The following is a 143,109-nucleotide window of genomic DNA, read 5'->3' as shown; positions in this document are numbered from 1 at the left end:
AGCCCTAGGTTAGAGGCTAACACAGGAGGATGGTGAGCGTGTGTTTGCGTGGGTGTTCACATGCTTTTTATGGGGTCTGGCCATCCCCAAAGAAGTCCCTAATTGGTAGCCTCTGGAAGCGTCCCCTCTGATCACTCAGTCTGGCTCTAGCCTCCCCCACAACTCTCCCCCGGGATGGCAGCTCGTGTAAGAAACAGAGGAAGATCAGCCTGCTGGTGGGGCTCCATTCAGAGCAATGGGATACTTGCTACTTCCTCAGATCAAATCCTATTGCCACGTGAAATGGGCATGGCAAAATCCCTAGCATAGGCAAGGTTTCCACATCCCAGCTGACTGTCTACTTCTTTCAGGGCAGACTTACAATGGTGAGTTCACCTGCTTGTTGGTGAAGGCCAGGCTTGGCACTGGATGAAAATTACCAATTGGCAAAATCCTGAAAGTTCTCTAGGATTACAATTGGGAGAGCAGCCCACTGTGTTTCTGTATAATCAGGTTCACCGGGCAGTTCCGGGGGCTTTCCGAGAGCTTGCCCCCAGAAGTCTGATGAACCTGTTCATGGCTATTATAATTGACTCCAGACTGTTTTCAAAGAAAAGCTACTCAAGTGGAACCAACATCTGAAAGGTCTCCCTTCAGATGTTGGTTCCACTTGAGTAGCTTTTACCTCTGTGTCTATTAACAGACTGAACGAAGACCTTTTTCTTCAGTTAAAAGGACCAGGATGGAGAGGGAGACCATGACCACTCTAGATTTGGTCTGTTTGGCAAATCAGCTTGCTCATGCCCTAGATGAGTATCTGAAACCAAAAAAAAACCACTAAAATTCTTGATTTTTGATTCTGGCAAATGAAGATCCTCATACAAAACCAAAACTTCCTCATTTCTGCTGTTACTGCAATGAGCCAGGACATTGGAAAAGAGATTTTCACAAACGGAGGACCCTGAGGCATCTTCAGCCTTCCAGCCCACCCTTCCAATGCCCCGCTGATTCCCAAGGACAGGGCTCTGAGGAACTAACTACAGAGGGGCTCATCCTCACCCTCCTTAACCTGCTTAACCACTCCAGGCCGAGCGTGGATCTCTCTCGGTCCTGACTGAGACCAGTGCCCAGCCCGCCTGCTACAAAGCCATCCCTAGTGTCCACGCCAGTTCCAACAGGGGGTTCCCAATCCGCCTCAGCAGGTTCCTGCCTCTGAACCTAGTCCCTTTTTTTTTTGGGCCCTTGGAGAGATGTTCACCCTTTTCTCCCTAGCTCTCTCTGCCCCTATTCATTTATTAGGCTGAGACTTCTTGGAAAAGTGTCATGCTCGAATTTCTTTCTTCTACAAGAGGGAAATAATTATAGAATTTAACAGTAACCATCAAAATAGCTAATCAGGAAAATTAAGTGGCCTTTCAACATCTTTTATTTGCTCTATAGCTGAATCTGAGAGTGCCAATCATGTGTCCCTGTTGGGTCAGCTGCCATCATCTTTGTGGGCAAATCTTCATGGATATGGGCAGAATCCATAGTGTGCCATCTATCAAGATTTAAATAGATCCCTCAAAACTGCTTTCCAGAATCAGTCAAAACCCCGTAAGTAAAGAAGCCATTTGAAGTATGGAGTCCGTCAGAGAATGTTGTAAGACCCAGGGCCTCATTGTTCTTCGCACACACCCCTGCAACACTCCCATTTTACCTGTAAAGAAACCCAAGGGCCTGTGGTAAAAGGTTTGTTCAGGGCCTCCCAGCAATAATCAATACTGCCACCCCTTGGCGCCCTGTTGTTCCTAACCCTCACACACTGCTAACATTGCTCCCAACTGGAAGTGAACTCTTTAACTGATGTGTACAGTGCATTCTTTAGCAGCCCAGTTGATGAAGCCAATCAATACATTTTTGCCTTCTCTTGGAAAAGGAAATAATTCACCTAGACAGTAATGCTTCGGGATTTTACTGAGAACCCTTCTTATTTCTCACGGATCAGAAGGGTGATCTGGATGATGCAAAGTTCCTTAGGGGTTCTACTTTCTTACAACGTGGGAAACTTGCTTTTTTGCTATTCCTCCCAAGTCTCCTCACAAGAAGACAGGATCCATTTGCTAAAGCTTTCAGCCTTTAAGGGACATAAAGTCAACACAGAAAAATTGCAATTTGTCCAAACCCAAAGTTCAATATTCAAGGTAACTGATATCAGAACAAGGTCTACACCAGATTCGGAGAGGGTTTATGGTGTCCTAAGTTTCCCCAACTCAAAATCAAGTATCAACTGTGAGATTTTGGGGACTAATTGGTTACTGACAAAATTGGCTTCCAAATCTCTCCCTTATGGCCAAACCTGTGTGTGTTTTACTAAAGAACCACAAGCCTGACCCAATTTTGTGGGAAGAACATTCCCTTTTAAAGCCTTAAAGGAGACTCTAATGAACCCACCTGTCTTTGGGTACCCCAATGATTAGGGTTTTTTTTTAGGTTTTTGTGGTTTTTTTTCATATACAAAAAGGAAGGGAATGTCCTTGGGGTACTCACCCCAAAACCTGGGGGCCACCATTGACCCTTAGGGAGTTGTGGCCAGCCACTGGGCCTTGTGGCACAGGGCATCCCCCTTGCCTTAGAGCCATTACTGCCATTGCCCCTTTGGTTAAGGCCACAGAGGAAATTGTTTTGGGTCCCCTTTAACCATCGTTGTGCCCCAGGCAGCAAGGGCCTCCTGAGGTCTCACCACACTGAGTATTTTTCAGCCAGCGCCCCCACATCTACGCAATCCCTCTGTACCCGCTCCTCACGTGACTCTCTCGCAGTGTAAGGGCACTGAGCCTGCCATGCTTCCTTCCTGCACTGACAGCGCCCCCTGGGACGGCTTACCACGGACGGTCACCTCCCGCCCCTGCCTGATGATCTGCCGGGAACCCGGAGGAGCACTTCTCATGGTTCGCTGATGGTTCTCATTTAAAGGGTGACAATGGCAAATAGTGTGCTGAATATGCAATATCAACACCATTTGATATAACTGAAGTGGCACCTTTGCCGTTGGGCCCACACCCTAGCCAAGGGCAAAACTGCTACCATTTATACTGACGGTAGATGTGGTTTTGTAGTAGCTCATGATTTCAGAATGTTGTGGAAGCACCGTGGCTATTTTTGCCTCCCACAGAAATAAAATTTAAAATGGCCAGTGTGTTCAGAATTACTGGATGCTATACTTTTACCTGCTGCTTTGACCCTCTGGATAATAAGGGAGCTCACCTTCCTGACACTTCCGCAAGGAAGGCCACCCTTAAAGGAGTCAACGGCAGCCAAACCTTTGTCATGGTCCAAGGGATCATTCCTAAATGATAACCTAGAAAAACTGTCTAGAGAAGTCCAACAATTGGTCTAAGAAAAGGAAAAGCAAGATTGGAAATCCAACAATTGTTGGTTTGATAAAAAAGAGAAAGCTCTGGTTCAGGCCAAATAACAACTCAGTCCTACCAAGGACTCTACAAATGTCACTGCTGACTACTGCACCTGCATTAAACCATTGGTCCGTAGACAGAATGATAGCATTTGTGAAACAGTGTTGGTGGGGAAATACTAACAAGGCTGCTGAAAGCACCCACCTCACTTGTCCCGCTTGTCCTGCTTGTCCAAAGCACCACCCAGGGAAGCACGTTCACACTCTTCCAGACACTTTAAACAGCCTAAGGGACCATTTGAGTGTTAGCAAATGGATTTCATACAGTTTCCCCAATTTGTGGATATAAATATGCATTAGTCACGGTCTGGACATGTTCTCACTGGACTGAAGTCTTCCCCAGTAGACAGGCTACTGTCTCTTCCATGGCTAAAGTCCTTTTGGAAAAGATTATCCCAACCTCGACAACACCTCTCAAACTCAAAAGTGACTGGGGAACCCATTTTGCCAGTCAGGTGTTTTGACAAGCCTCTGTGGTTTGGCGGGTTTTACGCTTTCATTGGGTTTTACGCTTTCATTGGGTTTTACACTTTCATTGCGCTTACCATCCTTAATCCTCAGGTTTAGTCAAATGCATTAACAGCATCATTAAGGCTGATCTGGAAAATTTTGTAGAAACCCAATGTATACCTTGGCCAAAAGCATTGCCACAGACCCTTCTAAATCCCACATCCACCCCATCTGGAACTCATAAACTCTCCCCTTTGAGACAGTCACAGGGCACCCATGGCACCTCGCTCTGCCCCCTGATCGGCAGCTGATAATAGATGTACTTCGATATGCAAAGGCCTCATTGTTTCTATAAAAATTAACCATATTCTGGTAGAGCAATCTTTTCACAGTGCACTCCATGAAGATGAAGACCTTACACAAAACACCTCGCAACCTGGAGATTTCATCTATTGGAAAGTGCACCTCCAGAAAGCCTCTCCTCAGCCTCACCAGAAAAGCTCCTATTAGGTTCTGATAACCAGCCCTCACCACCAAACTGCAGGGGATAGACTCCTGGACCCCCATAACACATGCAAAGAAAGCAGCTAACCCTGACTGGACCTGCACACCATCTGGAGACCCAAAGGTAAAGGTTTCCCCAAGTTGAAGCAGATGGCACCTAGTGAGACACCTTTCCCAAGATGTTCAGACCAGGCCAGTTAGAAGGTTTAAAATCCACAGAAGTCTCTTTTGCACCAACACTATTAACTGACTAGATTTTTATTCAAATTCATAGTCTCTGAATTTGCAAATGGCAGGCTGTGTTCTTGATAAAGCATTTTGTTCCAGCCTCTTTTTAGGTAACAATACTGTTTATTTGCTTCATGTTTTATTCCTGCATTGTGTCTTCCCAGAGCACTTAATTCTTTCAGATCTGCATGTACCTTTGCTAAGATACATGCTTTAAATGGGAAACACCTGAGAGAGCTCCCGGCCACTCCTCTTGTTACTCAAATGTGACCATAATAGGTTTCTGACCTGGGCACTTTCTCTTCAAAGAGGCACATGACACCCAGAAAAGGTCCTTCACAGTGGCATCAAGGGACAAAAGGTCACTGAGTGTGGAAAAACATGACTCTTGATCTGTGATGATTTTAGAGAAAGATCTTGATCAAAAGGGGGAAATGTGAAAATTAATGAAGAGAAACTTCATTTTAAAAGGAGCTAAGAGGCTAGAAAGGAGAACTCGCATGCCCATGTCACTGAACACACACTACTGACCCCGCCAGGAAAAAACTACTTTGCATCTGCAACAGGGGGTGATACCACTTGACTACTTCAGCAAGAAGAAATAATTCCTCCTGGCCCAGTAACAGCTCAGCCATTGGGAGACTGAGCACCATGACTCAGCCAATGAGCAGCCTCTATACTTCAAACTTTCAGTTTCTTCCAATGAAATCTTGGTTTACATCAGTCCCTCCAAAATCCATAAAAGAGCATTCCTTTCCTCTGTTTCTCTAGGTTTGTGTGTGGTTTGGCATTAGGTGACAGGTCCCAAATTGCAGTTCTTTCTTCTTCCTGAATAAACCCATTTTGCCAGAGAACTATCTGGCTGTCGATTTGTCTAAGGTCAACATATTTTGTTTAATTTTAAATTTAAAATATTTAATTAAGTAGCACAGGAGATGAGAAAGCATTCAGGTTCTCCTTGCGGGGAAGAGGTGACTCGCCTTCTCGTTGGGAGATTTATAAACTGGGTTAGTCTCGCTAAACCTCCCTCCCAGATGCCATGAGGGTGAAGCTGGAAGGTGGGCTCTAAGTCACATCATTTTACCCAGGCTGGACGGTCCACTCGCTAAGGATATTGCCAGGCCTTTGCATTTCTTGACCAGCTGGCCCAGGCCTTTCACGAGGTCTCTCTGCCCACCTTGAAGCTTCAGAGAAGAGAGATGGCCCCTGTCCGTGCAGCATGGCTTCCTCACACAGGAGAGCCCAGGGCAAGCAAAGCCGGCAAAGCTCTTTAGACCAAAGGCAAGACGGTTTCTGCAACTGGTGACACTGGCAGTACCATTTTCCAGGAAGCCGATCTAACTTAGTGATGGCCAAAGCCTGAGGAGTGCTGGCTGCCCAGAGGCGAGCGCTCCGCTCTGAGGGTGTGGCCAAGGCTAATGCGGGAGGTGCAGGTCTGGCAGCTGGAGGCCATTAAAATGTGGCACAGGCTCCCTCCTTTGTTCTCAGGATCAGTTGGAAGTGCGACTAGCTCCTCAGGCGGGGAGTTAAATTCCAGGAACAAGGGACTCAGGACTATTCAGAGGAATCCTGACTCTCAAAAACAGGATGTCATTTTTAAAACGTTACTTATTGAAGTAACAGACTTCTTAAAAAGCATCCACAATTCCATCCTTCCCCTCAAGCAAATTCACTGTTTTCATTTTTCCGTGTTCTCCTCCATAACTAATGCAATTTTTATTGCTCTTTAAGTCACGCCTAGATTTCTCTTGTCTCTTCCCCACTTCTAAAGGCAGGTCTACTCAACTTACTATCATTTTTGGGTTTCTGGGATTAGTGGGAGAAAGGCAAGATTCCTTCATTCCCTGTGTCTCTTGGCTCACCTCCTCCGCCCCCAAACACACACACACACACACACACACACACACACTCTCTCTCTCTCTCTCTCTCTCTCTCTCTCTCTCATACACATTGCCTCCCTCCCTCCAGGTGCTCTCCTTTCTGTTGATGTGTTTCACTAATTCACTCTAGGTTATTGCCCACCTTCAATGGGAAAGGCACTAGCGAGGAACAGAAAGGCACTTTTTTAGCCTCAAGCGCACTTGCATCTTGATTCTGCCAGTAGGGTCACTCGCCGCAGAAGGGTGTGTGAAGGCAGCAGACCTCCTGGAGCCCAGCTCCTGCTGTGCTGTCCTGGGGTCTGATCGCCTGTCTGCTTTCCCCACTCCTGGGTTCTCTCTCCTCCTCCCCACTAAAAATAGCTCTCAGAAATGTCACCTACATTAAGGGACTCAGGAAAGAGCTTCCTAAAGGATTTCTAGTGCATGTAATACCATCATAATGCATTCTAATTTTTATACCATTCAAAGTCTTAAAATTGTGACTTTGACATCCCTAGCAGGGACGGGGGAAGATTCAGGGACTGGAGTTCTTTCCTACGCCTCTAAGCCAATACCATTCAGGTTCTTGTCCAAAGCAGGACCGTGACACAGGACTTGGGGGCTTTTCCCAGAACCTTCTGTTTCCCATCTCCTGTGTCACCGACTATGCCTTGAAAACTTCCTTCAGCCCAGGTGGCCCTCATGATACTCTGGCTGCTTGTTTCAACCTTGCTGCCTATCTGGGCCTACCTCTACTTCCCAGATCCTCACTCGCTTACGTTTTCTGTTCAGGTACTCCTATTTATGATTAGGCTAGCTGGCATGACTTAGCAGAAAATACGCAAACCTTTCTCCTCAGAAATGGGCAGGCAGGGGAAGTTAGGATGCAGGCTTCAGATCAGAACTCAATCTCCATCTGCTAAGTCTGGTCTAATATTCAGGTGTCCTCGGTCTCTGTCCTGAAAGGCACTTTTTTAAATCCTAGGGTTTTCTCCTTTTTAGGGAAGATGACTATGGTCTAGATAAGTTCAGGGACTTGAAAGCCAATATTAGGAAGATGAAATAATAGTGTATCTTGAAGTCAGAGAGGCCTGTGATTGGAACCTGACAGTGCCACATACTAAACTTTATAAACTTACAAAATATGCTGTTCTTTCAGCCTCAAGTTATCCATCTGGAAAAGGGGTTTGATCTAACTACCTCCTAAGTTCGGTATGACATTAAGTCAGGTAATACACATAAAAGTCTTAGCGCACTGCCAAGGTTGCACACAGTGCTTTACACTTTTATTTTAAAAATTACTCTTTAACAATTACAACGAATTTACTGTTTTGTTTGTACACTGATTTGTATTAATATAAATTAGTATACACTTGATGTCAAATAACAAAAACCCCAACCCAAAAGGCTTAAGAATTAAGGAAAACACTTTTTATATAACAGTCAGTCTCCAAGGAGGCGGGGAGGTCCAAGGTTGATAAGTTCAGTGGATCAACAACGTCACCAAGGACCCAGGTAATTTTCATCTTTGAACCCCACCATTCTTGTCATACTGGCTTTGTCTGCAGGCCCGCTCTCTCATATCTATCACTTGGCTTACACACAACCATCATCACGACCAAGGACAACAGCATCCAAGAAAGAAGACACCATGTGTGCATGTGGGCTAAATTTTTTTTTAAGATAAAAGAGACTTTTCCATTTCTGGCCATGAAACTGTAACTTATATTGGAATTGCCTTCCTGCCAATAAAGAACTACAGAACTGAACAAAATATGTGGGGGATGGGGGGGAAACCTGTTTTCCACTACGTACACAGGCAGTGCAGAGAAGGGGGAAAGATAAGCCCTACGGTTGCCCGAGCTTTCCTCCTGGAGACATGTCTGGATCACAGAGCTGGAGGGGACCAAAGCAGAGCAGGGCAGGGCTCTGAGTTCAGGAGACAGATGTCAGAGTCTGGGGATGCAGAATTTCTGGACGGGGCTGGGGGCAGAGGGGAGTACTGGAGAGACAAAAGCTACACAGAGAAAGACCACCAGCAATCTGTTTAAGGAGAACTCTTGAGTCTTTGGTTGAATATTAAGCTGCATAAACTGAGAGTAAAACTGCACAAGGCTGGGCAATAAAACAGCGCTTGATGCCACACAGCTCCCAGTGTTCACGCAAGAATGGCGGCTGTCTGTATGGGAGCCAGCTGGAGTGGGGCGTCGCTCGGATACCTGGGCATTATTCAGCAGAGGCTCCAGGGGGGCCGTGCCTTAGCAGAAAGGCTAAAGTAACCCAAGAGTAAAGGTTACTGCCTTCACAGATGATTTTAAAAAATCATTGAAAGAATCAAGCTGTTTTTATTTTTAATGTCAGTATGTCTCATGCAATATTTAGACATGCTTGTACTAAAAAATTGCTCATTGTTTGAAGTTCAAGATTAACTGGGTGTTCTGTGCTTTCATTTGCTGGATACGGTAGCCCTAGATAAGTGTGCTATAGTTATGGAAGATGTCAATATGGAGGGGAGCTGGAGAAAGGGGATCCAGAACTCTGGGCCACCTTTGCAACTCTTCTGGAAGTCTGAAGTTACTTCAAAATAGGCTTAAACTGTAGTTTAAGAATGTTTTTAAGGACACAAGAAAATGTTATTTGGGGAAAAAGCAGAAAACAGCTGTGTATTCATTATGACATCATTTATGTATTTTTAAGAAATGAAATGTATCCTGGAAGGTTAAAAAACACTAAAAGGAAACAAATCAATGTTAACAGTGGTTACTGGTAGGTGGTTACATTCTATGTTTTTTTTTATTTTTTATGGTTGTTCATATTTCCAAGTTTTGTAAAATAAAAACACATTACTTTAAATAATAAATAATTTTAAAATAGTTTTAAAAAAATCAAGCTGACCTTCAGGTAAATTAGCAGCTTGACTATACAAAGCCTATCACTCTTTAAAGGGAGGCAACAAAAATAAACAAACAAACAAACACACACACAAATAAATAAAATGGAGGAAGACAAAAAAAATCCAGATCTCGGCAATGTGACACCCCAGTGCAGAGTGTCCAATAGTTACTGAACACACAAAGAGAGCAGAGAGACATGACTCAACCAGATGAAAGATCAGGGAACAGAGACAGACTTAACAATGTCACTCACGGTGAACTTTTCAAAAAAGGAATTTAAACAGCTATTATAAATATGCTCAAGAATTCAAAGTAAAACATGCAGATAATGAAGACATAAATGAAAACTATAAAAATAATGAAATGGAACTTCTAGAACTGAAAATACAGCATCTGAAATGAAAAATCCACTGGTTGGGCTTTCCAGCATAATCAACAATGCAGAAGAAAAAAACCTGAAGACAGCAATAAAAGCTATCCAAAGTGAAGCACAAACAGAAAAAAAAATTCAAACAATGGGCAGAGCCACAGTGACCTATGGGAACATACCAGGCGACGAACACAGATGATTGGAATTCAGAAAGACAAAAAGGGCAGTGGGGCGAAAAATATATTGGAAGAAATTAGTGGCCAAAATTTTTTGAAATTCAGTGAAAACTAAAACCTAGAGATCTTAAAATTTTAATAAACCCCAGACAAAATAAATCACAGCAAAACACATAATAAAATTGCTGAAACCAGTGATAAAGATAAAAATCTGAAAAGTAGTTAGAAAAAGTAGGTACATTATATACAAGAGAACAAAGAAAAGAGTAATAACTGACTTTTTGTCAGAAACACTGCAAGCCAGAAGACAATGAAATGACATCTTTAAAGTCCTGGCCAGAGGGCGGGGGGGGATTACACCCTAGAATTCTATATCCAAGAGAAATAGTATCCTTCATAAATAAAGACAAAATAAATATATCTTTAGGCAAACAAAAGCAGAAGTACACTACAAGAAACATTAAGTACATTTTTTAAGTGGAAGGAAAATAGTACCAGATGGAAATTGGGAACCACACATAAAAATGAAAAGCTCTGGAAATGTAAACATGTGGATTAATATGAGAAATTTTTTCTTATTCTAAAGTTTCTTTAAAAGATAATTGACTGTTTAAAGAAAAAATAACAATAATGTAGTCTGAGATTTATGGCATATATAGAAGAAAATTAATGAAAACAATAGCACAGAGAAGGAGAAGGGGAAATAGAAATAAAGTGTTGTTTAGCTCTGATATTTACATGAAGTAACCATGACAAGTTAGAGACACAGATTGTAAACACAAAAACCACTTTTAAAAATAATAGCAAACAGATATAGCTAAAAGTCAATAGAAGAGATAAAATATAGAATGCTAAAAATAAAACTCAATACAAATAAATGTGGAAAAGGAAAAGAACAGATGACACAAACAAAACAAATAGCAGGACCATAGCACCTCAGTTATAAGGCAAAGATTCTCAGGATAAGAAAGCAAATTCCAACTATATACTATCCACTAACACTGCCCTTTAAATATAAAGTCACAGATAGGTAAAGGTTAAAAATGAAAAAAGATGTACCATGCAAACATGAATTTGGAAAAAATACCTGCAAAACATATATCTGATAAAGGATTTCTATTAAAAATATATAATGAACTCTTATAATTCATTGACAAGAAGAAAAACAACTCAAAAATGAGCAAAATAGAGTTGACCCTTGAACAAACAGGTTTGAACTGCACACATCCACTTACATGCAGATTTTTTTCCAATGAATACAGTAAATGTATTAATTTCCTTATGAGTTTCTTCCTAACACTTTCTTTAGCTTTATTGTAAGAATGCAGTATACAATACATATAACATACAAAATATTGTTAAGCCATTGTTTATGTAATCAGTAAGGCTTCCAGCCAACAATAGACTATCAGTAATTAAGTTTTTAGGAGTCACAAGTTGTATGTGGACTTTTAACTGCATGTGAGTCGGTGCCCTAACCCTGTGCTATTCAACAGTCAATTGTATTTGAATTGATACTTCACCAAAGAAGATACTCAGATAGTAAGTAAGCACATAAACATGTACTCCACATAAATAGTTACTAGGAAAATGAAAATTAAAATCACAGTGAGATTCTACAACAGACCCACTGAAATAGTTTAAATTAAAAGTATCTAACAACCCAAATGTTGACAGGAGTGTAGAGGAACTGAAACTCTCATATGCCAAATAATACATTCCAAGATATTACTTTGGGATACAGGTTAGCGGTGCCCTATAAGTTTAAACACAAACCCAACACATGATCCAATAATAAACTCCCAGGTAAGAGAAGTGAAAACATATCCACACAAACACTTTCTTGAAAACGTGCATAGTGCATGTTTCATAACAGACAAAAACTGGAATGAACCCAAATGCACATCAACGGGGGAATGGGTAAATAAATTGTGTTTTACCTATATAATGGAACACTGATCAACAATAAAGAGGAATGAACTGCTGATACATACAACAACATAGATGAATCTCAAAGCACTGTGCTGTGTGAAAGAAGCCAGACTTATGAAACTGTATCTGTACGAATCAATTTATATGAAATTTTAGAAAAGACCAAAACTATATATATCACTATATTTATATATCACATATTTATATATATACATATATATAGACAATATATCACTGTATGTATATAATGATCAGTGGCTGCCAGGGACTGGGTATGGAGGGAGAGGCCTGACTACAAAGGAGCATAGAGACCTTTGGGGGAAGATAGAAATTCTTTATCATGATTGCGGTGGTCGTTGTATGGCTGTCAAGATTTGTGAAAACTTATCAAATTGTATATTTAAATTGGCAAATTTTATTATATGTAAATGATACCTCAGGAAAGCTTAAAAACAATAATAAAAAGAAACAAAAACCAGGAAAAAAGTAATCATAAGAAAGCTGGAGTGGCTCTATTAATATAAGAAAAAGAAGACCTTTCCAAGAATCTCTCCTGGAAGACTTCCCCTCACATCTCACTGGCCAGAACTGCCCAAGTGTCCACGCTTAAACCAGTCACCGACAGGGGAATAAATCCTGTGAATATTCGAGTTTAGAGTTACAGAGCAGTCAGGTGTGAGGGGCTACTGCGAGGGTAGCTGTGGCAGCTGGAAAAGGGAGGACCCACGTTTCAGTGACTTTAACCACCTCAAAGCTCACTTCTCCCAGCACAACAGGCCCGTGCAGGGGTTCCTGGCTGGAGGCAGCTGGCCTCCTTGTTGAGGTTCAGGGACTACTGTTTCCTACTCGTCTTGTAGCTCTGTCATCTCAGGCCTCTGCTTCCAGACAGGGGAAGAGGAGTTCGAAGAAGCCACATAACTGCTTTTTGACCTGCTCTCCTCAGAATCATACATGTCATTTCTGCTTGCACTCACTGGCGAGACCTAGCCGTGTAGCCACACCTGGAGGGAATTCCACACTGCGGAGTGGGGCACGCTTTGGTAGGCAGCTGGGTGCCTGCCATGGTGGAGGCAGGGACGCTCACAGCTGAGTGACAAGCCAACGGCGTCCACCGCAGAAATGTGTTGTTTACCTTTTCTCAATTATTCCCAAAACAACGCTTTGCCATAGATATTATAATTGTCCCAATTTTACAAGTGTGGAATAATTCTAAATTGCCTGAGGAAAAATGCCAACACTTCTTTCCTCATCATTTGACTTTCGGAGCTTCTGGCTCAGGTGAGTGTCAGAAGGGAAACTTCTGAGAATGGGCTGCACACAGGAGGAGCAGGTGTCTGCCTTCTGTTCTCCAAGTTCTCCTTCGTTGCAGTATCATGGACCATGGAAACCCTCCACCAGCCCTCTTTTCTAGAGCAATGTTGACGCATGTCTGGGCAAATAAGAGAAGTTTAGTATGAGTATGTCTGTTCAAATAAACCCTAAGTCTCTCATTTTGCAGGAATCTGTAGTTCCCATGACTCACATGACACCCTTCCCCCAAAATAAGTTGTTTCACTGGGTTTTTACATTTTATGTTACCATGCAGTGCGGAGTGGCAAAATTTTTTATTTTTCTTGGTTTTCATCATAATCTTGGACCGTCCCTGGCATTCTGTTATCACACGCGTGCCCATGACCGCAGTAGTGGGGTGGTCTGGAGGGAGGAAGGGCACAGAGCAAAAGGGGAGGGCCCGATGAGGGTTTTTCCAGTTTATTAAGATAGTAGTACCGCCCTGGCTGGTGTGGCTCAGTGGATTGAGCACCAGACTGTGGGACTGCAAACCAAAGGATCGCTCGTTCGATTCCCAATCAGGGCTTGAGTCAGGGCCTGGGTTGCAGGCCAGGTCCTCAGTTGGGGATGTGCGAGGGGCAACTGATTAATGCATCTCTCACACATCAATATTTCTCTTCCTCTCTTTCTCCCTCCTTTCCCATCTCTCTGAAAAGAAATAAATAAAATCTAGAAAAAAAGATCATAGTGCCATCCACACCTCGTTTTTTAACTAAAAACAAGACCCCCACTTTCCCTCTAGCTGTCACTGTCAGGTGAACAGGTTGGAGAAAAGAATGCTAAGTAAGTTCATTCTGATTTGAAGATCTCGGTTTATTGCCTGAAAATGTGTTTACAGGGGTGAAATTCTCCTAGAAGAGAGTCTCATTCAAGCCATTCACCTCTTTAATCAGAGCTCAGGAACTTTCCAAGTTAATTTTTTAAAGCAATTTTCTGCTGGAAATTCACCACAGAGGTGGTCATACCCTCCATTTGAAGTGCGAATAATTCATATTATAACTCCAGTCAGCTCCCTTGTCTGCACTTTACATACTTTGTGAAATCATTTTAATATTCTACAATCACTTTAATATACTGAGTAATCTTGGACAAGTTACTTAGGTTTTCTGGTCCTCCGGCTGCCTCATCTGTAAAACGAAGGGGTTGGACTAGGTAAGTGTTTTTAAATTATTTTTGTCCAAATAAAATGTGACATGGCATTCCATTAGATAGGAGAGCTAAAACTACACTAGTTGGACCTGGAGCATTTATTGAACAGACCTGCTTGTCAAGTGCTGTGCTGGATGCTGGGGTACAGAGCCGAGTGGACCAGAGCCTCTGCTGTCATTCTGGTGGGGGATACAGTCACAGCCGGAGGCACAGCAGGGCGTTTGGGGGACGCCAGCCTGAGGCGAGAGGGGGGCCTCTCAGAGGCGTGATGAGCAGCTGCAGCAGATGCCCCCGCTTCATGTGTCTCCATGAAGCCGTGGAGGACAGTCCCATGCTGGCTGCCCGGGGCCCCCCCGCACACGCCCACCTGCCTGCATCAGGACTCTCTCGAGAGACCGGGACAGGCGCACACCAGAGGTTTGAAGGAGTTAACACCCCTGCTGGCCGACTTCAGCTGAGTGGGAAAAACAGAGAGGAAGTACCTGGGCCTCCCCCTCTGTCCCGTGGGGGCCAGTACTCTGGCACCTTCTACACAGGTGGCCCAGATGGTACCCACTCAGTAACACACGTTTTATCAACTTTCTCTTGTTTCCTGACTTGCGCCCTGTGCCCCCTCAGCACTGCTTTCTGAGATTACTTCCCAGGTCATGACTCACGCCCGAGTCAGCGTGTTGGGTTTGCTTTCAGGGAAACCAAACCCAAAGGAGTGGCCACTGGAAGAAATGCGAAAGGCACTGCGGAGGGAGGGCACTGCAGCCGTCAACTCCCAAAAATGACTAACAGGAGAGCCCGGGCACCGCGAAGCAGTTCAGTGCGGGCTGGGCCATCACACTTGAGCTGTTGACTGCACAGCTTCCCCGGGTGAATTATCATCCACGTGCCCAGGATGCTCTTGGGCCGCTGCGCCCCTCCAGCCACGGCGCTGTCAGGGAAAGCGAGCTGACTCTAGTGTTTGCTCACCAGGGCGGACAGATGAATAGTGCACTGGGGCTCAGGGAGGAGAGGCCACTGTCTGCTGCTCCGGGAAACAATGTCCTTTCTCAGAAGCTCCTGTGACTGACAGGTCACAGTGCCCCCTCTCATCACACCGGGCCTTGAGTTCAAGGGCAGCTGACACCGCCTAATCATATTCTAGCCTTTCCCTGGAAGCAGACTTCACTGTGATTATTTCCTCATTGTATTTAATCTGCAAGTGAGAAGTTAGAATTATAAATGTCTCTTGAAGGGCAGAAGGTATGGGATAGAATTTTACAGTAGGGAGGACAGGAAACTGGTTCCTACATTGTGCAGCTGCATGAACATAATAAAGAAAATGAAAATGAAAAGAGTAAAATGAGCGAAAGGGAAATTAATAGTGGCAAGGTAGGGAGGTGCTGGAAGTGGTTATTCAAAATTCCTGCTTTAAGGCCTATTTGTCTGCTGGACGGAGCACCACAGATTTGACCATAAGCTCTCTAATCACTATCATGAGAAGAAGAACACTGGCAGCTACAATATTCACAGAGTCCATGGGTAAAAAAAAAAAAAAGAAATGAGTCGCTAAGGAAAAGTGCAACTATTTGCAGTAGTGAGACTGGAGTAAAATTTCCCCATGGGGCCTGAGTGGGGAGGCTGCTGCCTGATGTGATGAGGCTGTAAACCTGCCTGTCCTGGAAACACGGTGACAAAGTACATGGAGCCGTTTCTTCAGACGTCCCTCACTATAGACTGATGCGTCATGACAAAATGCAATTTCGTCAAAGCAGCTTTATGGGGTGCTGACATGAGATAGCCAGATATCAAGCTTACTGATGGTCTACCTAATCCATAATTCAGGGGTAGCTCTTAGGCTGCCTGGAAGGATGTACAGGCTGCGTTTACTTCAGGCTGTGTTTACTGCAAACAGGGTTTCCTTTAGCTGAGCTTGTGAGAACATTGAGGAGCAGCAAGTTTGATGTCATCGCCTGGATGGTGTCTGTTCTAGGCGGCTGGGCCGGCACAAAACCGCCTGCTCTATCCGTCAACCGGCCCACGGGGGGCAGGCCCAGCATCCTCCTGTGGCTGTGCCGGGTCCACACCTGGACAGACCGCAGTGGCTCGGAAGTGGACCGCCAGTGTGTTCACGGCAGGGGCCCAAGGTTCTTTCAGAAAGTAACTTTGTGTTCTTCCTAACTCAGAGGCCAATGAATGGGTGACCAAGCCCCCACAAGTTGTATGTCATAAAGCATGACTCTAGTATGTGGACACAACAATTTTAGTCAAAAAAAAAAAAAAAAGAAACATGTATTAAAGCAGGGGATAGAAACCTGCTTTCTCCATGAGGGAAGAAAAGCCATTCAGCAAAGCACAGGGCTCCCCCATATCCGCAGGGAAGACGGTCTGAGACCCCCGTGGATGCCGGAAACCGCGTCTAGTACCAAACGCTGTACATACTATTTTTTTCCCACAGACACATAACAATCATACAGTTTAATTTATAAATAAGGCACAGCAAGAAATGAAATACAATAACTAGTGAAAGGGAACAACAGTAACAAGGTACGGTGATAAAAGTTATGTGAACGTGGTCTTTCTCCGAAAGTACCTTATTGTACTGTACTCACCCTTGTGGTGATGCTGTGAGATGATACGAGGTGGAGGCGATACGATGAAGTGACGTGGGAACTGTGAGGGAGCGTCGCGCTGCTCTACAGGTTACTCGAACACAACCCCCTGGACGCCGCTGGCCTGCCCGCCAAGATGGCTACGAAGCCGCACGTGGGCGAGGAGCCTCCGCAGCGCGAGGCCGCGTCACGTCTCGCAGGCTGGAGTGGACATCGCGAGATGCTCACAGCGGCGCACACTTCCAAGTGTATGACTTATTTATTTCTGGAATTTCCCACTGATATTTTGAGACTGTGGTCCAAGGTGGGTAACAGACCTTGAAATGGAAAGCCCTGGATAAGGGGGGCTGCTGTACCCATGAGGTGGGTGGCTGGCAAAATGCCACTCCCCAAGCACCTCCCAAGGTCAGCAAGTGCCACAGTGTATTCCTGTGCTATGTGACTCGCTAAGGGGGGCTATGCGCTACAAAGTGCATAAAAAAGGAGAGAAGTCTACCAAAAAGGATGGCTTGGTTTCAGAATACTGACTATGAGTCCTCTCCCGTAGAGAGTCGGTAGGCGGCAGGGGTAACAGTCCTAGTTTTTCTGAATAAAGATGGGCCCGTGAGAGCTTGCTCTGTTCTCTAACAGGACAAGACACATACCCAGACCAGCCCAAGGGGGCGGACGTTCAATAAAAGGGCGGAGCAGCAGAAACAAAGATCTAACAAAGGTTTGGAAGAGAGACTAGAAAAGAGTCGCTGGACTTAGATAAATCACACCATCTTGAGGCTGGAAAGGACTTCCTACAGGTCAGCCCACCTGACACGGGAATTCCCCTACGGCTGCCGTTCCCTGCAGGCACTTAATCTCTGGCTGAAAGCTCTTTAGAGGCCCGAGGACTCCACTGTCATCGAGCTAACTATGGTCAGAACAAACTGCCAATTCTGTCTCCTGGCAATTTTTACCCAGTGACACAAAACAACACCTGAAGCAAGTCCATTCTGAAGATAAATATTCAGAGTTCCCTGTTTTCTCCAAGTCTTCAGAAGAACTTATTTTCATATAAGGTTAACTCCTCTCCGAATGATCAGATAGATTTAGCAAGTAAAAATATAGGATACCCTAGCTGAATTTGAGTTTCAGATCAACAAGGAATCCCTTTTTCAGTATAAGTATGCTCCTTGTAGTATTTGGGGCATACTTATACTAACAAAGGATACCTTGCTTATCTGAAATTCAAATTTGACTGGGCATCCTGTATTTCTAGCAACCCTCCCTTGGATGCATTTTAGTTTGCAATTTCTTTTTTTGAGAGAGAGAAACATCGATTGGTTGCTTCATGCACGTGCCCCAACCGGGAATCGAACCCTCAACCTTTTGGTGTAAAGGATGACGCTCCAACCAAATGAGCCCCCTGGCCATGGCGCAAATGTTTAAGGTAATATATTTCAGTTGAACCCAGAAGTAGAGCTCGTGTGGGTGAGAAAGGCAGAAAGGGGAATTGCCCACCCCTTCTTCCCCACCCCCACCCATGCTTCTGTGTGAAGACTAGGATAAAATGCTTTCAAACGCCTTTGCGGAGCACAAAAAGCCATCTCCCCTAGCTTGGCGTCAGGTTGGACATCTTTGGGTACCACCAAGGCTAGCAGTTCTGGTCTTAGTAAAGAATCTCTTCCAACATCTCAAAGCCCCTCTGACTATTTCTAACTTGCTGTGGCAATGCTTCTTTTCATAATCAACCCTGCGGTCTCCATTCATTGTGTGAGGTTATTTTCAGCCCGATAGATAGCATACTTGCAAAATACTATGTGCACAATGGCTCCTGCGTCTCCTATCTACTTACCTCCCTTTGAATTTCCTTCCCGCTTCTGGCACCAATCCTTTGGATTCCTTTGCAGCATTCCAGCTCTTTCACTACCTAAAGCTAGAATCTAAGCTTGTCTAGGGCAAGGGCCAAGTACACTGTTAACATAACAACACCTCACTTTTGTAGAGAGCTTTTATTGCAAAAGCCTCGTCCGGTTCCGAAGTCTTCGTCTCCCCGCGCACTCTTCCCCACCGGTGTCCCTGCAGGAGTGCAGGCGAGGGGTGGATGCTCAGGGACGCTTCTGGCCTGGCGAAAGGGGAATCCGGGGCAGTTGTAGTCATCGAAGAACACTCTCCACTATTCTCTCATTGCAGTCTTCTAAGGCCAGAGGTTACAGAGCACAGCCCGAGCTTAACCCATTCCAAACAGACAAACAGATGAGACCCCTTGCTGTTTTCGAGGCTTGTCAGAGGAGCATTCCGCAGCGTGCCCCAAGGCCTCACCAATACCAGTTACTTCCATCAGGAAATGAAGGCTTCCTCTCCCACCCCTCCCTGTTTAACTCTTAATTCCTTTCTCTAACTCTAGGATTAAATCTTAAATTTCTGATAAATAATCCCTTGTTTAACTTCAGTAGGGGAAATATACACCTGGAAACAAAACAAGAACCATTTTAATGAAAATAAGTAGTGGAATGAAGTATTGCCAGGAAACACCCCCCTTTCCCTGCCACTCCGCTGAAGTAGGGTCAGGGCTGTCTGGAGACACTGTGTGGGCCGGGGGGCGGGGTGGGGGGCGTGGCTGGCAGGGTGCAAGGGAGTGGTGAAGGTGGCAAAGCTAGCACGCCAAGTCTGGGCAAATCCTAGCAGCAATTCATTCAGTGGGGCCTTTTACCTTTCCATTCTTTACTTTAAATAATAAGGCGATTTTACTGATCTCAGCAGGAAAACCTGTGAGGAGTGTGAGGGTGAGGACCCTTACGAGCTTCTCTGTGGCAATGCCTACAGACACACACATGCAATCGAGAGACGATGCTGGCTGGCTACCGTGACCAGAGCCTCTGAGAGTCACTGTGACGTGGCTAAGGAAACCCGTGGCGGGTCTGGCCTCCTTGGGGATGGGTGTGTGTCAGAACTGCTGGCGAATGAGTCTTCCTGCCCCAGGCAAGCCCGCAGACTGGCAAACCAAGGACGATTGATTGGGACAAAAGCCTTACCTGTAAAGGAGGTTACTCTCTCTGGCATATAAATATCTTTCATAATAAAAGCATCATCAGACTACAGAGCCATGAATGAACAAAGTGTGCTGGGCCGCTGCAGGGGCTGTTTCTTCCGTTAGAAATGCATCTTATCCTTTGGCAGTCAGCGCTATCCACAGGGTGTGTAGTTATGACCAACTGTCTGGAATCATTAATTTATGTTCGCTTTCTGCTACAAAAATGGCTGTCTTGGGCTGCTGCTCATGACGCAGGTGACTGCCCACCACCAACAGGCTATCCACTTTAGTCCTCACTCTACTTACCCTGCCTCAACAGACTCATTCATTCTTTCTGTTTCAACTGTTACCCACTGTTATTTCCATGATTGTAAGAATGCGCCATTAATTTAATAGTACCTAAGGGTGGGAAGGGGAGCGGAGAATCACTATCATATCAAATATACAGCATCTATTGTCAGCTCATCCCTACACCTCACAGCTAAAGACCTACTGATCCTTCAGGATTCACTTTACAGCCCTCCCCTTTTCACATCCTTTCCCAGGACTGGCCACGCCCCTGTTTCACAACTGCACCTCGCACACGTGCCGCACCGGTATAGTCATGATGCACAGACTGCAAGCACCTCAAGAGCAGATATCGTCTTATTTGTCTCCGTATTCCCAGGGTCTGGTCCGGTCTCTGCCATTAATTCACTCTATAAATACTGATTGAAGACCTACCATGTGCCAGGCACACTCCCAGACTTGCACTTGTCCGTTAAACAGAAGGGTTTTTTTTTTTTTTTAGCAAACATCAACTCTATGGTGACACGGGAGATACAAAATGAGAATGTGACTATCTCTTTGGCCCTTTCATTATTAGGCAGAGATGGGAGCAGGATGTACGTTGTGCTGCCTTAGTCAGCTCAGGCTGCTCCCCAAAGACTGAGTGGCTTAGGACACAAACACTTTGTCCTCACAGTTCTGGAGGCCGGGAAGTCCAGGGTCAAGGTGCCAGCAGACTCTTCCAAGTGAGGGCCTTCTTCCTTGCTGTGTCCTTACATGGCAGAGGATTCGTCACCCCTCTATGTCTCTTCTTATAATGGCACCAATCCCAGTCCCAAAAGGCTCCATTTCAGGACCGAATTGCCCCCTCCCCCACCACTACCACTGAGGTCTCTTCTCCAAATACCACTGGGGATCAGGGCTTCAGTCTATGAATTTAGGGGAGAGGTACACATATTCATTTCATAGCATGTACTGAAATAAATGTGATTAAGTGCCCAAATGTGTGGTTCACACATGAAGTGCTGGGGGTGGTTAAGAAAAGGAAAGATCTGAGCTTCTGGCGGGTCCAGGCCTTACTCTTCGCTGGAGCTCCAGCATCTCCCGTGGAAGAACGTTAGCCATAAATTTAAGGTCAATTGAATTAAACTGAAGAACTTCCCAAAGAAATTCTAAACGATTGTATGGGACAGGAAGTGGGAAACAATGGCAGGGTGAGCGAAGAAAGGTTTGGTGGCAAGAATGAATTAAAATTTTTTTATTATGTTAGAATATAGAAAACACAGAATTTTGAGTGCACAGTGTGGTGGTGTTAAGTACATTCACATTGTTGGGCCAGCGGGGATGAATTTTTAGGGATCCCTTTCACACACGCATCTTACACACCTGGCTGATCACACAGTTGTTCGTGGAAATAATGGTGCATCAGCCTAGGAGCAGCGGTCTCCTCCTCAGCGTGGGCAGTTCCCCCACCAACGTCTGAGACTTGTTTTGCATCTGTAATAAGAGGCTGCCCTGTGGAAGGGCAGGGCCTCGAGGGCTGCTCCCTGGGTGTTCGAATCCCCTTGTGAAGTTTTAAACAATGGGCACTAATCCCCCCCTCAAACCGAGGCTTTTGTATTCAAATCAACAGCACAAAACCCTATTGTGGGGAAAAAAGAATCTTTATTGGCAACCAGTCGTGTCTACTTAAAAGCACCAAATGTAAAGTCTCAGGAGGGCATTCTCTGTGCAGTTCTGTAGCTATTAATACACTTGGTGTCTTTTTGTTTTGTTTTGTTTTTTGATGAGTGTGTTTGTGGAATGTATTCTAATCAGTGCCACAGGCACCCCGGTGGGGGATGGGGGGATGTGCCAGGGAAGGCCAGGCCCACCCAGTTGCAGGGCAGGCAGTGGAGCCTGTGATATCTGGGTTCTGGCCTTGCCACTTCGGGGGATCCCTGGGCAAGTCACCTTAACATTTAAGGCCTCAGAACTATGAAGAGGTTGGAATCCACAGCTTTTGAAGTCCTTCCACCTCCGCCCTAACTGAATAATATTTAGCAAGGGCCTATCTGCTCATTGGTTGGGTGCTTAGCTTGGGGCCAGCGGGGGAACGTGCGGGCACTTAGCTGAAGGAACAGTGGACAAGCGTGGGTGACTCCACAGTGGTGGAACGCAGGGTGTCCCGGAAAGGAGCTAAAGTGATGGGATTTCCAGACGAGTCCTTCCACGGCCAACTTTTAAAGGTCGGAGGAAACTTTGCCTTGGGGCGGGGGCCCGAGAGGAGTGCTGGGTGGGCTCCACCACCTCCTCCCCTTTAAGCGGGCGGCCCCGGGCTCCCTCCGTTACCTGGAGCGGGGAGGGGCTTGGGAAAGTTTGTGTTTGTTGCTGGCAAAGCGCCCGATGGGAGGCGCGGGCGGGCGGGCAGGCGCTGCGGTTCTTCCCTTTTGCTTTCGGGAAGCGGCCGGGGCTGCACGCTCGGCGCGGCGGGGCGGCTCTGGTGCCCGGCTCCCGGTGCCCGGCGGGCCGGAGGAGGGCGGGAAGGAGGTAGGCGGGGGGCGGGAGCGAGGGGCGCGCGTACGCCTAGCGCTGGGATTGCTCGGCTGGCGGGGAGAGCGGAGCAGGCGCGAGGCCCAGGCGGAGGAGCGCTGACTCTGGAGCAGCCGGAGCTGGAGGAGGAGGAGGAAGCGAGGAGGAGAGGCGGCGGGGAAGGAGGAGGAGGCGGAGAGTCGCTCCCGCCCGGCGAGCATGGGGCGCCTGGCGCCCAGGCCGCTGCTGCTGGCGCTGCTGTCGCTGGGTGAGTGCGCGCGGGGCTCGGCGGGGCGCGGGGGACCGGCGGGCCCCGAGGGCGCTCGGCGGGGCGCGGCTGTGGCGCGCGGCCTGGGGCGCCGAGGGGACCGGGGCCGCTCCCGGGAGATCGGCCGGGTACGCGGGCGGCGCAGCCGGGCGGAGAGCGGCCGCCGGGCCACCGGGAGCCAGGCGCGAATCCGGCCGGCCGCACGCGGGGCGTCAGTCCCCGCTCCGCTAGGCCGAGCCTCGCCCCCCACACGTGCGGGGGGAGTGGCCCGTGACCGGTTGCCCCGAGCCGTCCCTACCTGTTGGCCGCCAGGAGCTCGGCTCACCTTGAACTGCCGGCTCGGAAGGTGCCTGCGGTCCCTGGCCGGTGTCCTCAGCTTGGCGGCGGTAATAGGCGCCTTTGATCTGCCCAGCCGTCGCACACGCCAACCCAGGCTGAGTTGCCTTTCTAGGGACGCGGGAGAATCAACCAACTTCGTTCTACGAAGGTCTTTGGGTGGCCCAGAGCGCTGCAATAGAAATCGGTGTGCGAGCCCTTCTGTCCTGTTCACGGTGGCTAGAGCTTCTGCCTCAGGCTTTTCCTTTATTTCTTCTTGAAGGTGCCTCCCTCCATATTTACACACAAAGACCTAGGAGCCTTGGCTTCTCCAACTTTTCCTACCTGTTACTTTTCCTTCATTTACTCTCCCATGCCTTCCACCCTCCCCAAACCTTGGTGCCTCTTGATAATTTGACCCAGCACCCTCCCCCAACCCAAGGAATCTCTGGTGGGATTTTTCCTCCCCTTTTTCCTTTTATTCCATGCGCACAGACACCATCTTCACATATACATATGGTTGTCTTAAATGGCTATAGTAACATAACCATGTGGTTATCAGCCACAGAAAAACATCTGTTTATTAAGTGCCTACCACGGTACCCAGGCCTGACCCTTAAACGCTGCGATATTCTTGGATCCTTTTGGTCTGTGTCGACTAGAACGCAATAAATCCTCCCACCCCACCGTGGGTTTCCTTCCAAGCCCCTGGAGAAGACAGAATCTTCTACAGAATCTTCTGTAGCGCGCATGGTGTGTGGTGCCTGTCCCAGCCAGGCCCCAGCTGCACCAGAGTAAATGACTACTCTGCACTTACGGTCAGAGGGTCCCAGTGGAGGCCTTCCGTGGCCACTCCCGGCCTGCCGGCACCAGGGCTAGCTCGCCCCGCCCCCCATGACTCCTGCTGCTGCTGGGCGAGCCTTTCTAGCTGCTACTGTGTTTTCTTCCTTCACCCCTGAGGGGTTTTTTTTGGAACTCATCCCCCGCCCCCCCCCCCCCCCCCCACCCAGGAGACCTGATCCAGCCACATAGCTTTAGCTGCAACCATGTGCAGGAAGCTTCCAGATCTTTCACTTAGTTCTGTAGCATTTCTTCCATGGTCTGGGATCCTAGTGTGTTTATTCTTTCCTGTTCCTCTGGGACCTGTGTGAGATCCTGTGCGTTACAAACTGCTGGTGCACACTGCTGATGGCCAGTGTTTGCACAGATTGTGCCTGCGCAGCTCTGGAGTCGCTGTTCGCTTTCTGTGAGAATGACTCCCCCTAGAGTTGTGCAGGGCACAACCGGTGTACCAGTTAAGGTGCTGGGGTCAGAGTGAAGTTTGAAGAAAAAAAAAAATGTCCTTGAGTAACTCTGATGAGGCAGAAAAAGGGAGAGGGGAGGGGCCAAAGTGAAGCTGCCGAAAGCAAAAACAGAGGGTCCGAAAGCAAAAACAGAGGGTCCGAAAGCAAAAACAGAGGGGCGGACAGCACAGCTTGGGGAGGGCTTGGTTGTATACCAGGGGCTCCCGCCCTGACTGGGCATCTCCTGTTGACTACACAGAGGGAATGTCTGTGGTGTCTCCAGCCAATGCCTTTCCTCCTAACAGTTTCTTGGACTTGAGCATGGGTGACTCTGCCCGCCCCCCCCAAGAGAACCTCACTCGGTGTGGCTTCAGCCTGACCCCTGGGATGCCCTCCCTGTTGTACCACTCTAGCGCTGTCCTGATTCCTGACACTTAATATGTTGATAAGCAAGATCATCTTTCCTCTTGTATTGCAACTTGGGTATAATCTTGCTGTCACTTTCTTTGACCTCCACGTTCACACTGTCCCTCAGTTCTGGGGCTTTTTCCAGAGTGCAGACTCCAGCTTCTTCCTGTTTCTATAGCTAGTCTTCTAGCCCAGGTTCTGATTCTTCTTCACACAGCTTGGTTGACTTTTTCCTCCAGCTCCTGTTCTAGGGTTATTATTTTCCTAAAGGGTGAGTGTGGGGGAGGGAGTATCTATTGCATGTTGGTTCTTCATGATTTTCTTACAAGCACGTTTCCCTTGTGTCCTCTCCGCTCCAGGCTTCTCTTTGATTCAGACTTCATTCTAAGTAATAACCGGTTTGCTCTCCCTTTACCTAGAAGATTTGTGAACCTTCTGGCTTTATCATTTCCCTGGCCTTGGAATGCCCCTCCTGCTTCTCCATTCTTGTCCATGTTCTCCCCAAAACTCACTTCCTCTACAAAACTTCCCAGACTAAGTCTATCAGCATCACATCAGAATCCACTCAGCTTCGCAGAGCAAGTTTTCACTCCTCATGCCTGTGTCTGACTTATTTTGTTTAGCCATTCGATACGGCATTTCTCGAATGTCCATTCGAGTCCGTGAGAGTGTGCAGACAAATGCCTCCCTGAATGGTTGGTGGAGGTGGGTGACAGGTAATACAACAGCTAACTACAGGACAGAATGAAAGACCTATATGGAAGCCGGCTGCTGGTAGGAAGCAAGGAAAAGTGTGATTCGTTTTGACTTGGGATTGGGGTAGATTTTGCTGAAGAGGCAGTGTTTGGGCTGAGCCTTGAGGGACAATAAGAATTTTGAAAGGAGGGATGGAAGAGCATTCCAGGCTCTGAGGAAAAGCATCAGGTGTGGATGAGTGAAGGTAAATGGCGTGAAAGGCCCGTGTGACTGGAGGTGGGAGGAGGGGTGTAGTGGGAGAGCAAGCCTGAAAGGAGGGTGTGGGGTGGGTTCTGAAGGCTTCTTGTGCTGCACTGAGGAGTCTGGACCGTGAGGGGTGGGTTTGTAGGCCTTGTGGGTGCTGCCAGGCAGCCCTTGCTCCTCCCATCCGCACACTGATGTAGCTCGCTGTATGTCATTGTCTGTTCCTGGCCCAAATCCCCACTGTGATTATAACATCTGGGCCAGGGACCATGCTGGTCTTGTTCACTGTAGTATCCTTATTACTAATAGGGTGCCTGGCATACAGTCGGTATTCAATAAATATTGGCTCTGAATACATGTATACATCCTTTTATCTGTGGGTAATGGGTAGCCACTGAAAGTTTGCACAACAACGCAATCTGTTTGAGGGGGGCAGGCCCTCACTAGCATGAAGCATGGAGAGTGGAAGGTATGGAGATTAAGCAATTTTTAATTCACCTTGGCTGGTGTGGCTCAGTGGACTGAGTGCGGGCCTATGAACTGAAAGACTGGCGGTTCGATTCCCAGTCAGGGCACATGCCTGGGTTGTGGGCCAGGTCCTCAGTAGGGGCATGCGGGAGGCAACCAATTGATGTTTCTCTCACACAGTAATGTTTATCTCCCTCTCTTTCTTCCTCCGTTCTCCTCTCTCTAAAAGTAAATAAATACAATTTTTTTTTAAAAAGATAGTTTTAATATGTCTTTTAAAAAAAGTTGCAAATCCACTGACATATTTTTTTTTTTAATCCTCACCTGAGGACATGCTTATTGATTTTAGAGAGAAGAGAAGGAAGGGAGAGAGAGAGAGAAACATTGAAGTGAGAGAGAAACATTGATCTGTTGCCTTTTGCATGAGCCCCAACCAGGGATCAAACCTACAAGCTACGTATGTGCCCTGACCAGGAATTGTACCCGTGACCTTTCAGTTTACGGAACACTGCTCCAGTGGGCTGAGCCACACCAGCCAGGGCTGAAGTAGTTTTTACATGACAAAAGCATTACATCCATATTTTAAAATTCATGTAACATAGAAGAGCATTATATTAATTAGGCAAGCCAAACTGCTCTAACAAATAGACCTAAAGCACAGTGGTTCAGACAATGGAGTGCCTTTCCTGGTGCTCCAAGGGGGTGTTTCAAATGAAAAGTTTGGGTGGGACCCCCTGCCTCACACAGCTGTTCTGACTCCCACGCCGGTGGCAGTTCCGTTGTTTTCAACCGTGGTTTCTGAGGTCACTTCTGTTGTCCCTGTTGCCTTTCCAGCCCCATCAGGGGTGAGAGGGCATGGAGGAACGTGCATGGAGGCTTCACTGCCAAGCTTGGGAGTGGCACATACCATTTCCACACACTTTCCATTCCACAGGACTCGGTCCATGCCACGCTAGCTGCAAGGGAAGCTGAGAAATGCAGAGTGGCCCCGTAGGAGGAAGGTACCGTTATTTTCTCCATATTACAGGTGAGGAAACTGACGCCCGGAAAAGTTAAGGAGTGTGTCCGGTGTCGTCCCAGAACTCTATACTGCCTCTGCTAAGGCAAAGTTGGCTTACGGTCGCCGTAACCCGATGCTGGGTATTTCTTGAGGTTAGTGTAGGTGAAAAAGCAAAAGTGGTTTGAAAGCAAAAGTGTGGTTAAAAATAAGAGGGTCTGGGGTAAGTGCAGTTCAGGCACGATTCCTGCAGCCCCTTGGCAGGTCACCACACCACCTCTGAGAACAGGGACTGAAATGGAGCTCCCTCCAGAGAGCACTGAAGCAGGAAGCCTGGCAGGAGGAACCCCCATGAATTCATCCAGCCTAACGGCCTTTGGAGTGCTATGGCCTTCAGAGATTCCTTGGCACTCATTTTAGCCTTGTTAACAGAATTGCTGTATCTGCCAGGCTGATTAATGCCTGCCCTGGCTATAATTATTCTTATTAGCCTGCTGAATAGGAACTCCTAGTTGTCAGTGCTCATTCCTTACAAGGCAGTTGGGCTGGTCGGCATTTATATGGCTATTTTGTTTTAGTGACGAGTGCGGAGCGATTTTTAGCCCGGGAGATTGAACGTGCATTTTCACTTGGATGCTGTGTCTGGCAGTTAAATAAGGTGTGTGCTTGTCTGTCAGTGCGTGACTGCCTCTCACTTTATCAAATAAAGTTGGGGGAAGCTCTCAGGGCAGTTCCCAGCTCTTCAGTTTAATGGCACTGGTTTCTTAAAGGCAGGATAGCAAGGCCGTTGGACTCTCTGCTTTGGGAAAATAACTTGAACTGGCAAAAATTCTTCATAATTTATCTTCTGGAAAAGGCCAAGTGCTGCAGTTGGCACAGCCGGTGGCTTTTTAGATCTTGGAAGATTTCCCCCCCGCTGTAGTTTTTGCGAAGCAACAGAGTCAGACCCGGTAGTTACTGCCGCCCTGGACCAGCGGTGCAGGTTCCAGGAGACTAGAGATAATGGCACTGTGTGCACGTTTGTGCTCTTCGAATGCTGATTTTGCCACAATACTCTCTAAGTGTTTGCGTGAGATTATGGAGTCGCTAAGCAGCATGATTCAAGTTTAAGTAGGATGTGCTGGGACCTTAATTGCGTCCTGCCTCGCACCTTTATAGGCAGCTGGAATGCGAAAGCATTTATATCACTCGGTGTTTCGGAGGAATGGAGAAACACTCTTTGGCAAGTGTTGCTCAGTCTGGGATGAATCTGGCTCAGAACCGTGCTTAAGGGTTCAGGGCGCTTTTCAGAATGGGCGCTACCTTTGAGTCCTGATAAAATGCAGGCAGTGTGCAGACAGATGGGTTAACCTCAGATCCTAACAGTGACACCAAGCCAAGAACATCTGGATGATGGCTCCTCCTTTTTTTATTTAGAGCTGGGCTGGTCCAGAACTTCCCAGCTTTTGCACCATGGTAAGGGATCCATGTGGGTTTCAGGCGGGTTTTATTTGTGTCATGCCAGCTATGCTCTCAGCCCTCCGCCCCCAGAGCCGACGGGTCAGAGTCACCCCTAACCCAGAGGCTGTGTTTCCCCTGAGAGCCATTCAGATAGGATCGCTTCCTGTGTGTGTCGTGATTTGACAGGTTGGCAGTTAGCTCTTTTGCCTGGCGAACCATAGCCCTTTAGCCCCAACCTGGCCTTGAGATGAGCAGGTTGAGAAGCTAGTGACATGTTGAGTGGCTTGTTAATTCATTCAGCAAATGCTGAGAGAGCCTTCTAACCCAGGCCAGGCATTGTTCTGAGGGCTGGGGATTCTGCTGTGAACAGAGCTGACTTAGGTCTGCCCTCTCAGGGTGGAGCAAGATTCACCAGGCCTGTGGTTGGTGTTGCCAGGAAGTGCAGCCACCTGGACAATTGAGGTGAGGGTCAAGGGCAAGTTCTTGGGAATGCCTGTTGGGGGACAGGAAGTGGAAGGAAGGGTTGCCAGAAGGAATGGTCAGATGATGGCAGAAGAATAGGAATGTTCCATCAGAAGCCAAGCAGAGACGGGTGTGAGTAGACTCGTTAAAGAGAGATTGGTCAAACGCTGCTGGAAAACCACAGAGGTAAAGACAAAGAGTAGCCTTGGATTTGACAACCCTGAAAGGGCGGGGGGAGTGAGAGGTGGGGGGGGTGCTGTCTTGGACTCACAGCCTTTGTGGCCCTAAGAGTGGCCACAGAATCCCCCGACATGCCAGTTAGAGGCTGTTTATAAGTTCCCTTTTGTTCCCTGCACAAATCGAACATGCCCCTACGTTCCCAGTGATGTCTACTTCCATGCTGATCGGTGGAATTAACCTGCTCTCTGAGAGCTGCTTTCAGGCCTGCAGCTGTTAATTGGAATTTCTAGCAAGGGACTTGGTGGCATTTTAATAGCACATGTTTTTCCCATCTTCATCAGCTAAGAAGATTTTGATAGTTTGTATTACAAATAAACCATTACATGTTATGTACCTAAACTGTTTCTGCTCTTGAAAATCACTTAAGCAGAGAAGAACAGAGCTCAGGCTCTGGAATCAGCCCTCTCTTTGAGCCCTGCCTTCTAACAGGGGGCAGGATTCTTCACCTCTCTGAACCTCAGTTCCTACATCTGTAAAATGGGACGAGTACCTCTCTTGCAGGTTTGTAATGAAGATTAAAAAATAATACTGCATCCCGGCCTGGTAGCTCAGTTGGTTAGAGCATCTTCCCGACAGGCCAAGGTCGCGGGCTCAATCCCCGATGTGGACACATACAAGAATCACCCAATGAATGCGTAAATAAATGGAACAAATCGATGTCTCTCTCTCTCCCTCGCCCCCTCTCTAAAATCAATTAAAAAATTATATAGCCAGAAAAATGCAAACGTTAAACTTTATGTTTGTAAGCTCCTAGAACATTGTGACTCAAAGCAGGGCTAAGGACCAGCAGTAGTGAACCTCGGGGCCCAGTCCAAACCGGTAACCCAGAATCGGCACTGTCAGCAGATCCCCAGGGGATTCGCATGCACCCTAGAGTTTGAGATGCTCTGGTCTGGAAGAGGGCTTGACACACAGGGACCTGCTGGCCTGGGCTTCCTGGGTGAATGCTGAGGCAAAGGCCACAGCCAGAGGCAGGACGAGGGGCGCGCAGGGTGGGCTCCACGGGAATGTGGCAGACGCTCAATTAGCCATCAGGATGGGTCAGCACAGGTCTGCCGTGGAAGCAGTCAGCCTGGCTTCCTGAGTTTATCCCGTTGGCAGCCTGGCATCACAAGGTGTGATCTCTCTGTGCGCCATGAGGGTGGGAGAGGAAGGACGCAGGAATCGGCCAAGAGCCGCATCGCAGGGACGCTTGGCCAGGGAGTCCAGGTGGGGCAGGCCGATGAGTGAGGCTGGAAGGGCCGGTAAGTGGCAGGAGGTTTGAGGGACTAGAGGATGCGATGAAGGAGAAAAAGCAGATTCAGAGGCACGAGGGAGCAGGTGGGCCTGGAAGGTAGGAGGTGGGGACCGAAAGAAGTAACTGCATCCAGGGTCTTGGAAGTGGACATCTGAGGGCTAGCCGCCAAAATAAACATTTACCCAGTTTGCACCTCTCATGTAACTTTGACCAGTTTACCTCTAATATTCCGCTGAATTGGGTCTGAATGGATTAGGAGAGAGTGGTGTGATTTTTTTAGAAGCAATAGTCCCAGGAATTGTGGGGAGAAGGTGTGACTAAGAAGAGCTGGGGTTTGGGGACAGGTGTGCTGAGGAGGAGCCGACCTGAGGATTGTTCCCTAAGAAACTCCTTCCTGCCTTTTACATAGCACTTACATCACATCATGCACTGCACTTCTCGTATATTTACTCTTTTAGTAGGTTTCATAACCCTTTTAGGAGGTACTATTGCCCCCATTTGATAGATGTGCAAACTGAGTCACAGAGAGGTGAAGGGACCTGCCCAAGGTCACACAGTCAGTGGCAGAGCTGTGGGGATTTAAACCCAGATGGCGGGGCCCAGCGTCTGGGCTCATAACCACAGTACCCTGGTCCACTTCTGTGTTAGTCTAGCTATTCAGAGTCGAACATGTGTTTGAAAACATAGAAAGGAATTGATACAATTAGCCAAAATGTGAGAACATTTGTTTCCTTGTCTTCTAAAACATGAGACTTGGATTCTAGCCCTGGAACTTCCACTCGCTAGTTTTGCGACCTTGGACAAGTTGCTGAATACCTCTTAGCCTCTGTAACCAGGCTGGACTGGCTGATCCCGAAGGCCCCCCTTCCACCTCCGGAACTCTTTGAGTCCACGCTGATCCCTGCTGTTGGCCATATGGGCCACTTGGTCCAGCCCTGGCTCCCCGCCCATCTTCCCGGCCTTCCTCCTGTCTGCAGCCTGTGCTGCTTATCTCTCACCTGCCTGGCACCTCTCCACAAAGGGGCGGCGGGGGCCTCACAGGGCTCTGGGAATTGTTTGTCATTCTGTCACTGTATCAGCAACTGCTTCCTCCTTCCAGCCCATTCCGTGTGCTGTGAAACTGGCATCTATCTTTCCCCAGGGTTCTCTAGGTTATGGGGGTGTCACTTTCAGACGGACTTCTGGGAAAGGCCACAGAAACGACAGAACCAATTAAGATGCTTCTACGAGACAGACAATTTCTTATTCCTGATTTTTGTGGCAAGTTTTGTGGAGCCTATCAGCCATGAGTAAGCTGGGGCTGAGTAATCAAGGCTCGGCCCTGTGGAACGGGACTTGTGTTTTCTTCCGCACGGAGCCCTCAAGACCAGGGAAGAGCCGGGCAGACCCTTTGCCCCACTAGGCTCTCCTTTTCCTAATAACCACCCCCCACCCTCACTGACCCCTATCACAGCGAGGAGACACAGACAGCTTCAGATGCATCCAAATATCTCCTAAAGATAGGAGAGTTGAAATTCAGACACCTCCCATCAGTAGTCCTAACTGGCTAAGAAATATGCTCCTAGTGTTTGGGGACTTTCTTCCTCTTAATTCTCTTTGTCTAAATACAGAAGGTTCAAAAGGATGTTGGGGGCAATGCTGACAGAAAGGAACCAATGGAGAAAACCACCATATTGCTAGGAACCTGGGTTTATGACCTCAGTCTTCTTTGTACTCTGGCTCCTTCGAGGGGCGGCCACTCTGCTGACCAGTCTTGGATGTGGATATTTTCCAGGCTTGTTGGGAACTGTCTAGCAGGGAGCTCGCGGCTATGTTTGAAGTGGCTTGCTGTCTTTTGCTCTTTGGGAGGCCAAGAGGCCACCGGCGCTTCCTTACTGCACTGCCCCTCTCGGCTGTCCTAAGGACCGAATATGAGCTAAATTGGTGTCTGTCCAACATGCTGCTTTGCTTACGCTGCAGAGATGAGTTAAAAAACAAAACAAAACAGCTTTTGGCATCGCTATTCATTTTTCCATTTTCTGAAGCCTGGCACGTCCAATGTTTTCTTATTTATTAGAAGGCATCGTAGTCCATCATCTTTGACTGAGAAATCCATACAGTAAGTTTCAAGTGAAGACCGTAGTGCCTTGCTCAGAGCCTGGCACATGGTGGGCGCTGAGTCATGTGGGTCAAAGTCACAAATTGATGTCCAACTGTTACCCTATGCTGCAGCACAAGACATTCCTACTTTTCCTTGTGGTCTAATTTTTTAATTTTTATTTATTTTCTTCTGAAAAAATTTTATTGATCTCTAGAAAGAGAGAGAGAGAGAGAAATTTGTTGTTCTACTTATACATTCGTTGCCGGTTCCTGAATGTGCCCTGTTTGGGGATCGGACTGCAACTTCGGCATATGGGGACAATACTCTAACCAACTGAGCTACCCAACCAGGGCTTATGGTTTTATTTTTTAGAACTTGAGCGTCATTTAGAGAGTATTTACCATGTTCTGATACTGTGGGAGACTGCAAAGGAATTAGGAAATGGGGTCCGACGTGGAAGCTGAACCAGTTATACTGAACGGCAGAATGGATCGCTGGTGCTTTTTAAGCATCTGAGCGGATGAATTTTTAGATAGCTGTGCATATGGGACTGTCAGAATTGTGTGGATAAACCGGAGGCCTGGAGCTGTTATTCTGGAAAGACTTCCTGGAGCAGGTGGCACTGGAAGGCAGTTTGAGCCGGGAGCAGGGAAAGCATTTCAGGTATGAAAATGACCGGTACATTTTCTCAGAGGTTGGAGCAGATCCGTGTGCGTGGGTTGGTGTCCCATTTGGGGATTAGCTGACTCGAGCTGGCGCAGTCAGACCTCAGGGGCTGCGGATATTAAACCCTGAGGAGGGAGGCTGGCGGGGAGGAAGAATGTGAGCAAAGTCACCCTGAAAGGTGCTGTGAGTGCCCACAGAGCAGCTGAGAGCCCACACGCGTGAGGCTGGTGAGGCCCCACAGGGACTGACAGGAAGCTCGCCTGCTAAATTAAGGTGATACGTCAGGCCATAATCCTATTTTTGGTTGTTTCTTACAAGGAAAATGGCTCCTACAACAATTACTGATGGTCCCCTTAGGTAGTTTATGAGAGCATTTCTTCTAAGGACTATCACCTGTTAAGAGGCACGGATAAGTTTTAGAGTAAGAATGGGGAATTTTAGATGGTTTCCTATGGAAACGAGCTTTATGCAATTATGCAGTCTATTCATCAGAGTCCCACTTTAATAACAATTTATCCCACAAACAAGTTTCAACTGAAGCAACAGGATGAGTCCCAGAAAGCTTTGTGACAACACAAAAGTGTTGGCTCGTAAGTGACTGGGGAAGGTACCTCTGTTCCCGCACCTCGCTGTGTCATAAGCTACCCAGCTGCCCCTCGGGGACCCACAGCCTAAACAGAGCTAATGCGCAGCCAGACATGAGCCTCAGGAACCGGCGGCCACGCAGCAAGCTTGCTCTTCTGTCCAGGGTTGTTGCCACAGGAAGGCCCTTGGACCTCAGAACAAAGAGGTGTTAAGACCGAGCACATGGTCACCGCTTGATGACGCCTCTTGAAGCTTTCCTAAGGACCCCTCACTCTGCAGCCTGAGAAGCGATCGGGGAAACTGTGCCCGGGTTGCTCCTCTTTTGTTTTCATATTGTCTTGGAATGATTTCCATTTGGAATTCACATCAAGCCCCACTTCCTGGGAGAGTGGGGGGCACATTTTGGTCTGGGCGCTACTGTCTGTAGCCCAGCCTGTGCCAGTTTCTTTGTCCTGGCTGTCATTGAGCCACATGTCTTCAGAGCACAGCCATCAACTTATAATGATCTGATTGTTAGGGTGAGTCCTGGTGTTTCTCGTCCCAGAGGGGAAGCCCCATGAAAGCAGGACCATGTCTATTTTTATCTCTATGCTTAGGAATTTAAGTCTTTGAATGACCAAAGTAATTTGTTTTTTAGAAAACACTGTATATATATATCTCATATATACATATACACAATATATATGATACATGATGTATATGAAATCCACATATAAAATCTGTGGTCCTTAAGTCATAAAGGGGGCAGAGGTTAATGATGTACCCTTACTATCTTTGGTATGTGTGCTTGCTATCTTTTTTTAGTATTTCTGAAAGGATTGCTTGTGACTTCATTGCTAACGCAGAGATTTGTGAGGTAGGTAGGAGAAAACGGAGTCTGCCATGAAAAAAGGGATGAGACGGTCTCCATTCTTTCCCGGCTTCTTCCTTGGCAGCTTGTGTGGAAGATAAACGACTCGTGGCTTCTCTTCATTGTCTCTCCTCTCCCTCCACCCCTTCCTCCCTTTGTGGAAGTGACACAACTGCTCCCATCCTGACTGGCATCTGCGCCCTTCCTGGGCCTCACTCAGTTGTCCACAGGATGGAGAAGCGGACTTGTCCGGCTGCAGTGCGTGCCTCCGAGGCCTTGTGGCTGGGTTCGTCCAGACCACAGCCCTCCTGCTTGTCCTCGCCGCTCTGGCCACACCGAGGGGCGGGGCAGTGGAGCTCAGCAGGCACATGTTCCTCTTCCTGTCCTCACCGTTGTAGCACTGGCACCTCTGGCCATGTCGAGGAGCTGCGGCCAGCATCCGTGCCTCTCCTTACTGTCCGCCTATTTCTTGACCACTGTTTGTTTTCTGCACTGTGCCACACATTATTCCAGAGCTCTGTGCCCACAAGGACAGTCCCTCAACTCCTAAAGATGCCAGTCCAGATGTGGAGGCGTGATATATACACAGGAAGAGAGGTGGCATTGCAGACGTGTCCAAGGATTGTTAGAAAAATGCTGGACGTTCAGAGAACAGGAAGAACGTTCTGGGCTAGTTTAGACTGAGGTGCATTTGCTGAAAACGTAGGATGACTGACTTAATCCTCTATACCTGTTTGTATTACGACCTGTCTCTCCTCTCTGCCTGTATGTCCATTTGGAGGCTTTGGTGGCATGTCTGGATTGGGAACCGTTTGTAAGGACGGACCCAAAGTACCCAGGTCACTGGCTTCTCTAGCCCCAAGGAAGAGTGATAATAAAACTCACGGGGCAAAACTTTGGGTTTGGGATATTGAGTTTGTATCACTTCCTGAGCACTGAGAATGGGTCTCTAGACTGATAGGGCTCTTCTCACCATATGCTCTTCATTTCCTTTGATGAACTTTGCAGAGCTTTTTTGAAAATTCATTGATGAGGGGCCATTTCTGATATAAACAAGATTAACTACTCCTGTTATAACCCACCGAGATGGTGATCCAAAGATTAATTTGGCTCTGAAATTCCAGTTTACAGACACTCATGCAGTCCTGACACCACCAGATGTGTTGCTGGGTTGGGAGTGTGGTGATGAGCAGGGAGCCCTCGGTGCCTTCAAGGGCCTCGCAGTCCAGCGAGGGCGGCAGGCAGGCTTGGGGGGTCGTGGCAGCCAGGCCCCGCTGACCCTCAGCAGGCGCACAGTGACCTGCACCTGGGGCTGGCGACAGAGCCTGGCCGAGGATCAGGAAAGGCTTCTGCACGGTGGATCCATGTGGACTCATTAAGCCTTTTTTTGCTTTTTTTTTTGAATTCTCACCCAAGGATATATTTATTGATCTTGGGGCAGGGAGAGAAACAGCGATGTGAGAGAGAAGTATCAATTGGTTGCCTCTCGTAAGTGCTTTGATTGGGGATCAAACCCACAACCTAGGTCTGTGCCCTGACTGGGGATCGAACCCACAACCTTTTGGTGCACGGGATGACACTCCAACCAGCTGAGCCACCCGGCCAGGTCATGAGGACATTAGGTCTTCACGATCAGTAGGTTTTTGTCTGTCAGAGATGGGGTGGAATATTTGTTTCAGGCAAGGGAAGAGTTTAGGCAAAGGAACACACCTTCTTATAAGAGTGTGCTGCTCTTGCATAAAGAAAACTCTTTTTTTCCCTTGTGATTGGAGTGGGGGATTGATTTGTAGGGTCTTCCGAGGGAAAGGGGTTGAGACTGGAGAGAAAGGCATGATTGTGAAGAGCCTCGAATGTCACCTGAAGGAATCTAAGTCTGATGGTCTAGGTGGACTTGTCTCTTTTTCCTGGTTCGGGCTTCCCTAGAATGCTCCAGGTCCCTCCTGTCCTGCCTTTACTTGTTTTTAAAGATTCTCATTGTTAGGGGACTCATCTCCTCCCAGCTTTTCTACGAAGCTGCCGCACTGTTCCATTCTCCTTGACTCTGATGCTTGGCTGGGAGTTGGCTCATCAACTTACCTGATAAGGTGGTTCTGCACACAGTAGGTGTGCAATAAAGAACTACTGAATGCAGGAATGAAATCTCAGGTTGATGGAGTTCAAGTGTTTTTCTGTTCAAGCCAAACCACCACATTGCACTCCTTGGCCAGCCTCATTGGAGAAGCTGGGCGTGGACCTGCACACCGCTCGCTCCTGGCACCTGGCAGCGGGTCTGGGAGTGTCATGGGTAGGCGTCAGGGGTTGTTGCAGGAAGGAGGAGCAGGAAATGGACATGAGAAACAGTAAAATAGGGGAGACCAAGGTAGGGAGTATAGGAGAATTTCAACAACAGTTATCTCAGGTGTCTGCCCAGGTGCAAGTTTAAACCCCATGAATCCCCCATTCTCTTTAAAATAGAGCCTAGTAAAGAAGACCAGGTGTTCGCAGAGAAATTGGCAGCCTATGCTGGCCAGTCCGTACATGGAGAACATCGCAAATGGCTGAGTAGCGAGGAATGCTGGGCAGTGCTCGGGCCTCTAGCAGCTGTTAATTTTATAGAATGCTCTAAAATAATCCTTGCGGATAGATCTTGCCTCAGTTTTTTCCATCTTTGATTCCTATACAGAGTTGTTTAAATCATTTCATGTTTATTGAGTTATTTGGGTTACTCATCAGTACAGATAACCTCAAAGCGTTTTTGCATCTTTTTGTTGTTCTGGGATCACCTAACTTCCTGGAACCTCAGCTTCCTTTTTTACACCTTTCAAGGTTGAGTAGTTATTCGCGTGAACAGGATTTACAAACTGTAAAGCAGCGCTATAAAGGTAAGGCGGTGTTTGTCAATTACCGAGCCCTGGAGGGCAAAGCAGTCTGTTCAATACTTGGTTTACGGTGTCATTTAGGGCTCCACCAGGGAAGCAGAGCCACGCTAAATAGTATGGAGTAGGCATCTATGAGAGGAATTAGACTTCACACAGTTGTGGGAGGAACTGGGGAAGTGAAGGCCAGAAAAGGAAGGTTGGAGGACCTGGGAAAAGCCACCAGTGAACCCTCCTGAAGCACCAGTCGGGGTGGGCAAGTCGGAACTGGTGGAGGGATCTGGGGTCCCACGGGGAGAGGGACTGCTGCGAAGGGAAGGCGAGCACAGGCGTCTGAGGAAGGGTGATCGCCTCTTCACAGCCACCGCCTCTGATTCGCAGCCACGCATGTGGCGCTCTTGGGGCAAGTTGGTCAATAAGGACAGCAGTTGGGAGAAAGAGCAGAAAGAGCGAGGACAGAGTGGTGCCCAGTAACACTTGTGCATCTGCCTCGCCACCTTTCCCTGTGACAACCACCAGAGCGTGATGGATGCTGCTTTCTTTCCCAAATCTCAGACACACTTCTATTTTGTCCAACTCTAACCCAGAACTGCTAAGGGAAGAGGATTCTGGAAAATGTAGTTCTAACTGGGCACATACCAAATCCCATGCTTTGAAAATATCAAGATTTTGCATGGCTTGGCTTCCCAGGGTCTCTCTAAGGCCATCGAACTGAAGGCGATATCATAGTTATATGATCTAGAGCTTCACTACTAGGAAGCAAGGTTCGCTCATGATGCAGTCTTTAAGTGACTTGCACTTGTGTGCCTCAATTGCTGGTGGCATCAGATCTCCTGGCTTCCTTTCCTGTCTGTAGTGCCAGAAGTGATGGCTGTCTCAGCAGCAAAAGCTAAGCAAAGTTGCACTGAGCATAAAGAGCCTGCCAGTTTGGGAGAGCCCAAAGTCGTCTTCTACACCACATTCTTGTTTGACCTGGGAGGTATCAATGTTTACTCCTCCTCCTCGCCCTGTGTGAAGGCTGAAAGATTTCCAGATGTGAATGACTGCAGACTAGAGCCAGAAACTGTCACGTAAAAGTTAAATGAGAAGGAGGTTTAGCCTTCCAGACCACCTTGCTTCACCCCCGTGTCTGTAAGTGCCAGCCACTCCTTTGCCCCTTTGCTTCTGTTTCTGCAGCCAGCTCGGGCCAGCAAGGATTCGGGATGCCTTCTGTGGTAATCTTGGGCCTTGGGAAAAGAGCACACCGGGATCTTGTCATCACTGAATTCTGTCACCTTTTTGATTGTCATATTTCCCTCTGTGACCATAACCTCTTCCTTTTACTCCTTTCAAATTCCTTCGTGTCTGTTGAATCTACTCTCCATCCTCACTGTGATGCCCTGATCTTTTTTTTTTTATGTGACTTTATTTTATTTTAAAAATACTTTTTATTTTTTCAATTACAGTTTACATTTAATATAATTTTGTATCAGTTTCAGGTGTACAGCATGGTGGTTAGACAGTCGAATATTTTACAGTGTGGTCCCCCCAGTGTTTTCGGACCCACCCGGCACTGTCCCAGGTGTCACATCACAGTATTATTGGCTGTATTGCCTCTGTTGCTCTACATCCCCATGACTGTTTTGTAGCGAGCAATCTGTACTTGTCGACCCCGTCACCTCTTTCCCTCAGTCCCCAACGCCCCTCCCCTCTGGCAAGCATCAGACTGTTAATGCCCCTGATCGTGAATATTCCTTTTTTCCTGTCCACCAGGCCACTCCCCCGGGCTCCAGTCCGGGGCAGACACTGCTGCTGGTCAGCAATTCAGCAGTGAGCTTGCTCACATCCTGGGACTCCCTGCCACGTTTCTTTGCCGGTCCTCCTACTACGTTCGGGTATTGCACACCAACTGCAGTCTCTGAGCTGAAGCTTTATCATCTGGCTGGAGGAAAAAAATCTCAAAACCTGCCCACCTGAGTTTCCCACAAAGTTAGGGCATCTTTTCTGCCCCTGAGCCCTCCTTTGTGTTCATTTTGTGATTGTTTCCTATTGTATTCATTGTAATGCTCGTTCTAGACCTTTCCCCAGATCTCCAGGGTCTAAACCCCCTCTCTGCGCCTTTACTGAGACAAGGGAGGCCAAGCTAAGGTTTCCCAAGGTTTTTTTTTTTTTTGTCTCAAAACTTCTTATTTTTACCCATCCTTTTCTCCTAAATTCTGAAGAAGGTTAGGCCTCTAGTTTTCGCTCTTTTTCTCTGTTTATGTATGTTACTCTCTCCTTACGTGACCCCATGCAACCTGTGGCTTTAATCCATCGATGTGCTGATGACTCTTCCATGACTGTCTTGGATCTCCCCACTGCAGTCCAAACACAGGTATCTACTGCTTACCCCACTGCACCCCACTCTCATGTCTAATAGGCATCTCACTCTTAAAATGGTCAGAAGAGAACCCTAGCTTTGTCCAGCACTAATTTGCTTCCTCATCTCAGTGAATGGTTTACCGTGCACCCGGATGCTCATGCCGGAGCCTGGATCACCCCGATTCGTCTCTTCCCCACTCTTCACATTCAAATGGTATGTCTTTTCATTTTATAGCAAAGATATGCCCTGAACCCAACCTCTACTGTGACTCACCACCACTACAGTCCGAGGCTAGTGTTCATCTTTTGCTTGGTCTACTGTACTTTCTCCATACTGGTGTCCTTGCTTCCAAATTGGCCCCATTATGATTCCTCTTTTCACACGGCAGCCAGGGTGAACTTGATACAAATAAAGCATCTCCTATCATTCTCTAGTTCAGGAGCTTTCCACGTCAACCGGAATCCAAGACCCCACCCCCTCATTGGTATAGTCCAGTCCCACTGATATTTGTCTGTCCACTGAACACACCAAGCTTTCTGCTTGGAGCGTCCTTGCCCCAGAGTTCAGCCCCCGCCTCCTCCTTTTCTGATCTGAACTCAACTCTGACCTTGCCAGAGGGGTCTTTCCTGACCACCCTGGCTGAAAGCAGCCCCGCCCCGCCCAGGTCACTACCTATTAGCATATCTTATCTTGATAGCCCTTGTCAGCTCTCAGGGTTTGTTTCCTCACTCTCCTTTTAGAACGCACCCTTCTTGTGAGAAGGACTCTTGCACAGTAGCCTGTCCCCAGTGCTTCCGGGACTGCTGGCGACTCTCCAGAATAAACTACCCACCGGTGCCCTTCCTCTCCTCTTGCCTGCTTTGGGTCTTTTTCATGGTGCTGCCCCCTCTTCCTTGCTTCTTTGCCGGTTCCCTGTCTCTGGCCCTTTCTCTCCAAATCCCACACCGCATCACTGAAAAGGCGCTTCTCTGGAGGTCACCAGTGAGCCCTGAGCCATCAGTTCAGTCATTTGTCTCCGCACAGATCCACCTTGACTTTTCTGTGGTTCGATGTTCGCTTTTTCTTTGTGAAACATACAATGGGAATCTGCTCTAGCTGTTGTGCATGATGCAGACAAGGGTGCTGCCTTAAGGAGCTTGAAGTCGACCAGGAGCAAGTAGAGGGTGTGTCTGTAAGTGAAAAAGAGATGGTACTCCCAACCCTTCCTCCTCGAGATTCTTATATCCCCTGGCTGTGAGGACAGAAGACTTTTCTGGTCTTCTTTCTGAGTGGCTAGTATTTCTTTTCTCTTTGCTACTGTCTTTTTCTTCTACTTGTGTCCTAAGTATAGGTGATTGCTATGGTTTTTGTCCCTTTCCCTCTTCTCTGGACTCTGTCCCTCCATGACCTCATCAACTTCCACATCTTCACCTTTAGACAGAGCTCCTCTTCACCCACCTCCCTCCAGGCACATGGTTCCACATTCATCTGGGGTCAGATATCTTTTGGGGGCTCCCATTCCTACCACCTTATGGATCCTTCATCTTATCTGACTCTCACTGACTGTTCTTCTCCACTCGGTTTCCCCACCAGCTGTTGTTCCGTTGATGGGTCTGTCCGCTGCCCCTTCCAGCCCGCCCCTCAGAGCTGCTGCCTTTCTGGTCCCGGCATTGCCCTTAGTAAGTCTCCTCTGGCGCCTTGTAGAGGACTCCTGACTGGTCTGCGCTGTGTCTGCTCCAGTCTCCCGGCCCCTCCCCACAGCCCCTCCTAGGCCTTGGCTTCTGTTCCGCCTTTAGCTCGAGTGGCCTTCCTCCTCAGTGTGCCCTGTCCAACCGCCCTCCCTGCCCACCGCCATTTTCCAAAGGCCCCTTTCAAATGTTGACAATGCTTCCAGCTCTTCACTCTCTTTTTGGATGGACACACCCTCACGTTTGAACTCGTGACACTTGTGAGTACTTCTCTTTGGTTATTTATAGCCTTCCTCATATTGCAATTCTTATGTACACCCTCTGACACTTAACACATCACACGTAAGTCCCTTAAGAGAAGATCCAGAGGCTGATTTACCTTTCTCTCATCCGAACGAGTAACATCATATTTGTTTAGCGTATCCCAGCGAGGTCTTAGCTGAACATTTCTTTAAAAAAAAAAAAATGTCTGCGAGGCCTGCTCTAGTAGAACCTATTTGCGTTCAGATGGGATTTTGAAGCACTGCCATATGTGACTTCATTACACACCCTCTGCCGGCTGTGACTTGTTCAGTGCTCACACTGCTGCATATTCATCACTCAGGGGCTGTCTAGGTGGAAGCTGCACAATCCCTTCCTGCCGGGCCTCTCCGCCCGCAGACATGAAGAGACAAAGGTTTTGCATTTGTTGATTCAGATATGCCAATAAAGGCTCTGTAAAAGTTTACAAGTTTGACCTCTGTGTTCACTTCCAGCTCACATGCGGGCTGGGAACTCCCTGTGGAAATCCATAGGTCTCCAGTCTCTCTTAAAGGCACCTCGTAATGACTCAGGAAGGGGGACTGAGGTGCGTGTCCTTTTGTAAGGCAAACTAAAATACCATTAAGCTCTTTTGTTTCAGTATTTCAGCTCTCCTTGTACTCTGGATTCAAAACGCCCAATACTTCCAAATGGCTCCGATTGGAAAGTCAGGCTGTTTGCTTCTAGGCAGCTCAGTGAGATGATAAAATTTGAGCAGTAATAGAAACAATTGCAAAAATCCTTTGCTGTACTCTGCAGGTCTTGATTTAGAATAATGCTGATGATAGCCAAGAAATAAAATCTGTTTCCCTCGGATATCATGAGGGGTGGGGAGAGGGGCGATACATTCAGTTTAGTCTTTATGAGCTTGTCTCCCTTAATGAGTGCTCACGGTTCCCCATTGAACTGAACGCTGCAGGGATAGATTACCTTGAAAAACTGGCCTGACTTTTCTTGCCCACGCCCATCCATTCTATAGGACAGAAAAATGAGAAGACATTTAATCATTTTCTTGAGTACTTCAAAGGCAGGCCACTGTTAATCGGGAAACAGTGCCCTCCTGACTGCTAATTCCCTGTATTTCTGAAAAGTCAGAGCAGTGGGCTCCCAAGTGTCCTTCCTATGTGATTTTGGAAGAAAGTTCCCTTTACCTTTTTTGAATATGAAAGTGTGAGATGTTAGAGTTGGTATCACTTAAAATAATGAAGGTAGTATGTCAGAAAAAATGTTGAAGAACCTGGAAGGTATTTTTAACAATCCCATTTTTCTATTTCTCTCATCTGTCTACTTCATCTCAAGAATGTGTACTTCTTCTCCTAGTAAATCATGCCTTTTACTTTACTGCCTGTCTGGTTGACATTGCCTTTGGAGAATTTGAAGTATTTTTAAGGGAATCTCAAGCTTTCTCTTTCCTACTCAGAACAGAGACAAAATCAATAGAAGGCAGTAATATCAACAGCATGGTTGAAGCAAACCAGTTCAGCCCGTATTGGTCCTGACTGTGCCATATACAGATAGGCCAGTGAGGGTTTGAGGCCCTCACTTAATAGCTGTTAGGACCTTCAGCAAGTTAATTAATTTCCCTGAGTCTTAGTTTCCTCAGTTTCAGTCCTGTTTTCTGTGTTCTATGATGGCGGAGGTAGTGTCCGCCTTATGGTTCTGTTCTGTGGATTGAGACGAATTATGAGTAGTTTAAACTTCAGTGCATGGTATATAAGGTAGATGCAGTATATTATTTCAGTCTTGCTTTTGAGAGATACTCAATGATGAATCAAAGTGAATACATTACAAAATAAAATGCTTGAGAAATGCTTATGTGATTTGAGCTGAAATTATGGATTCTTTGATTAATCAAGTATTTTTTTTATTACTCCCCTCTGCCCTCCATTAGTTTATTTGTTATCCATTCTTTCGTTTTTGTGGTTATTCTAGAAATTAGAACATACATTGTAGACTTTTTAGTGTCTACTTTTGGCCCTTTTATCACTCCAGGATAATGCAAAACCCTAAAACAATTAAGCCGTATTTACTCCACTCTTCCCCTCACTTTTTGTGCTGTTGATGTCCTATATTTTAATGGTGTGCATATCTTAAATTCCAGAAGCCATTACTGATATTGTCGTATAGTGTCAGTATTCAGTAGGCTTACCCAGAGCTCCCCTTTCTTTTGCTCTTCATGCCTATCTCCCTTTCATGACTCCATCTGGGATCATTTTCTTTCTATTTGAAGAACCACCTTTAATATTTCTTTTTATTATTTCTGTAATATTTCTTTTTATTCTCTTTTCCCTGTTGAAAGCTGGTTGAAAGCAAATTTATTTTACCTTTTTTTTTTTTTTTTTTTTCCCCAAGGACTTTTTTCAGTCTAGAATTTTAGGTTGGCTCTTTTTCATCGCTTTCAAGATGCCATTCCATTGTCTTATGAGCATCTTTTGTGTTGAAGGTCAGCTGTGGGTAGACTGTTGCTTCCTTCTCTGCCTCTCAGCAGTTTTACTGTGAGGCACCTTGGTGTGGTTTTCTCTGTGTTTATACTGCTTAGGACACAGCACTTCTTGAATCTGTGGGATGCTATCTGCTGTTGGTTTAAGAAACCTCTTAGCCATTATGTCTTCAAAAATTAACTCTGCCTAATTCTACCACATTCTTTCTCCTCCTGGGACTCTGTTACATATGTTTGAGCTTTAATATTGTCTCTCATATGTCTCTTAGGTCCTTTTCTGTATTTTTCATCCTTTTTAACACAATGGACTTCAATTTGGATAAGTTATACTGACCTTTTTTCTGTTGTACCCAATCTGCTATCAAATCCATTTATTGAGCTCTTGGTTCCAGATATTTTATCTGTTTTTTTTAGTTCTAGAATTTCAATTTGATTATTTCAATAGATTTTAGTTAAGAGGTAAACTAAGTGTAGTTAAAGTCCAAAGGTCCAGGTCAGATAACACCACTATCTGCATCCCTGTGGATCTGTTTGTATTAGCTGTTGGATTTTTTTTTTAAGCCTTGTAAGTACAAGACCTCAAAAAATTGGTTAAAAACTCAGAATTGTTCCTCTCCACAGAAATCTTTAGTAAAATGCAAAAGATTTTTTCCATCTGAAGAGAAACCAGAGTGTGGATTGTCTGTTTTTTCTCTCGTTTTCAGTTGTTTGATTCTCTTACTTGGAATGTGTAGTAAGTTATGATTGAATACTGAAAAATTATGGAGGCTCTGTATGATATTTTCTTCTTCCTAAGATTTACATTTTTAGTTTTCCTGGTGGGCTTGTGGAGTAAGAGAGGTAAGGCCATACTCCAATGAGGAATTGAGATGCTTTGAGGCTGGATTTCAGTACTGTGGAGAGCTAGTTGTTGTTGAACTTTGTTCCTACTCCAAGGGCACAGCCCTTCCAGGGTGGTAATTGAAAGCCTGGGGTGTTTACTATGTACCGTCTACCTTCCTTGGTGAATTTTACTATATATAATCTACCTTCCTCTGTTTCCTAAGTATTGGGAGATGGTCAAAAACTTTGCCTAGCCTTTTAGCCTCTTAGTGTTGATTTTGTGCTTAGTTTCTCAGCCACTCACTACCGCCCCGCCCCCCCCCCCCCCCACCTCCGCCTCCCTGGGCAGCTTTCCTAATGTCGGTCTCCTGGAGGGGAAGAGCAATGAGGTAGGTCGGCTTGCTACTCTGCTGCTGCCTTTTCTCCTAGGACCTCGGCTCCTCAAAGTATGTCTTTCTTAATGGACCTGAACTTCAGTTAGTTGTCTTCTTGGCCAGGAGCTCTGAGCTACTAACTTTGCTTCGTACTCTGACCTGCAGCTCTTAAAATTGGCAAATGTCAATTTGCCAAGAGAAAAAGCAGTGGACACTGCCAGGTCCGCCTTGGGGTGTCACTGTGGTCTTGGTCCCTCCATCCTGGATTGCTCACCAGTGTGTTCAATTGTCTGTCTGTTGTACTCTGTCCATCCTTTGTAGATGTTCTTGGGGTGGGAGTTGATCTGACACAAGCTACTCTGTCACAGCAGAAAGCGACAATCTCCTGGAAGACGAAATCTCAATTCTTGGTCTTTTGAAGTATGTATACACCCTACTTACCCCGCTCCTCCCAAAAAAGTATTTGAGGTAATTTACAGTGAAACATACATATTCATGCAAAGACAACCTTAAAATAAAGGTAAAAAAAAAAATCAACAGTACAAGAATAGCAGCAAAGGCAGAGGAAGGTATAGAGACAGGAAGGAGCTTTAAAGGAAATTTAAACTGTGGTGGTTTCCATAGTTGAACATGATATTTAGTACAGGAGTTCCTTGAAGCTAAGGTACAAAAGGACACACAAATTTTATGTATGTTGGGGAAAACAGGACTTGGCAGTTGGGATAGAGAAAAGAGATGAAATTAGTGACAATTGTATTAGGTTTGGGGGTTTTTTTGTGGGTTTTGTTTTGGCTTTTTTTGGTTTTGTTTTTGTGGACTTAGACAAAATCTTTTTAAACAGCAATTTGGAGGCAATGGAGGGTTCTGAAACTTATCTAAGAAGGTCCAGTCCAATCAGGACATTATACATGCTGGGCCAGTTAGAAATGGCGATTGCTAATGGTTTGGCATAGAAGCCTTAAAACCACTGCACAATCGTGATATTAAAATGCCCTTATTGCCCTGGGTGGGTAGCTCAGTTGGTTAGAGTGTTGTCCCACTATGTCAGGGTTGTGGGTTCGATCCTGATTAGGGCATACACAAGAATCAACCAGTGAATGCATAAAAAGTAGAACAACAAATTGATGTTTCCCTCTCTCCTTTCCTCTCTCTCTAAAATCAATAAATTTTTTTTAAATGCTCTTATTTTGTCTTGAGTATCAAAGGTACTCTGGGGCTCTAGTATACTGTGGTTGAATACTTTATATAATTCTTATCCTTTGGTCCATCAACAGATATTTTTGGTGGTACTTAACTCTAAGGGAATTTTATCATATGGATTTTTTGGAAAGATTTTATTTATTTATTTTTAGACAGAGAGGAAGGAAGGGAGAAGGAGGGAGAGAAACATCAATGTGTGGTTGCCTCTTCCATGCCCCCTACTGGGGACCTGGCCCGCACCCCAGGCATGTGCCCTGACTGGGAATTGAACCGGCGACCCTTTGGTTTGCAGACCCTTTGTAGCTCAACCCACTGAGCTACACCAGCCAGGGCTTATCATATGGATTTTTGTGTCATTGAACAATGCAATAGTGTCCTCAGTATTACTTTTAAAGGTGATAAAGAAGTGTTTTTCATATGATGGTTCCTTATATTGACCCTTGAAAACTAAACCGTAATTTTAAATCATTATTAGTAAAGACTTTTAATTTGTAATGCTGGTAGAATTTAGAAAACCAGAAGAAATCTTTAGTTTTCCCCCCTCAGTTATCAACTGTTATAAGAGATTTTTGACAAAAAACTGGCAATGTGTGCCTATGCAGATATGTTTTCGATTTGAAAAGAGCCATATGCTTTATTTTTTTACCATTTATATTTATTTTAAAATATTATTAGCTGTTATTTAACACTATTAAAGGAAATCTGTGCTAAATACCAGATTGCTTGTAGTGAGTTGAATTCTGTTACCAAAACTTAAAATCTCGATTTGCATGGCTGAGGGGACAGCTCAGTTCTGCACGCAAGACACAGCTCGGTTTTATATCTTTTCACATTAGAATTTGATCTTTCAGGCATCCATTCCTATCCGCTTTGCTCTTCCCAGCAGCACTATTATACATGGCTGGTCGGAGGTGCTCCCGCAGGTTGAGTTGGAACGTGGAGGCAGGCGGGCTCCGGGGGAGGTAGGCAGGCTTCACAGGGGGAGCGGTGCCCGAGCTGCTGCTCGTGCGAGGCTGAGAGATGACTGGCAAGGGATTCCAGCTGCAGGAGCACAGGAGCAGAGGCCGTGGGCCACGAGAGGGCATGGCATTTCCAGAAAATGAAGGGCCATTTGTTTTCTTGGAGTGTAAGCACTATGAGGTGAAGCAATGGTCGGAGAAGAAGTGGGAGTGCTAGCCACGGGCCAGACCGGGCGTGAGCTTGTATGTCTTTTATTCAGTGGCTCATTTAGCAAATATTTATTGAAAACTACCATGTAACAGGCTCTGTGTGTGTGTTGTGTGTGCGTGAACAAAACACAGAAAAATTACTGCTCATATGGAACTTACGTTCTAGTGGGAGGAGACAGGCAATAAATAATAGTAAAAATATATGAATGTGCATACAGTGTGTTAGCGGTAAGTGAGAAGAAGAAAATTTGGCGGGGTGAGAACGGGGGTGGGTGTGATTTTAAGGTGGTAGGAAAGGCCTCACTACGGAGGTGACGTTGGAAGGAAGATCTGAAGCTGCTGGAGAAGCCAGGGGTGAGTGAGAGGGCTCAGACGGAGGAGTGTGCAGAAGCCCGGAGGTTTGCAGCAGGTCTGGCTTTTTCTAGAAACCCTAGGAGGAAAGCACAGCTGAAATACAGTGGACGGAGCCAGTGGGAGAGGAGCAGGGGGTTCCAGGAAGGCCAGGTGTTGTGAGTGAGGCCTTCATGGCTTCTCGGAGGATTTTTTACTTTTACCTGAATGAGATGGGAAGTGATTGGAGCAGAGTAATGATGTCATACAACTTAAGCTATGAAGAGATCACTTTTTGAGAGTAGAGGTCAAGTGGAGAAACCAGGAAATCGGTTGGGAGGTTGTCGCAATAACTCAGGTGAGGGGGTTGGTGACTTGGACCTGGGCGATCACAGTGGGGGCATCTGGAAGACAGATTGTGTCCTGTGGGTGATAAGGAGCCATTAAAGACTTTGGACCAGGAAACTAACATGATTTCTGTGTTGAAAAGATGATATTGGCAATCCTGTGGAAGCAGGAATGGAGAGAGACGGGGAGCTGGATCAGTTTCCCAGGCTCCAATCACAAGAATAAAGATAGAGACCCTGTATGGAATGTAGTCTTATGCCTGGGGGCCCTTTCGGGCAATTGTTAACCATGGTCAACTTTTTGGTTTTGGTTTGTTTGTTTGTTTGTTTGTTTTACAATTTTATTTATTTTTAGAGAGAGGGAAAGAGAGGGAGAGATACATCGATGTGTGAGAGAAGCATCAGTTGGTTGCTTCTTGTACGTGCCCCACCTGGGACTGAACCCACAACTCAGGCATGTGCCATGACCAGGAATTGAACCTGTGACCTTTCGCTTTGGGGGACGACACCCAACCAACTGAGCCACATCAGCCAGGGCAACCGTGGTTAACTTCTTACAAGAGATAGGAAATTAAAAGATTTATACATTTGGAAACTCCTGTGCAAACCTCATCAAAGAAACAAAGTCAGTGACTGTGATCATGTTTATTCCAGAGGTGGCCTGCAAAGCAAGAATCGCCTAAGCTCCCCTTGCGTCAGGCGTGGTCATGAGTGCTCTGTAGCTCTGTCCATGGCGGGGAGCACGGTGACTGTTGTCTCCATTTCTCAGATGGGGAAACTTGGGCACAAGGAAGTCAGGCACTAGGCTCTGTTGCCTCTTGAAGATGGCCACCCTGGCCGTTCCTGCGGAAAGCTTTCGTGGGGAGATTCAGAATCGTCTGGTCATCTCTAACATTACACTGGAAAAGAGATCACCTGTTTCCTTAGTGCACTGTGGTGACCAGGGCTTCGCTGCTGGGTAGTTTTTGTGTATTATTTCAACGTTCTGAGTTGCTAGTGACAGAAATTCAGTTAAGGAACATAAGTGAGGGTGAAAGGAACCGCAAGAAAGGGAAATGCCCAGAGGAAGAGGGGTGCATGTACGTACACATGTACATGCCTGTGTGGACCTGGGTGAGGATGGAATGACTTAGAAGATGTGGCTACGTCCATTGACTCAGACGGCGCCGTCAGGTCACTAGGGCGCGTGCCCTCCCCTCTCTGGTCCTGGTGTTGCTGGCCTGGGTCTGTCCTACGGTCAATGGCTTTTCCCCCTTGTCAAGAGGGCTGCCCACCTGCAGCTTCTGTGCAAATTATCTCTATGGGACCCTGTTCCCAGAGGAGGTAAAAGTGTCCCCCTGAGAAGCTTCAGCGAAGATGAGGCAGGAGAATTCTGATTCACCTGCTCTCAGCGGCAGCGCTGTCCTGGGGGCTGGGGGTGCAGGGTCAGCCCCATCTGAGGGGCACGTAAGGAATGTTGGGCAGCAGCCGTGGAGACACGTTTGCAGGAAGTACCAGGTGTGAGGTCGCAGACATCACCGTGGAGGCCCGTCCTTAGGAAGGAAGGAGCAGCGTGCTCCGACCTCCTCTGGGGTTGGTGTTACTATTCTCCATGGGGAGCAGTGTGACCCATAGTTCTCAGTTACCAGTACCGGCCACCTTCTTTTTAGGGAGAGTGATTTAGGGTGCAGCAGCTTTTAGAACGGGCATCAGCCTGGCCCTGCTCTGGCTGGGCTGGGAGAGGCAGGTGGTCAACCCCCAGCTCAGAGCGCCCACTCACCCCATCACTGTTTCCTAATGTGAATGTTTCCATTTTTCCATCTTAAAGTAAATGATAAGGGGTGGGAAAAAAACAAGAGATGACTTTAAAAAAGAATTTCTCAACTTTTTTTTTTTACCCTTACACAAATTAAGACAAAAAGTTGTCTTCATAATGTGGTATATACATACCTTTGCTTACCTAACAAAACTCAGTGAAACATGAGTTATTTTTTACTAAATGGAATGGACTCTTGTATTTTCTGTTCTGTTTAATTTCATTATAACACACATGTGCTGGTCACAACCACTATAAATTGCTTTTACAACCCACTGAACAGTGGCAACTGCAGTTTGAAAAGCACAAATTAAACCATTGAAAAACAAGCAAGGATTGTGTGTTGGATTTGCTGGGGCTTCTGTAACAAAGCTCCACAACCTGGGTGGCTGGAACAACAGAAGTGTACTGTCGCCCAGCTCTGGAGACTAGCTGCAGAGGTGTTGACAGGCTTGGTTCTTCCCGAGGGCCATGAGGGAGAACCTGTTCCAAGCCTGTCCCCTGGCTGCTGGTGGCTTGCCGGCAGCCTTTGGTGTTCCTTGGCTTGTCCTGGATACATCCCCTTCTCTCTGCTTTTATCTTCACGCTGTGTCTCTCTCTATACATGGCTTTGTCTAAATTTCTCCTTTTTAAGGACATCAGTCATTGGATTAGGGACCCACTCTACTGCAGTAGGACTTCAACACGACAACTAATTACGTCTGCAATGACCCTATTTCAAAATAAGGTCACCTTCTGAGGTACTTGGAGCTAGGACTCCAACACAGGAATTTTAGAAGGAAGAGGGACACCACTCAACCCATAACAAATGATAAATATACAGACTTGGAAGTAAATAACAGAAGTTCTTATTATGTGGCAGACTCTCAGATCGGCACGTTATTTCATGAGCTCAGTGGATCCATTCCCCATTTAATAGCTGGAAGGCAAGGCTGAGAGGCCTCTCAGATTTAAACTTGCGTCTCCTTGATTTCAGAGCCCATGCTTCCTCCCATGTACCTTATTCATAGGCCATCTAGAAGGAGCCGGGCAAGTTCACTTGGTCTGGGTCGCAATGCTAAACACAGGTAGTAAGCGCACTATGGAATTGTGCTGGGTTTCATTGCAATGACGACGTCTTCAAGGTCACACAGGAATGCCAGTGAACTCTTGGCTTTGTCCACGGTCTTGTCCCCCGCGAGTGGCTGCATTCCTAACAACACCCAGCCCAGCAACCAGCCGGACAGTGCGCCTTCTCCCTTTGTGTTTTCCTGTCCTCCTTCTGAATTTTGATCAGGGTGAAGAGTAGGGAGAAGGAAATGAGCCAGAAAATAGAAAATTAATACTTAGTAGAGTCATATTTTAAAATTTATAGACAATGTAAGATAATCGGAGTTAAATCATGTTATCAGCAGGCTGCTGTAGGATTTAAAAGTTGACATCCATCAATGTAAATCAGGTCTCAGGGGCCCCAGGGAATGATGGTCTCCAGGGATGAGGGCTGATACCGAGTGGGCAGAAGTGTAAATACTTGACTAGCTGTGTCCTTTCTTTCCCACAAAAGCTAAACTGCTTCTACATCACACAGAGTGGTAATGGTATGTTAAATAGTAACGGGGGAAGAAGCTTATTCAGGTTTATGGTTAGCCTACTTGAAATACTTGTCTTCCTCCCTGTCAGTCCTAGGAAACTGTTGAGTGAGAGGTACTCATTTCAGGGGTGTGCTCCTGGCTGACAGGACTAGGGATGACCTCCTTCTGCACAGACACAGGCAGGACACCGTCTCCCCCAGCTGTTCAGATGTCACATTTCTGCCACGTGCCTGCAAACAGGAGCACCTACCAGTTTGCTGCATTTTTACCAGGAAGACTTGGCTAGATTCAAGACCTGGCTTTCATCTCTTGTCATTGCAGCTCTTTGTCGAGGGCGTGTGGTGAGAGTCCCCGCCGGGAGCCTGGTGCGGGTGGTAGGCACCGAGTTGGTCATCCCCTGCAACGTCAGCGACTATGACGGCCCCAGCGAGCAAAACTTTGACTGGAGCTTCTCGTCTTTGGGGAGCAACTATGTCGAGCTCGCCAGCACCTGGGAGGTGGGCTTCCCGGCCCAGCTGTACCGGGAGCGCCTGCAGCGGGGTGAGATTGTTTTGAAGCGAACCGCCAATGACGCTGTGGAGCTCCACATAAAGAACGTCCAGCCCTCGGACCAAGGCTACTACAAGTGTTCAACTCCCAGCACAGATGCCACCGTCCAGGGCAACTATGAGGATACAGTGCAGGTGAAAGGTACATCCTCATGGGGGGTCGCCATGCCAGGGGCCAGACTTTCTTGTGCCACTTGGCTGTGGGTGACTATGTCAAGAAACTTAACCCTTGCTGAGATCCTGCTTCCTCCTATAAAGGAGTAGTAGCGTCTTACATGTTAAGGGCAAACGATGGGCCAGGTGGCTTCCGAGGGTCCTTTCTCTGCACTAGGATTCTGAGCCATCCCCTGGCTGGTGAGTTGGAGGCAGCAGGGTGTGATAGTACGGAGCCCACCTCCGAGCCAGGTTGCCCACACTCAATGAGCGCGATCTCTGGCTCTACCACTTGTCAGCTCTGTGGCCTTGGGCACGTTGCCTCAGCTTCCTCCTCTGCAACAGGGCCTTTCTTAAAGCTGGTGAGGAAAAGGGAGATAGCATGGCTAAAGCCTCAGAACGGTGCCAATAGAAGCTTTCAGTGAAGGTCATGACGATCACGTTTGCTGTTATGGGAATAACATGCTTCAAAGCTCATGTCCTTCTGTGTGCCCTTCATAACTTAAGTACCTGTTAGTTCTAGAAGTTGTATGGGTTATAGGTAGAGAAAGAGCGATGTGGTCCCTGCTAACTTAAGATGGGACACCGCAAGCTTATTGGCCTGGCTGTACAAGTCATCACACCGTGTAGAGTGGCACTGTTTTTGTTTTTGTTTTTTCCTATTTTCCAAGTCCTGTTAGATTTACTCACACATTCAGTTCTCTGGATTCAATGAAGAAGATAGGACAGGTATTCCCTGAATTTCCACATGAGAAAATGGGAGAGTAGAGGTTAATTACTTTCTTAAAATCACACAGCTAATAAGTAAATGAGCAAGAACAAACTATTTTAATTTGGGGCTAACCAAATAGAAACATTATTGTTGTTATTTTGTTATAATTAGTTAGGCATTTATTTGTACCCTGCCTTGTTCCAAAAAGAATGGACATCAGGGTAGGAGTGTATTCAATAATCAAGAAGGTAGAAGATGCACTTGAGGGCATAAAAGGAGGGGTTGATTCCCACAGTAACGGTTTGTAGAGCCCTACTGTGTCTCAGATACTGTTCGCCCATCTGACTCATGAGGGGACAGACCAGTCCTGTCCATTATGTAGGTATTAAAACATCAAACATACCTCTTCCATTACCTCTTCCTTATTCCTTTAGAAAATCCTAAATATGTTTTTTAGAACAAAAGGTCCCATAAGACATTCTTGCATTGCAGTTACATAATGCATTGCTTTCATAATCAGCACACACATGCTACACCTCTGTTAGGTCAGATGCATCCTTGTTTCCCCTCGTAACTGAGAGCAGGTGGATGGCCCACAAAGGAGGCTGGTTGGCGGCCTGGGTGGGCGAAGCCTCTGGCGGCTGCCATGCTTGGTCCAGAATGTGTCTGGCCTTCAGCTTCGTGGGTGTTGAAACTGTTCATTTCTGCCCTGAGGGATAAGTGGGCTTTGGCGACTGAGTCATGTTGGCTGGAATCACAGACTGATGTACATACTAGAAGATCATTATATTCATTTTGTAGTAGAGATGGGTCTTTCTCGATGTGTAATTTTTTTTCCCCTTTTTCCTGAGTAGTCCCTTTTCAAAGACACCAGGGTAGTTTCTGAGAGTGGTGTGGTGGGATAAACAAAAGAGTTGATGGCTCTGCTGTTCCCGCATTCCCTCATCCAGCTCACAGGCCAGCCTGAGCGATCCTTCCGGCCCGGGGAGAGGCCCCCTCTCTGGCTACCTACCTATCACTTCCCTTCCGAAATAGTACCCCCCGAAGTCCCTCAATCCCTGCCCCTCTTTTTCTAGACTCTGTAGAAGAGCCTACCCCTTTGCCAGCTAGCCGGGGGGAGCAAAGGGACCAGGCTTCCATTTTCCTTGCCAGGTTCCCAGCTTGTAGAGCTCGCTGATCATTCTAGTCACTTGTGGGCAGTTCCCATCCCCACCCCACAACAGGCAGCGCGTGCTGAGCCTCCCTCTGCGGACCGTTTTAACTCCCAGAAGGTCCTCCAGGCTCCCTCCCCTAGCCCTGGGTCCTGACAAAGGACTGTTTGACAGCCAGGGACTGTGGTTTTATCGTGTTTGCTAAGTGTCAGCACCGTCCTGGGCACTTTCCCGTGTAACTTGTTGAACTCCATCAGCCCCTGAGATAGGTCTACTTGTGACCCCTTTTCAGAAATGAGGAAACTGAGGCACAGAGGGGAAAGGGTGGCAGAAGCACATCCCCAAGGCCCAACTCCCAAAAGGGAGTTTTCATACCAGTGAAAACTACCAGGGGGTCTTATTAGGCTCCCCCCCCTTTTTTTTTTTTCATCTTAAAGTCGGAAAGTCGACTGAGATTATATATGAATCATAATGGGAAAATGTACCCATCTGGGCATTAGAACAGGGAAGGGGAGGAGGAAGTTAGTTGTCCTTGGTCACAGCCTGGCTCATGGCTCAAGGTCAGAAAGGGGGCTGCGGCCTGCCGGGGTGGGGGCTCAGGTGCTCTGCTGACGGCCTGTCTCCCCCTCTCCAGTGCTGTCCGATGCCCTGCACGTGGCCGCCAGCCCGCCGTCCTCCTTGGGCCAGGGCCTGAGTCTGCGCCTGGGCGAGCCCTTTGAGCTGCGCTGCGCGGCCGCCACTGCATCCCCACTGCACACACACCTGGCGCTGCTGTGGGAGCTGCGGCACGGCTCCACCTGGCACAGCGTCCTCGCCCTGACCCACGAGGGCCGGTTGCGCCCAGGCCCCGGCTACGAGCAGCGCTACCACAGCGGAGACGTGCGCCTGGACACCGTGGGGAGCGACGGCTACCGCCTCTCCGTGTCCCGGGCCCTGGCCGCTGACCAGGGCACCTACAGGTGCGTCGTCAGTGAGTGGATCGAGGAGCAGGGCAGCTGGCAAGAAATCCAAGAAAAAGCTGTAGATGTGGCCACCATTCTGATCCAGCCAACAGGTGAGCTTCTGGAAACTGGATATGTTAGACTTTATCTTATTTTCTGACCAGTGATGGTATAAGAACTAGGTGGGAGGCCCATCCCTTTCTGACAAGATTTCTGCTTCTCTGAGGCCTGGTGTTGGGGGCAGGGAGGGAGGAGGGTGGTGTTGATAGTTGGGGAGGGTGGATTTGTTTTGTGCTTTATGCCCATAGTTTTGCTTTGCAGCCACTGTTCATCTGGATTCATACCCCCCAGGAGGCCACAGGTTACCCATGATACGAAGACAATGTTTTGACTGAAAGACAAGTCCCTTTAAGTGCTAGAATAAGGCCTGGCCTGGCGTCCAGAGGGCCTTTCGGGTGGAGCCGCCCCACCTGGCTCCCTTGGCTTTATCTTGTCTGGTGTTTCCAGAATCTCTGGACCTGCCTTCCCCTCCATTATTGGGGGGTGTGCGGCTGGTCCATCTCAGCCTCTAGTCTAACCTGACCCTCTAGGCCTGTCTCTCAGGTCCCCTCAGGCTCTCCGTCCCCTTCTAGGTAAGGTGTTCTCTAGGGCGGGGCCTCCTCGCATTTCCTGCGTGACACAACCCCAAGGAGCATCCATCCAGCCCTGAGGTCTCCGTGCAAGAAGTTCTTTGTCCTGCCATCTGTGGACCAGCTTAAAAAACAAAGCAGGAAAACAAACAAACAACACACAACACAACTTTCTAATCCAATTAGAGAAGTAGTTAAGAAAATACAAAGTGCATTTTAGAAAACCGATAAAAATAAAAGAAAAGCAAATAAGAAAGGAAAACAAGCCATTATTGATTCCATGTCCCACAACATCTACAAAGAACCTACCAGATGATCAGCTGTGTCCTGGGCCCTGGGTCGGAATTGCTCAGAACATTCCCAGGCCCCGTGGAGCGTGGGCTTTGGCAGAGACAAAGTGTAGAGATCATCTCAGCATGATGTTGTTGCTGTGGATGGATGGATGGACTTGGTTTTCTGGGAGTGTGACATCTTCAGAGTGCAGAGTTCTTTACAGCCCTAGCAGCTGTCTCCTGTTTTGCAAACTGGGAAGACCTTGGCCAGACTCTCTTCCTGAGCATAAACAGAAGTGTGTGGCCGCCCTGTTGCTCAGATGGGAAGGAAAGCAGGAAACTGTCCACACGGGAGAATCTGTCCTCTGCAGGCTGCATCGTCCTGAGCCTTTCCCTCTGCGCTTGCACCACCACATGGGAGCTGGAGCTGGTAAAAGCAGGACTGAGGTTCTGGCGACCATGGTCATCGATGTGGTAGGGAGCGCTCTTGCCAAGAAGAGGGGCGGCCCCGTCCTGGTCGCTCTTGGTTCCGTGGCTGCAGAAATCACTTCCTAGAGGAACTCGGGTCACCTTCCTTTTCAGAAGTGATCCGCCTGGAATCTGCCTTAAGAAACCTCGGGTCTTCAGCTTGCATCAAACAGCTGTTTTAACAGGCAGAGGGGTTAAGAGTTTCAAGATTTGCAGCAGGTTTTCTTTTTATGCAGGAATTTCAGTTGCAAAGGTTTTTTTTTGTTGTTTTTTTTTTTTTTTTTCAGACAAACCACAGAACCCATACTATCTCATTAAAGACTTGAGCCCTCTGAACGTATTAGGCAGGTAATAGCATTTGGCTCTCACCTGAGCCTGGGCATTGATAACCTTTTTGTGCTGTGAGCTTCGTCAACAGCCTTTTGAAACCCATAGACCTTCCTCAGAATTAACATGTTTTAAGGCATAAAATGCATACATAGGATGATAAAGGAAAACAAATTTATTGAAGTAGTTTTCAAAATACTTTTAAGACAAATTTGTTATATGACCATATTGTGCTTTATCTGTGCTTTAAATAATAGGATATAGTGGCAGGCCTACCAACTACTGGAATTTCTAAAGGGCGACAAATGTAAATGATATTATAAGGTATCTGCAACAATCGTAATGCGATGTAAAAACATCTGTGACTTCTATTGTAGCAAAATCCCAGGGACAGCTAATACTGCACTGGTTTGTTGCTTAAGTCTCATAATGAGAGGAGGTGCTATATTTCAGACAGAGATTAGTAAAAATAAAGACAGATTTTTTTTTTTTTTCATCCATCGTGGATTCCCTTTGTGGAACTCAGGTTAAGAACCACCACTCTAGGGCGCGGCTCTTTCTCTTGTTGACACCTGCACTGCCCACAGGTAACTTCCTAAATATTCTTACTGCGTTGTTGGGATAAATAGCACAAAGCTACTGAAATAGTGGGGCTGCGTTACCTGTGTGACAGTATCCCCCTGGCCACGAGTGGTCTGGTTGGGGTAGATAGTGGTGTGGATTATGGATTCAATTAAATCTAGTAGGAGAGAGCCCGAACTTCCCATAGGCTTGGCCTGAGGTCCCCTCTTGCATTACAAGTGCTTAGAACTTCTTTTGTTCTTCAGCCTGCTCCTTCCTGTGTCCCACAAGTGACCCTCCCCCCAAATCCAAAACATGTGGAAATGATGGTTAATGGTGTGACAAGATATTTAGCCACTTGTAGACAAAAATACATAGAGGACTGTACAGTTGAAAGACATTTCTGCCACTATACCTAAACCTAAGACTCTGTTCACTCCTCACTCCCTACGGATAGTCCGCAGCTGTATATTGACCACTTCCTCAGGCACCTGCCTCCCTCCTGAGCCTCCTCCTTACCTCCAGCAGCTGGAGGCTGGCACACAGCAGTAGTCCAGGGTTTCGGGCTGGAGTCATTGTCCATGGAGTGGTTCAAACCGCAACACAGGCTCAGGGCAATGGTTCCCACACTGACTCCTCTCAAAAGACATCCTCAGATTACTTTTGACCCCTTTAAAAGGGTCACCTCAGAAGGAAGAAGAATTTGGAGGGAAGGTAGAGGTGAGATATTAGACTTTGAAAGTCCTTTTTCTAATTACTATGCCTGCCTCATTTTCTGTCTTCATCAAGGTGGGTCTTGAACTTGGCCTGAGACACTTGTTTGAAGTGTCATCAGGCTTTGGAAATATTCATAAGAAAGCAATTCACTGCAGAGGGCCCAGGCTTTGGGGCTGGTCTCTTCGGAACTGGGCGCCAGTCTCTACCACAGCGTTTTCCGGGCCGCCGTCGAAGCTGAGCGACCCTTGCTGGGAGACCAGGACTGTATCCTCTGAGCAGCTGTTCCCACAGCATTACCACGAGTTGAATGTTTTTCTACCCTGATTACAGATGTTCAACTTTGTCTTAAAAGCCCCCTAAACACAGTGAAATGTTTCCATGTAAAAAGCTGTGATGGCGATGCCGAAACCAGATCTGCCTTGAGACGGCGGCACCAAGGCTGCGGGCTCTTCATCTCCACCGTCGTCTACTTTTAATCATCCACACTAATGAGAGAGGGCTGCGGCATGGGTAACCCAGAAATCGTCGTTTTGGTTTGAAACTATATGCTTCACACTTAACTTTAGGGTGGTGTGTAATGGAGTAAATGGTGTTCTCCATACATCACATTTTGAAGACTTGACTCATAAGATGTATGGTCTGGCTTCAGTTTCTCGGTCCTTCTGTTTAGGATTTTCTTTTTCTTTTTTTTAACCCAAAAGATGGTTTCACCCTCACCTCCTACGCTCCAGCCTCCAACCCAGTCCCCAGTTAACAGTTTGTACCTGTCAGAACTGAGCTGTGCTTTCTCTGTAAAATCACCCCCAACTGGCCATGCACATGGAGAAAGTATGATGTGAGTGTTGCAACGTTCAGCAAACTTCTTTTCAAACAATAGTGTGCCAGTTAAAAGAAGTTCCTGGAGGCAGGCAGCCTGGATTTGAATTCCTGCTCTGCCACATATTTGTTACCTGTGTGACCTTGGGCAAGTTACTTAACCTCTCTGTGCTTCAGTTTCCTTATCAGTAACTTGGAGGTAATGATAGTACCTCCCTCATAGGGTTGTTTTGAAAATTAATGTTTATGAAGCACTCAGAACAGTGCCTGGCGTATAGTAAGTATATATAAGTTTATATGAATTAAAAGGAAATACGGTGCAGTTCATGAATTTATTTACTAAATATTACTCAAGCATTTATAACTGTACAAAGCCATCGAACTTTAATGTGGTAAATAAGAATGGAAAAGGAGATGATCTGAAGGCGGGGGAGGGACAAGCATCATCCAGATCATCAAGTTGTATTTGTTTTTAATTTTCAAGTTCTGCGAGTGGCCGTGGGCAGGAACGTGTCTGTGGCTGAAGGGAAGGAGCTGGACCTGACCTGCAACATCACAACAGACCGAGCAGATGACGTCCGACCTGAGGTGACGTGGTACTTCAGCAGGACGCCTGGCAGCGCTGTGCCTGGCCCCCGCGTGTTGGCACGGCTGGACCGTGATTCCCTGGTACACAGCTCTCCACACGTCGCTTTGAGTCACGTGGATGCACGCTCCTACCATTTACTGGTTCGAGATGTTAGCAAAGAAAACTCTGGCTACTATTTCTGCCACGTGGCATTCTGGGCACCAGGACACAACAGGAGCTGGCACAAGGTGGCAGAAGCCATGTCTACCCCGGCCGGTGTGGATGTGACCTGGCTAGGTGAGTGGTTTGGAAGACAGCTCTTAGCCCCTCTGGCTCGACCCTTCCTCGGGGGCCACGGCGAGGAGTCAGAGCGCTGTGCGTTTCATGTAATTTTGGCGTTCTTGATATCAGCACAAGCGTGCTTTAGCCTGGATGGGTCCCAAGCTGGGGGTGTAAGCAAAACTGGCTGAAATTGAATCTGGCAGGCAAGGGCAATGTTTAGATAATGTGGCCTCAGTTGTCTCAATACCCTCATTTAAGAGGAGAGAGTTTCCTTTTGTTGCTGAGATTTGCCGGGTCCAGCCCTGCTGAATGGCTCTTTCAAACGAATCGTTGTGCAGGGGGACCGCTGTCATTCCTGCTTTCCTATCCTAGCCTCCTAGGTGCTCTCTGGCAGGAGCTGGTACGTCTGAAGCCCAGTGCAGGAAGAGAGAGAGTTCCTGCAGTTACTGGAACACGCTTTTTTCACCGAATGCCCTAGAATCCCTAAATGATTTTATTTGCAGGTACCAGTTAAATGGAAGGGCCCTCCTGCTTGCCCAGCTCTCCTGGTGGGCTCTCACCCAGGTATGATTCTCGCTGGAGGAGCTGAGTGGCTGTCAACTCTTGGTCACCTTGCCACCCATTTATAACAACTTGTCATATAAGCGATGATCACTGCCGTGTCCTTTCTTTTTTACCATTGCTATCTTCCCCACCTCTGATTATCTTAAGTGCTTGCCCTGCAAGACTGACTTCTCCTAGTTTTTCTTACTGCCTTGTGATTAATTACAAGTAAACCTAGGCAGGGTGTGGTCGGGAGGAGTGTGCCTTGCTTCCCACCTCCATTATCGCAAGGACAGCGACAGGCCTGCTGGTCACACGCGGCCCTGTCCAGAGGTTGAGCTCTCTCCTGCCCTATGGCTGTTCCGAGCTCTGCTGGAGGCATTTGGCCTGGCTCTGGTGATTAGGAGTAAAACATCTTTAAAGGCCAGGAAATCGTTTCCTCCCTCGTCTGATGCTAAGCATCCTCCCGCTGCGACCCCTAGCTCGTACTTGGCTCTTCCTTCTCTCTGCGTTGAAATCTTCCCGTGGGTTAGTGGGTCTGTTTCTTCCTGATAAGACTTCATTTGGCAAAGATGGGGAGTTGACAAGTGAGGACAGAGGGGCCAGGGAGAAGATGAGTAACAAGAGAGTGAGCAGAAGGTACGTCCAGTTCAGAGGGAAATGAGGAAGGGTGTTCGTCATCCCCGGTAGCAAAGTGCTCCTTTGACGTCTGAAAAGCAAAAGGAATGAGGTTTATGTGGCAAGCTTTTACTCTCGCTGCCCGAAACCCACGCAAGAGACTTGCTCTGAAGTACTGAACTGGAACAATGTTGGCCCAGCGAGAACTCTCCTTAGCAACCTTCAAAATAAAACAGATGTTGTCAGCTCCGAGAGAGGATTTTTCATCTCTGGAGCTGAATTTGTCTCTCAGCGCTGGTCCTCGGTACGCTGTGTGGTGCTGTCTGAGCCCAGCATCGTCACTCCTACCTCCCTTCCCCGCCCCGCCTCCCATTCCCCCCCCCCCCGCCCCCCGGCCACCCCTGCCCAACTCAGAATCACAGCTCGGGCAGGTTTTTTTGAGAGAGTGCTGCCTGCTCTCCAATTTGAGGGCCTCTTTCAAGTGCTCGTGCATTGATCCAGGCAGGCCTTGGGGTGGGTGAGGTGCGGGGACTGGCAGAGGCCTGGAGGGGAGCGCAGGGAGGGAATGGGCTCTTTTAACTGGAAGGGATTTGTTGGTGTCTGCATTCTCCAAAGTGAGAAGAAATAAAGAGACTGAATTGTGGGGAAAGGTTCAGTGACTATCTGAGGATCCAGTCGTTTGTTTTTCTGCAAAGTGCCCGCACCATTGTTGCCCAAGTCACCGGTGTGCTCTCCTCTGGCTGGGGCCGAGGTGCCCAGGACCCCACACCTTACACAGCGCTTTGTACGTAGTGGGCGCTCAATAAATGCTGGCTGGCTGGAGAGATAAACCAGCACCGGACACATGGCTGTGTTGAAGTAGGTGCACAGGAAACCAAGAATTGCAAAGAAGGCAAGGGTGTTCAATTCAGACTACTCAGAAACATTCGCCCCCGAGGAAGCCTACAGGGAGTGAAAGCAGTATCAACCAGTGGCCTTCTACTCCTTTCTGCTTCATAAATCTCCTCCTTCCCCGTGCCTGTGACTCACACCCCTGCAGCTGCTTGGACACTTGTCAGGAGGCAAGTCCGGTGTGAGTACAGCAGCAGACCTTTCTTTGTCCAGACTTCCCAACTGAACTATCCTCCCAGAAACCCATGCGCCCAGCCTGACACGTGATTCTCTCTAGCGACACAACATGTCTGTGTATGGATGTGGGTGCCATACCAGGTGCAACTTGGGGCCTATCGGAGGTAACTGAGAGGTGCCCAAAAAAGACAGGAAGACATGGCCTGCTAAGCACTCTGGTTACATAGGTCATCTTATGTTGTGTGACTATGCAGTGTTGTCACAAAGAATTCTTAAGAAAGTTGGTTTTCTCTGCAGGTGTTGGGTCTTATACAAAACTCTCAATCTTGCTACTTGACATATTAAAAATATTAATAATAATTACCATTTATTGAACCCTTACTGTGTGCCAGGCACCGGGCTAAGGGCTTTATATGCATTAGACAGTGAATCCCTGCAACAGCCTTGTGGGTGAGGGGCTGGCCTATCCCCATCTGAAAACCACTGGCTTTTATTGGACTTGTGATTTTGAGGGTCAGGAATTAGGAAGGACTCGGGGGGCTTCATCTCTGATGCACATGGCGACAGCTAGGGGTCCCTTCCAGATGGCTCTCTCATGCACATGTCACCATGCCCTCAGGCCCCTCTCTCTGTCCCCACAGGGTGCCTCATCCTCCAAGCCCATTTTATGTGGTTTGCACTTCTCAGAGCACAGACTTCTCGGGGCACCCACTCCTTACGTGGCGGCTGGCTTCCAGGAGGCAGGAAGTAGAAGTGCCCAGCCAGTTAAAAAGCTGTCCCCGGGACTGGCATGGTGTCGCTTCCACTGTTTGCTGTTGGTCAAAGCAATCACAGAATCTTCTCAAGTTCAAGGGGGTAGGGAAAGAGACCCTGTCTCTTAATGGGAGAGTAACAAGGGTCCCATTGCAAAAGGGCTTGTGGCTGGTGAATATTGCTGCAGTCATCTTTGGAAAATAGAATCTGTAACAGTAGTTAATGCCTATTTCTTTTATTTCAAAAGAAATGTTTAGGATGGCTTAGAATGATGGCCCTGGGTCAAGTGTGTCCCAAGTATTGTCATCTTAACTGCAGTCTGTCTCAGGTATTGTTATCTTCTGTGGAAACATTCTTGGCTTTGGGAATTAGCTCCACTCCTGACTCACAGCGGTGTCCAGCTGGCGGCCTGGGGGCTGCATGTGGCCCAGGACAGCTATGAATATGGCCCAACACAAAATCCTAAATGTACTCAGAACCTTTTTTTTGTTCATCAAGTTTTCATTAGTGTTTGTGTTTTTAATGTGTGGCCCAAGACAATTCTTCTTCCATTTTGGCCCAGGGACACCAAAAGGTTGGACATCCCTGCATAGAGGCCTAAAAGCTGGGCCATTCTTGTCTTTATTTGTTTGGGGTTGGTGCTCTGAGTAGATGAGGGTTGGAAGCTGATCAGGATCTTCTCACATTCTTTTGTGTTAACCAGACAGAGAGCAGGGCAGGGATGTGAATGGGTCTGGCAACCCCAGGAGCATTTGTAGCAGCTGGGAGGACTGTGGTGATTTTTCTAGAGAGTAAGAAAAAGCCCCTCTTAGGGTTTGTGTCCTATTTTTGAAGGGGGAAAAAAAAGATTTAAGTTGGCTTGCAAAATGAATCGCAATTTAAAGTAAGAGGCAGAAAAATAAAGTCAAAATCAAAGGATAGACAGTACAAGTGGGGTTACTGTATTTGAACGCTGAATTTGCCTCTGAAGTTTGAAAGAGTTGAGGCAAAAAGAACTGTGATTATGCAGTTCTCCTCTGATGAAGGAAAACAAACTCAGAGAGACAAACTTTTTCTTGGCACTGAATTTATCATGTGCTTTTTTATTTAAGGGGCTTTGGATAACATAATGGACAGTGCTTTCAACTGTTCTTTTACAGAAGGCCCTAAGTGATTGTTTAAATGGATATTTCTTATATCCACTTTCTGTAAGAGCTGAGGGCATAAATCTTAAGTGTGTGAAGGAGTTTCTGTAAGAAGCTGAGTTACTGTGGAGGACAAATGTTGCTTTGTGTTGATCTAATTTAGTATATAACTAAAACTATGGAGGATCTGGAGGAATAGCAAGTTAATCTGTATGGTAAGCCATCTCTCTCTGCTGTCAGATGTCTTAAATGAGCCTTTGGCACGAGCTGGGTACTAATCAGTTCGTGGCTGAGCTCTCTGCCCGAAGTACCAGACTTCCGTGGTGTTAATTGGAGAGGCTTCCATGGGCTTCCGATATAAGAGCAGGAGGAAGCAGAGTTGAGCTCTGCTGTTGGGGCTTAAGAACCTGATTTGCATTCTTCCCCACCAGAGGACCGTCCCCTCTTCCAGCAGTGTGCCAGCGAGGACGGTAATTATTTTTCTTTAAAAGGAGCTGTTAATCTGCTAAGTACTTGGGAGCGACTTCAGAGTTCTGTGCCACCTATAGGAGATACGAGTTACATCTGCAGACTCTTATAGGCAGCGACTATTAGCCGTCTGCCCAGGGTTGCCTCTGGAGGCGGAGGGGCGTGTGGGTAAGCGTTGGAATCCTGCTCCCCCACCGTAGAGGTGTGCCATCTTGGGTGTGTTGCTTAAGGTGTCTACGCTTTGGTTCTCTTGGTTTCCTTCAATCATGCATGAAGAAGTGTTCAGCACAGTGCCTGGTACCTGAGTGCTCAATACGTATTCGTGGTGGTGGTGATGATTTATTGGTATTTCGCAGGGGGAGGTCAGTGTATAACAAGCTTTTCCCCACCAAGGCCTTAACCAAGTAAGACATAGGGGTCTGTCGTAGGGCATGGAGGAACCAGGAATGTGTGTGTCCCGGAAACACCCCTCCCAAATAGAGGGGGTTGAGCTGACCACACCCAGCCCCTTTCCTGCCCCCAACCCCGCCCCCAAATCTGGTAATTCACCCTCCCTTCTCTGGGAAGAGAGGAGGGAAGAACAGAGAAAAACCATATGACTGTTACTTTGTGTGGAGTCCCATTCAAATGATATTATCTTTATTGCTCTGACATGGCTAAATCTGAATACGGCCTCATAATAACAGTTCTGCAGAGGAGGGGTTAACCACCCTTCCCCCTAAACAAGAGCTCCTTATTTATAGCCTCAGTTGAAATGTTAGAGAATATTTCATTGTTCCATACAAATGTGTAGTGGCAACTCTAACAATTCGTCAAGTTGCCCGGCTGCCTCTAAGGTACCTGCCCAATTCAAGATAATGAAACCTCATCAGCAGACACGAGGGCACTTGTTCTGTTTCCCCTAACTCGCGCATGCAGCCTGTTCATCTAATTAGCTGTGCCAAGTTCGCTGAGCTTCAAAGGGGTATTAGAACGTGGCCCTGTTGTACATGGTTCAGGATTAGCGCTGGGGCTACTATCATCCCTCGCCTCCCGAGATCCAACGGGCTCGGAGAAAGCGTTAGTAACTGGGCGCATAATAAGGTTGTGCAGTTTGGTCCTGGAGCCACAGCCTTGCCTGGAATTCTTACACATACTGTGCAAGACTGTAGTCTTCGAACGTCACACCTCTGGGCTTTGGTGTTTGGTTTTGTTTTCCATTTAGGAAATGCACATGAAAACAGTATCTATCGCATGAGGTTGTGGCGAACAGTAAGTGGGAATGTGAGGGCGGCGTTGTGGCACGCTTGGTCCCTGGCCTATGGAGAGCCCTTGAGAAGTACCTGTCGCTTTCACCGTCACTGTCAAGTGGGGATAATAATACCTTCCTTATAGGATTGTGGAGGTCAGCGAAGGTAATCGACGTGAAAACTAGCAGTTAGGTCGTGGTATACGACAGGCACAAAACATCTGCTTTTACAAATTAGCCGATGACTCTGATAGCTTTGTATTGTTTTAAAAGTTATAACAAGGGAGTTTCATGGCCTGTGTGCAAAACTATCACCTTCCATCTGAGCGGGCAGTGCTCACGGTTGGAGGCCCGTAGCTTCCCAGGTGGTGGGGGTGTGAGCAGGGCCGCCCAGGGAAGCCCCGTGGGGAGCAGACCCTCGCTTCTCAGAATGCTAGTGACGTCACTCCTAAACAGGCCTCGGTGTCCTGTGCGAGGGCTTAGGTGCATGGGGCCTGGGGCTGGAGTTGGGATAGTATTTACCAAGAAATTTTACACAGAAGTAGAAAGAACCACCAACTCTGTCAGTATCTTGCCAGTCTTATTTCATCTCTCTTCCTTCCCTCAGCCACACACACACTCTCTCTCTCACTCACTCACTCACCCATTTTTTTTCTTCAGGAAGAATTTAAAGTACATCTCAGACATCATGTCATTTTACCATTAAATACTTCAGTATGCATCTTCAACAGATAAGCATTTTTAAAACATAACCGCCATTGCATTCTTAGCTGATTTCTTGATGAGATCAAGCAGAATATAGCAGTAATCAGTGGTGGAATGCCTCTGCCAAAAAATGAGCATTTTTATGCAAAATATTAAATTTAGTCCAATTCAGCAAGTGCGGTAATACCTTTTATGAACAAGACACTGCAGGCATAGCACGTATGGATGAATCAGGTAGGTAGCGCCTGACCCTGTGAAGAAGGTCTGTAAGACGTATAACCAGAGTTCAAGGCAGTGTTCATTCAGATAAGATTCTTAGAGAGCTGAGAGCCTGGCGGGGGGTAGAGTCTCTGAACGTTGGCTGAATAAGAAGTAGAGGTGCGACAGGCGAGTGCGAAGGAAGCATTCTCTGTTAAGTAGGAGCAGCCACGCGGACGAGGTGATTGCATGATGGGCCTTGAAGAACAGCACAGCCTCTGCACACAGAACAGTGAAGGGAAATTCCCACCCACGCACCCAAACGAGAGAGAAATAAGAGCCCACCTCTCCCGCTGTTCTGATGTAGTAGAGTCACATCTTCTCTAGGAATGACTGCAGGTCTCAATTGACCTACAAGGCTGGGGGATAGTTCAAATGACCTTGGATCAGCCTTTAAATCCCTAGAACTACCCCTTTGTAAGTTCAGATGCCAAGAATCCAGTTGTTTTTGTTGGTTTTTGCATTAGGATCCTCCTTTGGGGGCCCCGAGATTTAGTTTCAACAGAGAGTGAGGAGGTCAACCGGTCAATGAAGAGCTTTTCCTCTCCTGTAACTAGACACATCGCCCCTGCACCCCCCATTCTCTGCATCTGGATACATCGGGTTCGAGCGCATCCATTTGGGGGTGGAGGGTGGAGTAGAATGGGAGAAGCTGTTCAGTCATTTATTCAGCACCTTGCTGAGCAGGTGTCCCAGGGGCTGGGGCAGAGGGACAGCGGGAGGAAGGCAGGAAACCTGGGAGCAAAGGGAGTGATTAGGGACTTGTGAGGGGTGTCGCTGAATAGAGCCTAGAACTTATGGGAGAGGGCAGTGGGCAGCGGGGCTGGACAGACTCGCTCTGCGGAGAGCCCTTCCTGCCGGGCCGGGCGGGTGTTCTTCCTCCCGAGGTAAGAGGAAGAGCCACCCACGGGGGGTTCGCTGAAGGATGACCCTGGAGCCCTGTCGGCTGGAGGCGGGTTGGGCGGTTGTAGGACAGTCCTGGCTATGGAGGCGAAGGGCCAGGGTGAGGGCGGGGCCTGTAGGTTTTCACTTTCATTCACAAATACAGGGTGCAGTAGAAGGGCCTGCGTGAGTGTGGTTGGCAGGGTGATAATATGGGTGTAATAATTTCTAATTTTAATTTGAACATTTCACCTAAAGTGTCACATGGTGTGCTGGAGCGTGACATTGTTATGTTACAGAATTACATGCATATGATTTTGTAATAGAGATTTTGTCATAAAAGGGGGACGTTATTTGTGCCAAACCCCGTGTTTATTTGTTGAGCACCTACTGTGTGTGAGGCCTGAGGAGGGGGAACGTGGGAGACTTTGGGCCCGAGGAGTGGAGTTGGAGATGGCACACGCTTCAGCAGAGCCATCCGGGAGAATGCATGGTGGGAGTGTGGTCTCGGGGACAGCAACTGAGAGTTAGGAGGCGGGGCTGCCTGTTGGTTTGGAGTGGGGTTTTGGCTGTGTGTGTGTGTGTGTGTGTGTGTGTGTGTGTGTGTGAATGTATGTATGTATGTGTATGTGTGCGTGAATGTCTTTGTGCGTGTGTGTGTGTGTGTACCTGAATGTGTAGGCGTGTGAGTGTCTATATTTGTGTATGAATGTGGTTTATGTGTGTGAATGGGAGTGAGGAATCAGGTGATGAATGTGTGGTGCTTGACGGCCATGGAGAGACCAGGGTGAGAGGCCCGGGACCCGGCTCTGTGCCTGGTCTGGGTCTGGAGCCTTAGGCAGAAGAGGGGCCTGAGCAGGGCAGCGGCTGGGCTCCAGGGCTGGGGAGTGAGCTTTGGGGTGCATGCGGCTGGGCAGGGCAGGGCAGGGGAGGGGTGCGAGCTGACCGCTGGTTGGCACTGGGACCAGTTTGACCACCTTTTCCGTGTGTTCTGTGATCTGACCACTCAGAGGCCTGCCCAGTCGCTGTTCTCTACCCTCTTCCATGGCACCTTGAACAGCCTTTGTTTTCAAATTGCCACTTTGGAGTGGCATATGCTTGACAATATTTGGAGGAATATGCTCCAGGGGTGGACGTAAACCATGGAGGGTTGAGGGCTTATCATGGACGAGCTAGTAATCTGTAAGGAGGCAAAGTGAAGTCCCCACAGGTTGCTACGTGGTGTTTGGGGTTGCACTGGTCGCTGGGCTGCAGTGGGGGCCCATGGGCGCGCCCTGCAGCAGTGGCTTGACAGAGCCGCACTGGTCGTGACATTCAGCGCACCTCACAGTCGTTGTGCAAGCCAGTGGTACGTAGAAAGTTCGAAGTTCAGAGGACAGGAAGTGTGACTCATCTGAGAGGTGTGCTGGGAAGGCGGTGGGAAGGACGCAGCTCTAGGTTCAAATCTGCCACTTCCAAGCTGTATGGGCACGTGGTCACCCTCTTTAAAGCTCCTCCTCCTTGGGTATGAAGTGGGAATTGCAAGTAGCAGTTCACAAATACATACGTATGTGTGTGTGTGTGCGCGCGCGTGCACGCGCACCCATCCCACAGATGCATGTACATCCCAGGCACCAGTCCGAGTATTTATATGTATATTTTAACTCAGGCCTCACAGAAACATCATGCAGTAGTTACTGTTATTACCCATTTTTACAGGTGAGACACCAGAGAGGTGAAGTAACTTCCCCAAAGTTACACAGCAAGTAAATGGCAGAGCCAGGATTTGAACAGCCTGGCCCCAGACCTCGGGCTCTTCACCACAGTTCTCTACTGCCTCCCCGTCTATGGTTCAGGTTGATGTGGTAACACATGGGGAGGGTCTCCACCTCGTGCATGGATCGGAGTTGGGGCCCCGTAAGCGATGGTGGCTCCTGCTGCTTCTCGATGTGGCAGCAGCCCGGGTCAGTCCTGACAGGTCCAAGGGGTGCAGTCTTCCTCTGTGCCAGACAGTTCAAGTCTGTCCTTTCCACACTGAACGAACCTTGTCACCCTTATCTGTGCTCCAGCTGCTCTGCTCCGAGCTGACATGATGAGAAAAGGGTCTGAGCCCTTGGATGTGTCGTAACTTGGGAATAGAATGCCTTGGCTTATGCACGTGACGGTGTAAATACATTGTGGTGGTATTTGCGCCACAGTTGGTTGTTGCGGGAGAGGCCGTGTGGTGTGTCAGCACTCTGCCCGGGAGGCGGGGACCCCTGGCTGTGCGACGTGTCTGTAAGGTCAGGAGGCAGGTGACAGTCTGGGGGCCTTCAGTGCCACTCCGCAGTGCCTACCTCGTGGCAGGGCCTGCTCCCATGGGTGGGCAGGGCCGTGCCGGCTTAACTTTACACAGCACAGGTTCCAGCCTCACTTGCAACTAAGTGCTTGTGAAGAGGGAATTAGGAATCTGAGTTCTTTCCATTTCCTGGCCCAGTGAATCATTCGGGGAGAAGTCACGACGTTACACATTTCATTAGAAGCATAAATCAGTAAAGAACAGTTCCTTGACCTCAGCAGTTTATAATCTAAATGAGTCATAAATAAAAAAAACAACATTAAATAAAACTGCACTGTTTGATCGAGGTGATGTGAATAAAGGTGGTGCTGGCAATTGGAAAGTTCTGCGCAGGGAGAGTGAAAAAGGCAAAGTTCAGTGAAAGAAAAATGTAGCCTTTTCTAAAAGGCCTTGCCATTGAAGCAGCACACATTTGCTGAGTGCCTACTGCATACAAGGCTGTGCAAGGAGCACAACAGAGTGGGATCACCACTCCCCACGATTATGGGCCCATCTGATGGAAACACAGAGAAAGACTGTCACGCTCTGGGGACCCCAAGAAGGGGGCACAGAAGAGGTGGCACTGAAGAATGAATGGAAGCAATCAGGAGGACAGGGCCACCACAGACAGGCAGAGGGTGGGGACAGAGGGAAGGAAGCGACCAGAAGGTTTCAGTACCACTTCCTTGGCAATTCCTCATGGTGGAGGGCCTTGGGTCAGTGTGGAGTTGAGAAGTGGATTAAATTAAGGCTGTGAACCTCAGAAGCAGAGATTTTTATACACGTGAAAATAGAACAGGACCATGACGGAGGGCATGGGGACGGAGGCCGGGAGATGCTGGTTTTCCTCCCACCCCCTATCAGATGTGCGCCCAACGGGGAAGTCGGGGCATCATAAGTGAGCCAGGAACTTCAAGGTTGACCATGACATGGGCGAGTTCCATGTGGCAGTGTAATGAATGTTGTTTGGGGAATTTGAGGATGGGGTGTATATTGACCATTGAACACAGATTGGTCAGACAACAAGGGACAATGACGTGAAGGCCTAGCATTTGGGGCATAGATGAGGGTGGCAGGAACCCAAGCCATGGTGGGCTTGATTGGCCTCAAGTGCTGGAATGTCCTCTGGGGTAGGGTTTCCCAGCGCTCCTCCGGGGTGGGGGCGGGGGGCGGCGGTCTGTGGCGTTGCTTGGCATTCCAGGGAAAACCTTGGTAGAGTGTGGACACCACGCTTCTTGGATCCTTCCCAGAAGAGTCTAATCTTCTGGGGAAACTGACCGCAGCCCCCAAAGCTCCAGAAAGATCAAGACTCTGATTTGGGCACATTTGGCTTCTGGCTTCAGAAGTGTTCTTGGGGGCAGAGTAGTACACATTTAGCAATAACAGCTCTAAGAGGATCCTTCCCATCTGACATAAGTACTATCAGCTCTGTCAAGTGATTGGTAGAATAAGCGTTTAATGTCAGGACGAGAAGAGTACTCATCTTGTTCCTTTTGTTCATTTTTGGTATGTTGCTGTCTGGTTTTTTACCCTGGTTCCTCTGTCTTTGGTTCAGAGCCAGACTATCAGGTGTACCTGAATGCTTCTAAGGTCCCCGAGTTTTCAGACGACCTCACTGAGCTGGAATGCCGGGTTGTGGACATGAAGAGCACAGAGCCAAGCGTCCGTGTCACGGTGTCCTGGTACTACAGGATGAACCGGCGCAGTGATGACGTGGTGACCAGCGAGCTCCTTGCAGTCATGGATGGGGACTGGACGCTGAGGTATGGAGAGAGGAGCAAGCAACGGGCCCAGGACGGAGACTTTATTTTCTCTAAGGAGCGTACAGATACGTTCAGCTTCCGAATCCAAAGGACTACAGAGGAAGACAGAGGCAATTACTACTGCGTTGTGTCCGCCTGGACCAAACAGCGGAATGACAGCTGGGTGAAGAGCAAGGATGTCTTCTCTAAACCTGTCCACATATTTTGGGCATCTGAAGGTAGGAGCTTTGTCCTTGTTCTTTATTCTTGTTTTGTTTGGTGTAAGCAGTCCCACTGTATGTTTTCGGAGGCATCGTCACCCTGCAGGTTCCCATGTATGCTAGGAATCTGGGAAACGCATGCTCGGATGACCACTGCTTTTATCTACAGCATGCAGCCCCTTAAGATGGGGATGCTGGCCAAGGGTAAGTCCTAGTGAGAGAGCCGGGCTTGGTTGGTGGCAGGTCTTTGTCTGGTAGGTCCTCACAGTGTGCCTGGGGCCAACCATTGACACTGTTGCGCCACTAGGTGGCTTTAAGCCAAGGCCTTCCCTCGCCCAGGCCTTTGGGAGTGTGTCTGTGTCCACGTGCTCCTGCTGGATGTGGGCATATTTGAGGTGCCAGGGGGTGAGTGGAAACCACAGGCCATTGCGTTTGCCCCTGAGATGCCAGTCATCTGTTCAGAGGGGTTGTTGCTAGGGAGAGGTGGCCAGAGAACAAGGGAAACAATTTTTTTGATGCATGTCCTCCCATGTGCTCAGAGCACAGCAGGCCTTGGGACGTCAGGTTCAAGTCCTCCTTCCTGTTCTGGTCTGTCCGCGGTCCTCCTTCACTCCCTAATGGTAAGCACCACACAGCCCCTCCACGCCTCTGTTGACCACTGACACCTCTTCTATCAGCACAAACCCCAACAGGGTCCTTTAGAACTCGGCAGCATCTCCTGCTTCCCCGACCCCTTCACTGAACGTTCCCTTCTCTTCCCTCATCAAACATGACTAACCTGGCTCTTCCCTGAGGCCCCTGTCCCCCGAGTCCTCCTGAGCGGTGGTGTTTTCTTCCCACGCTTCTCGTACAGCCGGGCCTGGCTGGGGACAGAGCCTCCCCGTCCCGCCCTGCAGCTTCCGGACCATTTCCCTCCTCCCTGCGGACGTCAGCCCCAATCTCATGGCGTCCGGTCACACCTCTCCTCTCGCTGCCCTCGCCCGTCGACTCCTGGGTCCTCCTTTTCTGTTCTTTGAAGACGTTCGCTCTCGTCTCACAGCCACTCTCTCGGAGCCTCCTGTCCTGCTGGCTTCACTCCCCATGTACAGAGCTGGGTCACTCCGTGGCTGCCCATAGGAATCACCTCAAGCGATTTTTAAGAAAAACTGACGTTCGAGTCCCACGGGAGAGCCTGTCTTACTGGGCCTGAGGGTCTGCGCAGTCGGGGCATTGGAATTTTAAATGCTCCGAAGTGCATCTCCTGGGCAGCCGAGGCGAGGACCCCAGTGCAGATGAGTCCTCCATTCCCAGCCCCTGTCCTTCTCTCTTGCCACATCCCCCGCTCTGTTGTTGTTCATGCCCCTGCTCACACCCTACACTAGACTGTCTCCCTTCTGGTCATTGAAAGACCTCCATACTCTTCAGCTCAAACGTCCTATTCCCTACGCACACCTGTCTTTCTAGATCATTCTCTCCAGTACTCCCACATCGACACTTCAACCTCCCAGGACGGACAGTGCGTTAATCCCACTGCCTTGCGCTGTCCTTCCCGCCCATTGTCTTCACTTCAGTGGAGGGTCGCCATTTGCCCAGGGGAGTCCAATCTATACCTGTTGTCCTGCGGCATTTTTAATAGCATCTTCTTCATTCTTAGATACGTCTGAGGGTTGGCGGTCGGATGAGTTAGGAGTCACCCGGCTGTTACGTAGCCCAAGTTCCCAGGCACAGGCATTCCCTGCCCATGCCCTTAGCTCCGCGGCCTTGCTAAATTCCAACTCAACCGCACCCCAGGTCAAAGCCAGCCCTCTGCCGCCTTGTTCTCTGCATCTGCAGAGCTGAATGTGGTTGGGGAGAAACATTTAAGATATGGACTGGCCTCATTTTAGATTAGATCTGCAATCATTCATGTCAAGTGGGCTCTCAACACTCCCTGGGCATCATTCTACATTTCCTTTATCTGTTTACTTCCCTATTCTCTACAATGACTATAGCATATCACCTTATCTGAAAAATTCCTCCCCCACCCCTAAACAAACAAACAGTCCGCGGAGAATTCCCACACACCCTCCCCAGGGCTGAGCCCAGTTACATGACCTCATGTCCTGACAAATGCCAGCCCCTTTCACTCTTTAGCCCCGTGGCTTCCCTCTTATGGCTTCAATCTCTGTCTTTTCTGGACCTTTCCCATTGGCTTCTAAACAGGCTGTTAGATCTCCTGTCTTGGGTTTTTTTTTTAAGCTAAACGAATCTTGGCCTCCCGTCCCTTCCATCTTTCTGTTCCCCGTGTCCTCTTGCCCACCTGTGGCTCTGTATTTTATTTCACAGTAGTCCCCGCTCCGCCTGCAGTTTTACTTGACAGGGTTTCGGTTCCCCGTGGTCAACTGTGGTCCAAAAATATTAGATGGAAAGTTCCAGAAATTAGCAATTCATAAGTTTTAAGTTGCACACCATTCTGAGTGGTTCGATGGAATCCCACTCCGTCCGTCTCTCTGCCTCCTGGGAGCTGACTCATCCCTTTGTCCAGCATCTCCGCTCTGTACACGCTCCCTGCCTGTTAGTCCCTTAGTAGCCCTCTTGGTTATCAGAGCGACATTGTGCCATCGCCACCCTTGTGTTCGAGTCACCCCCATTTTACTTAATAATGGCCCCAACATGCAAGAGTAGTGATACTGACCATTTGGACGTGCCAAAGAGAAGCCATGAAGTACTTCCTTTAATTGAAAAGACGAGAGTTCTTGACTTAATAAGGAAAGAACAAAACTCATGTGCTGAGGTTGCTAAGATCTGTGATCAGAACAAATCTATCCATAAAATTGCCTAATTTATTAATTAAACTTTATCATAGGTATGAATGTATAGTAAAAAACATAGAGTATATAGAGTTCGGTACTATCCACGGTCCCAGGCACCCAATGGGGGTCTTGGAAGTGTATCCCTCATGGATAAAGGGGAGCTACTGTATAGCAAAAGTATTTGATTTATTTTTACTTGATGTCACCATTTACCCCCTCTGCTTGTGATAGTAAGATTACTAGTGATCAACTTCGTGCAAAACCCAGTTGTTTCTTATCTTACTTAAGACGTAGCAGGATTGAAGCAGGTGCTCGGTCCCTCCTCCTGGGAGCACTTTGGTTTTTCCTTGGCTGTGGGACACCACTCTCCCCGGGCCTTCTTCCAACCCTGTGGCCCTCCTCTGAGCCTCCCGCAGGTTCCCCTTCATTTCCCTGACCCTCAGCCGTCCGACTGCCTCAAGACGTGGCACTTGGACTTTTTGTGTGGCAACCTTCACTCTCCTGGTGATCTGATCTACTCTCATTTAAATACCAGCTACACACTAGTGACTTCAAATTTTTATTTCTCTCCTGGACCTCTTCCCAGAACTCTAGACTCAATATTATATTGACTTATTGACACCTTCAATTACCTAATAGGCACCTCAAACTTTTGCTCAGAAGGGCACTTTTAGCGTTCTCTCGCCTTCTCTGCCACCATTGTTCTAATTGTGCAGACAAAAGCCTTCGTCTTTAATTCCCCACTCTTCACGTCTGATTCAGAATCTCACCACTGCTCCCACCCTCCTGCTTCCAGGCCCCCTCGTCTCCTGCCTGATGACGTCGCTCGCCTCCTGACTGGTCTGCTTGCTTCCGCCCTCGCGCGTGGCAGCTAGAGCTGTCCCGCTGGAACACAAGTCAGGGCGCGAAACCCCTGCCCTAAACCTTCAGAGGCTCCCTGTCTCCCTCAAAGAAAAATCCAGACCCTTTCTGCAGCCTGGGATGAGCTGACCAACCGGCCCCACCCCCTTCGGAGCCCACCCACAGCCCTCTCAGCAGCCACCCCGCCTCAGCCAGGCAGCCCTCCCCAGGGGTCCCCGCAGTCACCAGGCGCGCCTCCGCCCTACGGCGTTCTGCTGGCCGTTCCTCTGCCTAGGGTGCCCGTCCCCGGGTGGGTCCAGCTCTCGTTCCCTCGCCTCCTCAGGCCCTCGTTCGGAGGGCTCCTTCTCAGTGAGGTCATCACTGGCCGCTGAAATTGTGACCCTCCCCACTGCCCTCCTAAACCACCTTTTCTTCTTTCCCTGTTTTCTTTTCTCTTAAACAAATATCACCGTCCAACCGTATCGTATGTTTTACTTACTGATTTTGTTCATCTTCCTCCACCAGCACATAAAGGAAAGGACTTCTGTATGTTTTGTTTACTGTGACATTCCCAGTGCCAAGAATATGGGAAGCTCTCAATGAGTATTCATTTAATTAGTGAGTGGGTGGCCGCAGGCGCAGGAGAATCAAGATAGAATCGGGGTGGGTCTGTGGGAGCCAGAGACTCTGGAGAGACACCACAACATACATGTTCGCTAGCGGGTTTGGTGCAACAGCTATTCCCCAAAAGAACCCAATGTAAAAATTTCATTGTATGACTGAATAGATTATAGAATTAATCATCTTATTAAAGGATAAAAAGAATGTGTTTACTTCATTTATTCATCCAGTCAACAAATACTTAGGTGCCGTCCAAGTGCCTGGCACTGAGTTGTTCTAATACAGGTGACTTCTAAGGTATATATGCTTTGGGATTTTTTTGACAGGGATGCGGGGAGTGACACACTTAAGACCTAAAGTTAGTGTAGATACGGACACTTGCTCAAAATATTCAAATAGCATCTCAGTGGAAATGACTAGATCTCCAAGTGTGTGCTCCCATTACATTAGTAAAAATCTGTCTGTAATGTTGCATCGTGTGTCAAACAGAGAGAATACATTTCCCCCCCTGCCCTCCTCTTCCCAGCAGGCTGGTGAAGCTCAGGGTTCTTCCCCTGCACCCACGGAGCCTCGGGGAGGAGAGGCACGTGGCGTCGCTTGGCGCCTGTCTTGCCCAGATCACTGAGTGACTCCCCTGCACACCCTAGGGGCGCGAGGGCGGTGGGCGGGGTGGGGGGGGCGGACGAGTGGCCTCCCAGATTCCTTTTTTTTTCCTAGGTTTTATTTATTTTTAGAGAGAGGGAAAAGGGGGAGAAAGAGAGGGAAGAACATCGATGTGAGAGGGAAACAGTGGTCAGTTGCCTCTTGTACATGCCCCGACTGGGCACTGAAGCGGCAACCCCGGCATGTGCCCTGACTCCGAATCTATCTGAACACCTTTTGCTTTGTGGGATGACATGCCAACCAAGTGAGCCACACTGGCCAGGTCACAAATTCTTGCTCTGAGTAAAATTTCTCAACGACTTGAAAAGCCTTAAAACCAAATCTTCACATTCCCTCTTCCCTCACACCCAATAAATCACTTTAGGCTGCCCTCCTTCATCCAGCAGTGACTTTCTTTTTGAGTTTCCAGATTGTCTGAAGTGTTATTGTGTGACAATTTGCAAATAAATTCTTATTTCCTTGACAGTGTTCTTTCAGATACATATTCATTGTAACTGATCCCGTTAGAAATCACCTGTTTCTGCTACTTCATTGCAGATTCCGTGCTGGTGGTGAAGGCAAGGCAGCCAAAGCCTTTCTTCGCTGCAGGAAATACATTTGAGATGACTTGCAAAGTGTCTTCCAAGAATATTAAGTCACCGCGCTACTCCGTTCTCATCACGGCTGAGAAGCCTGTTGGAGACCTCTCTAGTCCCAACGAAACCAAGTACATCATCTCCCTGGACCAGGATTCTGTGGTGAAGCTGGAGAATTGGACAGATGCCTCCCGGGTAGATGGCGTTGTGTTGGAGAAAGTGCAGGAAGATGAATTCCGCTATCGAATGTACCAGACTCAGGTGTCGGACGCGGGGCTGTACCGCTGCATGGTGACAGCCTGGTCTCCTGTCAGGGGCAGCCTGTGGCGAGAAGCAGCAACCAGTCTCTCCAACCCTATCGAGATAGACTTCCAAACCTCAGGTGAGCAGAGAAGCCTGTGGAAGCACAGATTGAGCTGGAAGAGGCCTTAGGGTTTTGACCCAATGGCTTTATTTATTTATTTTTAATAGCTACATTGAGATAGGAGTCATATGCCATACAGTTTACCCATTTTAAGTGTGTGACGCAAGCCTAGGCCCTCTCCTCGCTCCTGCTCACAGAGGTATACAGCCTCTCTTCTGTGTAGGATGGTGGTTCTCCAACCAGCGCTGGCAGTGACCAACAGCAGCGTCACCTGGGAACTTGGGGAAATGCCGATGCTGGGTCCGCCACAGGCCGGCGGAACCATGCACCTCCCGGGCGGGCACGGCCACCTGAGTCTCTCCCCGCTCCTTCCTCGCTGCTGTGGGGCAAACCGGGGTCCCAGAACCACTGCCCTGTGCAGCGTTCTCAGCCTGCACACTCTGAACATTTTGGCCTGATACTTGTTTGTTGTAGCAGCCTGTCCGTTGCTTTGAAGGCAGGGTCGCCAGATTAAATACAGGGTGCCCAGTTCAGCTTGAATTTCAGACGGACGGCACTGTTAATCTGATTCAAATTTAACTGGGAGTCCTTACTTGATTTGGCCACTCTTCCCACGTGTAATTGTTGTTTGCTCAAACTGGCAACCCTCGCTGTCGGATACTGAGCGTTCCTGGCGTGTGCCTACTGGTAGCACACCACAGCCCTGGCCCTCCCCTCCACCGCCGCCCCCCCCCCCGCCTTCGCCCCACGCCCGCCCTCCCCCTGCACGGACACACACACAATAAAGTGTGCAATCAGTCTAATGGCTTTCAGGATATTCACAGCGTCGTGCAACCAGCACAGCAGTCAGTTGTAGAACGTTTTCATTATACCCCAGAGACACCCCGCCCCCCTTAGCTGACGCCCTTCAATTCAACAGCCCCCAGCCCACAACCTTCTGTCCCCCAGCAACTGCTCATCTGTGTTCTGTCTCTGTAAACTTGCCTAGTCTGGATATTTCCCATAAACGGAATATAATATGTGGTCTTCCTGTCTGGCTTCTTTCACTTTAGCATAATGTTTTCACGGGGTAGCGTGTATCAAGTCTTCGTTCCTTTTATGCCTGAGTAATATTTCATTTTGTGGCTATACCACGTTTCGTTCATCCATTCTTTATCCAATGGCCATTTGAGTATTTCCAGTTCTTGACTATTTTGAATAATGCTGTATGAACATTCACATATAATTTATTTTTTTTTGCATGAACATACTACCCTCATTTTTAAAAATAGATAAATAGCTATTTCAGCTCTGGCCGGATGCTAAGTTGTTTGGAGCATTGTCCTGCGCACCAAAAGGTTGCAGGTTTGATCCCTGGTCAGGGTGCATATGGGAAGTAACTGATTAATGTTTCTCTCTCCCATCGATGTTTCTCTATCTTTCTCTCTATCTATCTCTTTCTCTCCTCCCCCCTTCCTCTCTCTCTAAAAATAAACGTATCCTCGGGTGTAGATTTTTTAAAAAACAGCTATTTCAGAATCTTTAGGAAACATGGCAGAGTATAAATGAAGGCAAGAGGGAGCTGAGCCTCCAGAGGTTAAATGCCTTGCACACGATGGAAAATGCAGAGATAAGGCCCCAGCTGTGCTCAGCCCCTTGCCTTTCACTCTGACAGGTCCCTAGGGCTGAAGGTGACAGCACGATGTTAGGCCCAACAGATCAGCGCAGTATTTCCATACAGGGACTGAGTATCCCAACCTCATGCCTGACCTTGCTTTTGGACTGGGAAGACATGGCCTATCAATTAATCAAGTCAGGAGAGCTGCAGTAGTGTGGATGGATATATCTGTTAAACCTGGTTTGTTAAGAATAGTTACTAATGGTGTTCACCTTTGGGAACATTAATTAAAACAAGGGCATTTTTATGTATATTGTGAATTGATTTTATCTTTCGTGAATAAATGTTTTTATCCTGTGTGGTAGAAAGATTGACTATTTTTTTAACGGCATGGATACATATTTTCAAATAGAAATATTTCTTGTTCATCTGTGTAATTCATTAAGCTCCTCTGGCAGATCTCTGTATAGGTGTGTGTTAGCAGGTAAATGATTTAAAAGCCTTTGATCTCCAGCATTATTTTGAATAGCAAGATAAAGGATCATCATTTGTGAGTTTTGGGACACAGTGTTTTTCACTCAACCTGCTTCAGGCTCCAGTTAGAAATTTCTGAATGTGTAAACTCATACTCTGCTGTAAAAATTCAGGTACATATAGTGAAATAATCTCCAGCCATCTTTTAAGTTCTTTTCCCTTTAGATTAATAAAGAGTAAATATTTATTTAAATCCTTAGATTTGAAAAGAATGGTGAAAGCCCTTCTCTTTTATTATGTATCTGCTAATTTGTTTTTTAAGAACAGCTTTATTGAGATATAGTTAACATACCGTAAAATTCACCCATTTACAGTATACAACCCAGTGGCTTTACTATATTTGTAGAGTTGTATCTAATTCCAGAACTTATTCATCACTCTAAAAAGACACTCTGTACCCATTACTCGCCACTCCCATCTCCCTGGCCCCAGCCCCTGGCAACCCCTAATCTTTCTGTCTCCATAGATTTGCCTTTTGTGGATATTTCATCTGAATCAAATCATATAAGTGGACTGTCATCATTGGGTAGTTTCACCTGGCACAATCTTTTTAAGCTTCATCCATGTTATAGCATATATTAGTACTTCATTGTTACAAGTAAATAATATTTCATTGTATGGATCACATCACGTTTTGTTCATTCATCGACTTGTAGACATTTAGGTTGTTGCTACTTTTGGGCTCTTTTGAATAATGCTGATATAAATTAGCATTCAAGTTTTTGTGTAGACATAAGTTGCATTTCTTAGGAGTGATACTGGGTCACATGGTAACTCTATTGAACTCTTTGACCAACTGCCCAACTGTTTCCCAAAGCAGCTGCACCATTTTGCATTCCCACCAGCAAAGGATGAGAATTCTAATTTCCCCACATCTGCACTCACCCAGCTATTCTCCATCTTTCTCATTATCACCAACCTAGTGGGTGTGAAGAAGTGTTTCAATGTCATTTTAATTTGCATTTCCCTAATGACTATTAAAAATATTGAGCATCTTTTCATGTAGTTCTTGAAACTACATATATATCTTCTCTGGAGAAATAGCTATTCAAATCATTTGCCCATTTTTAAATTGTTATTGTTTTATTGTTGACTAGTAGAGTTTTTCTTAGTCTAGATGCAAGTTTCTTCACAGACTACTCTGCGGGTAGCTTTTTCACTTTCTTAATGGTGTCCCTTAAAGCACCCAAGTTTTTAACTTTGACAAAGTCCAATTTATTTTTTGAGTTAATTTTTTTGTGTGTGGTATGAGGAAGGGATTCAGCTCTTTTCCTTTTCATGTGAACACCTAGCTCTGTCCTAGTGCCATTTCTGGATCAGTCTGTTCCTTTCCCTCACTGACTTGACTGGGCACTCGTCAAAAGGGACGTAGCCATAAACGCAAGGGTTTACTTCTGGACCCCCGGTTCTCACATTGATCTATATGTCTGCTTCTATGCTAGTAACACATTTTTTTTATTACTGTAGCTTTGTGATAAGTTTTTTTTTTAATTGATTTGAGAATGAGAGCGAGAAGGAGGGAAGAAGGGGGAGAGAGACAGGGAAACATGATTTGTTATTCCACTTATTTATGCATTCGTTGGTTGATTCTTGTATGTGCCCTGACTGAGGATTGAACCTGCAACCTTGGCATATTGGGTTGATGCCCTAACCAACTGAGCTACCTGGCCAGGGCCAGTAGGTTTTGAAATTAAGTGTCAGCCTTCCAACTTTGTTCTTTTTTAAGTTGCTTTGGCTATTCTGGGTCTCTTGCATTTCCATATGAATTTTAGGACAGCTAGGACTTAAATAGGGATTGTATTAAATCTGTAGATCACTTTGAAGGGTATTGCCATTTAACAGTATTGTCTTCCATTCCATGAATATGAAAGGTTTTTCCATTTATTTGGGTCTTTTTTAATTTCTGTCAGTGGTGCTGTGTAGTTTTCAGTGTACAAATTTCAAACCTTTTTCTTTAAATATTTCCTAAGTATTTTTTGATACTCTTGTAAATGGAATTACGTTCTTAATTTTCTTTCAGTCTGTTTGTTGCAAGTCTACAGAAATGCAACTGATTTTTGTATATTGATCTTGTATTCTGCAATCTTGCTGAACTTGTTTATTTTACCAGTTTTTTTGGCTGATTCCTTGGAATTTATTTTATTATTGAAATTTATTTAAAATTTTTAAAAACTTTTATCGATTTTAGAGAGAGAAAGAGGGGAAGGGAGAGAAACATTGATTTGTTGTTCCACTTATTCATGCATTCATTGGTTGAGTCTTGTACATGCCCTGAAAATATAGTTTTCCTTCCTCCTCTCCAAACTGAATACCTTGTCTATTTCTTTTTCTTGCCTAATTCCCCTGGCTAGAACCTCTAGTACCGTGTTTAATAGTTGTGGCTCAAATGGACATCTTTGCCTTGCTCCCTGATCTGAGGGGTAGGGAGACACAGAATGTTTAGTCTTTCACCACTAAGTATAATGGGAGCTGTGCATTTTTCATAGATGCTCTTTATTCATTTGACGAAGTTTCTTTTCAGTCCTGGTTTGCTGAGGGTTTTTTTTTTTTATCATAAAGAGGGGCTGGGTGTTTTGAACCACTTTTTCTGTGTTCGTGAAGATTCAGGTGATTATGTGTTTTTTCTCTTTTATTTGCGTATCCGTTTTACTGTCTGTAGGCATTTATTCCATCTTACATTTCTTATTTGATGTTTCTTGAAAACTTATGAGGAAGAGGGGAGACATAAAGTCTTTTGTATTGCTTGGTAAGGAATGGGTATTGAATTTATTTTTCAATTCTTTAAGGGTCAGCATAACAAAATATATATATAGATATTGGTAGCTTCCAGGATGAATGGACTGCCTAAGGTTTTTATTGAAGTCCCTGGAGTTGTCGCGGCCAGTTCACAGTTTAAGAGGAGCGATCATCAAGCCCAGCAGCCAGCACAGTGCCGCAGCCTGAATAGCTCCCAGCGAACAGTGACTTGATACTGAGGAGCCATCACCTCTTAAAAATCAACAGCACACTGTCAGACACACGCAACAAGGAGGTCCTTCCTGATGTCCACCTTCCTCTCCTGAGTCCCAGGGCATTTGCTTTGTGGTAGGAGGACTGTGTTGAGAGTTCTGGTCTGTTAAAACAATAAAAACAGCCCTGGCTGGTGTGGCTCAGTGGATTGAGTGCTGGCCTGAGAACTAAAGGGTTCACCGGTTCAATTCCCAGTCAGGGCACATGCCTACCGGGGCCAGATTCCCAGTAGGGGGCGCAGAAGAGGCAACCACACATTGATATTTCTCTCCCTTTCCCTCTCTCTAAAAATAAATAAATTAAAAAAAAAAAGAATAAAAATGAAGTTTTTCTCCTTAATAGAGAAATGTAAAAATACAGTAAAGTAAAAAGAAGGAAAAGAGAATCATCTGTAAACTTGATTTGCAGTCTCAGCCTTCCTCGAATTTTTCTCTTGTATGTTGCCTTCGTTACTTTGAGATCAGACTGTGTATACAATCTTATGACCTGCTTTTCCCCCATATAACATTATGAGATAAACATTTTCCATGTTATAACAAATTCTAGGTAAACACCAACTTGAATGACTAAACCTACAAGAATTTGGTTAACCATCACGCTATTGGTAGACACACAGATGGTCTGTAATTTTGGCTTTCACAAAAGTATTGCTGTTAACAGCCTTTTTTTATGGGCTGGAGTTGGAAGATGGTTTGTGTCAATGTTTGTATTTAAAAGCCAAGCGGTGCATATACTCTCTGCAGACTTGCAATCGGGGGACCCCTAGTGACTCTGGTGGTTCACTTAAATTCTCTGTGCCCTCGTCTGTCATCCTGAAGTTAACCAGACAAATCCCCTCACAAAAACAGCATTACCACAGAAACCGGCCACAATAAAAATATTCCTAAGCCTGGGATAATGACCCACGTTAACAGTGAGTTGGTTTCATTAGAGGGACACCCGCTGCTGTGAATGGCCCACAGTGAAGGCCGTTCCCCGTCCTCGTCTGCACAGTGAGCTGCAGCACAAGTGCTCTGTTGTTCCCACAGCCGGGGCCACAAGGGAGAATGAGAACTGTGACTTGTGACCTACAGGCATTTTGGGTTTTCTCTGGTACTATAAAGAAAAGAAAGGGAAATTTGTCCAAATTAGGAAAGCCTCCCCTTGCTGGTTCAAATTAAGTAAATAAAAACCTAAATCTGTTATGAGACTATGTTTTATCATGTTGCTTCTCTTAGAAAGGACACTTTAAGAAAACCCCTCATTATAGCTCTATTGTATTATCATGAAATTATCATCAGAGGAAAAAAGGTGGTCCCCACTGCTCACCTGTACCCACAGATGGCCACATGTGGCACAAAGTGGCCCAGTCCTCACCACCGAGCCAGCCTGAAGCAACTGGCTTCATCTTTTCCCGCCCCACTGCCATAAGCAGAGCAAACGCAGGGTGGGCGGGAAGGACCTGAGGCACCACGGCTGAGAGCCGGGGTGATGGGGGACGGACGTGGCATCCAGCAGTAGGTAACGCTTCCTCGTCTTCTGCGCTTTCATCCCTTCCCGTGTTTGCTAGGACTGCTGTTTTGTCCTGTTCTCCTCCTCTAGAGTTAAGTTCCTTCCAGGTTAACCTGGACTGTCAGCCAAACCCGCCCCGGGCTGTCTAACCTCGCTGGGTTTCCGTGTTCTCCAACTGCCCTTCGCTGTCCTCTCGGCAAAACGCGGGTAACTCAGGTGCTTGGTGTTAGGAAAGCAATTGGATGAGTGCATCCGCTACTCATGCTGAAATGAAAATACAGCCTCTTTCCATTCTCTGCCTGATTGGGTTGCAAGACCTTTTACTCTCTTATAGTCATTTCTTTTAGGTGTTTAAAAAGGGCGGGGGGGGGGGGGGCCTTTTTCTTTCTGGTTATCTGATTCAAAAGGTGGTAACACCTGTATTCTTAGCTTCTAATGAGTTTCAGAATCAGTGTTCAGGGTCATCTGTCTTTGCTTCCCAGGAAGCCCAATGAAAATCCCATAGTGTTGGTATTCTAGAACCTTCCTTAGGGTTGCCTGTACCTAGTATTAGGAAATAAGATAAGGTAAATGCTGGGCTGTTTACGATCAGGTTGGCTTAAAGCTATGGAATGCTGTCCCCAAAAAGGGAGCCATGAAGGGGTTAGAAAACAAATGCAGTCCCTAGATCCTGCCTGAGAAGGAGAGAGGAGGCACAGATAGTTCTCTTTATGTGTTCAGCCTTTATACTTCTTATTTTGTTGCACATATGCATGCTCATTGCCTTACAGCTAAAAAGCTGGGAGGGAGAGGCACCGCTGCCCTGCAGCAAGAGATGGTACTGTGAGGGGTCGGCGTGGCGTGGCGTGGGCGGACCACCTTCTGGCCTTTGGAGTAAGGAAAGGGGCCTTTTCTCAAAGTGAGCTGGAGTGTTCGCTAGAAGGTGTGCAAGACAGGTCCCTCCTGGGTAGTTCTTTTTAAAGGTATATCCACGCCGCCTCACTTTCCCCAGCAGATCAGCACGGTGCTTTCCATGCATCAGGGTGCTTGCTGGGAATGTTGTCATCGTTGGCACCTGTGTCTCCTTCCTGGCTGGCAGCCTCTCAGCCGCAGGACCCTGTCCCCGGCACCAGCACAATAAGCCTGCTCATTCCACCAGAACCAACAGTGTCTGTGATTCAGACCTGACCTCTAATCGCCAAGCCACTTGGCTTGGAATCACGAGGAACCAGAAACAACTCAGGCTGTCTCTGGGTGGGAGGCTGGGGTGGCCTTCAAATGACAACATGGTTGTCATCAGAGAAGACGTAAAGGAAGAGCCAGAAGCAAAGTAAATCTTTAGAAAGTGTTCTCTCCTGCTTGCAGTCTTAAAACGGAGCTCATTTGCACGTGCCCATGCTCGGTTGTCTCAGTAGAAGAGAAGTGGCCTTAGCACAGCCTCTAAGGCTGTTCCCAGGAAAGAGAGACTCACTTAGACGGCCTCAGAGCATCCAGAGTGGGGCTTCAAAGTAGGAGAGAGAATAACAGTAACCACTGTCTTCCAGGTCCTGTATTTAATGCCTCCGTGTACTCAGACACAACGTCAGTCATCCGGGGAGACCTGATCAAACTGTTCTGCATCGTCACTGTCGAAGGAGCAGCCCTGGATCCAGGTACTTCTCCCCACCCTCCCTCCTTGCCCATGGGGCTTTTTGTAAATGTTTCTTGCATCATCCTGCTATGCTTCACAGATGCACAAGTCAGGAATTGGGTTGTCTGTTTATCCCCGAACTGCTTGACTCAGGACTTTGTCTCAGTAGGTGTTCAATAAATATCTGTTGAATGGATGCATCTGTCTGTTAGATGAATTGGAAACACATCCAGATATTTAATCTGGTTGTCAAGGTGATCAGTGAGCCACTTCCAGGGCTGATTCAAGCTGGTTTGAAATCCACCGGCAGAGTGAGGCTCATCACCCTTGTCTTTTGTTCACTTAATTGTTCAGATGTTTATTGAGCACCTCTGTGCACAGGTGCTGCTCTAGATGCTGGGAGTAGAGCAGTGAACAAAACATTCAAAGTCTGCCCTCGTGGCACTAGCGAACTCGTTAAGGAGACAGACAAGAAAGAAATCACCGTATAATATCAGATAGTGATTGATGCTATGAAGAAATACTGAAAAAAATAAACATGTAGTGAGTGATCCCGGGTTGCTAGTGTAGAGTAAATTCTTAGAAAATCTTTGGAAATTGGTTCTTTGCAGAAAATGCTCTCACTGCCAACAGGATGCCAAAGAGCTGTGGACCGTTGGTCTCACACCCTTGCTGCTTGGCGCCCCTGTCGTGACAGTCGATGTGCCTCTCTCACTTTTATTTAAAAGAACATAAAATGCAAATGCACTTAGATGTCTCTGATGCTGAGCAGGACTGTACCCACCTCTGCCTTCCAGAGAGCTCATGGAACGGCCGACGCCCGGCCGTCTCCTCCACAGGCTTTGGCCTTGGGCGTCTTTGCGCTGCCCACCACCTCACAAGCAGAGCCGTGGCCTCTTCCAGGCCATGTCTGTACTATAAACAGACCAAATCTGTACAGGTTTTACAAAGTGCTGTGCAGAGACCACTGGCCGTGTGGCCTGGGGTGGACCCTGGAAGCAGGTGTTCATTCTGAGATAAAAGGTAGGTTATAAGCAAAGGGAGGGTGGCCTGCAGTGAAGCCAGTGAGAACAGCATGAGGGGGGACTGGGCGGAGCTGGTGTCGAGGAGCAGAGGCCTGAGTGGCCGCCGCTGAAGGTCTGGCCCCTGCAGGACCACCTGGCGAAGGTTCAGGTGGCAGCCAGCTCGGAGTTGGTGACCAGTTTCTGTGAAGGATCCAGGTAGGAAGGATTTTTGGCTCTGTAGACCAGGTGGTCTGTGCAGCAACTACCCAACTCCGCTGTGCATGAAAGCGGAACAGTGCAAATGAGGGCCGCGGCAGCGTTCCAGGAGGCTGTTTACAGAAGCAAGCAAACGGCAGCAGGATTTGCCCTGCAGGTTATAGCTCTGAGCCCGGGACCAGCTGATGGATGCCCAGATTGTCTCTCTTAGGGAACCCAAACGTGGTTGAGCTTCAGAGGTAGGAAAAGGAAGAGATTATGGGAAGTGTAAGAAAAAGACAAGACAGAAACCATCCAAAACAACAGAGAGGGCGAATGCTCTCCTGGAGGGAGGGAGGAATGAGGAACCAGGGTCCTGAATGAGCTTCCACTACAGTCCTGTGCTGCATAAAGATGACTGGGGGGCGGGGCCGGGGGCTGGGGAGGAGATGTGGGGCGGGGACGTTCTGAGAAGTGCGGCGGCAGGCAGCTTTGTCGCCGAGCAAACGTCGTGGGGTGCACCCTCACAAGCTTCCGTGGTGGGGCCTGCCCCGGGGGTGCACGCGCTCTACTTCTGTACAGCTGGCAGCATGGTGGGCGAGCTTTCCCCAGCATCACCACACACATGCGAGTGACGCGCGGTGATGTGGCTGTGACGTCACTACCCGATGGGAAGTTTTCAGCTCCATTGTAATCTTATGGGACCACCACGATACGCGGTTATTACGCTGCACAGGACTGTATCCTGCCTGAGGTGCCGAGGATTGAGGACACAGAGGATTTACGGGTGAAAACGAAGGTAAAAGTAGGAAAAGGCTGCCCGGGAAGGGGAGGGAAATCCTTTCCAAAAGTTGGAATGAGGTAATACCATTTTTACCCTTAAAGCTCATTTATGATAGATACAAAAATAAATCATTTAAATGCTCTTTCTCAGTAAATTAACGGGTCACCAATGGTGCCTTTAATAGAACAAGTCTTTTCTTCCAGAGGAATTGCAAAAGCTTATAGGTAGCTGTTATCTTGCAGATCACAATTTTCCAGAACTTTGCCCTCTTGGACTCTGTGGATGGAAGAGTCTGAATAATTAAACGCAAATTGTAATGTAGTTTTCCCTCATGCATCCTGTGGGCTGTGAAGGAATCCTCTTTTTGGAAAGGACAGGTTTCATAAGCGGCCAAGTGCCAAGCCACACCTGTGCCAAGGTGGGGAGAGGGCAGGGGCAGGTGGCGGCCATTTAGAGATGGTGTCTTAGGTCAGGTTTTCTAGAAGCAAAACCTGAGACAAGCATGCGAGTGATTAATTGAAAGTGCGCTCTCAGGAGAAAACCATGCGGGAGCGAGGGGGTCAGGACAGAGCAGGAGAGAAGCCAGGCTAAGATGCGAACTCAGGACAAGTCTAACCCCCTAGGGAGCTCCGGGGAGTGGGTGGCACCACAGAGTGTGACCTCGAGGGAAAGGGCTGAGCTCTTACGTCCCTTCTTAGTCAGTCATTGTTCACAGGCTGGATGGCTGGGGAGTGAGGGCATTTCTTACCCTTCCGGAGGTGGCTTCTGTCAGCTCACGCCAGTCCTCAGGAGGACAGTCCAGGTGTGGGAGCTTACGCAGCCAACACCCGCAGCAGCTGGGGGCTCAGCGCACCAGCTGGTCAGGATGGGGCACCGAGAGCCTCTGCTGCGGGCAGTCGTGCTCCCCTATTAGCAGCACCTGTTTGTAGAGCTGTATGTTGAACTGTGGAGGTAAGGGTGTTGTTCGTGGCCACCAACTTCTGTTATGCACTTACTACCTTCCAGGTGCTGTTCTAAGTTTTGGGTTTTTTTTTTAAAGATTTTATTTATTTTTAGAGAGAGGAAGGGTGGGAGAAAGAGAGGGAGTGAAACATCAATGTGTTGTTGTCTCCCTATCGGGGGCCTGGACTGCAACCCAGGCTTGTGTCCTGACTGGGAATTGAACCAGTGACCCTTTGATTCGTAGGCCGGTGCTCAATCCACTGAACCACACCAGCCAGGGCTGTTCTAAGCATTTTCTTTTTTAAAAATATTTTTTTTTATGTATTTATTTATTTAGAGAGCGAAGGAGGGAAGGAGAAAGAGAGGGAGAGAAACATCCATGGGTGAGAGATCCATCAATGGGTTGCCCTTCACACACCCCCAGCTGGGGGCCTGGCCCGCAACCCAGGCATGTGGGAATCAAACCAGCTGCCTCTCGGCCTGCAGGCTGGCACTCAGTCCACTGAGCCACACCAGCCAGGTCAGCAGTTCTAAGCATTTTATAAAGATAACTGTCTTAACCATGGTGATGTTGTTATTTTCATCTTAGAGATGAGGAAACTGAGTTGCCATGAATTTGAGTGACTCACCCAGGCCACAGGGCTAACAAGTGCTGGTGCTGGGAGTCTAGCCCGGCCCTGCGGCCTGGCCACTGCACGATAAGGCACGGCAGGACTGGGGTCAGAGTCTGGGCACAAGTCACAGGGACACCCTGTGACTTTTTGCCTTCAGTCACCCCCGGCCTGTGCAGGCGACAGCAGCTCTGAGCTGGCGCTGCAGGTGCCCACTCTGCTTTGGCTCCATGGGGGTGTGAGGACATTGACCGCACTCTCTCTGTCCCCGGGGAGTTGGTCTTCTTGGCAAGAGATGACCTCTACTCTGGGAACAGTCAGATTTTATGCTCAAGCGCCACAGTGGGTCAAAGGGGAGGAAAAGAAGGTATTTTTGAGGATCAGAGTAGAGAGCCGTCATCCTGTATGGAGAGCTGAGATGTTCCAAGGCCCTTAATGTTTTTAGAGTGAGTTGAAAAGGAACGATCATTTGGATAGTTTTGTAGAAATTCTCGCGGGCATCTGAATATTGTAATGTATTTGCCTTGTGATGTGATTTTGAGGTAATAATGTGTATTTTTACTGCATGAGTGTTACTTTGTTAAGCCAAAATTGTGTTATTTAACCTTTCTATAGAAAGCCTTGTCAAGTGAATTTAAGATAAAAGTGTTTGTGGCATTGCAGTCCTTTCTTGCTTGCTGGCTGAATCTCAGACCTGCCACAGTTGATACTGGTTGGTAACAATCAAAAGAAGAGGTCAGGGGCTCCTGGTAGACATTCTCTTTTTCCATTCTTTGAGAATTACGACTTGTGCCAAAGTCTTCTTTCTCGAGTGCCCGTATTAATTTATTTGAGGCTGTTAGAACCCTAATTTTGCCGCATACTTTACGATTCAGCAGCATTACTCTCCGGGACTGTTAAACTGTATTCAATTTTCTCAGCTTGACATTTTTTCCTCTGGTTCTGCATGTACGCATTTCTGTTGGGGGTGGGGCGGAACCACAGCGAACAGTAAAATCAAAACTGTTTACAGCTCTAATTTATGTACAACTCACTCGATGTACCTATTGTTTCTTATGACTTTTGTGTCTTTCCAGTCTTGGGTGCTTCTGCCCAAAAATGTCAAAGGACTCTGCTTTCTTTGGGAGACAGAGTGTGTGACGTGTGTGACGTCATCACGTACCACCTCTACATCCCGTGTTCTTTGTCGGAGACAGTTGGGGTCTCATTCTTCCTGTGCTCCGTAGGCTGAGTGGTGGCAGCGACATGGTTAAGAGGGGGACCCTGGGGCTGGACTCCCTGGCTTAAGACACATGCTCTGTACCTCCTGCCTGTGTGACCTCACGGGTATAGGGTGTGGAGTGTGATGGCGCCTTCATCACAGGGATGGTGTGAGGCTTCGGTGAGACCTCAGGCAGGTAGAGCAGTGCTGGCCCGTCGTCAGGCGGCATGCGTGTCAGCCACACGTGGCATTTCTGCCCATTGCACTGACCCCAGGGTTTTGGCTTGGTGATCCGTAGATGACATGGCCTTCGATGTGTCCTGGTTTGCGGTGCACTCCTTCGGACTGGACAAGGCTCCCATCCTCCTGTCGTCCCTGGACCGGAAGGGGATTGTGAGCACAGCCCGGAGGGACTGGAAGAGCGGCCTCAGCCTGGAGCGCGTGAGCGTGCTGGAGTTCCTGCTCCAGGTGCACGGCTCCGAGGACCAGGATTTCGGCAACTACTACTGTTCCGTGACTCCCTGGGTGAAGTCGCCCACAGGTTCCTGGCAGAAGGAGGCAGAGATCTACTCCAAGCCCATCTTTATAACTGTGAAGATGGATGGTAAGAGCAACTTGCTAATTGTGCTCTAGGCCACAGCTGACGGAAGCCAGGCTTCCCCCGCTTGAGGAATGTGTCAGAACACGGCCTGGTTTTCTCTAGGCCTGGCCGAGGCCAGTACCAGAAAGAACACAGGCAGCCCTTGCTGTTTGCTCAGCTTTGGTATCGGATGCTGGAGGCACCACTGAGAAATGACTGTTAAGACCGCCTGCAAAGATTCAGTGCTTTTTATAAATTCTCTATAAACTCTCTGTGCCAGCCAGAGGCAGAGGGCGGAGTGGAGAGAGCAGGTTCAGGGCTCAGGCCAGGCGGCGAGTGGGTTCCTGCCCCTTTGCCCTCTTCGGGATTCTGCTTCTTGGGAAAGGGAGGCTCCTCCTGCTGTCAGGGTGGGCGGGGGTGCTCTCGGCCTTTTGGGCTCCCGCTGACCACCAGTGTAGCCTAAGGAGGTGGTCAGAGGGCCCCTCCCTGCCCTGCCCCCTGCAAGGGACGGTGATTCCTTGGTTAATGAGAAATGTCTTCTGCAAAAATTGTCAGAGTTAACGTTAATCGAAGAAAACTCCACAGAGAGAATTAAAATCCAGGTGCCTCTGAGCATTACGAGGCGCTTTGAGTTTGTTTCCCTGGTGATGTTGTCAGTCTTGGGGAGACCAGAACGTGACTCCCTGCTCTTGCGCAGATGATGGAGACCTTCAGATCCTTTATTCCCTCCCTTGGAAAACGGGATGATAACCTTTCCTCAGGCAGCTGTGAAAGTGCAGCCATGTTAAATGTCAGGCGCTTCCCACAGTGCCAGCCTCCCCCCAGGAGTGTGGGGACTTCCGGGGGGGCCCGGGGAAGCAGGAGTGGGGGCAGGGGACCCAAACAGCGCTTGTGCATTCCTGACACTGGCACCGTATTTGCATCTTAGAAATGCTTTCTTTGAAGTGGCTCCATATGAAAACCCAGATTTACCAAACAAGTGCGGGGGTGATTTTTCATTTCGCTCAATAATTTACTATAGTGTTACTTAAAATAGCCCCCTCATACACTTCAGTCGTTTGATGCATAGAATTGGTTTACGTACAGGTTGTGTTTTTTTTTTTTTCTTTTTAACGAGGCATCTGCTGCGGAGAGTGCGGCGCCCTTATACTGACTTTTAAAAAACAAGTCTCCTGCCAAAACCCTAAAAAGCAAATTGACATTCAAAGACATTGAGAAATCATTCTTCTGTTTTGTCCCCCATCTCCTCCCCGCACAGAGCTCTGTGGAGAGATGTTTGTTCACTTTTTGGACAAATAGGGCTGAGATGATGCTATCAAAAGGGCTGTGCTAGGTGCGGGAGACCAGACGCATGCGGTCTGAGCGCGCTGCGGGGAGAGGAGGCGGCGGCCTTGCCCGCAGCCGCTGCCCTGGCACTGCTAACCGGCTTCCCTTTGCTCTCCCCTCCCAGTGCTGAACGCCTTCAAGTACCCGCTGCTCATCGGGGTCGGCCTGTCCACCGTCGTCGGGCTCCTGTCCTGCCTCATCGGGTACTGCAGCTCCCACTGGTGTTGCAAGAAGGAGGTCCAGGAGACCAGGCGTGAGCGCCGCCGGCTCATGTCCATGGAGATGGACTAGGCGGGCGCCCAGCCGAGGCAACGACGGGGACAGTCTAGGAGTGATTTGGGCGAGAAGAGGACAGTGGTATTTTAACGTGAAGTGTGTGACACTAAAACCCAGTCCTCTCTAATCTCAGGTGGGACTCGGCGCTCTCTCCTCTGCATGTCCAGTTCTGAGCGCGGACACGTTTACCAGCACACAGCTTTTCTTCCCACGGCACTTTCTGAGGACAATCGAGTGTGTCTTTTCCCAACTGCGGCTTTTTAATGGTTAACCTCTGTCTAATTTTTTTCTCCTACTGGTTTATAGATCTCTGACGTGTGTGTGTTTATGGCTTTTGTCCTGAGGGATTGTGGTGAGGACGGGGTGATGGCATTCGGAGATCTCTGTCCTGGGTGAGAGCGGCTTCAGGGTCGGGGGCAGGTGCCCGGGGAGCGGCGCCCCGCTGCCCTCTGCGCCGGCCGAGACCACAGAGACCTGTGCCGGAGGTGAACTGTACCTTTTCCTGCTCTGCCCCATCCCCTGTTTTCAGGGGTTTAGACCACATTTGAATTCTAAACTTGCAGTCTGTAACTTCTTATCAGGCCCAAATGCATATTTTGGTTTTTGCCTCTCTTCCCCTTTCCATTTCTTTGCTCTTTGCTTTACGTGAGCGTGCTGGAATGGCAGCCCTGGAATCTAGAATTTGGCTCTCCACCGAGCACCTTATCTTGACACCTTAGCCTTAAGAATGAATATGAAGAAAACTACACAGCCACCTCTGTCCAGGGCAGTAAGAAGGTCCGCAAGGAAGAGGAGGTTGGGGACGTGGGAAGGAACGGACACTCCGATAGAGTGGAGGCCACTGGGCTCTGAGGGGCCCCAGGGAGAGCGGAAGGCGTATCCTGAGAGCTAGGTCTCTGCAGCCCCTGCCGGGAGGGTCAGTGGTGTGTCAGGAGGAAGAAGCCACCCCCGTCCCCCAATCCTGGCCTTTGCAGGAGGCAGAGGCCTTGGGCACCAAGGGATGGCCAGGAGGACGCGCAGAAACCCCACGTCCTTCACGGGCTGCGTGGTCTCCTTAACGTGAAGGACAGTTGCTGCTGGCGAGACTGGCTGAATCATGGAATCAGAAATTGCCTGGAAGAACCGTGCATTTCCTCTGACCTTTTCAGTCCTTCAGGCCTTTGTAAGATCCCCTGCAAGGGCTTAGTGAGAAAGGGTAGACTTTGTGGGGTTTGCTTTCTTATTAGGAACATGAAGGAAACCCAGCAAGTTATTGCCATGTGAACAGCCTACAAAGTAGCTCTGAGAGCAGTCTTTTTGGCCCGACTGCTCATCCCAGGAGTAGGACCACGGACCAAAAGAGATCTTCCGCTCCCTGAAGCGTCTGGCCAGCGGCATCGCGCTGGCCTTTCGGAAGCCTCCGGTGGGGCTCCCTGAGGCTCACAGGTGACTCATGCCCTACTTTGCACTCCTCTGTGCTGCTATTGTGGCTCTGAAGGATCTAACACTCCTCTGTCTTCCGAAGAGGAAAAAAAGACGCGTTTGTTTTGAGCAATAAAGTTATACAAAATGATGGCCATTCATGTACAGCTCTTTGTCGCAGTGGGCCGGACGAGCCAGACCCCTCCCCGCTCCCCAGCTCCCCTCCAGCTCCCTCACCCCGCGGCCCGCGATTCCGTCCGCACTCATCACCGAGTCCTCTGGAGGCAGACGCCCCCCTCAGTTCGTCCTTTTTGTTTTGCCCACCGAGGGGACCGCTCATGGGATAGGAACGGGACTCTGTGCTGGTGGCAGCAGCGCAGATGAATTCCAGGCACACATGAAACCCGGGAGTACAGGCGGCAGGGGTGCCCCAGCGGAGCCCGAGTGGCTAGAGGGAGGGGGGAGGCCTTGGTAGCACTAGAGTTGGGTGTTTTGCATGTGTCGCTGCCTGACTGCTCTCTCAGAGAAGGCGGGTCACAGGAGATTGTACAAACCGGAATTAAAGAGAACGCGCCCCAACAGGTGCTGTGTGAGGGGACGGCCAGTGCCCTTGAGCCCTGGCGCTGATCATGCTTACTAGAAGATTCCGGATTGTTGTAGCACAGGCCTTTCTTGGTAGGAGGAAAGGGTACTTAGCTTGGGACATGACCAGGTGGCCCCAGGTGTATGTGAAACCATGGATGGGTTCACACCAGACCCTTGATAGTAACAAAGATGATGGTGCTCACATACTGTACCTTATTCTTTCAAAGTGCTGTTGTAGTTCAAGGCTCGGGATGTGAAGGCATTGACCCCAACCCCACGCTCCACTCACTGGGCTGGCCAAACCGCCAGTCGCCCGCAGGCTAGCCAAAGGGGAAAATCCCAGGGTGTTGTACCAAGGACCTCATTCCTTCCAGGGACATGAGCTTGCCAGGGTGTATGTCCTTTTAAGGGTATGAGATACACTCTTACGTTGTACCAAATAGAGCCCCCACCAAGTGCTCTTCTGGGAGAGGATCTTGCCGGAAGCACTGGGCGAGTGGAGGGAGGACCTGGCCAGGATTCGCCTGGATGATGATGTACTTTTGAACAAAAAGAAACTTTATAAAATGTTAGGGTTTTTTCCTACTCATAAAAGTATCCCCAGAAAGAACCTAACCTGTGTTCGGAGAGGAGCCTCAAAATTACTTTCGATTGTTTACTTTATTATGTTTACATAAACTTTACACTTAAAAAAAATGCAGACTCTGACTTTTTATCAACTTCTCAGATTTTTCCCGGGACGGTGGAACTCTGACTCACCCACTTAATTTAGCTCTTAATTTAGAAAGTAAGATCTTAATTTAGAAATGTATTTATTTGTGTTTTTTCTCCCCTCCCATCGGCATGGCTTTCCGTGAGACCCTGGTGAAGGAGGCTCCTCCTGCGCAGGCCCCTGTCCGCCCCCCGCCCTCCCCTCACCCCGTGGCTCTTGCTTCTTGCTTTGCAGATGGCCTGCAGCCATGATCTTGTCACTGGCATCTGTGAGCCAAAGACTGAGCCTTTGTGGCAGGAATAATAAGCAATACTACACAACTGGCTACTTTCAGAAAACTTTTTTTTTAGCTTCACCGATGACAACAGAGGAAGAAGGGAACTGAGATTTGGGTAAGTTCTCTTCCACTGTTTGACCAGATTCTCAGTGATAAACATTGTGTGCAGATCACTAGGAGAAAAAAGTTGACTTTTTCTTTTGTAGCGTGGCACATAGGATCTGCCGAATTTTATGTAGACAAAGGAAGGGTCTTGTGTATTTTTTGTCCATATCCAATGTTATATGAACTAATTGTATTGTTTTATACTGTGACCACAAATATTATGCAATGCACCATTTGTTTTTTATTTCATTAAAGGAAGTTTAATTTAAATTGATATTGTGTGAGGAATGTGATATTGGCCTCTGTCACCCTTTTATCTCCTCTGCATGTGGGATTATGGCTAAATTCCAGCTGTAACTTTAGCACCTCCTGATCTCTTTGACTCCTATGACAGCATTGTAGATTTTTACTAAAGATGAAGGAAGAAATAGATTCCACCGGATCAATACTGAGATTCCCACTGAGCAGAAAGGTGAGGGCCGGACCTGATAGGTCTCTTGGTCTTTTCGTGAATTTTCATGACCTTAGAGGTCCCCTCCTGTCAGGAAAGGGAACTTCGCTGGTGTTCCTCTCTGCGGGTCAGGAAACTAACACCAAAGTTCTGTTGCCATATCATGACTGAAACAGTGTGGCTCTTCTAACTCATGACCCAGTCTGGAGCCAAACCCCTCCAGAAGGCGCTGGCCCCTTGTGATATAAAAACAGTGCTGTTCCCCCAGCCTCTGGCTTCGGGGGTTGGGGCAGGAAGGAGCATGGGGCGCCGCGACTTGCTGCTGGCCTCCCCCATGGACTTTCCTATGGGCCTCATTTGTGTTCTGGGCAGGGACCGCCTCAAGCCGTGAGGTCTGAGTCCTGATTGCTAGCCTTGTGTGGGGAAGGGCGCCGTTCCAGGCACGGAGAAGGTACTGGCGGTTCGTAAACGCACAGTGAGCGCTCCGCTGCGGGAAAGTGCCCGTCACTGCACGCAGTCCGGGAGGGCTCTGCCCGCGTGAGAACGCCAGCATGGCTGGAGCTGGTCTGTAGGAGTCCCCACGTGCCACTGAACCTGTTCCTGCCTCGGCATAACTGAAAAACAAAACCGTGTCCACTGTGTGCCCAGGCATTGTGCTAAGGTAGGGAACCTGCCACCTACTTTCCCTTAGGGCTTGACGTACACTGTTTGCCTAAATCTCTTTCCATCTGGCTCATCCTTCTCCAGGTTGCCGGAGCCTGCTCTGCCCCTCTTGGCGTAAATGCGGACCCCCCTGACTGATGCTCTGGTAGTCTGAAGGTGTCCTGAGGAGAGGGACCGTTCAACGCTGTGGCGCTGGTGCCTAATTGTGACAATAGTTAACCCTGGGAGTCATTCATATGATGTGCTTCGCACTTGGACAAGTGCAAGTCACCTCTAGGTGGCAAGAGCAGAAGCTCTCTTGCCTGCTCTCCATGGCACGCAGTTTTAAAATACAGGTTTTATTATTCTATAGGTATGACAGGGCCTGCAGAACAGCAGATGGCTGCCCTTGAAAAGATAGTTCGATTTACTCACAGATCTCAAGAGGAGGGCCACATGGGGAAGCACCAGGGTCTGGCCAGAGCGGAGGGAGTGAGGGAAAAGCGTGGGCAACAACAGCTTTGACTGTGGTCTTCACGGGAAGGAGCAAGCATCGGTAAGCAGACAGGATTGACCCATTTGGATACTTGCAGCTGGCTTTGAGGTCCAGGGGTGGTCCCTTATTATCTGGTCCTTATTCCTGGGGTGATTTGAGCAGGAGACAGTGGTCCTGAGTATGTGAGCCCAATGGAGGAGAGGAAGGAGGTATGGGCTCTGGATTGGTTGGTCTGCACTTGAAAGGCACATTCACGGGTAAATCATTTTCTTTCTCTAGGACCTGGCTAGCCTGGGAGGGGCAGTCTCTCTAGAGTCAGCAATGCCATAGATGTCAAAGGAACAAAAAACAGAAAATAAATTGACATGACTAATACACTCCCTGCTTGGGATCTATGTACCACTCAGCTACACCTAGATGGCTCAGCTCCTTTCAGGGAGGGGACGCTCACCTCAGTCTTCTCTCTTCTGTTTATTCTCCAACCTATTTGTCAACAGTACTGGTTACTGTGGTCACATAGACTCATTGAGTAGTAGATACACCACTGAAATATGAGTGCCAAAGAAAGAGGTATTGATAAAAGTATGATGAATTCTCTGGAAAGACTCAATAAGGGCAAATTGCTTTTTTAAAAACGCTGTCGATTTAGGTCCAGGCAAAGGAACTATAAAAGGTCAAGGGGGCGCACATTACAAAAACATGAAAGGATTCTGTACTCCATTGGCTTCATAAATATTTTTTTAAATTCTTCATTTTAAAGAAATCAAGCCTGAAAATTGTAGGAAGACATTATAGGTTTGATTTAGGCAAAAACATGGTAGGAAACTCCAGGCAACAGACCTGCACTCAAAGGAAAATCTGGGCTTGTGGTGAATGAGTTTGTGTGTATATGGTTGATGTGCAGATAAAAATGTTAACATATATAGGAGTGTTTTTATAATTCCCAACTTACCTGACATTTTCTGTTCATGGATCAACTAACAGCTCTTAATTTTGTCAGTCAGTGGAGTTTCTGCCATTATTGTTCCCATTCTTTTAGATGACAAAATTGAGATTTAAAGAAATTAAATAATTTTCTCACGATTTGAAACTGGATCTGATTCTGAAGTCTATAAATGCTCTAAATCACTACACAGCCACAGGAAATGAATATCTTAGGCATTCAGTATTTCTTAAATAAGGCATATGAGTAAGAACTGGGCCCTGCCCTTAAGAAATTTATGATCTTACTGGAGAGGGAGGCCTGTAAATAAATCGTTTTATTACATATAATAAGTGAAATTGTAGATGTTCACTGCCATAGCATAGAGAAGGGAGCGGTGAACCCTACCTAAGGCATCAAGAAAAGTCTCACATAGGAGATGCAAACCTAGATTTTAAAATGTTTAAAAGAATGGGCATTTACTGGTAGGGATGGGGCAAGGTTCTATGCAAAGTACATAGCATTGGCGAAGTTGAAGAGGGAAATGATGGTAGGACACATTCAGAGAAATAGTGATTATGTGTCTGGAGGGTGAGGTGGTGGGAGATTTTCGTAGGACCAGGTTGTCAAGGTCAAGTCTAAGAGTTTGGACTTGATCCTCTAGAAGTATCGGGGGAGCCATTGAAAAACTAATCAGGAGAGTGCATGGCTATGTTTGCATTTTAAATTAGGCTGGCAGCTGGGGAGGTGGGGGGGGCAAGGCCGCCAGATGAATCCAACTTCATTCGTCTGGGTGAAAAACCGTACTCAGCAACGGGTAGAAGAAATTCATAACGGGCATACCTCGGAGATATTCCAGGTTCGGTTCCAGACCACCCAATACAGTGAATATTGCAATAAAGTGAGTCATCATCTTTTTGCTGGTAGAGGGTCTTGCTTTCATTTGCATTTCATTGCATATGTAAAGAATGCAATGTCTGTGAAGTACAATAAGCAAAGCACAATAAAACAAGGTGTGCCTGCAAAGATTTTAGGAAGAACTGATAGAATTTTATAACTGGATGTGGAGTGTGGAGCCAGCCTTGGGGCTGGGTGGATGCTGGTGCCTTCAACCACAGTGGGCAATGCCAGTGAGAGAGAAGTCGCCATTTCAGCCAGCAACCCGGGCCCAAGTTTCCTGCGGGGCCTTCAAGGGGAGATGTTCAGCCCCAGCTACATAATTGGTCTGGAGCTTTAGGGAGAGGCTGGGGTTGGAGTCACTGATGTATTTGTGATTGTGTACGGACAAGGGACGAGAGGAGCAAAGGACTGAAGACAGAGCCCTGGAGAAGACAGTGTCAGGGGCTGGGCTGCTGACAGGTTAATGGGACCTTAAGCATCCTCCCTGTTTATGCCCAAGTCGTGACTTTTATTGTAAGAATAAAATGTTGACGTACTATCTCCAGGGGAAATGGGCCCTTCTCCCTGCGAGACCAGTACTGTTAGTATTCAACTTTTGATGTATAGCTAGCTAGCTGTTCCTTCAGGGAGAACTGGCCCTTGTCCCAGAAGGACCTGTTAGTTAACTGAGTCACGCAAGGCTCTTGGCATATAGTCACCTTTGTCTAAGAACTATGGAAGCATAGCCCCAAAGTGAGACTGTGGAATCCCACCCGAGAGGAGGACGCGTCACTCGGAACGTTTCCCAGTCGGACCCCGAAGTCTGTGTGCGGGATTCCCCGGTGTCTGTGTTCGGGTGTTGGTGAATGCAGTCTGGTGAGATCTGCTCTTGATTTCTTGCTTTCACTTTGCTTTCTCTTAATAAAGTACTCAGTTATTTTTATTTCGATCTGGGGTCTTTATTGTTCGTGAACCTGAACCTCCAGATTAAGGGGCCACTGTCTCATACATGCCCCTTAATGGCGTAGCTGCAGGCAGGACCCGGCGGGGAGGAGACTGAGGGGGCAGTTCTGAAGGGGTGAGGGAAGGGCCTGGGGAGAGTGGGATCGGAAGAGGAAGGAAAGAGTTCGAAGCAGGTTTTCCAGTGGCCGGTGATGCCTCGTGTCACAGAAAGACTGAGTCTAGAGAAAGTTGTGTTCACTGTTGTGACCCTGGAGACTTGGGTGGGGCCAAGCCCAACTGCAGTGCGTGAAAGTGCCAGAGAGTGAGGAATCAGCCAGTACAGGACACTGGGGAACGGAAGCTGGGAGAGGGGAGGGGAACGGAGGTGGTTTAAAACTAGGGTAAAGGGTGCCTATTTAGTAGGGTAGGAGGCACCTGAGCTGCTGCTTGGGCTCAGGAAGCCATGAATGGGCGTCTCTATCTAAGAGGGTGGGAGGGACCTCGAGCCCAGGTAAAGGGAGCTTCCTTTCTCTCTTCAAGGCCTGTTCTGAGCCCCACTGCTTTTCTTGTTCTTAATCAGATCTGGTTGTCAGTTAATCCCTGAGAGGGAACTGAAGGAAAAGCCCTTCCCAAGGGGGTGTTTGGAAATGGCAGTGGGCCTCGGAATCCTGGGTGTGGCTCTCTCCTCTGCTACCATCCCATCCCCCACTCCTGGTCCCCACCACATCCCTGGCCCTGGCCTTCGCCTCTGCCCTGCCCGTAGGACTCTGGTTCCGGCTTTCCCCCTACAGGTCGGAGGAGTTGCCACCCACCTCAAGAAGCTGCTGAGCCTTGGTTAACTGAGCATCAGCTCCTGGTGAATGAAGCTGGGTCAGTGGGAAGTAAGGGACCTGGGCATTGTTCTCCATCACGGGGCCCAAGTCACAACGGGGCCCACTCGAGCCCTCAGTTTCTCTCTCTGTTCTTTGAGGGAGTTGACAGAGGTCACTTGATCCCTTCCAGTAGTGTCACTGTTTGGTGTGCCATGTGTGTAGACATGAGGTTCAGCCCATATGCATTGGCAAGTCCCAAGCCTGTGGCGCAACCAGGACTCTGACCTGAAGTACAAGCGCTCAAGTCAGGAAAGGAGCAAAAGCATGATCAGCTCCCTGCTGGCACATTCCGTCTTCAGAGAGTCATGAATGGCAGGCTGGAAGGTAGAATAGAAAACACCGGCTCAAAGTAAGAAGGAGCCTTAGCATTCAGGCATTCCCTAGCCGTACACTCTTGGCTAGGTGAGTGGAGTCCTCTGAGGCTCAGTTTCCTCGTCTACAGAGTGGGATTAGCAATACCTGTCACATCGAAATGTGAGTAATCCTATACAACTGCACATGTAAAAGGTCCCTGTTTAAATATTTCTTGGGCCTACATTCTTAGGGTAGGAAAGCAAAATAGGTGCAGATTCTATGATTCTATGGAATTAATATTAGAGCATGTCATCTGAAAAAAATAAAAACATCTCTTTTCATTGATCTTCTGAGACCTGGGATAGGATTTTTCTTTTTCTATAGCACCTTCCTGTGTTGCTTTGTCTAGAACGGGCCCCCTTCCTCCATCTGAAGCAAGAACTACATTCCTTTCAACTGATACAATTGCAGTGCAGTGACTGATTCCCAACGTAGTAGAAAACTCTTTCTTGCTGGCTCTATCTTTTCTTTCTCCTTTTTTTTTTAAACAACAGAAAGCTGCTTTTTCCCCCCAGAAAAAAAATGACATCACTCCGTGAATGTTAAATTCTGGCAGAAATGGAGTCACTAAAATGGAAACAAAAAAATGGCAACAGCCAGGAATGAGAAATTGCACAGTATTTACTTGGTTGTATGTATTTCAGGAATGCAGGGTACTCTGTATTATCGGCAACGATTATCTCTGCGGTCACTGCCAATTTCTAAAATAATTCTCTTTTCAGTGCATTTGGCAGATTGATTGCATTGATAGCCCCAGTTATTTATCACTCCTTTTGCAGTTCCCTTCCCTGAAGAGATAGAGTCTGTTAAGCCGTCTCTTGCATTTGGACTTAGCCATGTGACTTGCTCTGATCTGTGAGGTGTTAAAGTACTGATGTGTTTCCCCTAATTCTTTTGGGCCCCGAACGCCATGAAAATGTGCCCAGGCTACTGTGCCAGAGGGATGTGAGGGGGATCCAAGCCAAGGCCATCCTAGACCATCAGGCTCCTACCAGCAGATGCATAGGCTTACAAACAAAAACAAATGTTTGCTGCTCTATACCACTGAAGTTTTTGTGGTTGGTTGTTACACAGCAATAACTAACTGAGACAGTGCATTTGCCTAAAATTTGGGTGCCTGGGGGAGACCCCTGACTTCACCTGAAATGGTGAACAAATTCTTGTACTTCAGGCCATGTCGATGTTATAGTTAGCAATCTAGAGAGGTAGTTTGAAATCTCCATTCTAGGTAAACTGCCCTTTAATTGTTCCCTAAATACAGCCTTCACACCTCTGCCCCTCTTTCTCTGTATGTAATTTTTCTTCCTACTAAAATGTCCTTCGCCCTCTCTTCCCTGCCTGTTTAAATTACCCCAGGTCTCTGAGGACCTACCTAAAGCCAGCCTTTTCTGAATGCCCTGTGGCTGCCCTCCACGTGCAGTAATCTCTCCAGCTATTAATTCACAAGGTATTTCTTCTCAGAACCATAGGTTGGATACCTAACATGCTCCTTATATGGCTACTGTTTCTTATCTACAGTTGTTTACTGAACTAGAGTCCAAGTTCCTGGTGGACAGGGCCCATCTTCCCCTTTTTTTATGCCCCAACCCTTTTCCCCATGGCCCTTAAGTTAGATACTCTCTTTTCTGCCTTCAAATATCCATATCCCTTTAGTTGTATTTAATACCTTTTAGGGGACCTCAGCTAATTTCCCTTGTGTGATAGCTGGTCATGTTTGTACTTCTTTTCCGCTCACCTGCCCCGTGCTTCACCATCACAGACAGAGGTTCCTAAGACCAGAAGCCCCACTTTAATTCCATGTGCATCTCTAGCACCCGGCAAGGTGCCGATCCTACAGCAGGTGCCCCAGTGAGTATTTGGTTACTTCTTCATCTGTCTCCTCTGACTTTTTGTTAAATGCCCTAATTCAGGCCCTCATCATTGCTCATACAGAAAACTGCAAAAAAGCTTGCAAGGGGCCCTCTCTCCCTCCCTTGTCTTTCAGTCAGTTAGCAATACACAACATGGAATTCAGTTTTACAGGAAAATCTAACCAGACCATTCTGCTTCACAACAAAACAAACAAAAAAACCTTGTTAATAGTACCCCCTCTTTCTGTGGGGTAAAAGCCAAGCCCTTAGTGCCCACGGCCCACTAAGATCTGCCCAGCCTACCTCTACAGGCCCTTGCCTTCACGCCAGCCTCCACCTCTACTCCAACGGCGCGGCACAACTAGTGTGATACCCATCGCGCTAAACCACTTCTCCCCAACTGTACCTGGCCCCTTCCTCCCGAGTTTCATTTGACCCAGCCCAGCCCATCCTGCCCACCCCTCCTGCCTGCCAACCTCCCCACTTCCCTTTCAGTTCCAAATGGATCATTGTGCTTTCAAGGTGGCATTCTGACTGTCTGATGAAGTGGAAGTTTCCTGAGAACCAAGACTGAATTGCTAAGACATTTGTAGGTGCACAGCTTACCACAGCACTCAGAAGATAGAAGTACTAACAATTGTTGGGTGGCCGGAAGGAGCCAGGGATTGCGTGAAGCAGACCAGTTTGTTATTGACCTGTCTGAACGTAGGCTTGACCTAGGGAACTAATGTCCTCAGTGAGCTCAGCCCTTGTCTTCCAGGACTAGAATGGGATTGAGTTGGCCAGAGTTTGGTGCCACCTTCTGGACACCCCCCTGCCATCCTTGGTGCCCAGGCCCACACTGGGCAGAAGATTTACTTAAATGTCAAATGATGGTAGCTTATACATGCTGGGCACTTACCAGGCACCACATATTGTACATTGTTCTAAGTGTTTTAAGTAAACTAGTCCATTCAATCCTCACAGCAATCATATGGGGTACACTATTTTATAGATGAGGGTTAGAAAAGGTTAATAAACTTCTCTGAGATCACAGAGCTATTAAATACAGAATCCTCGTGCAAAGCCAGGCAGCCTGCCCCGAGGGCCTGCCATCGTCACCGTCGCCGTCTGTCTCCCCAGGTTCATGCTCTGCGTTTTGCAATCCTTCCCTCTCCCAAGATGGGAGGGGAGGTCAGGGCTAAGAAAAAACATTTCTGCTTGATTTTTTAAAAAATGTATTCAGTTTACTTAAATTCCCTTGTGATTACCTGCTGATGCATATTTGGCCAGGATGAGGCCTATATTTTCTTATTTTTATCTGTATAAACATATACTACCCATGAAGATAACTTTTTCACACCCAAATTGGAGCAATTAGCAAAGAACCATGATGCAACCAGCTTGACTTTTTGCAAGCCATCTCTGTTTCTCAGTGGGCTGAAAACCACTGCTTCCTCTTTGCCTTGACTGTGAGACCATAGCCTCTGTCACTCGGCGTCTGAGCAACTTCACTACCGCCACCCGGAAAGAGCTGTACTGGTCCAAATGGCATGCATCTCGTGTGTGACATTTTTCTTTCTCTTTCTGAGTAAGTGTCATTATCCTGCATGTTTCTCTTGTCACAGGGGCTGTTGGGTGATGGAACAGGACAACTTGGTCCCGATGTGAAAACCTTGGCCACACATCTCTGGAGTTGGCAGTGATTTCTGACTTTTACCCGTGATGCCAGACCTGCCAGTTCTGCTGGCTCTGCCATTCCGTTGTCTTGCTGGGCTAGCGTGTCCCTGGAGGTGTAAGAAGCTTAACTCCCCAGACTGAGAAGTGATCTTAAGGTTTGCCAGTGTCAGAGCTTGATGAGATAAGTGTGCCTTGGGGATGGAAGGAAAGGTCAGGAGAGCACTGAGCAGTTTGAGGCTAAGCTAAAGGAAGGTTCTGGACTTCACCTGGGCTGAAGTAGGGGTTGACTAGTGAGAGACTGAGAAGGGGCAGGGAGATTTGCTAGTCCAGGGGCATTTTTGTACTGGAACACAGGGAAGGAAAGGGAAATTTGAAGGTAAATGGGAGAACCAATGAACTGAGTGGGAAATGACATAGTTCCAGGGTCGTTGGAGCAAGGAGCAGGTACTATTTGTGCTGGGGGCACCTTTAACATCTGGTAAAGCCTATGGACACCATCTCAGAATAATTTCTCAAATGTGTAAAATAAAATCCAGTGGATTATAGGGAAAATCAATCATGTTGAAATAACAGGTGTCAAAATATTTTTAAATAGATTGTGATGTCATTTATTTTGGGTTTTTTTACACATTATGTAACAATCTACAGATGGTCTATTAACCACCAAACTTCAAAGTAGTGATGAATATGAACAATATTTTAAGATATTTGCAATACGTATAATGTGATGTGAAAATATTTATGGTGTGTCTCTACCTTCATGACTGAAGGAAATACTACATTTCCATGAAGATTAGTGAAAATAAAAGTGTAGCGGTTTATTTTCCCCTCCCAGGTTTATGGCCCCTTTAATCTCGTATGTGGACCCAGGTTGAGAACTTCTGCTTTACAGTCTGGACTGAGTGCGTGCAGGGACTTGAATGACTGGAACCTTAGGGGAACTAGGACAAATTATAGTCAGTGTGACCAGGGCCGAGACAGAAGAACAAAAAGGGTGTAGCGTCCAGCCAAGGAGGTGCTTGATGAACATTGTCTTGAGTTGAACTGGCTTATGTTGCAAGGGACATTGGATAGCGGGAGGTAAGGATCAGATCTGGGGTTTGATGGGGTGAGGGGTGGCCTGTAGGAAATGTACTGGGACTATGTGCTGGGAGATCAGAGTCCTCTGAACTGGCCGGGGAGGTGTTGATGGCTAGGTGGGCTGGGGGGCGGCTGTTGGGAGCTGTAGGCAAGTGTGGTCCTGTTTGTCCAGTTCAGTTGTCTGAGCGTGATGCTGTAGTCACAGCAGCATCCAACCTTTTGGCGTCTCTGGGCCACACTGGAAGAAGAAGTGTTGTCTTGGGCCATACGTTAAATGCACAAACACTAATGAAAACTGATGAGCAAAACAGAGGTTTTAAGTAAACTTAAGAATTTGGGTTGGGCCACTTTCATAGCCATCCTGGGCCGCATGCCGCCCGTGGGCTGCGGGTTGGATGCCCCTGAGAGTGTATGTGCTTTGTGAATTTGGCGTGTGTGTCTGGCTTGAGTGTAGGGGGAAGCTGGACTTACATTGGGCAAGTCAGACAACTGCAAATTCTCTGTCTTTGTCTCTCTCTCAGTGTCCCTCTGTCCATTTATTTGTCCGTCTCTGAGCAGGCTGGAAGTTCTGGGGGAAAGAAGATAATAACTATAGTTTTTAAAAAAAGGGATACTGGCAGTGTTTCTGTAACCCATTTAAACAATGGCCTACGCTGGGTTATATACAGGGTCCAGCTGAAATAACGCCTGCTAGAGTGTGCTTGGTAGGGTAATAATATGGGTGTAATAATTTATAGTTTTAATTTTAACATTTCACCTAAAATGTCATGGTGTGCTTGAGTGTGATATGGTTATGTTACAGAATTACATGCTTATGAATTTGTAATAAAAGATTTTGTAATAAAAAAGGGGCATTATTTTTGTGTCAGACCCTTTCTTCTAAGTTCTGACTCATCCTCACCACTAGTTTTGTATAGAACCACAGTTTTTATGTGAAGAACACATAAATCAGGAAGTAACTTGAAACAACTTAGGAAGCCTGCTATTAGTCATCACAAATATTGAGGGGGGAATGAAGAAAATTAAATGATGACAAATTGATCAATTGCATTGTTTAGCAAGTATATGCTTTGTCCTAATTTATTTATATTTTTAGTAAATACAAAGACCGGTTAATCCTGCTATATTGTGCTAGATGAGGTCAATGTCACGGGCAAATGAGCTCTTGGACTTAACCCTTAGATTTGCATACTTGATCTGTCACCCCTGACCCTAACTGGATGCCCTACAAATAAAAGCCATCAACATGGGAGGATCCTGGGGTGGGGATATTGGTTGGCTTATTGAAACTGTATTTATGAAAAAAAAGCCCTCTAAATTAGGGGTGGAAGCTTTCCCGGCCTCCACACATCCAGGTTTTTCATGTGTAAAGAAAGGAATGGCATGTTCTCCAAGGAGGTTTTCTGTAAGGTGGAATCATTTGAAGTTGCTGTTTTTGTTTATCAGAAATGGTCAAATGTGAGCCATTTTATATGGTTCAACCTGATAGCTTCCATTCAAATAATGCTGAAATGGCAAATGTGGCAATTCCAGTGATAGTTTTGAAAAAGCCAATGCCGTCAAGGAATTCTTCATGTTTCAAATGTGAATCCAACGCGCATCTCAGGGCGAAGCTGCGCGCCCATCGGTCAGTGAGACTTTGAGCTGCTGTGCAAGGGCATCTAAGTGCCCCATGAAGAGAGGAAGGAGTGGGCCCACCCTCTGAGGTATTTTACTCTTTAGGAGGAGAGAAATATGCACCACATATCCACAGAGAATATATTTGTGAACAAATGCTTCAGCATATGACTGCGATGCATAGACATTTAAATTGTCCTCTTCAGTCATTCCCTCCCACCTCAAAAACACCCGTGACATCTCTATGCTGTGTCTTTTGCTCTTCTGAGAAAACTGTGCCATCCCAGTCAGGTTCTTGACTTCAGGCCGCTCTGAGGAACTAACTCCATTCACCGTCCTTCCTGCGTCACCATCTCTCAGTGGCACCTGCATCCAGCCCGGCTCTCACTGCCGTTCCCTGCCCAGCTCCTCTTCCCAGCGGCCATCTTACTCCTCTTCTTCCCCTCTGCATGAAACTTCTTGAAGGACCGTATTTTGCCATGTATAATGCGCACTTTCCCCCCCAGATTTCTGAGGGGAGAAAAAAAGGATGCGTGTTATACGTGGGAATTAGTACTAAGACGTGGGCGTTCATTCTACATGGCAAAATACGATAGTCTACGCTTCCTCTTTTGGCTCCTGACCCTTGAAATCTGCTTCTGCTTGACAGAAATCTCCTCTACAAAGATCTCCACTGACATCCTCATCATTACACTAGAAGGCTTTGCTCTCCCTTTAGAATCCTCAGCCTCTCAGCAGAATTTCACAGGGCTGACAATCCCTCCCTTATTGGAATACTTTGCCTCCTCTGGTTTCCAGGTCACTGTGCCCTGGCAGCCCTCTCATCTCCCTAACTGCATCCAACCCCCTAAATAGATTTTCTAGTAGCCTCTCTTTAGCCCTCTTCCTTATATTCCCTAACACTTCGGATATTACTATGCAACTGGCTTAATTTACATCTATAGCCCAGAACTCTCCCTAGTCACAAACAAGCAGGATACCATGAGAAAGAGCGGAGACAGCGAGAGATTTGGTACTTGCAAATCTAGGTTCCACTCTGGCTCAAATATTTACAAGTTTTGACATTACTAAGTACGGAACTATCATAGAGTCCTTGAAAGGATGAGAGTATACATATTTTCAAAGGGTTGAGGTCCTTAAAACCCAAATATATATTTAAACATTCCAAATATTGGCTGGATATCCTTCCCGTTTATTCCACGATACTCAAATTCAGTATTTCTGAAATTAAATGCCTCACTCTTTTTCCTCATCCTTGAACACACAACAGTAACTCTTCCTGATTTCCTTAGTTCTGTTATACAGTATGTTATTCTCCCAGTCACCCTTACAAAATCTGGGTATCATCTTTGATTTCTTCCTACCTTCCATTCCTCCTATCACTCCTCCCTCCAAGCATCCAAGACACTGAAAATCTAGATTTTATCACCGCAGTGGCTTTTATTGGGTTGTCCAAAAAGATAGTTTGGTTTTTTCCCATAAGATATCTCTAGTAGTGCTTTTTGTCTTTAACTTCATTCAAAACAATTTTGTTAGATTGCATTGTTTCAGGTGTCATATCAATGTGCATTTTTAAAAAAAAACATGAAAGTTGGTGATTTTTTATGTAGCCATTTTAATATTGAAGGTTGAAGAAAATGCACAATATTCTCTGCATATTATGCTTCATTATTTCAAGAAAGGTAAAAATGCAACTGAAATGCAAAAAAAGATTAGTACAATGTATGGAGAAGGTGCTGTGACTGAATGAACATGTCAAAAGTGGTTTACTAATTTTCATGCTGGAGATTCCTTGCTGGATGATGCTCCACAGCTGGGTAAACCAGTTAAAGTTGATAGTGATCAGTTAGAGACATTAATTGAGAACAATGAACGTTATACCACACAGGAGATAGTTGATATACTCAAAATATCCAAATTAATAAAGTTATTGGTGAAGATGAAAAAATGTGTCTTTTATTTTATGGAAAAAACTAAATGGAATTTTTGGCCAATCCAATAAACTGTAGTCCCTTTCTTGCCATTCCTCCTATTGCCTTTATCACTTCTCTCCTGGGCTATAAAAATGACCTCATATCTGTTTCTAATTTCAATCATCCTATGCACGGCTATCAGGTTAATTTTCCTTAGGCCTTTCAAACACTTTCAGTGGATTTCCTATGGTCTAATCAATCAGGTTCAAACATTTAATCATGAAAGTCAAATCCTTCCTGTTCTGGACCCAAATATCCCACCCAATCTTACCTCCTTCTTTTAATCTTCATGTAACTCATCCCCTAATCTAACTGATTACTCCCTATTTCCTTCAACAAGTCTTTTGATTCCTACTTATTTAGTCTCTTCATGAAGTCTCCTTACCTAAAAGACCCTGTCTCCCCACTTAAATTGTCATAATCTTTTCAATTCCCTAAAGTCCATTTTTAATACTCTTTTTTAAAAACCTGACCTATTTCCCTCATCAAAAAATATAATCTCTTCTTTCTTCAAATTCCTAAAAGCATTTTTTTTTACCATATCTCTCTATGAGGACTATTACCCTACTTGACCAAATTATAAAATTTAGAAGTCAGAGACGACCTCAAACTCATCTTTTTATCTTGGTTCCTGAAGCATCAGAAATACTGTAAGCAGTTGAATAAATATTTGTTGAATTGGCAAATAAAGCAGCAGAAAAGGAAATGCTAGTTTTCACCATAAAATGTTCTAAATGTGGTACCCATCTCTCTGAAAAGTCATGCAAAGTGTTGGTGTTGCCTAGCTACCAAAAATAACCTGGTGGAAACATGCCCTGATATAAACAGGTTCGTGGTACCTCAGAAACCATATTTTTAAAAGAGTTTTTATTATGAAATATAACACAAAAATGAAGTTAATAAAACATAAATATGCAGTTGAACAAATAAGTAAAAAGTAAAAACTGCGTAATGACTACCCAGGTCAAGAAATGGAGAGAGCGCTGCCAGGCCCCTCGAAGCGCCCACTGCCCTGCCGTGGCCCATCCAGACGACACCCCTGCCCGCCACACACACAGCCACTTCTCTGACTTTTGTCATAACCACCTCCTAGCTTTGCTTTTCTTTCATTTTTTAAATCTTTTTTACCCCTTATGGTTGCATCATAAAACAATACAGCATGGTTTTACCTGTCTCGAGACTTTATAAAGAATAGAATCATTCTTTATATAGTCAAAAAGATTCAAAAGTATCTTGCATCTTTTACTAAACACAGCTACTTATATTATTGCAACTAATTACATTGATCCCCTTTTACTTCTTTTTTTTTTCATCCTCACTCAAGAATATGTTTGTTGATTTGAGAGAAGGAGGAAGGAGGAGAGCAAGAGAAAGAGAAACACCGATCAGTTGCCTCCCATACCTGCAACCACTATGTGTGCTCTGACCGGTGATCGAACCTGCCGCCCTTTGGCGGACAGAACGATGTTCCAACCAACTGAGCCACCTGGCCAGGGCCATCCACCTTCATTTCTGTTTAATATTCCATTTCATGGAGGCACTAAGTTCATCTCTTCTACTGTTGATGGACATTTCTCTAGTTTGGGGCTGTAATGAACAGTATAGCCGTCCATTACAAGGTTTTTCATCAGAAGCCTGGTGCATAGGGCACACATTTCTTTAAAACATACGTGTAAGACTGGCTGGCTTTGCTGAAAATGTTTCCGAATCCCTCTGTAGTATAACTTCTTTTGGTAAGTGGTAATTTAAAATTTTCTCAGTTGGTCTAACTTCTTTTTCTAGGCATACTATAAATATAAAATAAATACAAAATTGGGATTTATGAATAAGTTACTGTATTTTAAATTATTACTGGAAATGTGTGTGGTTGGCTGATTGGTTGATTGGATGTTTGTTTTTTAGTTTTGCATTGAGCATATACATGCGCAGTTTTTAGTTGACTCTATCAGGTGACTACTTACCCCCCTCTGCTCATTTTTTTAAACCCCTTCTACCAGAATTGTTTTTATTCCAAAATTTCTATCCTTGGCTTTATCATGGTCTCTGTGTTGTCATTTCTTTCTTTCCCTCTCTTTTTTTATCCCCTCTAGTCTCCTTTATTCTTTGTCCTGTAGAGTCACAAAATTCAGCAGATGTTCTGCTTCTTTCGTCTCTTCTTATGAACCCCATTCTGTGAATTCCTTCAGGTCGGCTCTCCCAACCTGCGAGCTCTTCTGATGTCTCTCAGCCTCTTCTTCCCACTGCACTGGCCCTCGGCCCTGATGAGAGATCTTGCTCACCCTGTGCCTTCTCTGCCGTCCGGTCTTTGTTCTTTCTGTAACAGAAACTAGCCTTTAAAATTAACATGATAAATGAACACATTTTAATTTCCTCGCGTTGCTTGATTTTGAAAATGTGGGTATCAGAGAGAATGTTTCTGTCGGCTATGAAACAGCACCAGAATGTTGTGTTCGATTAAGCCTCGGTTCAGCAACCTCGATACTTGAGTTCTGGCTGAGGAAGGATTCAGAGTCAAGACTCACACTGTAAGAGAAAGTTGATTTAGAAAGTCGCGCAGGTAGAAGAAGTAAACTGTGAAGAAACGGGCTCAGGAAGCAAGTTCCATAGGTGAAAGAAGGGCCCTTGGAGCTTGGTGAGGGCAAGGGGAGAGAGGAGGAAGGGAGGGAGAGAGAGAGCCAGAGGGCCACTGGGTCCTTCATCCTGACTAAGGGCTTTTAAAGGTGGGGGCCTCAGGGTAGGTCCCAGAGGAGATTCTCAACAGAGTATTCATCAGCTTTCCAGGTGTGTCCTTTCAGGGTCGTGGTCTCCACCGATTGGTCAGCGCCAGGGAAGGGCGTCCTTACTCAATCCCGCTGGCCCTGATGTCAGCCAGGGCATCATCTAGTTTTGCTGCTTTTCAGGGCCTGGAACTGAAACACCTGAGGCCTAGATGTTATCTAGGGCTTAATGCTTAAGGGGGTGGGCTTGCAGGGGCTTTTGTCTGAGGCGATTTTCTGGCTCCCTTGTTCCTCCTCTAAAGGAATCTACCACTTGACTATCGATATGAAAGGTCAGCAATAAGATAGGGGAGGAAAGGTCACCCTGGGGGCAAGTTTCCACCCTGCAATTGTCCATTGCGAGGCAAGCAGGGCTTCCCACCCTGGCGACCTTTCAGTGCCTGCCCATCATTCCTACTCTGCTCCTGTCAGCCTAACTTCCTACCACAGTATCAGTCAATAGTTTCTCCTTTAAATCTAATACATAATAAATGGAAACGTTCCATAGTGGTCCCAATGAAAACTTGGGGGTAAGGGAAGAACTAAAATAAATTCTGATTCCAGATGCTGCTAGACTTGACAGTCATCTTTATGAAGATTTACAATAAAGCTGTAGTGGCTCTTTTAAAAATCACAAAACAAATATCTTTCCATAGTTTAGGAAGGAAGTCCTGCTATCTCTTCAGATAGTAATTTTAGCTGACCTTTCATCAGATGTGGCCAAGAGCTGCAAACAGTTCTAACGACCCTGCAGATGAAAACGTAGCCTCCTGGGCAACGCCGGAAACTTTGCTTCTCCAGCAATCACTTCCGTGAGGAAAGCTACTGAGGACTTTGAGGCTTAGGGAAGTGCCTGCTGAGTTTTCCCCAAAAATAATAGAAAGGTGAATCATCATACATCGTATTTATTTTAACGTTAATGCACTTAGATAAGCAGATATCTTTCATGGGACCACAGGACATGGATGAAGCTAGACCTGTTTTTTCAGAGACTAGAGATTACAATGGAAGTTAAAGTTATAAAAGAACAATGAACTCATCAAGCCGTTCTTCTGCTCCTCAGCCCGAAGAAGGTGTTGAACATTTGAGTTGATTATAGTTAATAACCTGCAATCTCATTTACTAGAATTGTAATACAGGGAGCTGCAGGAGGTGGCACGTTGGGAAATGGGACACTAATCTATTTTTATTCCCCTTTCTTTCTCCTACTTGCAAGCCAAGCTCAGCATTGGCCAGAGAGAAGTAACAGTTCAGAAAGGACCGCTGTTTAGAGCTGAAGGTTACCCCATCAGCATTGGCTGCAATGTCACTGGCCACCAGGGACCTTCTGAGCAGCATTTCCACTGGTCTGTTTACCTGCCGACAGCTCCGACCCAAGAAATCCAGATCGTTAGCACGAATGATGCCGCCTTCTCTTACGCAGTGTATGCACAGCGGGTGCAAAGAGGGGAGATCTACGTGGAGAGGGTCCGGGGCAACTCAGTCTTGTTGCACATCTCAAAGCTCCAGGTGAAGGATTCTGGTGAATATGAGTGTCACACCCCGAACACAGATGGCAAGTACTACGGGAGTTACAGTGCGAAGACCACTCTAGTTGGTAAGCTGTTTGCCCTACTCTGCTAACCAGCCCACAAGGCCAGAGCCGCGCCCCCGCCCCCTGGCCTGGCATCACAATGCCTTGCTATGGGACACAGCTTTCTACTGTGCTGTTCGCTTCAGCATAAGATCCTGTGTTTCCCTCTGGATATTTTAGAGATTTGTCACAAGTAGATATTTCATGTTTTCTAAAACTCACCATTAATTTTTCCAGTCAACACTGTGGTGAAGATGGCAATTGTGTGGTCTCCCCAAAGCCTTGTCCTCTGCTACCCATAGATTGATAGTACCAACAGCATCAGTCACAGCTTTGAGAGTTCTCACAATGTTGTGTCTTCTCTTGGAGACAGAACATTCACTTGATAAGAGCTGGTATTAACATAACAGGGGGTAAGTCATTAACTTGGGAAAGCTCCTTTTCAAATTACAGTTCTCTAGCACATTTACCTGAAGGGAGAGGGAAGTAGTTCTTCAATTACCATTTCATCCCTTTGCCTGGAATATTTTATCACCCCTTTTTCAGCCTAGCAAACTCCTACATACACTTCAGAACCCAGTTTAAATATTACCTCTGCTGTGAAACCTGTCTTGCTGCCTCGGGCAGCGTCCAATCTTTGTTTCCTCTTGATGCTATACTCACAGCGCTGTAACTAGCACTCGCCCACCGATGTGGTGATTTATGTGGTGAATGACTCTCTCCTGCTGTGAAACCTGTCTTGCTGCCTCGGGCAGTGTCCAATCTTTGTTTCCTCTTGATGCTATACTCACAGCGCTGTAACTAGCACTCGCCCACCGATGTGGTGATTTATGTGGTGAATGACTCTCCTACCTCACCCTGAGCTCCAAGAGAAGAGAATGTTTATCTCAGCTCTTTGCACAGCGGCTGGCACTGAGCAGATGCTCAGTAAACAATCACTGATTGAATCTAAGTGTTACCTTCCCCCAAGCTTAGGCTGTGTCACTTCCTGGAGAGAATGATAAGGTTGTAGGACGGTTATCAAAACTTTTGTAAGGGTTGCATTTTGGCTCTGAATGACAGAAAACAACAGATTGTTTAGAATTTTATTTTATAAAGGCCCAAGGAAGTGACGTGACTTGCTCCAGTTTACATAGTCAAATAGAGACAGATGCAGGGTCAGAATTTAAGTCTTCTAGCTCTCAGGGTTTTTTCCCCTTTAAAAACTCTGTTTACAAGTAGCAAAATTGGTTACAGCCGCTGCTAACAACATAAAGTCAGGGTCAGTACATCAGTGGGCCATTAGCTTTGCCGCATTCCGTCGACTCCAGGTACACGGATGCCCACGTTTACATTGGCAACAGGGAACACGTGGCTAGTGGGGGAAAGCAGGTATTTAAAGATGATGGCTCAGGGCACCGTCTTCCTCTAAGGAGGCTAGTCTGACAGATATTGGGCCAACCAATTATCATCATTTCTTTGCTTCCAGTTATCCCAGACACCCTCTCTGTCACCATGAGTCCCCAGTCTCTCAGGAAGGAGGAAGGGGAGCCATTAGAACTTACCTGCGAGGCAGCCAAAGCCACAGCTCAGCACACCCACCTGTCTGTCACCTGGTACCTGATGCAGGACGGACAAAGTCAAGCCACCAAGATTATTTCCCTCTCCAGAGATTTTATGTTGATGCCCGGCTCCTCGTATATAGAGAGGGTCGCAGCCGGGAACGTGCGGCTCGACAAGCTCGGGGCTACCACCTTCCGGCTGTCCATAGGGAGCCTGCAGCCCTCAGATCAAGGCCAGCTGTTCTGTGAGGCAACTGAATGGATTCAGGATCCGGATGAAACCTGGACTTCCATCACGAAAAAGCAGACAGATCAGACAACTCTGAGGATCCAGCCTGCAGGTAATTATCTTCTCGGAAAATTCATTACTATGTTTGTAGTGGTTACTTATGGGGTAACTTTTTGGTTTCATCTAATCTTTTGCTGAATCTAAAAAAAATTGTTTAGGAAGCTTGAGTAAATCTTCCATTTGTCACCAAGGAAGCATAAATAAAAGAAAGATTTTTTTTTTAATTGTTTGTGCTATTATAATTTTCCCAGTTTCTCCCCCTGTGCCCTCCTCCCCCCAGCCTCCCCTTCCCACAGTCAGACCCCGCACCGTTGTTCGGGTCCGTGGGTGGTACATATAGGACGTTTGGTTTTTGGCTCTGTCCACAGAGGGGTTTGTGGGGGCTGAGATCTGTTGAATGGTTCAGTAGATCCTACAAGGCATGCGTGGAAATAGTGCTGCTCCCCTTCTGGCCAGGCTCTGCAAGGAACCCGAGCCTCAGACACGCTATATGCTCTGCCCACGGTCACCCAGCTGCTGAGAGGCGGAGCTGGCCTTTGAAAGCAGGTGTGTCCTCACAGACACCTGGGCCTCAGAGTAACTAGTTTCCATTGTGAAGTCTCGCTTCAGTCAGTGGCAGGATTTCCTTCCACCTGACTCCTTTTCAACTTGAAGTGGTGTCACTCTTCATGAGCCATTGGCATTGTCATCAAAGGGAGCAGAAAGCCTCAGCTGTGATTCCAGGTCTCTCTACGTAGGCTTTGGTGAAATAAGAGGGGTTCACTGAAACCATATATATCCATGCTGACAGCAATGATCCAATGGACGACCACTGAAGTTTCTCTTTTTTCTTCTTTAAAGCAGGAGTGTTATTCTCTTCTATTAACAATCATCCTGTTGGTGCCCTGGCCAGTGTGGCTCAGGTGGTTGGAGCACCGTCCCATAACTGAAAGGTTGTGGGTTCAATTTCCAGTCAGGGTGCATGTTTAGGTTGCAGGTTTGACCCGCCAGTCCAGGGGCATACAATCCCCTCTCTGGGCATGTACGGGAGGCAACCAATCAATGCTTCTCTCGCACATTGACGTTTCTCTCTCTTCTCTCCTCTCTCTCTTAAAAAGTAATGAAAAAATGTCCTTGGATGAGGATAAAAAAAATTGTCCTGTGGGCCTTAAGTGTCCAACTTACAGTCAGTGTGTTCAGTGGGCGCATATCACATATGCTTTTTTTCCTCCCTTTGGAGACAGTTGTTTTAAATGTAAAATAGTCTTTATTTTTCTTTAATTATTTTGACAAATAAAATTATATGTATATATTTAAGGTGTACAACATAATGTTTTAATGCATGCGTGCATTCATTGTGAAGTGATTACCACAGTCAAGCTAATTAACATACTGATTCCCTCACATAGTTACCTTTTGTGTTCCTGTATGTGTGTATGTGCTTGTGGTAAGAATACTTAAGATCAACTCCTTTAGCAAATTTCTTTTTTAAAAATGTATATTATTGATTATGCTTGACAGTTGTCCCCGTGTTTCCCCCTTTGCCTCCCTCTGACCAGTATCCGGATCCCCTCCAGCAATCCCCGCCCCCTTAGTTCATGTCCATGGGTCATGCATATAAGTTGTTTGGCTTCAAATTTCCTATAATATTCTTAACATCCCCCTATTTTGTACCTACCAGTTATGCTTCTTAATCCCTGCACCTTTTCCCCCCGTTCTCCCCCTTCCCTCTTCCAGCTGATAATCCTCCAAATGATCTCCACATCTATAATTCTGTTTCTGTTCTGGTTGTTTGCTTGGTTTGGTTTTTTTTCTTAGATTGAGTTGTTGATCGTTGTGAATTTGTTGCCATTTTAATGTTCATAGTTGTGATATTCTTTTTCTTAAATAAGTACCTTTAACATTTCATATAATAATGGCTTAGTAATGATGAACTCCTTTAGCCTTACCTTGTCTGGGAAGCACTTTATTTGCCCTTCAATTCTAAATGACAGCTTTGCTGAATAGAGTAATCTAGGTTGTAGGTCCTTGCTCTTCATCACTTTGAATACCTCTTGCCCACCTCTGCTTGCCCGTAAGGTTTCTTTTTGAGGAATCAGCTGATAGTCTAATGGGAACTCCTTTGCAGGTACTGTCTCCCTTTCTCTTGCTGCTTTTAAGATTCTCTCTTTATCTTTAACCCTTGGCATTTTAATCATGGTGTGTCTTGCTGTGGTCCTCTTTGCATTCAATTTGTTTGGGATTCTCTGTGCTTCCTGGACTTACATGTCTATTTCCTTCACCAAATTAGGGAAGTTTTCTTTCATTTTTTTCAAATAAGTTTTCAATTTCTTGCTTCTTCCTCTTCTTCTGGTATCCCTGTGATTCAGATATTGGTACCTTTGGTGGTGTCCCAGAGGCTTCTTATTCTATCCTTGTTTTTGTAAATTCTTTTTTCTTCTTGCTGTTCTGATTAAATGCTTTTTTCTTCCTTATGTTCCAAATCATTGAGTTGATTCTCAGTTTCATCTCCTCTATTGTTGGTTCCCTGTAGATTTTTCATTATTTCACTTAATGTAACCTTCATTTCTGCCTGGGTCTTTTTTATGCTGTTGCCATACTCAATGAGTTCTTTGAGCATCCTGATAACCAGTGTTTTGAACATTGGTTATCTTCATTTCATTTGTCTTTTTCTGGAGTTTTGTTCTGTTCTTCAGTTGGGTCATATTTCTTTGTCTCCTCAATTTGGCAGCCTCCCTGTGTTTGTTTCTGTGTATTAGGTAGACCTGCTTAGACTCCCTGTCTTAGTAGTGTGGCCTATGGTAGAAGAGTGGGCCTGTAAATTATGTGGGGCAGAGCCTTAGGTGATTGCCAGGGCAGGGCAATCTGTTTCACCACTTTGTGGCTCTATATGGAGGGAGAGCTCTGAGAGGGGACGGTGCTGCTGCCTAGCTTCTGAGGGTATGCCCTGGAGGAAGCTGTCTCCTGGCACTTTCCCTGTTTCCAGTCATTTCTCTCTCTTCCCTTATGTCATCTGTGCCCTTTCAGGTGTTGCCCTGGTGCTGAATCCCAGAGCGGGTGGGTCTGCGCAAGTCTAAGTCAATGCAGGCCCTTTAAGAGGAGTCCCTGATAATCCAGCAGTTTCTTCTGCTGCCCCAGTCCCGACGGGCTTTTATAGCCAGAAGCTCTGGGGATTTATTTTCCTGGTGCTGGAACCCTGGGCTGCTGGGCGGTCTGTTTTGGGGCTTGGATCCCTTGCTCCCGAGGTATCGCTCCCAATTTTCATCCACCACACGTGAATGTGGGGCCGCCCATTCCGCCGCCTCTCTGCACCACTCCCACGGCTCTGCACTTCTCCCCCTCTCTCCTCATCTCTGCCCCTCCTACCCATCTGGATGAACGTGGCTTCTTTATATCCTTGGTTGTCAGACATCCATACAGTTGGACTTTCTGACAGTCCTGGGTGATATTTGTTTTGTAGTCTAGTTGTAATTTTTTTGTAATTGTGCAAGGTGGTGAAGCATGTCTACCTATGCCTCCATCTTTACCAGAAGTCCTTTAGCAAATTTCAAGTGTACAATACAGTATAAATAATTATAGTCACCATGCTGTATATTAGATCTCCAGAATTTATTCATCCTGCATAACTGAAAACTTAGTCCCCTTAGACAAACATCTCCCCATTTTCCCTACTCCCCCAAGCCCCTGGCAACCACCATTCTATGCTATGCTTCTATGAATGCAATATTTTTATATTCCACATATAAGTGAGATACTGCAGAATTTGTCTTTCTGTGTCTGGCTTATGTCACTTAACATAATGTCCTCTAGGTTGATTCATGTTGAAAATGGTAGGATATCCTTTTTTCTCATTGCTGAATAACACTCCATTGTGAATATATGCTACATTTTGTTCATCTATCAACAGGCACTTAGATTGTTACCATATCTTGGCTATTATGAATAGTGAACGTGGGGTACAGATATCTCTTCCAGGTACTGATCTCATTTCCTTTGGCTATATACGCAGAAGTGATGCTCCTTGATTTTTTATTTTTGATTTTTTAGGAACTTCCATACTGTTTTCTATAATGGCCATACCAATTTATATTCCCACTAACAGTGAGCAAGGGTTCCCTTTTCTCCACATTCTCATGAACACTTGTTACCTTTGTCAGCCATTATAATAGATGTGAGGTGATATCACATGGTTTTAATTTACATTTCCCTAATGATTAGTGATGTTGAGCATATTTTCATATACTTGTTGGCCATTTGTATGTCTTATTTTTAAGAATGTCAATTCAGGTCCTTTGTCCATTTTTTTAAGTCAACTAATTTGGTTTCTTATCTATTTGGGATATTAACTCTTTATCAGATATATCATTTGCACATATTTTCTTCCATTTTGGAGACTGTCTTTTCACTCTGTTGATTATTTCTTTTGTGCACAAGTCCTTTTGTATGATGCAGTCTCACTTGTCTATTTTTTGCATTTGCTGTCTGTGCATTTGGGGGTCAAAAAATTAAGGCCCAAATTAATGTCAGGAACTTTTCCCTTTATTTTCTTCTATCAGTTTTACAGTTTCAGATCTTATGTTTAAATCTTTACTATATTTTGAGTTGATTTTTAAATATGGTGTGAGATAAGGGTCCAACTTCATTCTTCTGCGTGTAGAGATCCAGTTTTCTCATCACCTGTTATTAAAGAGACTGTCTTTTCCCCATTTTATGTACTTGGAACTCTTATCAAAGATCCATTGATGTAAATGTATGGATTTATTTCTGGGCTCTGTATTCTGTTCCACTGGTCTATATGTCTATTTTTATGACAGTACTATGCTATTTTGATTACTGTAGTTTTGTAATATATTTTAAAATCAGTAAGCATGATACCTCCAGCTTTTTTCTTGTTTAAAATTGCTTTGGCTATTCAAGGTCTTTTGTGGTTCTATGTGAATTTTACAGTTGTTTTTTCTATTTCTGTAAAAAAAAAAGAAGCAGCCATTAGAATTTTGATAAGGATTGCATTGACTCTGCAGATTGCTTTGGGTGGTATAGACATGACATTTTAACAATGTTAATTCTTCCAACACAGGATATCTTTCCATTAATCTATGTCTTCTTCTATTTCTTTCATCAATGTTTTATAGTTTTCAGTATACAGATTGCTAAACTTCTTGTTTAAATTCCTAGGTATTTTCTTCTTTTGAATGCTATTGTAAATAGGATCGTTTCTTAATTTCTTTTTCTGATAGTTCATTGTTAGTGTGTAGATATGTAACTGACTTTTTTTGTATATTGATTTTGCATCCTGCAACTTTACTGATGTCTTTCTTTATAATAGTTTTAATAGTTTTTGGTGGAGTCTTTTGGATATCTACATTTAAAGATCATGTCATCTGCAAACTGATGATTTTATTTCTTTTTTTTTTTCTAATTGGGATGCTTTTATTTCTTTTTCTAACTAATTGCTCTGGTTAGGACTTCCAGTACTATACTGAATAGAGGTGGTAAGAATGGGCATCTTTGTCTTATTCCTGACCTTAGAAGAAAAGCTTTTCACTGTTAAGAATGATGTTAGCTGTGGACTTGTCTTTTATCCATGTGTTTTTAGCTTAGGAAAATTCCACTTAATATTTTCAGCCAAAAAAATAGAGCGAGAAGTCACAATTTACAGTATTCAACATAGTATAAAATATTTTATATTTTTATTTAAAAATCACATCACTGTATACTTCAAACATCTATGCATATATCCTGCTTAATAGAACTGCATTCAGAAAACAGGTATGTTGTTCTTTCTGTGTGATTTAAGAAATAGTCAAGGACATTTTTGACCCCAGGCATTTCTTTGGCTTACCTATTCCTCAGAACTGAACACCCACATGACATTCGATCCCTGTTCTGTCTTTACAGGGCTAACATCTCTCTCTCTGCTACTTCAGGGACAGGTGCAATGGCCTCTCTAAACACCTGCCTTGCTTTTGTTTCCTAGTGAGAGATTTTCAAGTCAACATTGCAACCAACAGCACATTTGCTGAAGGGAAACCCTTAGAACTGATGTGCCTGGTAGTGGGCAGTGGCCGGGACCCACCACTTCAGGGCGTTTGGCTCTTCAACGGTATTGAAATGGCCCGCATTGATGCCCGTGGAGTTCTGCATCTGAAGAGAGACTACAAAGAGAGAGCAAGTCAAGGACAACTCCAGGTTTCAAAGTTAAACTCCAAGGCTTTCTCTCTAAGCATCTTTGCTGCGGGCCCAGAGGATGAAGGTACCTACGGGTGTGCGGTGGCAGAGATGGCAAGAACTCAGACGGGCTCCTGGCAAGTGCTCCAGAGAAAGCAGTCACCAGACAGTCGCGTGCACCTCAGGAAGCCAGCAGGTACGTGAAGCCGGGAGCAGACAAGGTCAGGCTGCTTTCGGATCCTCTCCTTCATTAGCACAGGATGCCTCGCGGGCACAGTGGAGGTCTCCTGAAGAGTCAGGTATCAATCAGATCACATTGAGGGGAAGTAAAGGAAAGCACCCAATCTAGCTAAAACCTGAGTCCTACTCTTGAGCCATTAAATGGGTCATGACCATAGATAACACCACTTTATTTCTCTAAACCTTAGCTTTCTCAAATGTACAGTAATGACATACAATTAGATTCTCCCTAAATCCTGTCTTACTACCTTACATTCTTTAATTCTATTTGCGATTAGCCCTGATTTTTATACATTGGGGTTTTTTTTCTTCAAGCAGAGAACACCTGTATGAATGAAGTCCTCTGTCTTCTTTAGTTGTGTGTGTGATGTGAGTAGGTTAAGAGGAAAAAAGCTCCATTTTGCCTTCTTCCTGGGGTATAAACACCTCGTTACTCCCCCACGCGCCTCTGGCATCTTTCAGGTGCCTTCGATCAACCCTCTCTTATCTTAACCTGACATAGGGGCTGATCTGAAGTCTTCATTCTGCATCAAAGCACGGCTCACAGTGAGGAACGAAGAGGGAAATGAGAGTGGGCAGGCTCTATGTCCTGTATTTTGCTGTGATGGGGTAAGATGCCTGTCCAATCGGCCCAAGTATCTGTCGGCATGGGACTGGACAGACCACTAGCTGTCATTTAGTTTATGAACTTTGGGCGACCTTCAACATGTTTGAATAGTCCAGGCTTTTTGTATGGAGAGAAAACAGACAACTACACAACTAATGCAGTGGTCCCTCAGTGTCTGCAGGCAGTTGGTTCCACAATCCCCCGTGGACACCACAATCTGTGGCTGCTTAAGTCCCTTATATAAAATGGCATAGTATTTGCATATAACCTATGCATATCCTCCAGTATACTTTAAATCATCTCTAGATTACTTACAATACTTAATGCAATGAAAATGTTATGTAAGTAATTGTTATACTATATTGTTTAGGGAATAATGACAAGAGAAAAAGTCTGTACCTGTTCAGTACAGATGCAACTGTCTTAGGCCTAACTACATAGTACACATCAGCGGCAATATAACCTTTTTTTGTGTGTGTAATATTTTCAACCCATGACTGGTTGAGCCTGTCGATGAGGAACCAGTGGATATGGTGGGTTGACTGCGTGAGGTCTCTGCGCTGAGTGTGAAATTCACAGTCTAGAAAGATTAATTTGCCCAAAAGCAAAAACAAAAACAAACTAAAAATAAAGATATCCTTGTTGTACTTGCTCACTGGAGACGTCTCCGGAGATAGATAAATCTCCCTTTCATGCTTTTCTTCATGTCCCCTTTTGCTAGGAGTGAAGACACAGAAGCCTTGGCCTAGAGTGACAAGCAGGGAAGTGTGTTGGTGTTAGTTTTCACATCAAACATTTGGTCTAACTTTCTAGGAACTGGAAAAAACTGTGTAGGCAGTTTATATATTTACACAGAACAAAATCTCTGCTTTGTGGATCTCGGTCTCCCCTGAACATATCTGCGAACTTCCTTAAACCTGCTATGTGGGATTTCTGCCAAAGGGGCCTGGAGGGGTACCTCATGGTGCACAGATCCAAGCCTATCGGTAGGGTGGTGTGAAAACAGTTCCTTGTGTAGGCTGGAGTCCAAACTAGGCCCAATATGTAGAACCAGAAAAAGTATTAGGGAACTTACTAAGGATCCTGTTGAGCACTCAGTTTCAAAAGTAAAACCATTATTTGAAATATGAGCAGAGTTTTATCATCCCATGAACGTTTCAGACAGAAGGGGTGACTCACTAGCCCTATGAATGTGTAACTTACCCATACTTAGTACTCACCAAGAGGCAGTAATGACCACAATGAACTAAGAAAACCTCATTTTAAAAACATGATGTTAGCTGAAACTAATTATTATGGCCATATTAAAGTAGTGAAGTTGTAACAATTTTCTCTCTAATTTCTACGCTTTAGTTAAGAATCTATTTTTAACTTGAAAAGAATTTAATTATAACCATGCTTCTAATACACAAAATTTGGAAATATATTTTTTATATATACACACATATACACACACACATACATATACCCACAAATATTATTCTAAAAATATATATAAAATATATTTGTAGACATTAAACTTCATTCTGCCTTTGTAACTTATGCACATATATAATTAAAACTGTAGAAGACCGAACTCCTGTCACAACAGGGAAGAACAATTTGCAAATTCAATCAGATCCTACTCGGATTTCCAATGCCAGTTCTATTTTGTTTCTCTCTTTTGGCTTCGAACTACCACTGTTCTCACTGAGTGCCTATTATAACACATAATACTAGTGCTAACAGCTAACCTTTACAGGCAGTTTCCCTGGGCAGCCAGCCCGAGCCCTTTGCGTGTGGCTTCATTTAGTTCTCTCAACAGTGTGATAAGGTGGGTGCTATTATTACCCCTATATTTACAGGAAAGAAAGAAAAGTGAGGCTCATAGAGGTCAACTATGTTGCCCAAGATAATTCTGACTCCAGGGACCTTGGCTTTAAGCATGAGGCTGGGCTGCCTCCGATACATGAGCTCCTGAGGTAGCTTTGCATTGTCCGCAAAGCACCCAGGACAAGGCCTTGCAGGGGAAGTGTTTGTTGAGTGAATGTCTGTATTTCTACACAGCTTGAACTTCCCATCTGGGAACCAGATTTACATTTATAGCTTAGATAAAAAAAAGAAGGATCTCCCTTCAAACCATATATATATATGTGTGTATATATATATATATAAATTTGAAAGATAAATATATATACATATGCACACATGTATTTTCCCACAAGTAATTGTTTTTTTAATGGTAGTGCTGTGAACAGAAATCCTATTAACAACACTCCTTGGCTGTCCAAAACACATGCTAATTAGGGAAGGATAAGTAGGGAAAGGAGGTTCATTCTGAACCATGAAAGTCTGAATTCCCAAAAAGTAAAAAATTTAAATAAACACCGTTCCATGACTTTCACGGTCGTATACCTACCCTAATTAATCTAACACAGTATTGTCAGATGTTTCCCAACTACATGTTCTTAAGGAAGGGATGATTTAACACATTGCTAAAAACAAGGCAAATTATAAATTGTTTAAGTGTAAATAGGTTCTTGTTTCCATTGTTCAAGCTTTTTAGCAAGTCTTTTTTTCTGAGGTGGTACGGGGTAAACAGCCTGATCGGATTGGTCTCAAAACAGTCAAGTCCTAATTAATGAGATCTCACTGTGCTTTAGACAATGTTTCATTTACTAAAATAATTTGTTCTTCTGCCTTGTTATCCACAGCAAGAAGTGTGGTCTTGTCCACCCAGAACAAGCAGCAAACTATATGGGAAGGAGAGGCACTAACCCTTGTCTGCAAGGCAGACGGAGCTGAAAGTCCCCTGTCCGTGAGCTGGTGGCACATCCCACAGAACCAGACACAGCCAGAGTTTGTGGCCGGCATGGATGGGGATGGCACCGTGCAGCTGGATGCCTCCTACGGGAAACCCAGTAACCACGGCCGCGTAAGGCTGGAGAAAAGGGACTGGGCCACCTTCCAGCTGGAGATCCCCTCCACCAACATCAGAGACAGCGGCACATATGAGTGCAGAGTGTCTGAGAGGACCCAGACCCAGGCCAGAGGTCTGAGCTGGACTCAGAAGATGTCCGTCACTGTAAAATCTCTGGGTAAGTGTCAAAGAAACCCTTTTTTGAACGTACATTTCACCAGTGCCTTGCTTTTGCAGGGGGATGCAGCAGAATTTGATCGTGTCTCATCCTGAATCCCCTAGTTATGGTATATGTACCCCAGGAGACAGAGCAAAGTCTCTGGCCACCATGTCAGTCACTTAATCTCTAGAGTTCACTCATCTTTATAAAGGTCATCTTTAGGGTGCAACTTGTAAGTTGTCATTCAAGGTTAAACACGAGATTCTATGAGTTGCAGTAGATTTAAAGAAGGGATATGGAGAGTGGAGCTGAGCCCTGTACACTCAGGCCTTTGACAGCCGCAGCCCTGCTATGACAGTCTCTCAGGCGTGTGCAAAAGAGTGCGCCGAACCTCAGGGTGCAAGGGAAGGAGGCCGCCCCCTGGGCCTGGGGAGCGCTCCCCCAGCTCGGTGGCAGCTGTCTAAGCAGCAGGCTGGACAAACACTGCCTGTTTGTTGTTGCTGCTGAGAACACTCAGAGAGGAGGGTCAGCTCAGGAAAACTGAGGCCAGAATTCAGGACAGACTATCCTGTGAATCCCCTTCTACCCCCAAATACTTGATGCCTGCAATGGATGAATGGCGGTCCAGTTTGAGGGGGTGGCACCTAGAGAACTAAGCGGTACCTTACTTTGATTTGATAAACATCTTACAAATTGCATTTTACATGTCTGCCCACAGCATCAAGTTTAAAAGTTACTCTGATGAGCCGTCAACCACAAGTGAAATTAACCAACACCTTGAACCTGTCCTGCATAGCGGGGGTTGGCTACTCTGACCTCCAGGTCCCACTCACCGTGTCGTGGCGGTTTCAGCCAGCTGGGTCTCAAGTTGCTCACCAGCTTGTCCGAGTTACCCATCATGGCACTGTCGAATGGGGAGACTTCCCGTCCCAGTTCCAAAAGAAGATGAAGGTTTCACAGTCTTCGTATCATTCTCAACTCCTAATCCACGATACCACCAAGGAAGAGGAGGGAGTGTATCAGTGTAAAGTGGATGTTTATGACAGAAATTCCCTGCACTTGAATGACCCTGCCCGGGCTTCTGCCATCTCTCACCCACTGAGGATAGTTGTCACTTTACCAGGTAATCACCACTCAAAATTAATCCCTGCCTTTTTAAAAAAAAATATGACTCCTATTTTGGGTAAATTACAGAATTGAAGCATGAAATACCTTCACCCTGTGTTTGTACTGCATCAGTCTGCACCATATACACATATAAATGATATCCAGGCTAACACTAAGTTATTATGTACAGAATAACAATACTGGTTGCTAAAACATTAAAATAGTTCCACACCAACTAATAATAACTGTTGCTCCATGCCCCTTCCCCATCTTCCCACAAGTCCCACCAGCCAGCAAGCGAAGGGTACCACCTGGGACAGCAGAGCTCTCTGGGGCTGGCTCCAGGGCGAGGCTCCTTCAGACCGGTCACCGCTCACGTCTTACCAGTCATGAGATGTTTGGGCTGTTTCCCCTCATTTTCACTGGAATGTATTTATCCACTCATTTTAATGAGTTAATGTATAAGAGAGAATATATGGTTATAGGCAAATATAATTTACCTTGTCAATTGGTAATACAGCATAGAGGTTAAAAGTAAGACAACCTGGGCAAAGTTTTGCTGAGTCAAGTATCTTCTTTCATGACTTTCGTTCTCTTGGGGCAGAGCGTTCAGAAGCCTTTGAAGTCATTTATAATAGATGTGACAAGCAGCATGACTTTGGATAAGTCATTTAATCTGCCGCAGCCTAGCCATCTCACCCATAAATTGCTAATGTGCAGTTTAAAAGTGGTGACATCCACAATGTGCCTGGCCCAGTGCCTGCCACACCAAGCAGATGCTCAAATGTGGTGACTGTCATTATTCTGCCTGCTGCTGGACAATGTTTTCGTAACAGTAATGATGTCTTTGTTGATTAACTCATGCCTTAATTAACTTGCCCTTTCTTTGGATTTTGAAATTATGTGGCCCAATCTTTTCTTCTGGAAACTTCTTTTTTCCTTAAGCTCATGATACAAGACTTTCTTGGTTTCTGTCCTAACCCTCTGACCGCTCTTCCTCATTCTGTTTTTGCAGAATTCTCCTCTTCCCCTGATTCATCCCTTTGAGTTTCATTCTCAGCTTGCTCTCTCCTTATTCTATACATCTACTGAAGTGGGCTTATTCCTACCCATGGATTCAACCTAGGTACTGATAAGTCCGAATCCATTTTCCTGAAAGACTTCCCTTCTGATCTCCAGACACATCTATGAAGCTGCCTCCAAGACATGTCTACGCTCAATATGTCAAAACAGAAATGCGCCATGTTTATCTCTCCAGAGCTCCTTCTCTGACATTGTTCTCTTTGTCACCACATCCACCAGTGACCCAAGTGGGAAACCTGAGCCATCCACAACTCCTCCACATCCACCTCATATCCAAACTCCCAGAGGAAAACCTGCAAAGTCCTTTATAATTCGGTAGAGTTATGTCTTGCCAGCATCATCCCTTTCTGCTTTCCATCTTAAATTTGAGCTCCAGTCACACTGAATTACTTGCAGTTCCTCAAATATTCTGTGTTCTCTCACTTTCAAAGTCTGTTCACGCTGCTTCTCTTGTGTGGAATTTCTTAAACTCTTCTTTAGCATACTAATTTCTATTAATCCTTAAGACTTAGCTTAGAGATATCTCCTCCAGGAAGCCTTCCTCACTCCCATCTTTGGGTTAGGTGGTCCTGGTGTGTGTTTTGATAGTCACTTCTGCATACCTCTGTCCCACTTGGGTGACACAGTCCTGCCACCTCTGAGCCTTTGTCCCTGTACTTCTAGACTGTGACCCCAATGAGGGGAGGTATCCATAGAACCTGGAATAGTCTAGCACGTAACATTGTATGTGCTTAATAAACCCTTATTGAAGGAAGAGCAATGTCAACGAGCAGTCACAAAAGTAGAATGAACAATGTCAGCAAGAAATTAGAATGAGATTTGGAAGCCAGGCTTTATCATTCACTTTTCTGACAAAGGAGAGAAGCTGTTGGGGTTAAAGGAGAGTTGACTCCATATGGCTACAACATTCTCACAGTTGAGTGGCTGCAAAGACACATACAATTTTTTTTTTTTTTGGTCACTCAATGGGTTTATTTTTTTGAGACACACAAGTTTAATAGCCCACATACAACTTCCTTTTGTTCACCCATGTTGAAAGGCACATACAACTAGACTGGCAAATTGGGAGTCCAGGAGCACTCTGGTTAGTGAACACACAGACAAAGAACTGCTTCTCTATCTGAGCTATAAAATGCTACAGAAGAGAAGGTGCCTGTGCTTAAGTGGTTCAGAGGCTGAATGAGCAGTCGGTGGGGCTGCTGGAGCGGGAATTCACACATCTGACAGATGTAGGAGGTATTGCTCTAGTTGACCTCTAGTGGCCGTTCTACCTTGAAATCCTGTTTTCTAACAAAAGTAACTGTTTCCATTCTTTTAATTTAGAGAGCAAGCTAAAAGTGAATTCAAGCAGTCAAGCCCAAGAGCTCTCCCTCAACTCCAACACTGCCATAGAATGTAGGCTCTTGTCCCAGACCCCTGGGAACCTGCAGTTAGCCGTTATTTGGTACTTCTCTTCCGTTTCCCCGAATGCATCCTGGCTGACGATCCTGGAAATGGACCAAACCAACGTTGTAAAATATGGGGATGAATTTCACACCCCACGGAGAAAACAAAAATTCCACACTGAGAAAGTTTCTCAAGACATATTTCAGCTACACATTCTGAATGTGGAAGACGGCGATCAGGGCAAATACCGCTGCGCTGTGCAGGAGTGGCTGCCGTCTGCAAACGGCGCTGCGTACAAGCTTGGAGAAGAGACGTCGGGTCTGACAGAATTGAAACTCAGGCCCACAGGTAAACCTCACGCGTCTTTCTTTAGGATTGCCATCCTCTCCTGGGTGGCTGTTCTTCAGAGTGATGATGTGAAGGTAAAAATAGGACCTAGAATCCTAGGAATAGTGTCCCCTTCACGATGACTGTAGGATCTGGAAGCCCACCAGAGGTGGGGGGATGGGTTCATTTAAGGTGAATCAGCCTGAGGTTTCCAGCAGCTTGGAGGAGAACAAGATCCCTTTGATTGTTTGCTGATCAGCCTGGCAGCCGGGTCCATGCTGGTACCCAGGGTGTTGTATCTTCAGATCTCTATAATAACAAGCTGTGTCATTCCAGTGGGGCTCTATTGTAATTTGGCAGAGAAAGAGTAATACGAAGCATATTTTTCCCACTGTGAACAGAAACTGTACAACTCAACGGGGATGTGTGCAGAAATTGCTTTTCAACATTTGGCTGTCTAAACAGAAGGCAAATAAGAGTAGTTAACCATTGGAATGGCTTACTGAGGGAATCTCCTCTTCCTCAGGAGATCTTTAAAAATGTACTAGACGTTCCATCCACTTGCGCTGGTCCAAGATGCTGCGGTCTAAGGGTGGTGGGGTCGAGTCGATCCCTCAGCCCTAGTTAGGCCACCTCCAGTGTTGATTAAAATCAGATGAATGGCACGGCTCAGGTTTGGGAACCGGATGAGATCTGGCGGCACCATGGAAATAAGTTCATCTAGTTTGGCATTTAAAATTCTATTTTCAATGTAACATCCAAAACAAGATTATAATGAGCATTGCTGCATGGCAGGCCGTTAGGCATACAAACGACAAGGCGCTGCTCTTGCCTGAAGGAGCTCACAGTCTGTTGGGGCCGCAGGGGGCCCCTCTGGCTCCTCTTCTCTGTGTTCTTCAGACCCTTCTTCCTCTCCCTGCTAAATGCGGGCGTTCCTCAGGGATAGATCCTGGGCCCATTTTTCTTCCTCTTCTCTGCTCCCTTCGGACTTCTTAAACACTGCCTTGACTTCAGCTGCCACCTCAACGAAATAGCTCTAGGTCTTTCTTCTTACCCTCCCCTCATCTCTGACTGCCTGTCGGGCGTTCCTGCTCCGAGGCCTCGGAGTCCCTCGCACTCAGTGTGTCCCAAATTGCATTTAGCCTGTCTGCCATCCCACGGGACTCAGGCACACTTCTGCATTCTCCATCTGTGTGGCTGGCATTCCTTCCTCCCAGTTGTCTAAGCCAGCTCTTGACAGTATATGCACAGCCCTTTAGGGAGGCAGCCACTGCTGAGCTCAAGCCAGAGCTTTCGCATTCAAAGTTATGGGCTCAGTGTTGTCCCGCCTTTTAGTAGATCGAGAAATGCCTTAAAAATTTTTTGGGGGAGGGGGGGCGACATTGCTTCTTTTGAGAACATTCACAAGAAATTCAAATTATTTTAAAATTCTGAGGTGTCAAACAAAACGTACTTGGATGTGGCTGCTGGAGGTGCCCTGTGGAGCATCCTGGTGTAGGGAGTGAGTTAAGATACTGAGAAATACTGGTCAAAACTGTAGGAGGGATGTTTTCTCTGAAATCAGAAGAGGAGAGGATTTCAAGGAGGGAAAAAACTTCAGTGACAAAAGCACACACACACACATAGTGGACAAAAAAGACTGGAGGAGGTCTCGAACAGGGAAATCGGTCCCTTGCTGTGGACCTTGGCCAGAGTGTAGCAGTGGGACTGGAAGGCTGATTGCAGTAACGCGGGGAGTAATTTGAGGGCAGGAAGCAGGTAAACAGTAATTTATCGTGTAAGCTGATAATGTCACATGCTTTGCCATCAAGGGAAGGAGAGGGTAAAGATGGTTACTAAAAAAGAGCCCAGGATCAGACAAAGCTGCTCTTTCAAAGATAGATTATCAGTGTGATTGTAGTAGAGTTGAAAACTCAGTGCGTGCTGTAATTTCTTTGTTTTGTTTGTAACCATTCTGGCTTTCATGCCAAGTCCTTACCTGCTGGTTAGCAGAGAAAAAAAAATTTAAGTAAATGTCAAAATCTGTTTAAAATTTAGTCTAGTTCAATGACTTAAATGGTCTCCTTGAGCGGTAGTCTAACACTTGTATAAAAATGTTCAGTGTCTCAGATAGCCTCCTCTTTCCCTGTGTGTCTACACCTGAGGCTATATCCAGGTAATTTGCTGAGAATAAGGGATATGGCAGAATACGTGACGTGAGGGATCGGTAGGGGGCTGAACGTTCTGGGAAGCAGAAGAGAGAGGTGACCAGGGAAAGGTGAGAGAGGCAGGAAGGATCCCCACCAAAACCGGGTGGCTTTCAGTGGCAGGTCCAGAGATAAGTAGGACTAAAGAACAGAAATGGCTAGTTTGACTCATAGCTAAGAATTTTCTAGCAAATATGGAAGGATTTGGTATCTAAAGGTTATAAGATGGCATCTCCTCAATGAGAACTAGGTTTTCCCAAGGAGGTATTCCATGTAAAAGTCTAGGTTCTTCTCTAACTCAATACCATTTTACTTCCCAGGAAGTAAGGTACGTGTCTCCAAAGTGTACTGGACAGAAAATGCTACCGAGCACGGAGAGGCGGCCATCCGCTGCAGCCTGGAGAGCTCGGGCGGCTCAGCCTCCCTGTTCTCTGTGATGTGGTACCGGACCGGAGAACGCTCTGGAAGTCAACTGCTGGCGCACCTGCAGCACGACGGCTTGCTGGTGTATGGCAAAGCGGGGCTCGGGGGGTACCTGCAGTGTCACCGTGCGTCCCCTACAGACTTTGTCCTGAAGTTTCATCGGGTGGAGATGGAAGATGCCGGAACGTACTGGTGCAGGGTGGCAGAGTGGCAGCTCCTTGGTACCCCCAGCAAGTGGGTCACCCAGGCATCGGGGGAGTCACAGCATGTGGTGCTCACGGTGCTGCCATCAGGTAACTTGGAGTTCACCTGCCGTGGCTCGTGGTCAGGAGAGTTTTTGTCTCCCCTCTTCTCCTTCCCCTCCCAGCTATGTTTTGCTCCTTCTTCAAGCTGAAACCTATTTCAGACTCTCTAACAAAATGACTCTGCCTTTTCTCTCAGTGGGAACTTATTTGGACAGACAAGGTCTGCATGAGGTTTTAGCATGGATATTGAAATGTCAGAGGGCTCTGCCTCCAGTTGCAAACAAAAGAAGCCCTCCTTGTTATATCCCTTTAAGAGTATCTGAATTAGACATCCTTATGCCTTGGCTTACCTTGAATCTCAGAATGCTGATGCACAGTGAAGTGGGAATGACAGAGGGACAAGGTGACTTTCCGTGTGATCTGGTTGAACCAATATCAGCTACATCTCCATGCTTCCTGGGTCAAAAACAAAACAAAACAGACAGTAAAAACCTTTTGCAATGAATGAGAGCCAGGCTTCTTATCTCTCTGCGTGGTCAACCAACTACCACACTTTGATAACGACAGTCATTTGGGGCGCCTCTCCTAATTGCACCTCGAAGGCACCAACGGAGGAAGGGCACCTGAGAGAACTTGTTTACAGACTCCAACAAGGAGGGCGGCTCCTTGACCACCATCGGCCAAAAGGTGACCCTTCTCTGTGTGGGAAGGCTGTCTGTTCAGCTGAGTGCACAGATTCAGGAGGGTTGGGGAAAGAGATTTTGGAGGAGAAGGGGGCACCCTTCCAACCAGAGCAGTGCCAAGCATATAATAGGCATTTATTAAGCATTTGTTAATGAAAGCAAAAGTGTCTCCAGCCAGACCAGTAAATCTTCCCTGGCAATCGATGAGCTGGCGCATGTTGCAGCCAGTTCATTCCCTGAGCTACTCCTGCCTGGTGGTGTTTAAGGAGAAGATGAGAGGTGAGCGATGAGCTAAACTTACAGTGGCAAAGGTCATCCGAGAAGTGGTGGTGTGGTCTTGGCTCCCTGCACCAGAGAGGGCTCTAAGGATCAATAAAGATGGCATTCCTAGGACAGCAGCTAGCTTTGGTGACACCCCTCAGGAGGGAGAGAGGGCTGCCGAGGACATAGAGAAGCTTCCCAGCTCTCCCAGCAAGGCTTCCAGAGTGGAAGTCAAAGTTATCTGGTTTGTTCTCTGGGGTTCCATCATCCTCTTCCCCATCCATTCTGCAGTGAATTTTCCTCCCAAGTCTCCACGCAGAATTTTTCTTCTGGTCAGCTTTTCTTCCATTCCAGTAATTATAGGAAGCCCTATACCTCTGAGCCCATTCCATGTATCTTTTCCCACCAGAATCCCTGGGCTTTGCAGAACCAGCACTTTTTGCAGTAGAACAAATAGATAATAACCCTAAAAAGTATATATTCTATAATTAAAAAGCACATCTCTTTGAGGAATCCTTATAAAAGCAAGTGTGAGGCTTTAAACAGATGGACCCTGGAAAGAAATTGGATTCTTCACAATTGAAGAAGCTGGAAAGCCCATGTTGTAGTTTTCATTGCAAGTACAGTTAGAGGTTCCCCAAACAACTTTGTAGTCTAGCATCTTGCCTCCCATGTCTGGATCGTTCTTTCTGCAAGAAGTGAGGCAGTGTGGGGAGAAGAAAAATCTCAGGGCCAGGAGTCAGGCAAACCTATGCTCAAATCATAGCTCTACCACCTACCTACTAGCTATGAAATCAAAGTATCTAGCACAGTCCTAGAAATTGTAAGTGCTCAAAAGAAACGTTAACTCTTTCTCCTATGTCTCCAAACATGCCACACACACACACAAATGTATGTGCATATGTACATGTCCATTTACATAACAAATTATTGTAATTTATTCAATAAAGAACTATATGAGGTTCTGCATGTACTGCAGAGTCAGTCCCCACAGAGCTCAGAGTCTGGTGGGGCAAGTGAAGTCCAACCTGTTAAGTGTCATCAAAGAAATAGCCTCAGGATGCTACAACAGGAGCAGAGTCAGGGCTTGGGGAGGACTGGGCAAGGAGAGGATCTGGGAAGGGTCCCCAGACTCTGGGGCCTGTAAAAAGGGGAGAAACACATTTTACAAAAAGGAAAGGGTATGCAAGGTGATCATAGAACCTGGGTAGAATGGCAGGAGATGAGGTGAGTGAGGTGGGGAGGCGCAGATTTCAGGTGTATGAAGCTAAAGAAAGTGTACTTTACCAGAGAGGTTCTGGAGTGCCATCGTTCAAGCAGGCCAGTGACATCCTCAGACTTGCACTATAGAAAGCTCCCCTCTAGGAGCATTGTTAACAGTCAGTTGGAAGGGAGGTAGGCACAGAGCAGGGAAAACCATTTGGAAGCGATTGTAGAACCCAGGGAGATAAGATAGAGGCCTGAATTAAGGCAGTGCCCGTGAGGGCTGAGAGTAGGACAGACATTTGGGATTAGGAGGTGTACTCTTAAAGACTGAGACTGGTTAGATGTACCGGTATGTGCGGCCTGAGTGAGCAGAAGGAGCGGCTCAAGGATGAAGATCAAGTTTCTGGCAAAGGTGGATAATGGAACATTCACTAAACAGGAAAAGTCTGAAGGGGGAGATAAATTCAATTTTGAAAAGTTAGGTTGGACTTCACTTTGAGGACCTGTGAGTTACCCAGGGAGACCTATCTAGTAGACATCAGAACTTCCAAATGAGATCTTTGCCAGAGCTGTAGATTAGAAGTCATCAGCTTATAACCAGTAGTGATGCCCAGGGAAGGACCTCTGAGATCCCCCACCATTTATTGGTCAGGGAAGTGCAGAAGAGGAGCCTGTGAAGGAGGATGAGGGAGTAGATGAGAGGTAAGAGGAGAACCAGCGTTTGGTGATCACCCAGAAACCAAAGGCAGAGAAGGGGCAAGAGGGAAGGGAGAGCCAACAGATATTAGCTATTGCAAAGAGGTCAATGAAAAGAAGAATGGGGAAGCAGCCACTGGATTTAGCAATATAGAGAAATTGCAGAAAAGCAAAGAGAGAAGTCAGACTGCATGAGAAAGTGGGTACCACAAATGCAGGTTATGCTTGCAAGAGTCTTGAGGTGAAGGGCAATAGGAACAACAGTAACGAACAGCAAGGGGAGCCAGTGAAGGTCGCTTTGCTCTGTTTTGGTCTGGAGACCGTGGGAATTTGAGCATGTGTACATTGCAGAGGGGAAGGGCCCGTGGAGAGAAGAGGAAGAACAGAAGAGAACAGACACAAGTGACAGTCCAACATCCTGCACGAACACACACCACCTCTTGACAGGAGTGGCCCAGAGGGCCGTCCTCCCCCGGCCACCGTGTGCCAACCCTTTACCTGCCGACCTAAGTGTCACTTTCTGAGTAGCCTTGCCTTGCTCTCTTAATCATCACACCTGTTTAACATCCGTCAGCGCCGTACATTCTGAGAAGACAGAGACTCTGAGGGTCTCATCCCCAGAGCTAGCACAGTGCCTGGCACATAGATGCTCAAACACTCTCTGAATCACAGTGCAGTTGCCCTCCTGATAAGGACCAGCTCTATGTATTAATAGAGGGCAGATCAAATATAATGTGCTACCAATTTTCGCTTCTCAAATGGTTTTCTACCACCCCAATTTGGCAACTCCACATTGAGTTAGTTTGGGACTGTGTAACAAAACTGTGAAGCGTGTGGTTTAAGTGAAGGTAGGGAATTTAAGAGGCATGTCCTGGGGAGAACAGACCTTGCATTTTCTTCTCCACCTTCCTTAGCTATGGTTAAGCAAAGGCAGGGGCTCCAGCCACCTGAGTCCTTTAACCTCACCCTCATACCCCAGACATAAATGCCTTATTCTAGAAAATTCTCTGTGATAAATTGATAAGCAAGGCTACAGGGCTTTTGGGGGGCTGGATTATTTGTAGTAGTTTGGCATTTGTTACTATTTCCCAGCTTTTGTTTAGATAAGAATATACTCAAAAAGTAGATCCTCAAAGGAGGTATGTGCCCCTACTACACTGAAGTTTCTGGAGAGACTGTGCCAATTATCTGCGCTACCCCAGTGCCTCCAGGAAGGCCCGACATGTCGCGCTCAACAAATGCTCGATGAAAGAATGAGTAAGCCAGTCTTGTGTTGGGTTGAAACAGGATGCTGTCAGGGGTTCACTTATGTGGGGATGCACTTGCTTCAGGTGACCTAACCCTACTTTTATTTCTTGGCAGGAGCCAATTCTCCCACATGGCCGCCCGTGGCCAAATCAGTTGCCCAAGTTTTGGTTGGGATGGGGAAGAGTTGGCAGGCCTTGGACTGTCCCGTACCGTTCTTCTTCTGAAGTGACACCAATAAGGAGTGTTCGTTGTGGTGCATTTGGCTGTGGGTGGAAGCATGCTATAAACGAAACCTGACGGTGAAGTGTTATTGCATTTTTGGCTCAGTCTCACAGGCCTTGTACTCTGAGCCTTGGGCACTTACTTGGATTAATTCAAAATGCTAAACCTTAATGGTTTTGAATGTACTAATCTAATCCAGACATGGGTGAGAGGCAGACGGTGGGAGATGGTGTTTGTGGGATCCAGAGCGAACCCTGTCCTCCCAGGAGAGGCCATTCAGAGGCGGTGGAGCTGACGGCTGCTGGCTGAGGGTCCCTTCGGCACACGGGGAGCACATGCCGTCCTTTGGTGGCAGACTGCTCTAAGTGAGGCAGGCTCCTCCCCATTTAGATAGTCCAGGCCCCTGGCAGTCCCTTCACACTGAAGGTTGGCATCTCAGTGGCAGAAAAGCAAGTACCAGAGTTTTCACCTTCTATGTGCCGGCCCCTTCTCCCATCATCACACCTCCATTCTAGCAACAGTGATACGTGGGTTCTATAGACTCCCGCCTCCCAGTTCTCCACCTCCCATGACTAGAAAAAGGAAGCCAGGGTCTCCTAAGGAATCATGTGACTCTCAACTGAATGTCACTCAGTCCTGCAGACAGAGGGCCCAGAGATTTAAAAAAGAGACTTGGTCTGTGGAAGAACACGCACAACCCAGCCTGTGGGCCCTGAAAGGAACCATCAGGCTCAGCCCTGTTTTTCTCTCTGGTCTCTCAGGAGAAAGTTGCCTGTGATTTTCTAACTTTCTCAGTAGCATTCAAGCTAATATTTATTCTTTGCTGACTCAACAAATGTGCCAGGCACTATTTTAAATGTTTTATTATGCATTATCTCATTGCGGTTCCAGAAATTATTATCCCCACTTGATTGATGAAGAAACTAGTGATTAGAGTGGTTAAGTAACTTGTCCAATATCAGTCATGGTAAGTGGAAGAGCCAGGATTTGAACCCAGCTCTCCAAGATGGAGGAGGTACTCAATAATTAGTCTGCACATGAATAGTGTGAAGTACCAAGGCCAGTACCCTTAGCCTCTTGTCTCTTCAGCTCCATTCTCTTTCAGCATCTCTGTCTATACCTCCTTCTTAACCACATGCCTTCAAATGTATTCAGATAAGATGTGGGAGAATTACTGTAGTTAAAGGGCCTTACAGGGGTTAGGTAGAATGTAGAGAAGGGATAATAAAGGATTCAAAATCTAGCTTTTTCATTTCCCATCCTTTCAAAAACAAACACCCAATGTAAGATGGAGCGTATAAATGAAACCAGAGGAAATCCAGACAACAAAGGCCTACAGTTCCTTGCCAGCCTGCTCAGAGCTGCCGTGTTCAGTGATGATTTCACTCTGTGCAGAAGATGGCAGCCATACCCCTGGGTTCCTGGCTGTGGAATTCACTCTTGTGGCCGGTTCATCTATCAGTCTCCATTGATGGCCTATGACAAAGTGCTGCACAAAATAAAAAGGTGCAGGAGACCTAGGCCCTGTCCTCCAGGAGTTCCCAATGCAGGAGTTAGACCAGTGTCTAGAGACTTGAGTTCCAATAGACATTCTTCAAGATGCAAAATGCACCAGCAATGCCCAAAATAGAATCCTTGTAGCATGTGGTTGATCAAAATGACCTCAGAACCTGTTGTTTTCATGTCAATGAGTCTATCATCCCCAAAATCCATTGGCTTAACCTCTGAAAAGGAAGTTGCTTATGTTATGACCATTTTTCAATGGAAGCACAGCTACTGTCAACATCAGATTGTCAGAACAGCCTGATTTGGAATATCCTGTCATAAGTAAATGTAGTTGGAAGGCTACATTTTGTAGTTGGTGGCTCATGAAGCTTGTGTCTTTCTAAATCAAGAGACTGTAAGACTGGTCTTTTACTGGTAATTCAAGGGTCTGCATCCCAGAGCCTGTGTGGATGTGGTCTTCTCGTCTGTGTCCCTGCTGTGTGGCCAGGACCCACACTGAGGCGGCATGTGTGTGTTCCACGTGTCTGGTGCTAACAGCACTTCCCCATGGACTGCAGCTGTGGATGCAAGCCTTTATATAGTAACTTCTGCCCCATTCAATCCAGTCTAATTCAGATCAGCAAAAGTTATCAAGCACATATGCTAGACATGGCAGGGGCTATAGAAACAAATGGCACCATCAGACATACTTGAGTACCTATGATGAAACAACAGAGATGGCTAGAAGGGGGTTGAAAGAGGTCTAAATAGATGTGAGTGTGAGGGGACAGAAGAGAACTGTATCTGAGGTGAGGTAGGACCGCCTGGGGGAAGAAGGGTGCTCTGAGCTGGGCCAGGGCACCCAGAGGGCCCAAGGGATTAGGGTGCAGAGAGCATACCAAGGGGAGGGGGCAGGGAGAACAGTGCAGGTAAGGTGGAGGGGGTCTGGAGAGCGGGGGACCAATCTGGAGTCAGGAAGGGATGATACTGCTCACTGTAGGTGCTATTTTATGAGGACCATGCATGAGAGACAGGGGGAGAGAGAGGTTAAGAAGCAACAGCAGTGGGAATAACTCAGTTAAAATTTCACGCCTGGCAGCCGAGCTGAGAACGAGGGTTGAATTATAGATATTCTTTTTGAGGAAAGAAGATTAAAGGAGGGGTTTTCTTTTCTGTTTTGGTTTTCTTTCTGGCTGTTAGTTTTAAGTAGGTCATTGGAACCTCTGGTGGTTGGAAAGTGCGGGGCCAGCCGGGATAGGTTGGAAGAGTCCTCAGCTCCCTGCACTCCCTCCTTTGTACCCCATGTGTGATTTAAGGGGCCAGCCTCTATTTGGGCCCCTTATATTTACATGTATTTGCCTATAAAAATGAATCCTAGAAGTGTTTATAATTGAATTAGTACAAATAAGTCAAAGACTAATTATTCTCTTTTTCTCCCCTCCAACCCTCTCTCTCTTTTTTTTTTTTTTTGGTAGAGTCCACGCTTCCTTCCAGGATCTGCTCTTCAACATCTTTAATCTATTTTTTATTTGTCTGCCCCTTTGTTGTGTTCACGCTTCTGCTCATTTCTGTCCTCTGCTTATACTGGAAGGCCAGGGAGTTGTCAGCACTGAGACTAGCCTCCCAGAAAGAAAAGTCCCTCTGGGTGAACATGAACGGGGCTGGAGACAGTCCCACCAAGAGGTGGGAAGAGGAAGAAGAAGACGGTTGAACCCAGAGAGGCGCCCGCAGCCCTGTGGGAAGAGTGTGGACTTTGCAATTGGACTGATCAGACCGGGGAGAATGAATCCTGGTTCTGCCCTTCTCTGTGTCTGTGGCCTTGGGTAAGTTACCCAGGAATCTGAGGAGACGTTTATTGAGCCTATGTGTGGTGCCAGGCACTGTCAAGTGTTTCTTTGTGTGTGACCTCATCTACCCCTTGCATCTCTCCTCCCCTCCGGAGCTAGATGGCATCATTACCCTGATTTCATTCACCACGCGTCACGGAGGTTCAGGTTCCCCATCTGTGAGGGGAGAAGTCCCGCAGTCACGCAGCCTCTGGGGCTTAGTGACATCCTATGGCCAAGCCCAGTGGGGCTCTCTCAGCTCTCCTCCCCTCCTAGTCACTGGTTCCCTGGAAAACACCCTGAGCTCCTGTCGCACTGGCTCTGGGTAACCCTTTGCCTGCAGTGAAGAGGTGTAGGAAAGGGCCTGGTGTCAGCAGGGCGAAAGGAATTGGGAACATGCCCTTCTTTCCCATTAAACCTGCCTCCCACAACTTCTTTCAAGGCAGAAATCCCATTTTTCCCCTCCGTCCCACCTATAAATGCCACTCAAGAGCTTTGCATAGTAGGTGCTTAATCAATGTTGGTTCTTTGATGAAGTAATAAAGCATTTTGTAGCCTGCGTTGTTGTTTTTCTTTTCCTTCCTTTATGAGACTAAGTCATTGCTAAGGAAAAACTTTTTTTTTAATCCAGCAACAGTGCTCCAGTCAGCCCCCAAAGGCCTCATATCTCCCCTCCCTCCCCGCACCAAAAGGCTGATCTGGCTCCTGGTTCTTAGCCAACGCCTTGTATTCTCTGACAGGACAGCACTCCGATACTATGGTGGTGATTTGGGGGAGGAGGGGTCAACAGCGCCTCCATTCCCCGCCCACCACCTCCAGCGGGCTAGGAATTCTGGGGGACAGTGGGTCAAGTCTGGTTCCTCGGGACCCCGTATTCTCAGCCAGGCAAAGTCAAGAGGATGGTGGTGGGCTTGGGATTCATGGCTTAAGGCTTTCAGCAACTGGCCCCCAGGAGAAAACAACTGTCCCCACGGGGCCTGAGGTCCCTTACCTTTGTTTCAAAAGCTACTCAGGCTGCATTGTAGCCAGAATGGAAAATCAATCAGTGTCGCCTAACAGGCTTGAGAAAACACATCTATTTATTGTCTATGTGACCAACAGCATTGCTTTAACACTCGGTAATTCGCATTTCCAAGGAGAACAATTTATTTTTAATTATTTTATCAGGCACAGACATCCTCTCCAAACATAATTAGTTTTTTTGCAAGGGAGTTATCAGTGGCTATGAGAACTCCCACTGTAGACCTGCTGGTTCCTTAAATTCTTCTCCCTTTATGGCCTCATTTGAAATACTCCAAATGTTTCCTTAAACACATCAACACATTTGTTTTTCTCAGGTAAGGAAGCAGAGTTTTCAGAGAACAAAGCTAAAGTCAAGACTTCTTAGAAAGTATGATTAATGTCTCCTCCTCCAATTTTTCCAGAAACCTACATTTTAATTGGGATACTGAAGGGAAGGAGCAGAATTGAATCCAGTCAGAGGGTCAGAGGGTTCTGGTGCTTCCCCTCCCCCCACCACCTCTTGCTTCACCTGAACACCATTGAGCTCACATACGCCAGTTTTTCACGCACGTTTGAATGAAGCACAGAGGTTGCCAGAGCAGACACTTGAATATCCAGCTGTCCCCCACCCAGTGGGGTCTGGGAATGATCATTTCCCAGTGAGCATCCCGTGTCAGGCCTAGGGCAGGTACGAGGGGGCCAGTGGTAACCCAAGCGAGCATAGCCCTGCTTCCCTTGCTGATCACCTTGTCTGTCCTGGACGTGCTACTTTCATTGATGGGATCTGACACACGTTAGATTTTCAGAGAAGCCGTGCTGCACTCTTTGGCTCTTAGTGGGTTTTGAGGCAACTAACACCCCTATCTTCTTTTTTTCCTTTTTGAACTTCTAGAATAAAATTTGTTTTCACAGTAGACATTTTACACAAAACCTGTATTCAGTCCAATTATGTACTGGTTCATTTTAGTTCTTAAAACTTAATGAAGAACTTCACTTTTACTCATTGATTTCAACCTTTCCATTCTGCGTCACCACCTGGTTTTACTTTACTTTCTTGTGTTATAAATTCTCCTTGGCAACAGGACAAACCTCTGTCTCAGGAGTTGGCTGCCTATGGCCCATGGGCAAAATACAGCCCAGCACCTGTTTTTTAAAATACAATTTGTTGGAATCCAGCCCTTTCCATTTGCCTATGTATTTTCTGCGGCCAATGTTATGACAAAATGGCAGAGTTGAGCAGTTGCCATGGAGACTGTATGACCCTCAAAGCCTGAAATATTTGCCGTCTGGCTCTTTATGGAAAATGTTTGCCAACCCTGCTCTCTTAAAGTAGCTAATGTTCGAGCTGTCTTCGCTATGTATTATGTTCCTGGGAAACTCGATCTGACTTATTATATCCGTAGTGGTTATATATCTGAATTAATTTAATAAATAATCTCATATTGGTGTCTAGTCCAGCAGTTCTAAAGGTTGGATTCTCTTTTTACCACACTCCTATGAGAGATGTTAACTC

General features: G+C 46.7%; 2 protein-coding genes and 1 non-coding gene across 3 annotated transcripts; 2 read left to right on the top strand and 1 right to left on the bottom strand.

Moving 5' to 3' along the window:
* The first annotated feature begins 22,797 nt into the window (after positions 1-22,797).
* On the top strand, positions 22,798-95,023 carry PTGFRN (prostaglandin F2 receptor inhibitor). The gene is made up of 9 exons (XM_054564704.1): positions 22,798-22,956; positions 52,459-52,827; positions 55,336-55,755; positions 59,917-60,297; positions 71,781-72,206; positions 77,621-78,040; positions 86,177-86,284; positions 91,298-91,603; positions 93,030-95,023. Exons 1-9 carry the CDS (start codon positions 22,908-22,910, stop codon positions 93,194-93,196), a joined length of 2,646 nt encoding a protein of 881 aa, XP_054420679.1. The 5' UTR covers positions 22,798-22,907; the 3' UTR covers positions 93,197-95,023.
* LOC129063989 (U5 spliceosomal RNA) lies at positions 45,089-45,204 on the bottom strand. The gene has a single exon (XR_008528419.1). It is a non-coding gene; the product is annotated as a U5 spliceosomal RNA (small nuclear RNA).
* Positions 95,024-105,196: 10,173 nt separating the features above from the next.
* CD101 (CD101 molecule) lies at positions 105,197-140,479 on the top strand. Its single transcript, XM_054564787.1, has 9 exons — positions 105,197-105,239; positions 113,971-114,351; positions 115,796-116,209; positions 122,114-122,500; positions 125,845-126,228; positions 126,929-127,333; positions 129,724-130,134; positions 132,620-133,015; positions 140,244-140,479. Exons 1-9 carry the CDS (start codon positions 105,197-105,199, stop codon positions 140,477-140,479), a joined length of 3,057 nt encoding a protein of 1,018 aa, XP_054420762.1.
* Positions 140,480-143,109: the final 2,630 nt, after the last annotated feature.

This window comes from Pteronotus mesoamericanus, unplaced genomic scaffold (genome assembly GCF_021234165.1).
Source record: "Pteronotus mesoamericanus isolate MK-2021 breed Mesoamerican mustached bat unplaced genomic scaffold, CSHL_Meso_final scaffold_99, whole genome shotgun sequence".
NCBI lineage: Eukaryota > Metazoa > Chordata > Mammalia > Chiroptera > Mormoopidae > Pteronotus > Pteronotus mesoamericanus.
This window is presented reverse-complemented; position numbering and strand designations above follow the sequence as displayed.

Excerpts from the sequence above, each read along its gene's own strand:
- PTGFRN (XM_054564704.1), top strand. The coding sequence starts at position 22,908 with ATGGGGCGCCTGGCGCCCAGGCCGCTGCTGCTGGCGCTGCTGTCGCTG. Across the intron at positions 55,756-59,916 it reads CATTCTGATCCAGCCAACAG|TTCTGCGAGTGGCCGTGGGC; the intron begins GTGAGCTTCTGG and ends TTAATTTTCAAG. Across the intron at positions 60,298-71,780 it reads TGTGGATGTGACCTGGCTAG|AGCCAGACTATCAGGTGTAC; the intron begins GTGAGTGGTTTG and ends TCTTTGGTTCAG.
- CD101 (XM_054564787.1), top strand. The coding sequence starts at position 105,197 with ATGGCATGCATCTCGTGTGTGACATTTTTCTTTCTCTTTCTGA. Across the intron at positions 116,210-122,113 it reads TCTGAGGATCCAGCCTGCAG|TGAGAGATTTTCAAGTCAAC; the intron begins GTAATTATCTTC and ends TTTGTTTCCTAG. Across the intron at positions 130,135-132,619 it reads ATTGAAACTCAGGCCCACAG|GAAGTAAGGTACGTGTCTCC; the intron begins GTAAACCTCACG and ends TTTACTTCCCAG.